At 34.5% G+C, this 116,523-nt stretch overlaps 6 protein-coding genes and 3 long non-coding RNA genes across 12 annotated transcripts; 3 read left to right on the plus strand and 6 right to left on the minus strand.

Annotated features, from left to right (window-relative positions):
- Positions 1-11,373: 11,373 nt before the first annotated feature.
- LOC136803650 (uncharacterized) lies at positions 11,374-12,429 on the minus strand. Its single transcript, XM_067060377.1, has one exon. The coding sequence runs from the start codon at positions 12,427-12,429 to the stop codon at positions 11,374-11,376; it is 1,056 nt and encodes a 351-aa protein (XP_066916478.1).
- Positions 12,430-14,290: 1,861 nt separating this feature from the next.
- Positions 14,291-18,489, plus strand: LOC136803636 (uncharacterized). The gene is made up of 4 exons (XM_067060367.1): positions 14,291-14,471; positions 14,787-14,955; positions 15,746-16,096; positions 18,066-18,489. Exons 1-4 carry the CDS (start codon positions 14,363-14,365, stop codon positions 18,409-18,411), a joined length of 975 nt encoding a protein of 324 aa, XP_066916468.1. The 5' UTR covers positions 14,291-14,362; the 3' UTR covers positions 18,412-18,489.
- Positions 18,490-23,453: 4,964 nt separating this feature from the next.
- On the minus strand, positions 23,454-50,531 carry LOC136803637 (uncharacterized). 2 transcript variants are annotated; one of them, XM_067060369.1, is made up of 6 exons: positions 50,372-50,531; positions 28,068-30,833; positions 27,634-27,831; positions 27,020-27,239; positions 25,137-25,411; positions 23,454-24,594 (listed from the first exon to the last, which is right to left on the minus strand). In XM_067060369.1, exons 1-4 carry the CDS (start codon positions 50,378-50,380, stop codon positions 27,138-27,140), a joined length of 3,075 nt encoding a protein of 1,024 aa, XP_066916470.1. In that variant the 5' UTR covers positions 50,381-50,531; the 3' UTR covers positions 23,454-24,594; positions 25,137-25,411; positions 27,020-27,137. The 2 variants fall into 2 exon arrangements, with proteins under 2 accessions (XP_066916470.1, XP_066916469.1); XM_067060368.1 differs by lacking the exon at positions 50,372-50,531 and adding an exon at positions 34,724-34,950.
- LOC136803638 (nuclear receptor subfamily 2 group E member 1-like) lies at positions 41,923-47,889 on the minus strand. Its single transcript, XM_067060370.1, has 6 exons — positions 47,510-47,889; positions 46,538-46,671; positions 45,018-45,276; positions 44,400-44,513; positions 43,148-43,615; positions 41,923-42,547 (listed from the first exon to the last, which is right to left on the minus strand). Exons 1-6 carry the CDS (start codon positions 47,514-47,516, stop codon positions 42,096-42,098), a joined length of 1,434 nt encoding a protein of 477 aa, XP_066916471.1. The 5' UTR covers positions 47,517-47,889; the 3' UTR covers positions 41,923-42,095.
- Positions 50,532-50,757: 226 nt separating the features above from the next.
- On the minus strand, positions 50,758-61,785 carry LOC136803639 (schlafen-like protein 1). 2 transcript variants are annotated; one of them, XM_067060371.1, is made up of 8 exons: positions 61,653-61,785; positions 61,201-61,268; positions 57,343-57,451; positions 56,760-56,832; positions 54,211-54,319; positions 53,493-53,616; positions 52,355-52,438; positions 50,759-51,716 (listed from the first exon to the last, which is right to left on the minus strand). In XM_067060371.1, the coding sequence occupies exons 1-8, from the start codon at positions 61,752-61,754 to the stop codon at positions 51,486-51,488; spliced, it is 900 nt and encodes a 299-aa protein (XP_066916472.1). In that variant the 5' UTR covers positions 61,755-61,785; the 3' UTR covers positions 50,759-51,485. The 2 variants fall into 2 exon arrangements, with proteins under 2 accessions (XP_066916473.1, XP_066916472.1); XM_067060372.1 differs by lacking the exon at positions 52,355-52,438 and having other exon boundaries at positions 50,758-51,716.
- A 3,600-nt stretch (positions 61,786-65,385) lies between these two features.
- LOC136803641 (uncharacterized) lies at positions 65,386-71,212 on the minus strand. Its single transcript, XM_067060373.1, has 6 exons — positions 71,080-71,212; positions 70,627-70,825; positions 66,688-70,337; positions 66,249-66,451; positions 65,892-66,007; positions 65,386-65,729 (listed from the first exon to the last, which is right to left on the minus strand). The coding sequence occupies exons 1-6, from the start codon at positions 71,206-71,208 to the stop codon at positions 65,425-65,427; spliced, it is 4,602 nt and encodes a 1,533-aa protein (XP_066916474.1). The 5' UTR covers positions 71,209-71,212; the 3' UTR covers positions 65,386-65,424.
- Positions 71,213-72,584: 1,372 nt separating this feature from the next.
- Positions 72,585-73,655, minus strand: LOC136803655 (uncharacterized). The gene is made up of 3 exons (XR_010846178.1): positions 73,487-73,655; positions 73,172-73,285; positions 72,585-72,861 (listed from the first exon to the last, which is right to left on the minus strand). It is a non-coding gene; the product is annotated as an uncharacterized lncRNA (long non-coding RNA).
- A 24,393-nt stretch (positions 73,656-98,048) lies between these two features.
- On the plus strand, positions 98,049-99,351 carry LOC136803656 (uncharacterized). 2 transcript variants are annotated; one of them, XR_010846181.1, is made up of 3 exons: positions 98,049-98,107; positions 98,530-98,666; positions 99,223-99,351. It is a non-coding gene; the product is annotated as an uncharacterized lncRNA (long non-coding RNA). The 2 variants fall into 2 exon arrangements; XR_010846180.1 differs by having other exon boundaries at positions 98,051-98,107; positions 98,528-98,575.
- A 6,200-nt stretch (positions 99,352-105,551) lies between these two features.
- On the plus strand, positions 105,552-107,329 carry LOC136803642 (uncharacterized). The gene is made up of 2 exons (XR_010846169.1): positions 105,552-106,504; positions 106,710-107,329. It is a non-coding gene; the product is annotated as an uncharacterized lncRNA (long non-coding RNA).
- Positions 107,330-116,523: the final 9,194 nt, after the last annotated feature.

Here is a 116,523-nt window from a genome sequence, read left to right on the forward strand (position 1 = left end):
CAGTGTAAAACTAAAATTCTACATACATGCATGGACTTGACTTGATTTTGATTTAGTTCGCCATTCCCATTAACCTGGCCCCCTTGCTCAAACCAATGTCAATTGAAGAAATACATGGTCAGGAAATCGGGTTTGCGCGAGGCCCGAGGTCAATTGACATTGCTCAAACTACCCGCAGCTGCTTTGGTTTATTACCGAATTTACCATTATTTACAAGTGATATTTTTGGGCTGCACAGAGCCGCGTCGGTGTGTCGGCGTGCCGCTTCATTAAGGTGGGATGAATGAAGCCGAGAAAAGGCCTTTTCTACACTTGAATTATTATGCAAGTAATAGTAATGGATGCAAAACTTGATATTATAAATAAAGTTAGTATTATAAAAAAATGTTGATATTATAAAAAAAAGTTGGTATTATAAAAATAAAAAGTTGGTATTATAAAAAAAAATTATTATTATAAAAAAAAGTTAGTATTAAAAAGCCTTTTGGCGCGCCATAGACTGGAATGGGTCTTTTGAGGGTCTTAAGAGCCATTTTTTTTTAAATCTTCAGAATAAAGAGAGTCTGATACCTCACCCTCTTAGATTTTGATGAAATTTTGACCAAATGATCTATCACACAAGAAAATAAGACTCTGAAAATTTCATCTTAATATCTCAAGTAGTTTTGCAGATATAATGTCTCAAAGATAGGCTACTAAGCAAAAATTGACCCCTAAAAATCATGAACTCTGGTGGGGAGCAGATTTTGAAAGCCAATTAATTTTTATTCAAGTACATTAGAAAGCTGATTTACAGTGGATTTCAAGAACTTTTTGTAGGGGATCAGAAAAAACCAAATTGAGTCTCCAAAATTTTCCCCGAAAATCTCTAGCACCTCCTGTAGAGGGCTTCAAACTTTGCGTAATCTGGGTTTGGAAGCACTTTTAGCTGTCTGCTGATGGTCCTTGTGACTTTTTTGAAGCAAACTTTTGACCTGGAGTGGTTTAATGGTGGGTTTTGGCCACAAAAATAACATTTTCAGGATTTCCATCTTTGCGTAACCGTCAAAAATGGCCGAAAAAATTGCTATTTTGGAAGATCTGGAGCAAAATTCAAGATGGCGTATCTTTTTAACGCAACACCAAATTTTTTTGAAACTTTTAGCAAGGATTCCTTAGAAGGTCTAGTTTATAGCCTCAAAGAATCTCAGTGGGCTTTTGAAGTATCTTAAAGATATGGTCGATTGAAAATTTGCTTAACTTCGTTGTTTTCTCCCTCTTAAAATGTTAAATCAGGCCCACTTAAGGGCTCTAAAGGTTAATTTTTGTCAAAATATTGGTTGATCTTCTCCAGCCAACTAATCATTGGCATTAGGGGAACAACTGTAAAAGATTTCAGGTCATTTCTATCAACAGATGACATTTTATGACAGTTTCTTTATTTTTATTTTTAAGTACAGAATATGTAAAAAAAATGAGACTGGCATCTGGCCTTTCCTACCATTCCAGAGCCCATATTTCCAGGAAAAGCCTCAACCTTTCACAGTTTGGTGAATATTAATCTTAAATATAAGCAGGTTACTTCAACTTAATGGGTTTAACAGTACTCAATTCCTATTCAAAAACTTTTTAGACTCATTCAGAAATCCTACTTTGACAATAATTTGCGCTTTACCGCAAAATTTCTAAGTCCAATTGTCGTGATTAACTTTTAGACTGTCCAACATCTGGGTCTATGAACTAGACCTACTAAGGAAGCCTTGCTGAAAGTTTTGTTGCCTTAAAAAGATACGCCATCTTGAATAAAATTTCAATAATAAAATAATTCATGTAAAAATAATGGAAATCTTTCAAAAGTAGCTTTTTGGACCTACCTGGAGGTCCTATAAATTAACCCATGTTCGTCCGTCCGTCCGTCCGTCCGTCTGTTACCAGCTTTTCTCAGGATTGGCTCATTAGTTTTTTCTGATTTTTGGCACAATGATGCAAAATGGCAATGCCCAAAATGTGACGGAGCCCGATTTTCGGAAAAAAAAATTTTCCGGCCGAAAATGCCGGATATATCCCGGAAAAACTGTTTTTTTGGCACTTTCTCGAGATTTTATCATTAGTTTTTTCTGATTTTTTGCTCAAAGATGCGTATTAACAATGCCCGAAACATGGTCGAGTCCGATTTTTGAGAAAAAATTTTTTCCGGCCGAAAATGCCGGAAATATGCCGGAAATCGCCGTTTTTCTGGATTTTCATTGGACTTTTTCCTTATAATTTGTTGTTTTTTTCATTTATAAACATTATTAATAGCAATGCCCACCGTCAAGCATGTTTCAATTTTCAATAAAATTGATTTTTGAAGCCGGAACTATTCAAAAATCGCCGGAACAACCTATTTTCGCCGGAAAAACAGTATTTGCACCCTCCGCCTCGCGGAGGGTGCAAATGGCACTAGATGGCACATTTTTTTGTTTTTGCCTAATATCTTTTTTTGGGTGAAAAAAATAATTATGGCACAGCCATTCCAGTGATCTACACTCTAATACGCTTCTTTCGATGTATGAAGTGATATGATATGACAAGTGGAAACGGTGAAAAAATTAAGGTAAATTTGAAAAATCTGGACAGGCCTTAATTTGCCTGAGAAAACCGATATGCCGGCCCTGTGGTCCCCCCGTTGACGGGATCCATGGGCATTAATTGTGAATTAGCGTAAATAGTTTTCAAAAGGAGAACGATGAGGCACAACCATTGTTTGCACCGACGCGAGAAATTTTCAATTTCCTGATGTCTTTGATGCATCCAAGAATAAGCATCTAAGAAAGAGAGGAAAATGTTAGTTAAAGAGAAAACGTAACCATGGTATAATGTATACGTTTTCTCTCTATATATCTTCTAGTAATAATAAAACCCTAGGTAAAATAATATGCTAATATACTGATGCGCTCCATCGTAGAGTCTACTATATTATATCTTCCCTGTCTTTTAATAATGACTTGGGTATTAAATGTCAAGTTCAGAAAGTTTTCAATATTTACAGTCGACCATGTTACAGTTCATGGGTATTGTCCGTCGTATCGCTTGACGGGCTTTCTATCTCGGATTGGATATCTCCGTGCTGGTTGTGCTGGTGTTTTGTCCGGTGTTTGTTCTTCAGTGATCTCCTCTGGATCCTGCTCTTCTTGTTTGAAATGTAGTGGCGGTGTTGGTCGGAAATGGGAAACGTTTCTTGTGCGGGTGTATTGCCCGGACGAATCTGTAGCCGTTATCATATTGTGGTTAGTTGCTGTAACTTTGTACTGTCTGGGTTCGTAAGCTGTTGAAAGTTTATTTTGCTTTCGTTGTTTTAGAATGACAGTATCTCCAACTTTGATGTTGTGATCCTTGGCGTTTGTTCGGTTATCGAAGTATGTCTTGCGTTGCTGTTTGGCTTGTTCTTGCGTATCTCGTGCCTGTTGGTTGATTGCTTTCTCTTCGAGTCGTTTTTTCATTGAAGGTATGGTAAAGCTGGTTTCTCTTTGGAACATGACTTGTGCTGGTGAGAGCTTTGTAGTACAGTGAGGTGTATTTCGGTAGGTGAATAAAAAGTTTTGAAGTTGCTTTCTCCAGTTGGTTCTTTCAAAGTAGGCTGATCGGACGGCCTTCATGAGCGGCTTCATGAAGTTTTCTGCTTGGGCGTTGGCTTGTGGCCATAAAGGTGTGATACGTTGATGCTTGATTCGGAGTCTTTTAAAGAATTGCCTAATCTTATAAGACTTAAATGGTGGGCCGTTGTCGGAAATGACGGTTTTGGGAATTCCAAATGTCGAAATAGTTCGTTGTAAGAAGTCGATTAGTTGGTCTGCTGAAGTTGAGCGTATTGGTTCGACAACTGGGAATTTTGACAATTGATCGATAAGAACGATAAGGTAATTCCCGTTTGGTAGTGGCCCGAGGTAATCCAGATTGGTGGTTTCCCAAACTTCTGTTGGCGTAGGCGTTACTGATAACTTTGCCGGCTGGGTTGGTTTGGCTTGGACTTGGCAGGCTGCACAGTATTTGATAAGTCGTTCGATTTTTTCGTCAATGTTTGGGAAGTAGACTTTGGTTCGTAAGAGTGCTTTGGTTTTCGTGATGCCTAAATGACCGATGTGGGCTAGCTGCATGACCACGTTTTCTAGAGTTTCCGGTATGACGATTCTGTTCAAATTTAGTAGCAAATCAGATTCAGTGTTAACGGTGAGTTGATTCTTGATGTTTTTGTAAGGCAGTACTTTATGCACGTGTTCCTTGATTTCTGGATAGTTGTGTAACTGTTCTAGTTTGTACCAGGAGTTGTTTCGTACGAGGTCAGCGACAATCTGTAACGCGGGGTCCTTTTTTGTTTCTTCGCGAACGTCTTCGAGCGAGATGGCGTTTGGGCATGCGTTTTCTGCCACGTAGTTGACGTACTGTTCGATTTCGTTGTTGTTTTCGATGGGACTTCCGATAGGGTGTCTGCTCGGATAGTCTGCAATGTTGTCTTTGCCTGCGATATGCTGTAAGTCGAATGTGTATCCTTGTAGACTCAAAGTCATTTTCTCAATACGTAGCGGTACTATTGAGTTGGGGTTGTTTAATAAAGTAACGATCGGTTTGTGGTCACAGTACATTTTATATTGTGTACCGTACAAATACAGTTTATTATGTTCACATGCGTATACGATTCCGAGGCATTCTCTTTCGATTTGGGAGTAGCGCTGTTCTGCAGGGTTCAGGGCACGTGACGAATACGATATCAGCTTATGATCTTCTCTTCCCGGTGTGTTTTGTATTATGACAGCAGAAATTCCAAATGGGCTGGCATCTGTGTAGACGGATGTTTCTTTTTTCGGATCGTAGTACCCGACGCACGATTTAGATGAAAGACTGTCTCTGAGTGTTTCGAAAGCTTCCTGGCACTCATCAGTCCAGGTCCACGACGCATGTTTACGTAATAGTTGTCGGAGCGGGTGAGTTAACGTACTGTACTGTGGTATAAAGCGTTTAAAGTAGTTCATAAGTCCCAAAAAGCTTTGGAGTGCTTTGACATCCTCTGGTATTGGCATATTTTTGATCTCGTCAAGCTTAGCTGGGTCTGGATGCATTCCTTGGTCAGAGAATACGAAACCAAAGAACGTTAAAGTTTTTTGGCTGAAAAGGCATTTCGATAGGTTGAGCGTAAGCCCCTTATCTTCGCAACGTTGTAACAGATTCTGTAATGCGGTATCGTGCTCTTCCTGGGTTGTCCCGAAAACGATAATGTCATCAATTAAGTTCATTGTCCCTTTAATGTCCTTTATTGTTTCTCGTAGGGCGTGTTGTAGTTCCTCTTGTGCCGAGTTTACACCAAAATTGAGCCTTTTGAAGCGTTTTATCCCGTCTTCGGTTTGGAACGTGGTAATGTATCTTGAGTCCTTGTCTAGCTCTAGCTGATGGAATGCACTTGTTAGGTCGAGCTTCGAAAATACGGTGGAGTCTTTCAGTTTGAATGTTAGGTCCTCCAGTGTCGGTATAGGGTATCGGGTTCTCTGTATGGCTTGGTTTGGTCCTCTCATGTCGACGCACAGTCTGATGTTTCCATTTGGTTTTAAGGCGATGACCATCTGGCTTATCCAGGGAGTAGCTTCGTCGGTGACGGTTTCGATTATTCCGGCATTTTCTAGTTTTTCAAGCTCCTCTTTAACTTGTTGGCGGATGGCGAATGGAAGACGTCTTTCTCTTTGTGCGATGGGCGGTACTTTTTCGTCGATTTTAAGCTTTACTTTATAGTCTTTCAGTTTGCCGATTTGGCCATTGAATACTGTGTCTTTGTAACGTTATTTTCTAATCGTTGAACCGAAAATAACTTTATTTATTTACTACACCTTCAGATAAACACAGGGAAAGACAGAAAATTTTTGAGAAATTTTGATATTTTTTGAGACAGGTTTTGACCACTTTTATTTAGCTTAGTAATTCATCGTTTCAAGCTCTCGTGGGAAAAAAGGCCCATGGCAACCCGAAACGTTCCTACATTAATTCTAAATAATAAAAATTAAATCTTATAAAACACGATCTGTACAAAAAAAAAACAACCTATGTTACGTTACAAATTTTTCCTTTTCCTTTTACTTCATAATCACCTTTTCCGTTAATAATCCTTTCTTAAAATCTTTTCATTATCGTCACATATATTACCTTTATTACTTTCCATATAATTTTTTTTTTTTTTTTTCGTTAAAAATACCATCTAAGAAATAAACTCTTTAAAAAAAAAAAACTCCACCTTTACGTTACAAATTTATCTTTATCTGCCGTTAAAATTACCATCTATGAAATAAATTCTTTTAAATTCTTTAAACTCCATCTTTATAAAAATTACCTCCTATGTTATCTCTAACTGCTAAAAACTAACCATCATTCATAAAAAAAATTTTCTTTACAATTATAGCAACTAAACAGAAAAAACAAAACCGTCCTTTAATAATTTTCATTCGAAAAGATTAACTCTACTGGATTAGATAGATCAAGACTACCCCCGGGCAAAAACCTCCATAACCCCGGTAGCCGAAAATGGGTGCCCAGCCTGTCTCTTAATTTTTAAAAATCTGAGCTGTTATAGAGGAAACCGTAAGGAGCCTTGACGAATCTAACCAATAAAACAAATACCAAAAACTCAAGTAAACGATCGGAGATCATATCAAAATTCAATTCAAAATTTTTTAAATTGCGTTAAAAAAAAAAAAACTAAACTTTTTTTTTTTTTTTTTTGAATATACAAGAGAGTTAGAACGACGTGTGATTAGTTTGAAAATGTCTACCATTTTTATTGCACGCGAGAACAAGAATTTCAAATTGTTAATTTACAGAACGATAGCAAAGGCTATTATCTTTCGGATGCCGTAAATAAATTCACTTATTTTCTAATCGTTGAACCGAAAATAACTTTATTTATTTACTACACCTTCAGATAAACACAGGGAAAGACAGAAAATTTTTGAGAAATTTTGATATTTTTTGAGACAGGTTTTGACCACTTTTATTTAGCTTAGTAATTCATCGTTTCAAGCGTGTAGACTAAAAGCATGCGAGAAGCCTAAATGGAAACTACGTTTAAAGTAAGCAAAATTAAAAGCCACCGAAAAAAAAAATGCATTCTATAAACCTAAGTTCCTCGAAGTATATAATAAATTCTCTAAATCTTCCGATATGTATCTGTTTTTGACCCCGACTGATTTCCATCTGCCGTGTTTCATTATCAACCGATCCGGAACACCAAGATTTGCAGCTGCAGACGCTCCGCCCGAGCGCAAACTATGAACCCCATATTGCTTTTGGTCCAAACCTATGTCTTTTATCACCTTCTTGATATCGTCACGTACCGAACTGTAAGAAATTGGCTGATCTTTATTCCATAGACGATTGTTTCGTTTGGATTTAGTTACTCCTCTAAAAATAAAATTCTCAGAATAATTTTTTATGTTTGCCAATTCGAGGTACCTTTCCAAACCTTTTACCGGACACAGGTTTGAATTAAGTCTCGCAATGTAAACCCAGTGGCCCTGTCTGTATATGTCAGTTTTACTGCTTTGGATAAAAATTGTAGCATGATCATGAAGGAATTTTATATCTGATCTTCTAAGCTTTTGGCATTCATCGAACCGTAGAAAGGCTGAAAAGGATAGCAAGCATATCGCTAAAGTCCTTGAATTTTTGAGGCTAGAACCAACGTCTAATTTTTCAAAAATTTTTCTCAAATCTTCGACGACTAAATTTTTCTTCTTCTTTGGTGTATACGCCAATAACCGTTTAAAGGCTTCCAATAGGTGCTTTACAATTGTAGAATTCCCGATCAAATACCCCGAAATAGCATGAAAATGTTTTATGGCGCAATAAGACGCTTCCAAGACTGGATAAGATTTCCCCGATTGAAATTGGGACATCAGAAATAAGATTAAATGTTGCTCTTGAGTAGGTAAAGGGTTCACTTCCTGGAAACTACGACTCCATTCTTCCCATTTTAGGAAATAAAACTGATACTTAGCCACGGTGTTATTGCTTCTGGAATTCAAAAGGATTCCTGGTAATTGCTCAGAGAGACTCTTTAGTGCTGGATCCTGGACATCAAAAGAGTTTCCTAATACGGTTTCTGAATCTGAGCTAAAAAGTAAAATTTTTAGTTAATTTTCTGCATTGAGAAAAAAAATATTTTATTTTAACCGAACACACGTTGATTGTCACACTTGTAATTTTAAAGCTAGAATTGGGATTTCTAATTTTTCATTTCCCATCAGAGAACCTTGGAATCGTCCTTTTCTGATTAATGCGACTTGATTTGCAAAATATCTACAATCCTTGACAAAAGGCTTAAAAAAAGCTATTATCCCTGATCAGAAAGGTCCAAAATGCTGCCGATGGCCAGAACGGTATTATTAAAGTCCCTGTTGTTCCAGGTTTGGCTGCTAGGAGATGTTTAATACACTTTGTTATTAAATAAATGGGTGGCACCATTAGAGCATTTTCCCCAGACCAATCAAAACTGAACGCGTCTACTTTGAATGAAAATGGACAAAAGTATTTTGAGCAAAAACGTGCACATTTAGTGTTAGAATTATCAGCAAAAAGATCTACAGAAAAAGGTCCCCAGAGTCTATTTAAAAAGGAAAAGAATTCTTCTGAAATTTCCCAGTCATCATAGTCAATACTCTTACTTACTGTGTCCGCATCTCCATTTAATTTTCTAGCGATCCACGTAATTTTTAGAAAAATTCCTTTTGCCTTACACAAGTTATAAATTGTATTTGCTAAAAATTGTAGTTTTCCTTATTACTTCCAACTTTAACAATTCTTGCAGCGGCAATGTTGTCTGTGTGCCAGAGAACATTGTTCCCTTGTAGTTTTGAATTGAAAGCATGCATCGTAAAAGCTATTGCTAATAATTCCCTGAATGTTGAACTCTCGCCTTGTTCATGAGGCCATAAATTTCTGAAACTTATATCATTATCCGAGATTGCTCCTATTCCTTTGTCACTTGCGTCAGAAAAAACTTTCATAAACGGAATTTCATTTTTATAAATCTCCCTCGAGTTTAACTCTTTGATGTTTTGCTGCCAAAACTTAATTTCTTCAATAGCATCTGGAAATTGTTCTAGTTTGAAATAAAAATCCCAAGAGATTCTACTTTCTATTAGTTTGTAAAGATTTCGAGTTTTTAAACGAACTATATTTCCTAACACAAACTTTGTTGACATGATCTTTCCTGTAAGCCGAGCAAGAGAACGTGCAGTTACATGACGAAATGAAAAAATCTTTTTGATGCATTCTAAAATGGATTCGATTCTAGGTGAGGAAATTTTAAATTGTTTTTGATGTGTGTCAATTACTATACCTAACCATTGTATAATAGACTTAGGGTGCCATTCCGATTTTTCTTTGTTGCAGATAAAACCAGACTGATAAATTGTGTTCTTGACTGATTCCGAGTCTTTGCAAGCTTGATAATAGTCATAGTTAATAGCGAGGCCATCATCAATAAAACAGGCAATTTTTAAGGCACTAGACCGCCAGTGTTTTATCAAAACCCTTACAACTTTTGTGAAAATATGAGGTGCCGACCTTAGTCCTAGAGGTAAAACTTGAAAAATGAAATATCTCTTTTTATCCCCCTCGGATTGCCAAGAAAAACCTAAGTATTTCTGAGATTCATCGTGAATTTCTATATGGTGATAACCACTTTTGAAATCGAACTTGAAAAAATAAGCTTGTTCATTGCTTTCAATAAATTGCTCGAAAATTTTCCAATCATCAAATTTTATGTTTTCTTTCCACACAAATTTATTAAGAAAACTCAAGTCTAGCACCAACCGCCTTTTCCCTATTGAACCTCTTGCTACTGATAGATAGCGGGCTTGTGATGTAAGGAGGCTCTTTTACTTCTAAAATAAAATTCTGTTGCAAAAGCTTTTTGATAGACTCTTCCACAAATTGGGATTCTTTTAAGGCAGACACATTGTTTTTGAACTCTGTTGGGCCTGGAATATATCTCAAAGGAATTTTATATCCAAATTTTATAACATTCAAAATAAATTCGTTCGCCCCCAACTCTTTTTCCCAGAATTTTACATGCCTTCTTAAATTTCCCTTAATCTCATTCGTGGACGCTTTTTCGAGGGTTTGAGAACTAACCGTTGATTCAGATTTAAGAAAATTAAATTTTTCATACCAATTCGTTTTTGCAGGACAAGTGTTTTTCCAATGGTCCAGCCCACCACAAATATAACATCCCGGATGACGAATTTGAGTGCCCATGATACTTGGTCGAACGAACGTTGGAGATGAAGCCACTGGAAGCTGATTGATAGCCATTGGCAACGCTGCTCTTTGTAACGTCTGCGGCATAACGGGTAGCGTTTGAACCCTTGGTGGTTGAAAGGAGATACCGTGATTTGCAAAGTTTAAGAAATTGTGATTCAACCCACTTGCTTGGAGAGGGAAGTTTCTTTGTGCTCCAAATCTGGTATTGGGGAACTGATGCTGTTTCTTCGACTCCTTCGTTTGCTTGCTGATCGCTCTACCTTCAGCCAATCTCATCTTTTTGCCATCATCTGAGTCGCTGGCCCATTCATCGGTGAGGTACTCCGAAACTGTATCCCATCCTGCTGGCGAACGATCTGCTAGAATGGTCACTTTTCTTCGTTTTTCCAGCAAGTTGGACATGTCATCTAAGACGGATGCAAGCCTTTTCTTGGACCCTATTTCAACCAAGTCCTTGGCTTCTTCACTGAGGCTTTGTATATCGTTTAACATATCATGTTGTATTTTATTAGCTTTTGATTTAAAATTATAATGTTTCTTATTGTTTTGTCGATTATTTCTGGTTTGGATACCGTGCTTAACTTAACCTCTATTGCTTGCTTGTCCTGTTTCCTCTTCTCTTCAAGGGAGTCCAGCTTTTGGCCCAGTTGTAGGAGTAAGGTATTTGTAATGTCCTGATTTGACTGGTGACTCATTGTGTTTACAAACGCAGGGTTTACAAAAGTTGGGTTTACGACATTTGGGTTTGCCTGCTGACTTTCACTGATAGAGAAAACTGTACTTTCCTTGTTCTGCTGAGTAGAAGCTATTCTTGGAACTGCAATGATTGGCATATTCTGACTTATGTCCAATTCGATCTCATCTGAGGTCTTCTTCTTGTTGCTCTTCCTTGGTCTGAGTCTTGGTGTTTCAGTTGTGATCGTTGATGCACTAGATTGCTTGAGCTTTTTCTCTCCAAATAATAAGCTTGAAAATGTTTCCATTTTTCCCACATACAATATACAAGAGAGTTAGAACGACGTGTGATTAGTTTGAAAATGTCTACCATTTTTATTGCACGCGAGAACAAGAATTTCAAATTGTTAATTTACAGAACGATAGCAAAGGCTATTATCTTTCGGATGCCGTAAATAAATTCACATAGAGTTTCTCTTTCAAATGTTCTGGAATTGGCTTTTGTGTGTTCTCCGGCGTAGTAGCTTTTTCAATATTGTTTACTGTAATCAATTGAAGCGTAGTAGCAGTTGTGCCTGATAAAAGGTTTTTGTGATCAGTCTTTATCACGTAGAATTTGGTGTTTACAAATTTCTTTTTACTTTCGATTAAAAGGTTTACTTCACCTATTATTTTAAGATCTGGCGAATCATTTCCGTATGTTTTTAGTTTAGTTTTTGTGTCTTTAAGTTTCAGCGTATTGTTCATTCTATTGTTTATTTTTCGAAATGTGCTTTCATTCAAGACGTTGATAGATGCACCGGTGTCGATTAGAATTTCGATAGGGGTGTTTTCGATCAGTACTTTTGTTTTGAAGTCTTGCTGTTGAATCTTCCCCTCCGTTTTAGCATTTGAAGTTGTAAATATATGTTCGAAATGTTCCGAATTTTCCTCTACTTTGGGTTCTCCTTGGTTTTTCTCGACTACAACTGATTGGCTCGATATGTGCTCGTCTGTTTCGTCGACTACGTTTAGTGGTTTCGTGTAGGTTCCGTCTCGCTGATTCGGCCCTTCTCTGACGCGATCGACAAACTCTTGCAAAATGACCGGTTTTCCGCAAGCACTACATGTCTTTCCGAGTGCGGCGCATTTGGTTGAATGTGGGAATTCTCCTCCACAACGATAGCATGACTTCTTTTCGCTTGCTTGCTCGCGGTAGTTAGATGAGTTCGAGGCAAGTTTCCTCTTTGAGATTTTGTTGATATCCTCAGCTTGTTTTTCGATTTCCTCGGTGTGAATTTTCATAGTTTCGAATGTTTTTGCGATTGTTAAAAGTTCATTTAAAGTTTTCTGTGGATTTTGAAAGCTGTACTTTCTAAGCTTTGAACTGTTTGTTGAAAGTTCTATCTGTTGTTTTATTTCTTTTTCTTTGTCGGTAAACTCACATTTCAGGGCTTGCTCGTGTAGTCGTACGTAGTACTGTTGTGTTGTTTCGTCCTCTCTCTGACTCATCTTTCGAAAGACGAATGTTTCGTAGCTTAGATTAACCTGCGGTTTGAAGTGGTTTTTCAAATGCTTGGACAACTTCAGCGAAAGTTTTGTCTTCATCCTGTGGGACGATATTTTCGTAGATTTCATAAGCCTCGTCTCCACATAACGTAAGAAGCATGGAAGTTTTGTTTATCATCGGTAACAACAAGTGAGTTGCACAGTAAATTAAACCTCTTTATGTATCTCTTCCAACTGCTGAATAAAATACTCGTATCCTCTCCAGTACAACAAAATGGAGGAAATGAAGGTAGATTTAAATTTTTCACAGCCATATTTTCGTCGCCAATATAATGTATACGTTTTCTCTCTATATATCTTCTAGTAATAATAAAACCCTAGGTAAAATAATATGCTAATATACTGATGCGCTCCATCGTAGAGTCTACTATATTATACATGGTTAGCACCGACGGGAGAAATTTTCAATTTTTCAACCCTCTCATAGCATTCGCCTTTATTTTGAAGACTAGCTAGCAACTGCTAAAGACAATTGGAAGTTACAATGATAAATGGCAGATGAATAAAACTGTTTGCACCGTTGCTTTTATATTTTAAAATGAGATCTATAGGAGGCCCCACCATAGTTGGGGCCGACCAAGAAAACTTTGAAGTTTAAACCCTCTAAATTGGCTAAAATGGACATAGAAATACGATTCACGTAATAAATATAATTTTCACGATCACGCTGAACTGCAAATTTCACACCATCACGCCTAAAAAAAACTCGATTTCACGATCACGCCGGCACTTCATTTTCACGCCATCACGCCTTTTTTTTCAAAATTCCACGCCATCACGCCACGAAAAACCTTCGATCACGGCATCACGCCAACCGCTTGGGGGCCTGTACATAGCAGGATGAATTTCGTCTGGTCCCAGTGACACCTTTCTTTTCAGACCATTTCAATGGTGAGATCAAAAGTTACATATGAGTCTGTAAGTAGTACTGTTTCATCTTGAACTTTTGTCAAATTTGGGGTCCCTGCGGGTATGTGACACATGGGTGTTATATGGGGATGCTATTTATGGGTGCAAAGAGGCTGGAGCTCTCTCAGAAACTCAACTCGTATATGGCCACAAATCATCTACAAGACGAAAAGAATTACTCAAAACAATTTTTTAGGATCACTCTCTAAAAATATTCTCTATGTTGGTTATTTTATTCCGACCCCAATGGTTTCAATATATCATTGTAATAATACATAGTGGCATTATCACATCCTAAATATAATTGGTCACATGAAATAGTAATTATCCAGTTATGGGGTTCGACTGTCTCTTTATTCCGACACTTCCAAAAATAAATGACTATTGCTAACGATTGATACTACAGTACACGTTTTTTATAAGAAGAAACTATATAAGAACATAAGGCTTTGATGGCCAAGATTTAAGGCTTCGCAGACTCTAGAACACCCAATTTGTTAGGATAATTGACGAAAATATTTAAAAAAAATGGGGAAAATAAGAACATTTTTAGGCTTAAAACTCAAAAAGTTAAGAACATCCGAAGGCTTTAAATTTTTTAGAAGTTCTTATTAAAAAAACGTGTAAGTGGTTTGGCTAAATCGCTAATCCTCTGTGTAATTCATTTATAGATTTTTATAACTACCTGGATATCTCTAACATTCAATGATCTTTTTATTATTTCATTTACATAATACCAGTCTTCCGTTTTGATTTCGTAAAATACTAATTGGGCGGTGGCTTTAGGAGGCAGGAAAGATTGAAACGAGACTTTTGATTCTTTTTCCTTTTATCGGAAAAAACAAGTACTAAGTACTGCTATTTAAGTAAATCGTCTTAATGCTGTATATCATTATTGATGCTCAGTGTCCAGAGGAGTAGTATTCTATTTATATTTAGAGAATAATTTTGGAAGAGTATCTTTAGAATGATAAGCACAGATACACGAGGTCCTAAAGAATGTAATGCACTTTTCAATGGTTTTGTCAGCCAACAAGGAATTGGAGCTGATCAACATTTCTGTGCAGAAACTAATAGTAAATATAATTGACTCTTTTTAGCTCCCGGGGGAGTTACTTAGGTAATGTTCGGTACAGGGACGTGCCAATGGAGAGGGTCTCTTTTTTAGGCTCTGAAGCTATCTGACAGGGTCCCAAATTTACTAATTTTCCCCATTTTTAATGTCTGCCTGATATAAGCAAAAATGTTTTTACTTTCCTCTTTCTGACCAATCTTGCTGCACATCTGTATCAATTCAATGTGAAAAAGCTTCTAAATTGAAATTGACAAGTAAGCAAACGATATCACTCTTATTTAAAAACAAAACCTTCAAATCTTTTTCCAAATTTCAGCTGCATTTGGCCTAATTGGAGATACGGTTCTATTCTTGTACGTCTTGATAAAAGCGACAACAATACACAAAGCGGCTGAAAAATGTGACCAAAGCCGATGGGTTGAGTTAAATCCAAGAGCCTTTGCTGTGGAAACCATACAAGAGGCTTTTATCAACCTTCTCAGCAAGTAAGAGTATTTGATGTAAAAACGACCGTATATTCGGCCCAAGAGTCAATTCTTATTAGTGCAATTTTCTATTTCAGCGAAATTCAAAAGAGAGTGCACGGTGTAATAATTTATTACTAATTTTCTGGCTACTACTATATTCGATATTTGTTCTTTTCCTTTAAGGCCGGTCTCCACTTTCACGCGAAATGGGCGACAGTTTTTTTCTGAATCTTTTTTACCTGAAGAAAAGATTACGTCATAAACTAGGTCACAGTGTGGATCTAAACCACACTGAAACGACCGCCTTCCTTCACGCATCACGCACGCTCGCGAAAGAGCGCGCGCACATTGTTAACGCCTACATGTCATCTCCAGTACATTTTAGATTATTCATTGAAAACAGATTACAATATAGTCATTTTTCACGTCTCGATTATTCAATTACGAATAAAAGACATTCAGAGAAAAAAAAGAGAAACACTTGGGTAATCTAGTTAAAAAAAACGAAAGTAAATGGTAGACAAAGTAATGAGCTAAGGCAAAACGAGATTAGCGTACCACTATGAAAGAAACCGCCTCCGGCGGTCGAAAAGTTTCGTGCGGCGAACAAAAAAAAAGTTGAAGGAAGTTCTACTTTTTTCATCCGTTACGTCATTTTTGACCAATGGAATTGCTTCATTTTTCAACCGACCAATGACCTTACAAAAACGTCAAAGTTTTCGCTCATGTCGCGCGAAACTGGAGACCGGCCTTTAGTTGTTTAACTCGGCATCTGTTCTACATCAACTCACTTACTTTCCTTTTTAAGAAATGGTTTGCGTGAGGCCGTTGAATTCAGTGCCAATAAATTTTGCTACGTCAAGAAAATTGATCAGGATGGACATACAATCGTTGATTGCTCCAAGGAAGCTCCGAGATACTATTTATGCCGATATGAGCGTGTAGACGAATTCTGGCCATCCATCATTGGCGTACCACTAGATCAAAATGGAGATTATGAAATTCTCGTTGAAGAAGGTACTTCTGGAAATGATGGCATAACAGATGATTTCTTAGGTGCTAAAAAAAGGTGTGAAGCACGTGGCAAGGAACTTTTGACAATCGAAAGCGCGGCGAAAATGGAAACTGTTACCGATTTGATTAACAACTTTGTGCCACCGTAAGTATTTTTACATGAAATAATTCTTTTTAAAGTCTATTCACGATAAGTGTGCACAAAATTTTGCTTTGCTTGTTATTTCTCAACCAATCTTTCAATCTTAAAAAGTTTGGTATCGTTGGGAAGGTGGGAAGGAGCTTAATAATTCACTGTCAGTTTTTTCCGTGAAATTTGAAAAGAACATGAAGAAAAATGAAGAAGAAAAAATTCAACTTTTTATAGATATGTCGTATAAACGTTATTTTTACATCTTTGGAAAGCTTAAAGCTTGGCAATTTCAAAAATATATACTTTGACTTGGAAATATAATTTGAAATTTGCAATATTTAACAGAATGTAAAGTAAACCACTTTGTCACCTCGGAGTTTTACATTGTGTAAGAAATTTCTTTTCCAAAAAATCAGTCAATCTACTTTACATTCTGTTGAATACATGTTTTTTTTTTATAAGCAAGTGTCTGCCCCTACATCAGGCTCGCATTATGCTTAGCATTCTATTGTTCTCAAACAATAGAGCCATTGTTTAGGTACTCAAAACTGAGCCTGCATATGCTTATAAACATTATGCTTATAAAAGAAAAAAACATGTATTGCAAAAATGAGAATTTTATAAGTCAATAAACAAGTTTCTAGTTTTCTATGAGGTAATTTTCTGAGGTCAAATACACCCGAAATCCGCCTGCACTAACCCCCCCCCCCCTCGAATGCACCAGCTAAGATAGAGTTTTTATAAGATACTTAATAATTGGTCATTTGAAATAATAAAAATGACGCGTTCTTTAGAATTGGTAACAAAATTGTTTTATTACTGGTTAACGACAACCAAATCGAATAAGAGTTTGTAAAAACTCCAGCTTGTCCCGAAAATGCACAAGTGCATAAAACATGTTTGGGTCGCTTGTCATAAAAAGTGGCGTTCAAATTTGAGATGTCAAACAAAAGAAATAGACTATTGATTTGTCAAAGAGCATCTGCATCTTAAGTTATTTCCTGCTATCTCTCTCTCTACTGTTCGACCAGGGATATGTAATAGCGAAGCTGGATAACGCACATTTGAAAAAGCCTTGTTCTATCTCTGTACCCTGACATTAAAATTGATATGAAATTTAACTTTTTTAATTACAAACTCGTGAAATTTGAATTTCCTATACGCCAATGATTCTGCTGCTGCATTTATCCTTCACGATTAAAAACTTTTAATTATCAAAAGGGTCTGTAAAACATTGGAAAATGACAATTAAAAAAAAAAAGAAAAACATTGTTTTTATTAGTAAAGTTACAAGAAATTTCTTCTGTAAGATTATAAATAGCATTTTTTCATTTGATATACCGCGCTACACCGTGAAGTGCCTCACTTTCTAACTGATAATTTTGGGATTGGCTGGAGTTTTTACACTTCACTAATTGGTTATTTGAAGTAATGACACATTCTTTAGAAAAAGTAACAAAATTGTTTTATTACAGGTTAACGACGAACCAAATCAAACGAGAGCTTGTAAAAACTCCAGCTTGTCCCATAATTTTCAGATTTTATGTCTGATTATGGAAAGAATTTCAAGTCAATTGAAACAATATTTGTGAAAAATATTTACACCCGAAATTTTTAAAGAGGAATCATAAAAGGTTCTCAAATTCATAACACACGCTGATAAAATTAGATTTCATTTAAAACCTTTTGGGGTATCTGTAAATATTATTTTGATGAAAAGCGGAAACATCATAGCAAAAAATGTGCAGACTTACTGCATGAATACTTTGTCTGCTTCATTTTTCTTATAAAAACAAACTCTCAAGGGTACAGAGATAGATTTCTATTGTGAACAGTTTATAATAGAAAAGACAAAGAAGCAACCCAGTAAGGAATTCTCGCTCTTCATGGTCCTTCATCCAGCTTCGCTATTACATATCCCTGGTTCGACCCATCTACATTAATAATTGATCATTTTTGACGTTTTAATTTTTTTTTCCAGGCCAGGTATTTTTCCCATCAACATTTTCGAGATATGGGTGGCATTAACATTGGATCCTTTAGCTGGTAAAATCACAAGTTGTAACAAAGATATTCTGCCAAATTTTCGACCATGGTGTCCTTTTGGTGATCAACTCACCGCGGATGATGGTGGACTATGCATTCTTTTTTTCAGATTCAGTAAATGTTTTCCAATACCAGCTTCAAAATGCGGCGCTGCTCCTTCCATATCCACAATTTGCCAAAAACCATCAGCAATATCGACTATTCGAGAATATGTAAGAGTTGCTCGGAAGGAGATTGGGAACATCAAGAGGGATTGCAGCTCATGTAAAATGAAGCAATAAATTCATTACTTGTGTATTAAAGATATGGAATTTTGTTTAAAAAAATTTAAAATACAGGCTTTATTGCCCTTAGCATTATTATTATCAATTTCATTTTCATTGTTAATCCTCCCGTGGAAATTTCTTAATCTCTAAGCCAAACTTGAGCGAAAATCTTGCGGAATCCATTTATTTAGCCTGGGGAAGATCGAAGATTCCTCTATAACTTTTGGCTTTAATTCATAAAAGGCCTAATATAAGTACAGAGTTTGCCATCTTATGTACTATATACAGTCTTTTCTACCGAACCGTAGTATTAAAGCTTTCGGCTACAGTGAACTAGGTTCCCGGGGGTCGGAAAAATAAGAAAATTTCAAATTTATACCCCCTGAAAGATCGAAAATTGGTCAAATTTGTCCCGCTAAGGATCGTAAAATTCCCAAAGTTTTCATTAGTTTTCTCCTTTTTAGTCCCGGTAAGGGTCCAAAGTTCGAAAGTCTGGTGGCACCCCCGTCAGCTCGCAACCCTAGTACCCCCCCCTCCGGGACAAGATCACAAGGCTGATCCCTGGTCTTGTCATGCCAAATATGTTTGCTTAATACTCAGTAATCAAAAAATGATCAAATGTGATATCGGAAAAATAAAGAGAGTGGCGCCTTCCACTACCTTTGGGTAGATAGGTACCGGAAGCCTCCGACTGCGAGACTTTACGATTTTGACTCGAGTGACTTAGGGCAAGTCTCAAAAACCTAACAGTTTACTCTAAGTTTTCGCTACCAATAGCAGCCAGATTCAGAGATCCACTTAGGGCTCTAAAGTACCTCTATACCTTGAAGTTTATGACCCGGGTTGTTACTTAATTAATTATCACCCCAAAAATCTATAATTAAAGAAATTGTAATCAATGACGTCATAATTTGATCGAATTTGGTGACGTCATGAATCGTATAATCGCCATAATATATTAAAAATACAAGTCCAATCTTTCCCAAATTTGAACCAAAGATGCATCTAACTGAAAAGTAGCTTTTTGAAAAAAAAATTTGGAAACATTTGCACACGTCATCAAAATTGTTAAAAAAATTTTCATTGAAAAGTTTGGCACCATTATATGATGCATCTTTGGTTCAAATTTGACAAAGATTCGACATGTACTTATAGAGTTAGAACTAATTTACGATTTATGGCGTCATAATTTGATGACCTCATAATTCACACTTTCTTTAATAATTAATTTTTAGGTTAATATTTAATTACGTAACAACCGGGTCCTGAAACCTTAATGTATAGGTCATCTAAAAATCCATAAGTGAATCCCTGAGAATGGGTGCTATTGATCGCAGATTCGGGATTTGTGATTTGTAAAAATCTAGACACGCCCTAACCCGAGGAGCTAGCCCAACCGGCGTCGCACCCGCCGAGGAGTTGATAAGATGAACGCATCATAAGTCCTTAAAACGTCTTAAGACGTATATCTCGTAACGCTAGAGTCGTCTGCAGGACGTAGTAAAGACGTCTTTTTCAAGACGTCCGTCACTCGTTTCAAAAAGACGTCTTTCAAGTGTTTCATATCGGTATCAGTTTAGGACGTATTTAAGACGTGAAGACTCGGCTCAAAAAGACGTCTTTAAGACGACTTCAAGACGTCTCGTGTTTACCGGGTTTGGATAGTAAAGGGGAAAATATAGACTGATTTAATCGCAAAGAACGAAAAATTGCCACTTAGGCGAGGCCAATTTAATTTGTTGTTTTTCGGGCCAAGCTACCCAAAAAAGAGGGTCGGTCTGTCGGCGAAAAAATAAAAATAAAAGTAGAATTTCACCTATAAAATCTTCTAAAAACCGCATCCATCACAGCAAAAACTACTACATCATGACAAAAATGTGAAATAGAAAATAAAAAGACACAAAAACATTCATGGATACAATAAAAATTGAACATAAAATTCTCAAAACTTCGTAAAAATTACCCACATTTTGAGAATTTGGCAGTCTGTAAGACAAATGAAAATAAAAATGCACTACCAAAATCGATTTTATTTTTATTTCGAGTAGGGCCCGTAAAACAACTAATCAAATTGGTCTCGCCTCAGGAAAGATTAAAACTCAAAATATGGTAAATTCCATGTTTTCTGACGTCATTTGGGCTCTAAATGACGTCATCGAAAGGATAATATATTTTTTGTTTCACTGAAATGAATACGCCATTTCGGGGCTCGCGACGCCATATTTAGCAGGCGGAGCAAAAAATGGCCGTGGAGGGGCAGAGACCGGCGGAGATTCCTTTGTAAACAAAAGAGAATCCCCTTTAAGGCCGAGGTAAACGATTCCAACATTCCATCCAACATTCCATTTTCTCTCTTTTGGACGGAATGTTGGAATCGTTTACTCGAATGCAAAAATCGGAAAAGAAGAAAAAAAGTGTTGGATGGGAGTTTGATCGCCATCAAACATTTTGTCCAACATTTAGTTCTTTTTTTCGTGTTGGATCATGTTGGATTCGTTTACTCAGCTCACATCAAACATTTGAAAGGGAATGACGTCATTAGAAATAGAATCGAATGTTTTTTTGTCAAAAATTCGAAAAATCTCGTAACAAATTTAAAAAGATGGTAGAGAAGCTACTAGCTCGAATGTTTTTTTACGGAAAATAAACCAAGGAGGGGCACTGAAATTAAGCTATCTATCGTAGAGGCGTGACCCTTTAAAGGTACGTTTTCAGGCTTCCAAAAATGCACTGTAAGTGTGTAAAAAATGAGAACATTTTTGTTGCAAAATTTTAGAAAATTTGACCATTTTTTGCCTTAAAATAGATAAATAAATTTCAAGAAATTGCACAATAAGAGTCGATTTTTCACCAGAATTTTCTCTGCATTGAAAGGGTCCAATTGTTAGACTATAATTTTTGTCCGCATGAACAGCAGTAGTGGCACTGGTTTATACTGAATACTGGATATAAAAATCCTCGCCATTTCTAATTTGAAAAGAATGAATTAAAAAAAGAATGAATGAACACCCATGTTGGATGAAAATGATGTTGGACATTGCGACGAAACGATTTTAAGGAGATCCAACACCTTTCCGAAATTTATCCAACATTTGTCCAACATTTCAATTTCTATGTTGGATGAAATGTTGGAATCGTTTACCTCGGCCTTGAACCTTTCATGTCAAAAAAGTCCCGAAAAGGAAAACACTGAAAACACTTTGTCCAGGTAAAATGCAATACCTTAAGGGAAGAAATTTTCGCGAGAAGAAATTTTCGCGGAATTTAATTTCGCGAATCAGAGTTTCAAAATGGCAAATTTCGCGGAATTTAATTTCGCGAATGAGCCGATTTCAAAAGTTTCACGGAATTTAATTTCGCGATTAAGAAGAAGTTATCAACTTAAATTAACTTTTAACCATCACGGAGTTATTTATATTTGATAAGAAATACACGTTATAATGCTTAAAAATCAATTGTGTCCATATTTTTTGGTAATACCAGGTCAAAAACAACAAAATAAAAGAAGAAGAAAAATAATCGAATTTCGCGGAATTTAATTTCGCGATTTAACAATTTTGGTGTGTTTCGCGGAATTTAATTTCGCGAAATTAAATTCCGCGAAAATTTCTTCCGCGAAAATTTCTTCTCGCGAAAATTTCTTCCCTTAAGGTATCTCGAGATTGGAAAAAAGTTGGGAGATGGTTGACCCCTCATTGGATCGAAAATTCTATGGGGAATAAGATGGAAGGGGTAAGAATGGGTATATAGAAACTTTTGAAAATAAATATATTCAAATTGAGGCATTTTGGATCCGATGACGTCATCAATACCTGAAAAATTCAATATCTCGAGTTTGGGATGGATTCTAGCAATGGATGACCCCTCATTGGATCGGAAATCATCAAAAGAATCTTTTGGGTAAATGAATAATTGATTTCAGTGAAGTGACCCACGGAAGGAAATACACATCAAACGAGATGCAATTAAAAATGCTTATCCTATCAATTTTTCAAAAGAATATCATTTTGATCCAACTTATCTCAGAAAAATATAACAGTTACTTTTTTAGGGGTGTAAAATCTAAAGCTAAGGCGTCGCAATCAGGCTTGTCCCTTCCTTTTTAACTGTTAAAATAAAAAGTGGAAATGTAATGATTGTTAGTTTGTTTATAATCAATTAACACTGGTTAATCACATTAAGGGCTCTGGACATACCCAATTTTTCGATTTTGCACAATTTTAAATGGCAATTTCAGCATTTTAAAAAGATTAATGTATAACTTTTTGTCCTGTTAAAGCTACCTTTATAGAATTTAAAAATCGAAAATTGAAATGAAAAAATTAAATGAAGAAGCAAACGAAGAGTTTTTCGAAGGAAAGTATTTCACCTTTCAAAGCCCTAATCTCGGTAAAAATCAAACATTTTGGAATTTATTTCTAATAAATAAATAATAAATTCCAAAATGTTTGATTTTTACCGAGATTAGGGCTTTGAAAGGTGAAATACTCTAATCAGAATCAGAATCTTACTTCGGTTTTGGATGACGACGTTGGTTCCAACATATAGGGACGGCAATATTTTGGCATGACAGCCATACTTCTCACTGATGATGTGGTTTCGTTTGGAGAATGTTTCTTCACGTTGTTTTTGCGTCAATAACCCATGACGAGTGAAGCTGGTAGCAAAAATAGTACTTGAAAAGTTTCGTCCACCCACTGTATGGTTTTGAATGGAACAGCCTAATAGTGTAAGGAATGTATATTATAAGTGAATGAATTAAGTGGTATGTTTTAATAATGAAAATTTTTTTATAAGAACAAACTTTATAAGAACATAAGGTTTCGATGGTAAAAATGTTAAGAACAAGTTAAGAACATTTTAAGGAATTGCGGACTCGAAAACACCCGATTTCTTTGAAATTGGGTAAAAATGGTCACAAAATGGTGAAAAGAAGAACATATTAAGAACATTTTTAGGTTTAAAACCCAAAAAGTCAAGAACATCTGAAAGTTTCAAAAATTTTGGATGTTCTTATAAAAAAAGATGTAATATCAGGGTAAGACAGGGTCAGATCGTAGATTTTAAGAAAATATTTTTGGAAAGTAACAAAACGTAACAGAAATCGTATTATATATCATACTAATTGCCCTACATTCGACTCTCTTTATTTCGATCTTTTACGGGACCAGAAGTTTGCTCCAAAATAGGGAAGGATTCGAATTACAGAGTATTTTAAACGACTTGTCAGTTCATAGGAGCAATGATGCAGTTTGAATTACAGAAAAATTCGAATTATAGAAGTTTGAAATTAGAAAGAGTTGAATATAATCGTATAATTAACTGTAGTCCTGTCAAAAATTAAAAAGCTATGAAATTTAGATAATGTAAAGATAAAAAGCTGTGAAATTTAGATAATGTGAAAATAACCACCATCAGATATCAAATTCAATGTAGATGAGGAAGATCCAGGGCGTCAAAATGCTGACCTTTGGCTACTAAAATATTTATTGAAATAAACGAAATAAACTATTTTCAAAGATTAAGCGTTACTATATGTAATAAATGTTATTAGTGTCATTCAAGTATTTTTTTCTATGAATCTCTTTTTTTTAAGTGTTCTTTACTCAATAAAATTTCCAGGTAGTTGATTGGTAGTTCAAACAAAACATTACTTCTTTCCTTTGTGTTGAACTATTTGTTGTCTAGTATGTTGTCTACCGCCTTTACCGGGCGGTTTTCTACCTTTCGGAACTTCGGTATCAACAGTCGGTGGATCAGGCTCTTCTCCACCCTCGTCATCGCCCCAATCGCCTTCGCCGAGACCCTCTGCATTATCGTCATCAATCATATCCCCGATGATATCAGCTTCGTCACTCGCGATCGGTACATAGTCGGTTAATACTCGGAAAACCGATGAAACGATCAAAAGGATTGACGCTAAAGTAGCATGTTTGAGGAGCGGCCCGATTTCCAGTGTAAAATCAAACATTGGTGATGAAAATCCATCAAGGAAGGAGAACAGACCAATAATGGCCAGTTGGTTTGATAGAGCAGAGATGGAGAGTGAGCTCACCATTTGTTCAGATGAATGTAAGAATTGATTGATGCGAAGGTTTTGTCGGAATAAGCCAAGAATTTGAATGAATGATAACAAGAAACAGATTGTAATGATTGCGGTGATAAAGATGGGCAGAAAATATACCACAACATTGAAAACTGAAAAAGATCATAAAAATACAAGAACAATCTCAGGAAAATCTTCGTAGTGAATATAAGTGCCTGTTTAATCTATCCCAAAATCATAAGAAATATGGATAATTGAAATAAAGCGTTGTCAACGCTTTAAAAAGATTTTTTTTTTATTATAATAATTGTCAACTAATGAGGGATTCCAATTACAGAAAAATAAAGGTGAGCAAGACATGCAAACTGGGGGATTTGTCTCCATTATTCTGTATTTTGTTATAGTTTTACCAACCAAAATATACTGATATCACAGAGAATTGGTCAATTGACAGAAACTGAGAATTAGTTCGAATGATCAGAATATTGTATACAGTTGATGCTCTCTAATTCGACGTACTACTATTCGATAGGCTCCTTTATTCGATGATATTGAAATCCACCGTCGAGAAGAAACTCTCGATCGAAACCAAATTCATCTTGAAAACCGAATTAAAGAGGGTCAACTGTATTCCTTAAATTGAAGTTCAAATGGGCTAGTCCACTATAGAACATAAATAAAGCAAAAATCATACGCATTTTAACTGGCATATCCAACAAAGCGAAGGAGTGACCATCAAACAAATGGAAACCGTTGATGTCGAGATCACCAGCTTTTCGAACGCGCTCAATGACTTGTGCAACCACCTTTCGTATTTTGGTATTTAAATCAAACAGCTCTGTTATACCGCCATCGACATTGGGGATTGTAAAACTCATGCCTTTTATAATAGCGATCACAATGTCTTGTGTGATGTCACATATGTTGTCATTGGTGACAGAGTTGAAATCATCCACATTACCAAATTCCCTGGCAAATAAAGTAGTGTGAGATTCATGTGAATTGAATGAATTTTGAATATCGCGTCAATAATGAAAAAAGGTACAGGGTTGCCCACGGTGCCCAAGGTTGTGGGTTCAATCCTCGGTCATACCAAAGATTTCGCGTACTTAAATATATAGTATAAAAATCTACTTGATGACTCTCTGCTTGGTAATCAGCAATTAATTCAGGGAGAAAGAGAGGCGCCCTGCCCTACCTTAGAAAGACATATTGAAAGTAAAGTCTTTGGGTCGCCTCCGGGCTGCGGACGCAGACCTTACTATTTTCTGAAGTACATTAGAACCTTATGTTTTTGCTTATACAGCATATTTTGATAAAAGGTGCGGAACAATTTTCTCCCCTCTCTCTCGTACCACGTGAACACAAATTGAAGTTTCTGCGTTGTCAGCATCTAAATCTTTAAGTCGGTGTTTTATTTAGAATGTACCTGAATGACTTTTCAGGGATCTTTAAAATCATCTTTTTCGTAATATCTTCTTCAATTTTAGGAATTTTTAGACATTATTTGCAGAAATGACTCCAGGATTCCAATAATATAGATTTCGGAGTAGTTTGGGATAAAATATTCCAGAAAATCAAGATTTTCTGATTTTTATTATGGCCATTTTTTAAAACAGTTTTATTATCTAAACCTTTCGGAAACCTATTGTTGATACCATAAATTTTCAAATTTAAATTTAAGGAGTAGAAAAGGATGAGGAATTCCACAATTTTCAGTTTCGGGTGACAAAAAAAAATATTTCATCCTATGCTACTCTTTCGGTGAATATATTGCTTTTTTCTGAAAGATACACTCTTTATTATTACAATCATATAATTTTCATCTTCAAAATAATATCTATTAGTTTTTAAAACATTCTTTTAGACAACTCGTTTTTTATCAATATTTTTGGAATATCTCATCCTTTTTTACTCCTTTCATCATTTTGCTTACATTTTCTGATAATTTACATGGTACACTATTTGAGAGTATAATTTCGAGACGGAATCGTTTATAGATGAGGAGTAATTAACTGTGGAATTTTTCATCCATCCGCACAGAAGAATGCTCTCATCCTAGATTACTCCTAAATTTGTCCTTAAATAGTATAGCTGTTCAACTCATCCAATTAAAGCCGGACTAAAAAAATCGGGATATTTCATCCTATCTCTTTTTCTCAAAATAATTTGAAATACTCGTGTAAAAGTTGTCTCAAACAGGAGATACCCAAAAAAGACACCGACTTAAAGAGATGCCCGGTTATTTCAGTCGATAGAGAATTTATCAATCAGTCCAAGGGTTATTAATTAAAACCTGTTAAGCCTATACAATTCAGCGAGTGAGTAGATTTTAGATTGTATAATCTGGTCTAGGCGGTAAGTAATTAGGAGTAGCAGATGACATTCCACCACAATTTTCGATATCCAAAGTTTAACGCAAATAGAAGGGGATAGACTTCCTAATAATTTTAGCATCATTAGCTTAAATCCCTAGTTCTAATAACCTCTTGGAGATCTTATGCCTGTGAGCCACTTCCTTTATATTTTTTACATTTTTGACTGAACAATATTTCGCACCAAAAAAGAATACTTTACCTTTCTAAGGCATGAGTATGCGCAAAAGTGACTCGAACTTTCTCAAGTGCCGGTGATGGTGTGATCTTTAAATTAATCAATTTCTCTCCCATTGTTGTAGATCCTGGTGCTTGGAATGTCAATGATGTGAAGATGATATAATAGACAGGAATTGTGACAGAAAAAGCCACCAACCAAGATGAGAATCGATCTTCCACAGACACATTTCGTGTTCTACCACCTTAAAGGTTAAAAAAGTAAATATTTTCTAAATCTAGTATAAGATGTAAGTACAATCAACGTCAAAATATATTGTAATTTTGCGATATTCTAATATTTTCAGAATTTAACATATATACCACTACTTCCACTTAATGTCATCGGATACTGATCTGTGAGGGGTTTACTAATCGATTTTAGATTCGAAGTTTTTTGATGGAAAATGAAGCCACTTATTTCCCATCCAGAACACATGACACCGGCCTGGTTTGAAACATGTGTCTGATACGAGACGGGAAAATTCATGTAAAAATAAAAACCTTTTAAATGCTAAGACAAAATTGAACCATGTAGTTCAGTTATTTCATTGTAAAAAGGTACTGGAAACTCATGTCCAATTATTGTTTAAAAAATACCTTTAGGTTTCCTGGTTCCCTTCCTTTGTCCTGTTGTTCTACCTCCGACTTTCTTCTTTGAGTCGATTTTCGGTTGGATGGTGGCAAACTCCTTGGTGATTTTGATTTCTGGGCTCTTGATTGCTGGACTACCTGGTGTTCAGCTAGTTGTAGACTCCTTGCTTCTAAATCCCCATCTCCTGATTGCTGGTCTTCCACCTACGTCAAAATATTGTGAGAAATTTTTGTTATTTCCTCGCTTTTAGAAATTTGAAGTTCGTCCGAGAGAAAAACTCGGGAGGGAGGGGTTTATAGAGTTTATAGCTTTATTCTGAGCCCTGGACCGTTCTTGAACTTTTAGATCCTTTCCAACCTAAGTTAAACTAGAGCGCTTCCAAATCGTTTGGGGCTATAAGATGTTGTGGGAATCTAAAATATCATGACGTTGATTGTACCTGGTCTTCAGCTAGTTGCACATTCCTTGTTTCTAACTCTTCATTTTCTTCAGCATCTGATTGCAATTGGCTCTCTGTCTTATTCAATGGGACTTCCATGATATCATCATCCTTTATTGGTGAATCTGCATCTTGCATTGGTAAATCTAATTCTGTATCTTGCTGATCAGCCTGTTCAAGTGGTAAGCTTTGGGTTTCAGGGTCTGTTGGCAATCTTCGTTTTCTTTGTTCCATTGGTTCATCTCTTGACATTATAGCCGATACAATGAAGAAAAGACAAGACAAAGTGGCCATTAAATAACCACCTTTAATCATTGTCATTCCCTTCATTTCTTTTACTTCAACAGCGAGAAGAGTATCGAAAGGTTTCAGAACCTCTCGCATGAGATCAGTGAAAACCCATGATAGATAGGTCATGATACCACACACAACTCCAAGCAATAAGAAGAACATAATGAAGAGACGTTTGCTCAATTTGTTGGGTCGTTTACGCCGATAGAATCCTAACCCGATGGCGATCAGGAACAATAAAATGGTCGGCACCAAAAAGTAATAGAACTGATAATTGTTGGTGAAAACCAATGTCCCAGATTCAAGGATTTTACTGAAAATTTTATGTAAGTTACTAATTTTCTTTCTCTTCTCTTTAACTTGGGTTGCAACACGTTTAAAGACTTTACCAAACTGTTTAATAAGTTTGTATGTTTTAAGCGATATTTGAATACCTTTAGCAATGCCTGGACCAGCGAACGGGATGAACGATGTTGCAAAAGCACCCACAATTCCTGCGATGAAAAGACCACAAGCCTTGGCTTCACAATCTTTATTCATTGATAATGTGTATTCGTTAGGGATGAGTTGATCGGAAGATTTGAGGCAATTGTCTGCGTTGCTACAATCAGGATGTGTACCGGAGTTATTTTCCGCATTGTGTAGTGCAGACATTGTGAAATTATTGTGTTTGGCAACCTGGTTTACATTATTACACAATTTTGAAGTATTCCCACTCCAATCGAGATCGTTATTAACCGTGTTGAAGCAATGTTTTTTGAACTCATCATCGCCTTTGGTATATAGCGTTTGAAGTATGGAGGTGCCACCTTGAAGCATTGTTGCGTCATGCCCGTCGCGCCCTTTTTTTGTCACGTGATCTGTAAGTATTTGATTGATTGATTTACCGTCATGAGGGGGTTTTGTGTTATAATTCAGACACGGATTCAAATTAGCTGCAACGATAATAAATCCATTTGCTACATCAGTGATCTTATCGTGGATCTCTTGAAAATCATCCCCGATTCTTTGTAACGATCCTTTAGCTTTGAACGAGATGTTGAGTTTTTCATAGCGAGTACTCATCATGGTTGTAAATCCTCCAGAAATTGCCAGTAGGATTGCGATGGTGTTAAGGAAGGTATTCCAATGTTTTCTCTCTGATAGAAAGTCTTTTAAGGGGTATAGAATACGTCGTAATAGTCGGAAGATAAGGGTTAAGATGCTGACCGTTTGTTCTGTTGATTTTTCATCATGACGTCCAAAATCAGCGCTCACGAATAATCCCCAATACGGAATCGGAAATAAAGCATAAAACATGGATAGATAGACAGCCAAGTCGTGGACATTCCAGCTTAGTTTTAAATGGTTTAAGGCGTTTTGTAGTTTTTCCAATTGTGAGAAAAAGCTGACAATGGAGTAAAGATACAGTAAGGCGGTTAGGTAAGCTATCGGTTTGAAGGGTTTATACCAAAACATTTTGACCAGTCTCAAAAAGACAAATCCAGCAACAAGGATATGAGATATGTTCAGGGTTAAGATTGTTAAGATATCATCGGCAAGTTTGATGTTGTTAACATTGCTGATGATTTTTATGTCCTTTTCAGTGTGGTAATACATGAAGAATTGGAAACCAGCGACGAAGATTGTGGAGGAGATGAGGACCATGAAATAGAGGAATAAAAAGAATCTGGTGGATACTGGTGTGATTTGTGTCCATTGCTTGTATGGGGAGGGGTCTTGAAGGGTGCTATCTGGATCAGGACGACGATTTAGACCAAGGAGGATTCTAACAATACCAACCAACATACAAATGATACCAAGTCCAAAACTGGTGTAACTTGGTACTTTGTATAGAATATCCATATGGCAATCTTCTTTATTGATGCAAAATTGATCAAGTAAAACTTGGATGGTTTTGGAGTCTGAGATGTTTGATGTGATGATAAAGAAAAATCCTAATCCAGTCCACGCTGAAGTGAAACCAATTTCGTAATACAGGAAAAAACTCTCTTTAACTGGTCGACCAAGAAATCCGTTACTTTTCTCAATCAAACTTGTCAGCAGTGCAAAGGCAACCAAACATTCGATGATTTCTCGAAGATACATCGCAATAAATTCCACATTTTTGTAAAATTCAGGTGTTTTAGAATCTGGATCATAGACTGGTTGATAGTGTTGAATGGTTTTGTATCCACCGTAGACTTGTATACTGACGCATAAGAAAATGAAACATCTTAAAGCTGGACCAATGAGAACATTAAATAATAGGATGATAGTACGAAGAATAGCGTTGTGCAATTTTCGTTTTTCCTCTTCTGTCATAGGAGTCGGTTTCGGAGTGGGTTTCGCTGGCGTTTCTTTATCCCCTGGCTTTTTAGGAGTTTTATCTCCTTGTTTCTTAGGGATTACGGTTTTATCTCCTGGCTTCTTGCCTTTCCCAGTTTTTCCTGCACTATTATCTGGCGGTTCTTGCCTGTTCCCAGGTTTTGATGTCTGTAAATATAGATGGAAAACATGTCGAATATATACAACATTATGAAACTATTCAGTCAAACTAACCTGTCATTTTTAATTTTTTGAGATTTCCAACCTACCGGGCTTATTAACCCTTTGGGCAACTTCTTATTGTTTATTAAGGGAAGGATCTTTGGGGCATATACTAATGGATTCGTGCCCAATATAAAAATATCTTCTATAACAATATCAGGGTGAAAATTGGACAAATCGTAAGAAAAATACCCTCTAGGGTGAGATTCACAGATTTTGATAAAAATACAGTCATTTTGTATTTGCTTAAAAAAAACTGGGTTTTTTGTTAGACTTAAACTGGAACTTTGAGACATAAATATAATTTTAGCTCGCAATATGCACTCAAAAGTCTCAAACTCTCAAATTGATCATTTCTCATGTTTGTAAAAAAGTCAATAAAAAAGTATACGTTAAGAATATTTCACCCTCAATTTTGGCAATTTCTTAAGAATACTTTACCCCCATCCAAAGTACACTATTCTTATAAAAAAAAGAGTGTATTTGAATAAGACCATCCCGAGGGGGGGTACTACCCTTGTTGACCGACTGGGGTGCTCCGCTGAGGTTCGAAAAATGGACCCTACGTGGGACTCGAAATTTGCGAAAAAGTGACCCTGAATGGGACTGAAATTACTAAATTTTCTAAAATTTTCTAAAATTTTCTACTTTTTCCCCAAATTTTCCAAACAAAGGCACCCTACGAGGGACTGATTTTTCTGTTTTGGTGTTTTTGCGACCCTACCTGGGACTCGTGGAGGTTAAAAAAGGTACCCTGACCAGCGGAGCATCCCCGTAACCCATCTTGCCCTAGTACCCCCCCCCCCCGGGAAGACCATGTATTGACTGATTGGCTTGTTCGATTTCCAAAGGCTACTTTTATTTGTCAAAGAAACTAGTAACGGAAAGAAAATGGTCTAATCAGTATTTGGTTCTTTGCAGACCGGTCTGTAAAATACACATCGACCCCTGTCGGAACTCAGGAACTACTGCAGTCTTTGAGCTAAGACTTGTGACAGACAATCTAAGACAGTGTGCTAAATTTCAATTTGGTCAAGATCACAGATCAGTCCGTAAAATAACATGAAATGCTCACTTTCAGCATAACCACTTATCTGATTGTGCTGAATTTTTGGCTGTAAGCCTACACACTCACTTGTAAAGATTTCAAGTCAATAGCATTTTCCAATCCTTAGACACAGTAAACTAGGGTTGATCTAGGCAAAAGGCCATTTCTGGCCGGTCTGTAAAATACGCGAATACCAGTAGGTAGCGAAAAATTGATCCTATAACCCAAAAATATTACATGGAGCTGGCCCACAAAATTTGAGCAAAATTTATGGGCGGTTCCAATATCGGCATTTTCATAAATGTTAACGTCATCAGGTGGTGACCCATTTACTAAAATTTGAAAACGAACTTCCGTATTAGACCCCTAGGCAGAATACAAAAAATAATTTTATTCAAAAGTTCAAATTTTTGGAAGATTTTTTGTTACTGTCGAAAATTTGCATCTTCTTGGTCCATTGCAAAAACATCTAAAATTTTTATTCTCGAAGCATCATATAATTTTCATGTCCTCGAGCAGCCTCAACAATATTGCTATATGCCTGATTGGTGTAAAATCGTTCAAATTGGGAACAAAGCACGTCTTATCTCGCAAAATTGAATATTACTGATATTATCTCCAGTAGTGTATATTTAGCTATTCGAGAAATGTTGAGTCATGTACACAAGACTGTAACGTGCTAAAGCACTGAGCTCAACTTCAGTGTACGTGTGAAAGTGGAAGGCCCAATTGTAAACACTTTTTTAAAACAGGGTGATGGGCTCTCATCATAATAGAAGGCCGTTGCAAACCCAGGGTGATAGGCGCTCGTGATTAAGGAAGGTCCAATTATTGTAAACCAGGGGTGACGGTTACTCGGGATAAGAGAAACTTCGTTGTAAACCTAGGGTGATAAGCGCTCGAGATTAAGGAAGGTCAAATTGTAAACCCAGGGTAATGGTTACTCGGGATAAGAGAAAGCTCAATTGTAAACCCAGGGTGATAGGCGTTCGGGATAAGAGAAGGCCCAGTTGTAAACCCAGAGTGATGGGCACTCAGAATTAGGGAAAGCTTGCTTGTAAGCCCAGAGTGATGGATACTCGGGATAAGGTAGCTAAATTGCAAACGCGGGGTGAAAACAGCCTTCTTTGATGGGCACTCAGGAAAGGGAAGGTTCAATTATAAAACCCAGAGCGATGAGTACTCAGAAGGATTAGAGAAAACTCAGTCGTAGGTAAATTTAGAATAAATAATTTTTTTCCGTGTGCAGAGCAACCTTTTATTTTGGCACCTAGATAAATTGACGTCAAATGTTTTTCAACATGATTGAAAATTTCTATTTTTGTATTTTTAGCATTTAAAAAAATATTTGACGTCAATTATTTAGACTTTTATGACGTTAAATAAGCGCAAAATCCCAGTAAAATGGGGATAACTCCCGAAAAAAAAAGCGAAATTAAAAAAATTGAAAAAACTACCCATAAGTTTTAAGGTGGTTCCCCACCGGAAAGTACCATTTTCAAAGTTGACCTAGAAAGACTTCCTGTTGGTTGAACTTCACTTCTGGGAAATTTTTTGGTCATTGGGGAATTTCCCCGCCCACCACAAGGAGTTATTTTGCGCCTAAGATTTAAAGGAAATTTGACAAGGCTCGCCGTTAGTGCTCGCCGTTTGTGATCAAAGTGACTTTTAATGAGTGCTGATATGTCCAACTTTTAGAAAAAAGCAAAAAGATTGGTCAATTAGACCTTCTTTGTCCTTTTCTTGGCTAAAATGTAAAGAAAAAACTTTAAACGTGATTTTCTCCATTTAATTTTTAGAAAGTCTGCAGAAAATAACCCAAGAACGGTTTGAGTTTTTCACTTGAAATTTTCAGGGAATGTTTATATTAGAATTATGCATGTTCCCTATAAATTTCTTTAAGACAGCAAAAAAATTGAGCTCAATGTGACGATTTGAAGTTTCTCCAAGTTTTGCCAAATTAATAACTGCGTACTTAAAATAGCATAGCTCAACAAAAAATAGTCCAAACTCTTAGAAATTTATAGGGAACATGGAAATTCTATATAAAATGCACCTGCAAAATTTGAAAACATTCTGATCAAAATTGCGTCCTCCATTTACTGCAGAATGGAGCCCTCTAAATGGCTAATAAATCATGCTCAAAATGAGGAAAATTAGGGAAATCGAAAATTTTTTTTAAAAAAAATTATTTTTACCTCAAATACTTTCATGTGACCAAATATCAAGTTTATTGGACCAATATTGAGCATTTTAGCATTTCCAGTGGGGAACCACCTTAACATAAGGAGGGCGTGTGCCAAATTTTAGCTCCTTAAACCAATTATTCCGCTCTCTACGCTGCCCCAAAGTTTGTGGACAAACAAACTCACAAACTCACAAACAAACATTCTGAGATTCTAGCTCAACTGAAGTTGAGAAAAAGAAAAACTGGATTTTCGAAATTGGGATTAAAAACCGACCAACACTCAAAAAATTGCAAAATAGGATTTCCCGTTAACTTCACTTGCATATACATTAAAGGAAGAAATTTTGGCGGGAATTTAATTTGGCGGATGGCCGTATTAGAAATTTTAAATAACTTTGGATCAGGGTGAATACGACTTGCCCGCTTCGTAGCAAACATCAATTTTACAGACCAAAAATCTTCGGTCAATTTCCTTCCACGTCACACTTAGCACCCAAACTAAAAATAGGCCAAACCCATCAGTCATTTCATCAGTAATCTTCACCGGGTCACTGGAGAATAAAATCTCAATAGAAACAAAGAAACAAATAAAAACTGTACCTTTATTTCTGCAGAAGGCATCTTGACTTTAAATCAAAACCGACGCACTACTTCATCTACAGTCGTTTAAAGACTGATAGCAGTTGCACATCTCTTTACAAATTATATACACCCTTTTTTAATTCTTAATTGGTACCCAGTCTCATCAAGATCTTCTCACGCGATCATATTTTCAAAAACTTGGACGGTTGGACGGAGAGTTAATCTAAGGCATATTGAAGGAGTGACTCATTGACAAATGTCTAGACATTTCTGCATAATTATCAGCAGGAAATAGACTAAATAAAAGGTTTGATTAATATCAAACAAAACAAACTATTTTGGCTTCGAGGCCAAAAATACTAAGAACAAGTTAAGAACATTGCTTTGTGCACTCTAAAAAACCCTATTTCTGGAAGAAATTGCACAAAAATACTCACAAAATGATGAAAATAAGAGCATTTTTAGGCTTTAAAAAACTTAGAAAGTTAACAGTATCCGAAGGCTTAAAATATTTTGGAATTTCTTTTAAGTGGGGTTCTTATAAAAGAGATAATTTATAATCTAACCTGTCGTACCATTTTAATTTCAGGTACAAAGTACACATTGCGCTGACGTTCTAAACAAATCTACCTGCGGTGGACTTTTAAAGACTTTTTAAAGAATTTTAAAGACTTTTTTCCTCTAAGCGTATTAGTCTAACTCAATATCTTTTGTCCTAATTGAATTCTGGTGGTTGTTTACTTAATGTCCAAACAGACCAATTATCTGTCTTGACTGAGATTCATTAAAGTACCGATTCTGTGGTTTCCTCAGACTGTATTTCGTTCATTAAAATAAGCGGCAAACGACACTCCAACCCAGTCTTCTGGTAAGAAAAGAGGTTTATTAATGGGCTCCATCAGGGGGAGACATGGCTGCTCACTTTTTTACAAACTATCCCCCTTTTTTAGCCAATCACTTAACAGCTCACCGAGGCCCATGGTATCTTGGTAAGCTTTCGGACTTTCTTAACTGTTTCACATTTAAGCCTAGAAAAATGTTCTTGAGATGTTCTCAACTTTTCAATTTTGTAAATACACGCTTTTTTAATAAGAAAAGTGTACTTTGGATAAGGGTCAAGTATTCTTAAAATAGTACCAAAATTGAGGGTGAAACAGAGGGGGTCGGTACTAAAATTTCAGAAATCATGACTTTTAGTGACGTGGTGGTATTACAAAAAAGGCCTTAAAACATTTTAGGACCATGTGTACTAAAATCCCAAATTAGGTGGGATCTTCAAGAAATTTAAGAAAAATTTTAGTACACGAGTACTAAAAATCACCAAATTTTAGGAAATTCAACTATTTACCAAGCATTTTAAGCAAAACAAGAATCGCAAAATTGCGACTAAATATTTCCTTAAAAATGAAGGTCATTATTGACATATATAAAAAAGCACACATAATAAAGTATACATATATATTTGTCCAGAAAGAACTGGCATGTTGTTTGCTTTGTTTTGGTGTTTAAAAATATGTACTTATCAGTCCTAAAAAAAATACTACTGCAGATGAACTAAACTCAAAAACTAAAACTTTACAATAAATTTACATTACGACAAAGTAAAAATCTATCTTTATTAATAGCAACAAAGAAAAAAATGTGGCTCAAAGTTTTAAAGCATTTAAATAGCTTGTAAACAGTAGACCTTTTTTTAAAGAGGCAGCCATATTGAATAATTATGTACTCCAGCATAAAAACAATGATACAGCCATGCATAATTACTGTATCATGCATATTTTAATAATTATGCATGGCTGTATCATTGTTTTTATGCTGGAGGACATAATTATTCAACATGGCTGCCTCTTTAAAAAAAGGCCTATTTAGTTCAGTAGGTATAGAGAATTCTTCAAGATTTGAAAACAGACACTGCATTGGTTTACTAGACTAGAGAAAGATGTCAACCATCCACACAGTTCATGAAAAAAATAAAGTATTTATCAAAAAAAGGTTCTCTTTTTTTTGGTAATCAATACACCGTTTAACAGGTGTCGGTTGCGCACGCGTATGAACAAATTTTCTATTGTTTTGATTTTTGCAACCACAAGAAACTTCACTCTCCCCTGTAAAAAAATGGTAGGTAAACATCCAGTTCTCATAAGAAAACCCAGCAGAGAAATGGTAGGTAAAGAACTCCTTTTAATATCAACTTCTTTTCCTCTTGATGAATTTTTGTGAAATTTTCAGGAGAGATACATAAAATTGTCATTAATATCATGTTGAAACATCTAAAACATTCTCTTTAAAGGAAGGAAAAAAATGGCAATTTTTACATTTCTCTAACCTTCCAGCCACAGTACTAAAGTGAGCATTTTTACCTACCGCCTGTACAGTGGAGATGGCGAGACTGTTAAACGGTGTATTCCAACAAACAACAATCAATATACCGTAACAGGATCCCAAGGTGTAAACATTATCAACCAACAAAACCCACACCACCAAATTGGAAAAATAAGTCAATAATTTCTATCAACCAGTCTCGTAAAATGTTTTTTCCAACTCGATTTCCGAAAGTTGCTTGTGTCTTCATACCTGGACCAATCATGGGGGAGTCATCATGTGTAAGAGTGACTGTGGTATAACAACAAAAGTTATTGAAAATCATCCCCGGTCATGGTGAAGCTAAAGATTTATCAACCAAACAAAACTGACGCCAAGTCAAATCTGTCGCTTAAAAATTTCATGAAAATTACAATCGAAACTTATCTCATAAAATGCTTTTTTCAACATTCTGGAGGTGTTCAAAGTTAGAGGTATCATATGTAGAGCCAATCAATACATGAAAAGTCATTTGCTATCCCATTGCCATGAGATATACAAGTCAAGAAATCACAACAATAACCAACAAATCATGTCTCTTCACTTTCATGTCACATCGTGTTTATATGGGGTAACCAGAAAGTCAATCCACAAACAGCCATCTTCCTTTATTATGGAGTGTTCCAAAACTATTGGTAGGTTGTTTGGAAGTAAAGAAACCCACACAGTTTGATTTATTTTAAAGATTTAACTTGGTGAAAACAAACTGCATCTTTCTACCAAAAACTCATGTTTCAACCTGCTACATAACAATTGCCAGTCGGGTCTGCCACTAACATGTAATAGTTTTATTATAACCGGCTTGAGAATCCGTAAGGAACTTGTAACATATATTATATATATATAGTTTATCAGTCGACTCGAATCATGATACATTACTTATACTTCACTGGGTGCATTTTTCGCTGTGAAATTAAAAACGGGCGTCAGTCAGGGCGTACGGAAGGCGTTTTGACACGGGAAATTATGGAGAAAGCCCGTTTTAATAAATATTTCCCTTTTGGAAAACGGGAAATATTTAATGAAAAAAAAAATTTTTCTATATAAGATTTAAACACCCCTGTGTCACAAATTAAGCAAAAATTTCAACCCCACTGGGAAATTGACTTTGATTTCATCCCCACTCGAAATTCCATGTTAAAAAAATTGCAATCCAAAACCACCCCCACTGGGTTTTTTAACCTTGGAATAATAGAATTTCTATCCCATTAGTATTTCAATAGGAATTTTTATCCCCACTGAGGAAAAAGGTTCCACCGGGGCTGTGAAACAGGGGTGTATCTAATGTTCTGCTTTTATATACTATGGAATAAAAAATGTTTTCGAAGTTGAATGCTTTGTTTTTGTAAAGAACCATGGATAGAAAAGAAATAGCAAGCTGTAAATTAGAGGTGAAAAATAACCAATCTATCTTTGCAATAACTAAAGTAGAGCAGAACAAAAGTGTCTTGACTGTTTCTGAGTCTTTATCTAGAACTGTCGAACGTGCTAACCGCATTGGGCTCAACTTCAGTGTTTTTAAATTATTCGTAGGTCCAATTGTAAAATTGTAACCAATTTCAACTAAAAACTCATGACCACCCCCTTAAAATGGAAATTTTAAAATAATGAAAACCATCCACAGGGATTCGCCCTTGAAGTCTCCAGCCTGCCTAAAAGTTTTAGCCTTGTTTTGGCAAAAACTCGTGACCACGCCCTTGAAAATGGAAATTTTGAAAGAATGAAAGAAACCACCCCCACATATTCACCCAAGGAACAAGTGTGCCAAATTTCATCCAAATCCGATCATTTTTGAAGTCTCCAGCCTGCCCCAAAGTTTTAGCCTCGTTTTGGCGAAAACTCGTGACCACGCCCTTAGAAATGAAAATTTTCAAAAAATGAAAAAAAAACCCCCAGATATTCACCCAAGGAACAAGTGTGCCAAATTTCAGCCAAATCCGATCATTTTTGAAGTCTCCAGCCTGCCCCAAAGTTTTAGCCTCGTTTTGGCGAAAACTCGTGACCACGCCCTTAGAAATGAAAATTTTCAAAAAATGAAAAAAAACACCCCCAGATATTCACCCAAGGAACAAGTGTGCCAAATCTCAGCCAAATCCGATCATTTTTGAAGTCTCCAGCCTGGCCCAAAGTTTTCGGACAGACACACACACTCATACATACATTGTCAGATTCTAGCTCAACTGAATTTGAGAATAGAGGGATAGATCATGTTCATTGACAGCTTAAATAACCAGAGTTGGCATTTTGTTGAAAGTCCAAAGACCGCCACTCTCTGAACCGAACGCCAAAATAAGTCTAGTTTAGGTGGTCACTATGCTAAAATGTCAAAAAGAATTTTAGTACATGTGTTAGGTAAGGGTATGTTAAAAATCGTCAAAAAACGTCAAAAAACCTTTTAGTACTCACAAGTGTCTTGGATTTTAGTACCGACACTCCCCCTGGGTAAAATATTCTTAACGTATTCTTACTTTTTTAGACTTGACTTTTTTACAAACATGAGAAATGATCAATTTGAGAGTTTTGGACATTTGAGTGAACATTTGGGTTCAAATTAAATTTCTTCCTCAAAGCTTCAATTTATCTCTAACAAAGGAAGCAGCTTTTTCTGTTAACCAAATACAAAATGACTGTATTCTTATCAAATTCTGTGAAATTCATTATTTATATATCATAAATTACGATTTGGCCAATTTTTACCCTGATATTCTTATAGAAGATATTCTTATAGAAAAAGCGTGTATTTTGTGCAATTCCCTAAGAAATTTTTTTGAGTCCATAAAGCCTTTAAAAAGTGTTTAAGTTGTTCTTAATATTTTGGTCTTAGAAGTCTTATGCCATCTATAAGTTTGTTCTTATATAAAAAACATGTATGCTATAGGGTCTGATCAGGAACTAATGCAAGAACGGGGGGAGAACCAACCTGGGTACGATTGATGTGGTTTGGAGTAAGGTATTATACAGGCATGATACCGGGTGCGCCACAAAAAAGTTTCTCTCTTTAAAACTAATTTTCCCAAAATCTAAAAAATTTAAAAGAACCATTCCTATTCAATTGGAAAGAAGATATATAAACTTAACTTTTGATGGGTCATTTATTAAATTCGGTTCATTAGATCGATAGTTATGCTCTATTGAATAAAAAAGTTACTTTCTGAAAGTGCTCAAAAACGTTAAAAATCGACCTATCAAATTAAACAGAAGCATAATAACATGATGCATCAGTTTTTTCGTTTCAGTCATTAAAAATGATAATTAGCTGTCTAATTGACCGTTTGTTATATAAAGGAAGATTGAATTTCAATAAAAGGCAGAAGATTTGTCGAAAAAAGCCAAAAAATCTGGTAAAATCTAAAAAAATACATCAAATATGAGTTTCGAGGTACATCCAGCCTTACATAGACTTTATCTAGTCTAGAACCAAAAATCTGTGGAAGATTTCGTTAAAAGTAAATTGGAATGATTTTAATGAACATTTTAAACCCTTTCGTTCAATCAGTTTCAAAATTTATGTGTTTAATTACAGAAAAAATGGTCTTAATCATGTAAAGCCTCTTGCGATTGCCAATCTTAAAATAAAAATTTAATAGGTCGATTTTTAACGTTTTCCGGCACTTTCTGAAAGTAACTTTTTTATTCAATTGAGCATAACTTTTGATTCAATGAATCGAATTTAATGAATGAACCATCAAAATTTAAGTTTATCTTTCTTCTTTCTGATGGAATAGGAATTGTTGTTTCTTAATTCTTATATTTCGAACAAATCAGTTTCAAAGAGAGAAACTTTTTTGTGGCGCACCCGGTATATAATACACGTTTTTTTTTTTAAGAAACACACTTTTAAGAAACATGAGGCTCAGAATGCCTAAAAACTAAGAAACATCTAAGAAACATGCTGAGGCTGAGAATGAGAAAATAAGATTTTTTAACTCGTTTTTTTTTAAGAACCTTCCAATCCAGCCTTCCATGAGGCTGATTATGTTAAAAAGTTTAGAAACATGTAAGAAACACTTAAGGCTCAAAAGGCCGATTTCTTAAGAAACATTGTGGCTGCTTGGTGAAACTAGTTTCTTAAAAAAAACAACGTGTATTTAACGAATTGTTTTATATGGCCCCCAGCAGCATTTTGCAAAATAACCGTTTTTGAAAAAATTATTGGGGGGCTCCCCCTTGCCCCCCCCCCCAGTTGCTACGGCACTGTTATAAAGAACTAACACAAGGGTAAATTTGCTCTTAATATTCGACTTTAGACTAAAATGATTTAATAAATGCCCCCTTCTCTTAAACGCCCCCTCGAATAAACGTCCCTCCTAAAATCGAAAAGGGGCGTTTATTTGAAGTAATACGGTAAGCGATGATTGGCTAAAACGCTGTTGACTATGTTTTAAAGCCAAAATCGTACTTACTGCAGCATGGACTTTTTCTTTCATCTTGACTATACTAGTCCAAAATAACCTTTTTTAGTAGTTTTTGACTGAAACTTTCATTTTCGGAAATCCAGCTGTATATAGGATTGGCAGAAGCATTTGGAATAATAGAGCATTACATATTATTCGTTAACAATTCTATATATCTCAATATTTACAAATCTCCTTTAAGTACAAATTTCAAAACAAAAGAGGTTTAATTTCAGTTAGTTCGAAGAGTTTATCAAAATTCACTAGTTAATTAATCATAATTTATTATGAAAAAACCCTAATTTTTTCCTCAACTCAAATACTCTTTTCAGCATTTAGGAAAATTTGTGTCACTCGCCAAAATCATAAGTTCCGCAAATTTAAAACTTTTTAGGCAAAATTAGTTCTCTTATAAGAGACTACAGTTTTTGAGTTCAAAGGACTTTAAGAAAAGTAACGTCTGGGTGACAAAAATTGTTAATAACTGCAGGTCTTATCCAAATTATCTATGCATGATAAAGCTGCATCTTTGCAGTATCCCAACGGGGAAAATTCGTAAACTTCTTAGTTCGTAACGGCAACAGCCTTAACCCTAGACTCCTGAATGCAATTAGAGGAGTTCCACTTCACAAAAATCAAGTTTCAGAAGCAACAACTTGCACAATATCCTCAACTTCTTGTTTAATTTCATGGTTAAAGAAATTCAAGTCTTTTGATTGGTCACCGTTAACTTTCTCGCCTTCTGATTGGCTGATTGATTTATTGTTTTCTGGCGTGATTGCCTCTGATTGGTTTCTATCAACAGGAGTTTTTTCTGATTGGTTCTTGAGTGTTGATATCATATCTGATTGGTTAGAATTAGATTCAGTGGAGCTACTGCAAAATTCGTCACTTATATTTTCGAGTCCACCTTTGAAGAAACATTTCTCAATGAAAGACGGGGAAACTTCACCCAATAGTGATAATTTGAGAAGGATTTTTCCGAACCTTGCACGAGGTCCTTTTACCATAACAGAATCTAAGAGTCTTAATTGTGCTTGTTCTTGAAGGTTTTCGATATGTTGACGAGACTTTATTCGACGAAGATCTAAAAAAGAAGATAGTCATAAAGTTGACGCTTTCTAATTTGATTTTCAAAAGGGAATTTAATTTTCATCGAATAAGTTTAGTTTCATCGTTATCTATAAGAAATTCTTGTGAAGGGTACGGTGACTTTCGATATTACCGAATAGGGCGTATTGAATGATAAAATATCGAATTAGCGACAGTCAACTGTATATTCTATTCATTTGGAAGCATAATTCGTCCTCAGAAGAGTAAAATCATTGTTATCTTGAAAACTGGTAAAAAGCTAAAAACCTTAACCTTAATTCAAAAACTAATTATTTTTGATTGAAAGAAATTTTGGCTCATTTCGTGATTTTTCGTTTAAATTTGTTTATATATGGATGATTCTCATTGGCGCATGTAGAGTCAAGAAGGCATCACCCCTGTAACCCCATCTGAAAGAATGTCACCCCATGTGGATATTGAGAAGTACTTTAAGGGAAAAAAATTTGGCGGGATTCAATTTGGCGCATGGCTCCCGCCAAAATTTCTTCCCTTAAGGTACTGACTACTCAGGGCACCCACTAGAAACATCCAGCAGGTTGATCCCTTGACTTGAGCAATTTATAAAGAAATTCACCTGGTTTGAAGAGTACAATGGCTTTGACGCAAGAATATTCAGCAGATGACATGTTTAATGTTTTCAATTTGAAAACAACTGATTGTATATGCACCAATTCGTTTAAAGTGTCTTTATTAATATCACTTTTATCGTTCAGATATTCTTTAGATTGCTGAGTCAGCTTGATCATTGTTTCCATACCAAGAGGAATATTGAGCTGCGCAAGGTTAAGTAGAAATATTTCACTCCAGCTGTATTCCAATAGTAAAGCCTGATCATCTAACGGTAATTGAGAAAAAGTCGGAATGTTTCGTGCCCAAGAGATAGCTTCGTATAACAGGCGAGCACACACTTCGTACAGCTCCTTGGGTGTGTTCACAAAGACTTGAGGCGGCTTAGGGCGTTGTGTAGGTAGAGGCGTCGGCGGTACTCTTTGAGCTGCGGGTGGTATATTAGAGCACGTGACTGGTAGTTCAGCGACATCGCCTAAATGACAAAACGAGAAGATAAAAAATTATTATTTTCAATTATCGAACTTGCTAACTACAAGTGTTTAACTTCATTACCGAGTTTATGTATGTGTATTTTTCAGCAGTGGAGACGGTAAGGCTCTACTAGTAGTTTGAGTAGATCCTGATCAACTGAGGACGACGGTAAATCAGCACTTTTACCGTCCTCGATTTTGCAGGTGAGAACTGCGGGCTATTCCAAATCGCTTTACCGTCCTCAAAAGTGCAAATACATAAAATCGCTATTATGTTATATTATATGGTAAGCTCGTAGTGGAGATCTCCAGTCTCCAGCCTGCACCAAAGCTTTTGCCTTTGTTTTGGCATTGAGACTCGCCCCCTATAAAAAAGTGTTCAAAAAAAGGAAGCAACAAACAACGCGAGGGAATTGTTTCAATGAAATGGTTAACAACACTAAAAAAAACAAAACAATAACAACAGTTCAAAGAACAATGTATACACGTTTTTTTTTTAAAGAAAATAGTTTTACCAAGCAGCCTCAATGTTTCTTAAGAAATCGGCCTTTTCAGCCTTAAATGTTTCTTACATGTTTCTAAATCTTTTTGACATAATCAGCCTTATGAAAGGCTGGATTGGAAGGTTCTTAAAAAAACCGAATTAAAAAATGTTATTTTCTCATTCTCAGCCTCAGCATGTTTCTTAGTTTTTAGGCATTCTGAGCCTCATGTTTCTTAAAAGTGTGTTTCTTAAAAAAACAAAATGTGTAAGGCGAACAGCAAAGTCGAATCATTAAATATTACCTGATACAGGTACTCGATGGTAAACAATTTGTGGCGGATAAGGTGAAAATTCATTTGGGCGGTCCGGTGTTTGACCACCCTTTTTGTTACGTGGTGCACGCTCGTGTTGAACAGCTGAAAAAAAGATTTAACTTTTGAAAGGTGATCTGCAACCTTGAAATTGATATTGGTTGAAAGGATATCATTTTATATGGAAACCATTCTATAACATTTTCGAATAATATAACCCGGTTTAAGCCAGTAGTGGCAAATTTAAACTAGACAAAAGTTGTTTAAAATTTGCCACTACTGGTAAAAACCGGTGTCTTTCCGTAGAAAACATTACGTCATGAATATCATGAATCAGAGGCGACCTGAAGGCTCCTCTTTCAATAGCTGTCTTATCCGAAAGGTAGGAGAGGGCGCCACTTTTTCTCCCTGGATTGCCCTCGATTTTCCTATTATTACTGAACATCAAGCAGAGATAGGCATCAGGTACCATCTTGCACTAAGTACATCGTCGTTGGTATGACCCGGCCAGGGATTGAACCCACGACCTTGCACACCTAAGCTGGATGCTCTACCTTCATGCTACAACCGCGATATACCCATTACGTGCTGTTAAAAATGAAGCCTTACCCTCTTTTCTCATACCAACACTCAAACATTTCTTAAACCTGCAACTCTGACATTGATTTCGTCGACTCAGATTCACGACGCATCGCCCTTTATCACGGCAATGGTATCCAACTCCCCGTCTAACGCTTCGTTTAAAAAACCCACGACAGCCGTCGCACGTCAGGACGCCGTAATGACGTCCCGAAGATCGATCGCCACACACAAAACACGGCACAATCGTCATTGGCATAGGAGATGCTATCGTTGTGAAGTCTTCCAGCTTATGAAAAGAAAATAATTAGAAAATTATTACTATAGGAATGACTTATAAGAACAATCATCTACTGGAAGAGCTGGTAGAATTTCAGCAGTCGAAGGTGAGAAATAAGGAAAAAAATATGAAATAAAAAACGTGCCAAAGCTCAAGGCCAACTTGATCTCGTTTATCTACTACCAGCCCATTGATCTTCATTGTTCTTACCATTTGTTCTTACCATGTTCTTATTTTAATGACACAAACGAAACATCTCAGGTTTTACTACTATGATTCCTTCTAAAATTGACTTAGATTAAGCAATGTTTATAGGCAGCTTTTCATTCTTAAACTATTTTATTTAATATGTCCGAGCCAAAAATCGAAAATCGACCCTTAGTGAGGGAAACAGGGGGGGGGGGTCTTGCAGTTACTCCTTGACACTATGTGGAGTAACCTGGAGTAACTGCAATTTTGGACATTTACTACAGACACCACCACCCTTGCAGTTATTCCATAGTGTACTAACTGATTTTACCCTCAAAATTGGTGTATACCACCCCCAAAAATGCCAAATTTGGCAATTTTTTCACTGAATTCCTCATTTTTGATACTATTTTACTGGGTTCGTCTTATTAACGACCGTTCAAGAGTTAAATATCTCAATTATTTTCCAAGTTTGTTAAAATATCTTAAATGCCTTGATTGAAGAAAAATTTTTTTTTTTTTTTGACTTTTGAAAAAAATGTTTTGAATTTTTTTATTTCTGGAATTTTTAAAAACCTAAAATTTTAAGTGAAAAATTGAAAAATGTGCTCACTTAGTACACCATATCCTACCAAAATCGACAATTTTGGGCTTAGGCACCACCCATGTTGCAGTTAGTCCACTGGTGGAGTAACTGTTTTCCCAAATTTTGGTTTATATCCCACCACGGTAGTAATTGTCATAGTGTTTATATAATAACTGCATGACCCCCCCCCCCCTGAGGGAAATTGGCGTTTCTGAGACTTTTTTCAAAATTTTTATCGATGCTCACTCCATTTTTGTCCAATTTATGAAAAATCACGACCTTTTAAGAGAGTAAATTTTGAATTTTGTGACTTTTGGACCCTTACAGAGACTCAATTTTCTTTTTAATTGTTTTTGTACCACTTTGAGGGACGTGAAAAAGGGACCCTTATGGCTCGCACATACCCGACACCCATTTTGCCAAAGTACCCCCCCCCCCCGGGTTGAAAACAACCATTCTTACAAAATTATTCTTTCAGAATAAAAAACTATGTACCATATTTTTCTGATCCCCTGCTCCCTCGTTGCTACCAATGTTATTGTTTTGTTCGCCAATGCTGACATCAGCATTTTCAGGGAGGTTCGGTGGTGATAATGGTTGCACGACTATCAACTCAGATTCCGATGTATCTGGAAAAGATAAAAGAGGGTTAATTTAACACGTCTTTTCTTATAAGAACAAACAATATAAGAAGCTTCATCGATGGCCAAAATACTAATAACAAGTTAAGATCATTTTAAGGCTTTGCGGACTCTAAAACACCCAATTCTTTACGAAAATGGCCAAAAATACTCACAAAATGGTAAAAAGAGAACATGTTAAGAACATTTTACGCTAAAATTGCAAAAAGTTGTGAACATCCCAAGATGTGGATGTTTTTATAAAAAAACGTGTATCTCGAACCAGTCTCTCTAGGGTTTAATCTCTTGGATGTTCTTATTTTAAGGCCACTTTGTACCTAAACTTATGCTTCAGATGCTTACATATCAAGTTTTGATTTTTACCCTGGTTGAGACTTATTGTTCTTATAAAATTGTTCTTACAGATAAATTGCAACAAGAAAATTCTTGATATTCATGATGTAATCTTTCCGTTGATTGACACTCCGAATCAAAAAATTTGGCCGCCATTATTGGTGCCAAAACAAATGCGTTCCCCAAGGTTTTCCAAGCAAGGACCCCAATAATGGCGGCAAAGTTGTTACGTAACATCTATCGTTTAGGCGCAAATATTACATCATGAATATCATGAATTGCCCTAAATTTTCCTGTTTTGCTCATCCATACCTTGATTCCTAGCTAAAAACGGGGAAAGAATGTCTAAGTAAACTCTGTAAGTTATAAATTATTGGATACTGTATTCGATTGCAAGCTGCTCGAAATCCATACTGAAAGATCATTGCAGCTAGCTATAAAAAATCATGCTCAAAAATTATGATAATGTATAAAAAAGAAATTATTATATTACCTGCCATTCTGTATCTTTGTCTTTTCACTCACAAAAAAATACAACACACTGTCACTATAAAACGTTGCCAAGTATGACACAAAAAAACCGTTTCTTGATATAATTTCCTATTCTTTTGTGTCATCCAAAATATGACATCCAATTTCTTTTTGTTATGATTATAAGATGAAAGATCAACACAGAGAACAATTATAAAAAAAGTTGATCGATCAATGATGACAAGAGATCAACTTCTCTTTATGATATTATTATAGCATATTATGCGTGTGTTTTCTTTAGTTCAGTCTTGCTAATTCGTACGTATATAAGTTTTAGGTTAGTGACTTTTAAGAAGAAAAATCTTTTTTCGTTGGTTCCCTCTTTTTAATCTTCGATCTTATGATTTTTTTATCTCCTCTTTCTCTCTTCACAACAAATTCAAAAATCTTCAATTTTTTTTGAAAGAAAAAAAATGCATTCAAGTTTTTTTTGTATTAATATTTTTTTTGAATAAAGCTTTCTTTTTATTTGAATGCGGCTTGAAAGAATTGATTGTGTTGGTTGAATATAATTCAGGGTCTATTGATCTCTTAAATGTTCACAGCTGCTTCGCAAACACCAATTATAAAAACGATGGAGAGTTGTCTTTTTCTCGACGCTCTTTGGTCTTTCCCTCCCCTCATTATCAATAATTGATGAAGAAAAGCTAAAGACTAAAGATTGATTGCTCTCTCTCTCCATCTTACAGCTTTTGTCGCATTAGATTATAAGAAAATCAGAAAAGGGGCAGTACTCTAATGATTTAACAGTTCGTGTCTCCCGCTCGCATGACTATTTTTGGTTCAATATCGGAAAAGATGGTAGAAATTCACTTTCAGAATTCTTCATCAATACACGGGTTTAATAGTAGAATCAATCTACAAACTGGAATAAATTGAACGACACAGTTTATTGTTCTGCTCGTAAGCGCGCCCGATTTCATTTCTTACAGAACACCTAAGCACCACGAACACAATTTTTTTATGATGCTAGCCAAATAATGAGAAAAAGAAAAAGAAAGGAACATATAAGAAGATGGTCTTCACTCTATGTTTGCTCAAGAGGCAGATGTCTACAAAAAACATTTTTCACGAGATTGGAAAAGAAGAAAAAAGAAAATATATTTTTCATACTTTTGATCTTTTCTGTAAACGTGTCAAGGTAGGTAACTTCAAAGTGAATATAATGCCCCAGCTACACTATAGAAACCTGAAGATAAGTGAAGAAGGAAGGGAAAAGGTTGAAAATCGATCTTTGTATGCATAATAAGAAAAAAATGTTCATTACAGGAGATCGAAAGTTCAAAAAATTCTGACTTTACTTTAATTTCTCATAATTTTTATGAAAATACTCAAACCAAATTCCTGTCCTTAGAGAGTGGTCAGAAAGTATCTACTAGAGAGGGGGTGGGAGTTTTAGGGTGGAAGATTCTAGGAGGGGTCTTAAATTTTTTTTATTATACCTTTAGGAGGGTGGGGGGGGGGGGCTTTTTCATTAATATAGATTTCCAAACCAACAGCCAAAGACGTATCCAACGGGGCGGGGGGAGCAGTTAGGGCGCTCGCCCCCTCCAAGAAAATAAAAATTGACCAAAAGTCAAAGCTTTCCGAATAGAATGTCATTTGCGGTTACACAGAGTAACGCACGATAATAGACACAACCTAACATTCGAATGTAGAAATACTGTCGAACGTGCTAACCGCACTGGCTCAACTTCAGTATCTTTGAAATCATTTGTAGGCCCAATTGTAAACTTAATGGCTTAAGAAAAATTATAGCATTTTGGGTTTTAGCCTCGTTTAGGCGAAAAACTCGTCCCCAGGCCCCAAAAATCAAAATTTTGAAAAAATGAAAAAATACCCCAGGGATTTGCCCAAGGATCAAGTGTGCAAAATTTCAGCCAAATCGGACCATTTTTGAAGTCTCCAGCCTGTCCCAAAGTTTTAGCCTCGTTTTGGCGAAAAACTCGTCCCAAGGCCCCAAAAATCAAAATTTTGAAAAAATGAAAAAAACACCCCCAGGGATTTGCCCAAGGATCAAGTGTGCAAAATTTCAGCCAAATCGGACCATTTTTGAAGTCTCCAGCCTGCCCCAAAGTTTTGGTGACAGACACACAGACTGACAGACAGACAGACATTGTCAGATTGTAGCTCAACTGAAGTTGAGAATTGAGATGAGCTGTCATTGTTCCTTGATGTAATATATGATTACTCATTTTTGTAACCTTTTTCGGGCCACCTTTGACCTTTTTAAGGTCTCCTTTAAGCTGTTTGACTTTTCTTAGACCAAAATTACAAAGAAAACTTTCTGTGACATGAAGTTTCATGCTTTCTGCACTTTATTCTCGCTAACTTTGACCTTTTCAAGGTTTTTTAAAAGCTATTTGAGCTTTTGGCCTGTGGTGCTTAAGTTACGAGAAAAATTTTATCTGAAAATTTTCCTTAAAAAAGGTCAGTTTTTTTCAATCTCGCCCCCCCCCCAGCCGAAAACTCGTGGCTACGCCTGGTATTATTGTAGCTTGAAACTGCTTGAGATCATCCGCTTTGAGAGGTCAAAGAACATTTTAAGTGGCCTATATCTCGGCCTATATTAGGAGGGAGTACCAAAAATATATTGACTGGTTAGGGAGGGGGGGGGGGCGAATTTTTTTTGGAATTTTAGAAAATATCCTCCAACCCACCCTAGTAGATACTGACCACTGACCACTCCCAGAGTATTATAATCTTCTCGGAGATAAATAATACTATAGTACTAATGAATCCGTAAAACAGCCACCGTGAGAAAAATGAAAAAAATCTACAAAACCCTGTTACCATCAGAGTAAAAAACAATAACATAACATACCTTTGTCATAAATAGGGTGGCCAAAATTTCCTACTAGAACGAACTGGACCAAAGAACAACATTTCCACCAATGAGAAAACCATATGTAAAGTCATGCAGAATTGAATCATCGTTTATGATTTTTATAATTTTTGTTTTGTATTTTAGTAATTGGAGCACTAAAAGATAAAATCACTACTGTTAGGTCAATCAACTATGAATGTTCAAGTATCACCCTGGATACAGAAATTACCACCCCTTCAATCTATAGTATATAACATAGTTTGGAGTGTGATTTAGGTCTTGAAAACCCCGAGATTGCATTAAAAATATTTCGAAATAGTCCGATCGTAATTTGTCCAAAAAAAAACGAATGACAATTTTTTCGTCAAATATATTTCTTTTCCTCAGGGTGATTGATTACTAAAAGCACCCTTTACATCTTCAAGCTAAATGTGATCAGCCATAAAAATTAGCAGGAAAATAAACTACTAACCAGAGAAACTCAATGAGAATATACTTTCTGGCTACTGGTACTAATTTAGTAACTTAAAAATTCTGAACCAGGTAAAAAAAATATTTTTATAAGAATTATTTACAGCATATGTACAAAAATATAATATGATCGATTAAACTTTCGCGAGATTTTAATTTTTTCAAACTAAGATTTTAGACGTAAAATATACCGTAAATTTACTTTTTTTTGAGGGCATTCGCAGGGCCATTTCAACTGATTTTTGCAGGATTCGACCACGTGAACTTTTTCAAAAGGCAGTTTCGCGAAAACTGATACAGGGAGTTTCGCGTTTTTTTCTTGCCTCGCGAAAAGAAATCTAGCGAAAATTAGTCCGATCAAGGTTATATGATAAAAACAGGTCCTTTCTTTTAAAGAAAATAAGCTTCCAGTCATTTTCTATAATCTTCGACAAAACAGAACATGGCTAAAACTGTGTTTTAAGCTCTAGCATCAGCAACAGTTTTTGCTTAGCAACCAAAAACCACTGAACCAAAACTGATGTTCCATCCGATCATCATTTTATATCCTTTAAATGTTGATTCTAATAACTTGAGCTACCATTTTGTAGGCCGCTTGCTAGCAATGCAATTTTTGATCATATTAGAGCAGCAACTATCCTCAAAAGAAATCAGAATTATAATCTACCAGCTTTATCCCTTTCTTTGCCAGTCTTTCACGTCGTTGTTGTTCTGTTTCTGTCGGTTTATATTCCACTATTTTTGCTTCTGCATCCTTCTTAGGATCTACCACCAATTTAACCGATTTTTTCTTTGTGCTTAGACAACCGGTAGATGTTTTTTCAAGTGATAAATCACCACGTTCCACTTGGTTTCTCCTCAGCTTTAACGTCTGGAAAATAAAAAAACAAGCACAGTTGACTCTCTCTATTTCGAACTCGAACAGGGAATCTTGTTTGTTCGAATCATAGAGAGATTTGAACTATAGAAAGTATTTTAAGAGCGATTCTCCTTGACGGGGCTAGAAATAAGTTCGGATTATAGAAAGGTTCGGATTATAGAAAGATATTCGAATAAGAAGTTCAATTAAGCGAGAGCCCACTTATTTCCTCAAATAATAAAGAATGGTGAGAACCTTATAAATGAAATAAAGTAGAAGTACTTTTGACTTATATACGTATTTTGATTCTGAAAAACGTTAAAATACCTAACATTGTCAATATATTTTGACAATGACTGTAGTATGAAGGATATTGTAAACAAAAAAAAAATGTTGTAAAGATCAAGGCATCACAAAAGCTATGTACGTCAAATAGCTTTCGTTCGGAGTTTAGCTGGATCTCAATGTAGAGCATAGACCACCGACCAGTCGGTGCACTGGAAAGTCGATTTGATTACGGAGTGAAACCTTATTATTGTTAGCCTATACTAGACGCCACGGCTTTTTTTTTACGCATAAAAAATCGGTTTTTGGTGAGGTAGTCACTATATTTTTGTACAATACAAAAGTTCAAAAAATTCATTACTCACCTCGTTGTATCTCGCAATGACCAGATTCTTAATATCTAATGGACGCAAAGGGCCTTGTACACCACCATCTCGTCGTAAGAAAACCTTGAGAAAAGCTAATTAGCGTTAAAGAAAATTTATAATATGAAGCTGTATGCTGCAAAAGCAATGCAAAATATTTAGTTTTTTCTTGTAAACCATTTCGTTCAATTATTAAAGATTCTTCCTCTTTACTTCTTAATTTTTACGTCAAAGGGTACAAACTATTGGCCACCTTCATTTGCTACAACATCTACAAGATATTCAACTCCTGCAACTTTGTCCAAAAATTTGCAAATCTGCAGGGTTTGTAGATTGAAATTTGTTGATTGCCTACATGATTTCTTCTCTCCTCCGTAACAAACGCCGGCTCAAGGATGGCTAAAAATTGGTCTGACAGGTGAGTCTGCCCGCTGTGATAATAAAGAGAAGAGAAGTCACATGGTTTATCCTTGGTCAGTCATCCATTTTTGACATTCGTAACAAATAGCGGTTTTTAATCTTAGTAAATTAAACCAAAGAATAAAAACAAATATGGCAGATTTTGTAAATTTTCTGTAGGGTTTGCAGGGTTTGAATGTCCCAAAGATTTGCACATTTCTTTTTGCTGAGGAAAGGTTGAAATTCAGCTGCAACTCCTGTGATATCTACAAACAAAGTAGCTCAAGAGGTACTGTGTTTGAATCTCCTTCAAACGCTGCAAACCCTTCAAATTTGTGACCAAGGATTTGTAAATATGGGTTTTTTGTAGGGTTTGCAGGGTTTGCAGTGACCAATAGTTTGTCCCCAAAGCGTTCTAAATTAATTTTCGTTATTATGTATGTTTGGAAAGAAGACATTCTATTGTCAAATGAACATAGCGAAAGACACGCAGTTTTGTTTTGATGTTTTCTTCTAACAACTGCAATGTTTTTGCAAGCTCAGCATTCAGATCTCATTTTTTATACTGCCGATCCAGCTTCGACACTTTTTCGTTTGTGTTTTTGAAAAGAGGACTAAGGGCAGGGTTTTAAATATTATTTCTTCCTGAATATGTTCTGAAAAATTGAGAAAACACTGAAACCCTATAAACTTCTCCAAATATATCAAAATTATTGTAAAAATGTTGGTAAGTTAGTACCTGGTGTTCTCCATTTTCGTACAATTTTTCAATGCTACCTTTCTTAAAGCAGATCTCTACCACTAATTTCTCTGGGATATACAATCTTGAATTGCCAGTACCTGCCACTGGTACAAAATCGATGCTATAACAAAAGAAATAATTTCCAGTCACATGGTTTGTTGTCAGTATCCACGGTTAATTTCAAAATTCATTGCCGTACTACGAAGCGATAAACGGAGATAGAATCTGGTCTGGTACAGAGTACGCATGGTTTGACGCTTTGACGATAAATTTCAAAGGAACAGATTTAGTACTTTCTTTGCGCAGAATTACAAAATTTCAGAACAAACAATATTATGGATTGACATTATACTGATAGAGACGGAAAATAATAAATATTCTTACAGTTGACGCTCTCAAATTTGATTGTCAATGGAATAAGTTTTGCATCGAATAAGGGAGCGTGCCGAATATTAGAGCTTCGTTTATGAAAGATTCTTGTCAGCGATGGCTTTTAATATTATCGAAGGAAAGAGTGTATTGAATAGTAGAGCGTCGAATTAAAGAGCGTCGACTGTACTTTAAAAATTATCCACTTTGTAAAACCTGACCCTTTCTCACGAATAGTTGATATTATACTGTCTTTGATTAGAATAGTATTACTCTTCAATACTGTCTTTGATTAGGATTGTATTACTGTAAAATACAACCAAGATTTTAGAAGGATCTACCGTACCTCCATAAATCTGACGTAACTATTGGTCGGAATCGGTTGATTTCATTTTTGACGGATAGTTTGATGTTGTTTTCTTCTTTCGATGAAATGGAGAGTCCTTTCACTCGACCTGAAAGTTGAAGATATGTTTATAATAAATTGAGTGACACCCTTTACGCAGTAAAAGCAGGGCAGAATGTTCAAAATGTTAAAGAATTCAAAATAGTGGAGTTCATCATAATCACACCAAAAAAAACAAGCTAGATGCTGAATGGACCTACCTGATGATGAAAGTTAGATAGCAATGCGAGGAGAAAAAAATCAGTCAGAAATTATATCGTTTAGCGAAAATGCATAACGCAATAAATTCATCATTGATTGTTGATGGGGGGAGAGGGAAGGGTTGTAGGGAAAAATTAATAGAAAGTTCTGGTCGCAAAAATCAGTTTTATTGACAATTGAATCATGCTTGATGGTGAGCATTGTTATCAATAATGTTTTTGTGTGAAGAACATAGAAATACAAGGAAAACATATAATGAAAATCTGCAAAGACGGCGATTTACGGCATTTTCAACCGGAAAAAATTTTTTCTCAAAAATCGAACTCGGCCATGTTTTGAGCATTGCAAATACGCATCTTTCTGCAAAAAATCAGAAAAAGCTAAAGATGAAAATTCGAGAAAATGTAAAAAAAACGGTTTTCCGGCATATTCCTGGCATTTTCGGCCGGGAAAAAATATTTTTCGTACAGCTCGAGAAATTCAAGAAAATACCGTTTTTCCGGCGAAAATAGGCTGTTCCGGCGTTTTTAGAATGTTCCGGCGATTTTTAGAAAGTTCCGGCTTCAAAAATCACTTTTATTGACAATTAAACCATGCTTGATGGTGGGCATTGCTATCAATAAGTTTTTGTGTGAAAAAACAACGAAATATAAGGAAAAAGTCCGATGATGAAAATCTGCAAAAAACGGCGATTTCCGGGATATTTCCGGCATTTCCAGCCGGAATAGAATTTTCTCAAAAATCAGACTAGGCCATGTTTTAGACATTGTTAATACGCATCTTTGTGCAAAAAAATCAGAAAAAAACTAATGATGAAATCTCGAGAAAATGCCAAAAAACCGGTTTTTCCGGCATATTCCGGCATTTTCGGCCGGAAAAGTACGTTAATTGAAAATCAGGCTCTGTCATATTTTAGGTATCGCCATTTTGCATCAGTGTGCAAAATTTCATGAAAAAATATAAAGTACAGCTCGAGAAATTCAAGAAATACCGTTTTTCCGGCGAAAATAGGCTGTTCCGGCGATTTTTAGAAAGTTCCGGCTTCAAAAATCACTTTTATTGACAATAAACCATGCTTGATGGTGGGCATTGCTACAAATAATGTTTTTGTGTGAAAAAAACAACGAAATATAAGGAAAAAAGTCCAATGAAAATCTGCAAAAACGGGCGATTTCCGGGATATTTCCGGCATTTTCAGCCGGAATAGAATTTTTCTCAAAAATCGGACTAATCCATGTTTTAGGCATTGCTAATACGCATCTTTGTGCAAAAAATCAGAAAAAACTAATGATGAAATCTCGAGAAAATGCCAAAAAACCGGTTTTTCCGGCATATTTCCGGCATTTTCGGCCGGAAATGAATTTTTTTCGAAAATCGGGCTCCGTCACATTTTGGGCATTACCATTTTGCATCTTTGTGCCAAAAATTAGGAAAAACTAATGAGCCAATCCTGAGAAAAGCTAGTAAGGAACGGACGAACGGACGAACGAACGGACGAACGAACAGAGGTTAATTTATAGGACCTACAGCCCACCGGGGTAGGTCCAAAAAACAATCACGTGTTGCCCTTTTTAAAATCATAAAAATCATAGATCACGCCTTCACGCCAAAAAAGACCCAATCATGCCATCGCGTATTTTTTTCCTTAGACGGACGGAAATATCTTTGATGGTCGGAAATATCCTTGCGTAATAATAGTCAGAAACATCATAAGATGGGCGGAAATATGCTGACAAAGCATATTTAAAGAAGCTCGGGATATTTCCGACCATCAATTTTCCCACGATTTTGAAAAAAATCAAAGATATGTCCGACCATCAAAATATATTTCCGCCCATCTTTGATATTTCCAACCATTACGCAAGGGTATTTCCGACCATCAAAGATATTTCCGTCCGTCTAAGGAAAAAAATACCTTTTCCTATATATCTTTCAACAAGCAAGCTTTTTCAACTTATGACAACAAAAATTAATTTCTTAGTAGGCTAGTTCTTCATGATCAGATTTAAAGGTTTTGTTTTTAAATAAGAGTGATATCGTTTGCTTACTTGTCGATTTCAATTTACAAGCTTTTTCACATTGAATTGACACAGATGTAGAGCATGAAAGAGGAATTTTTTTTTGTTTATTCAGCACAATATAACAAAAGGGAGACACTATCATGATATGAGACATGACATGTCTGATATGAAACGGGAACACTTATGTAAAAATAAAACCTTTAAATTTTCAGATTGATGAATCAAATTTGAAAAAATATCCAGATACTTAAACCAAGATATACTCACCATCATCAGTAACGCCTGCCAATAAAACACCGCCTTCGCAGTTCAAAAATGCCGGACCGTACTTCTGTATCAACTGTTATAGTTAGAAAAAAGGTTGAAAAGATTGGAAAGGTTTGAGTAACTCACATTACATCTTATCACTCCTGGGCTTTTCCAGAAAAAAACCGTATACCCCCTGCTGAGGAGTCCTTTTCTGTTCCAAGGGGTAAGGTTTGATATGTGGCAGAATTCCATAGGGAGATACAAAAATCTGTCAAAAATAACTGAAATTCCATGGGGGTAGCTTTTTAAATCCTACTAAAATTCAGAATTCCAGAGGGGTGTAAACCTGAAATTGCCTGGAATTCCAGGGGATTACAGCATTTCCAGTCAAAGGGATGGACCTCCTCAACAGGGGGTATACCATGTTCTTTTTTGGAAAAGCCACATATTACGACAGGACTAAAATAACTCAGAACAGAACATATCATTGGATTTTTCACTCTTTCTTGTGAATAATTTAACCGAATGAATTTAGAATTCTAATTTAGCAAACAACAACATGACAAAGTTTGATAAAAATCTTGCAAGAATTGATACTCGCCTGCATGAATTTGTGATGGTTGAAAAGCACTCCACCTTGTTTGAATTCAACAGTTCTCGTTTCCGTTGATTTCACTTCTTCATTGTAATCATAATAATGATTGTGGCGTCTGAGACAAATAAGAAATTAATTAAATGTTCCTACATGAATATACCTCCATCTTAGTAAAAATCACAGTATTAAAGGTTAAAAAGTCTGGTGTCTTCAAAAAAAGTCCCAAATGAGTTTCTTTTCCTATCTTTCCAGCTCTACAATCTCTGTCAAGATATATTGAGAATTTCAGTTAATTCCTCGTTTTAACCCTTTAAGTGCCGATGTCGTATATATACGACATGGGCTATATAGGAGGGCGAAGCCCTCCTGTAATGCCCAGTTTGAGTTAGAAATCGTTATTTTTGGTCGAACTCGTAGGAATTAGATTGTCCTTTATGGTCAAGCAAAAAAAATTTCAAAAATGAGTCTTTCCAGCGAGATTTTAAGCAAAAAAGTCAAAAAAATGCAAAAAATTGACAAAAATTCACTTTTTTGAGATTCTGACCGTTTTTTGACTATTTTTGGTCAACGAGTGATCCAAGAACCTCCAAATTTGGCCCTGTTTTACTTTATTCTGTCTTCTAGTGAATTGATTTGAAGTTTTACCACTGGGCACATTTCCATCAGTTCAGTCAGGTCCGCGCAGCGGGCCTGACTGCTTTAATTCCCCTAACGTACCCCCCCCCTTGGCCGCCGCCCACCACGCCCTTCCTCAATCGGGCGGCGCCGAAGGCGCCCAAAAGAAAGAGGAGACTCTAAGCTATCCAACGAGCTATATACGAGCTTCTAATTCTTTCTAGATCAGGAGATATAAGCCCTTAAAGTTTGAACTAGCGATTTTTAAAAAAAAAACTTAGAAAAAAAGACCCTGGCACTCAAAGGGTTAAGCAATTTAAAGTTCTGGCGAGAAAGTCGCTTTTGGGCTATTTGTTAAATTTTATGAAATATTTCAATTCAGGAAGAGTTTATAGACTTCCAGGCTATATTCTAAGCCCTATTGGACCATTCTTGAACTTTTGAATACTCAGATCTTAAGCTTTTAAAGTCTAATGTTAAAACTCAGAGTTAAAACTCTACCCTTCCAACCTTAGTTAGAGCGCTTCCAAATCGTTTGTAGCTATAAGAAATTTCATTTTTTTTCAAATATTATATGACTTTCACTGTTGTAAGTGGCAACCTTATGGTGTAGTACTGTTCGATATGGGTCAAATTATAATTCATTCAAATTTTCCGTTAGAAATATCTTGAGTCAATCAGAGGAATGTATAAGAGATGGAAAAACAGCTTTTCTGATTACTCAAAGTTCAACAATCACTTCTATTGAAAATTCTATTGTAAAAACGTTGATTAAGTCATTAAATGAAAGTCCAGAAAAGACGGCTCGCCATACAAATCGGACGGTTTCTACATGATTCGTAGGCTGCTGGCATCCACTAACGGATTCGTGCTCCTTATAGAGGATGCTTAATAAGCTATATTTCCTTTGTCCAGAGATTTGCCGCCTTTAGCCGATATACGGCTAAAGACATTTTTAGCTGGCGAGTGTCTACAAATTTAACATTACGTAATGTTAAAAGTTTCTATGAGGCACCAAATGATAGATTGGAAAATATATCTGAATTTCGAAAAAAAAGTAGGCGGAAGGAAGTTTGCTTGTTTTTCTTCCTCCTTTCTTGTTTAATGTGGAGATTTTGTAAAAGATAAGAAGTTATAGATTTATTGAATTTATGTACCCTGATGTATCTTCTGTGTGCACCAACAAAATTTTGCTTCATAAAACTACATTTTAATGCTTGAATTTGGACTTGTATGAGTGTATAATTTTTTTACCACACTGGATTCGTTTGCTCCAGATAATTGTTTTGTCAGTTCTACAGATATGTTGCAGATTATTTCAAGGTATTCTAGTTATGTATATACAGTACATTTTGGGGTCATACTGAATATTTCTGACATTAGATCTTTATGATTCTACAAAAGGGAGTGTTGTTGTTCCTTCAACAAGGGCCTTTAAATGTTAAAAACAAACAAAGAACTTTTCTTCAGCTTTGCCATTTCACTTTTTAATACTGTGTGACCTTTGTATCTTTTCAGGTACTTAGCTTCAATTCTTTGAAAAAATTGGAGTGTTTCTGGTTGTTTTCTTCCACTTTTGTGTTCATATTTGTATTTTTTGAGCTTCGACCGAAGAGATGATGGAAAAGTTTTGATAAATTTACAGACCAGATATCTTATAAAAGCAAAAGTCGAAAATAAATCTACAGACTGTACATAATGCGCGCAGCAGATTGTTTTTTTAATATTTTTTCTGTTTTGTTTTTCTGGTCTGGGATTCGAATTTCGAATGTAAATATTCCATTGAAAACGTTCGAAACGATCGTTTTTGCGTACACGTCAATGTCAATCAAATTATTAACTCGCAAAGATTTCCTTTGCGAACCGGAAAGCGGTTGGTAGATCATTAAGCAGACCTATACTACCTGGGGTTTTGTAGAGGTCTGCGATTCAGACTACATGATTCGATGATAAAAATGAAAATTTATTTTTCCTTTTTTGCCGATTACTAAAGTCTATTCACGATAAGTGTGCACTCTTTTTTCTTTTACCTATAACTTTTGAAGGAATTCTTCAGTCTTTATAAATTTGGTATCATTGGAAAGATATTACTGAGTGGAACAATCTGAAATAAAACATTTTTGAAAACATTCTAAAAACGAAGATGAAAATGAAGAAGAAAAAAATGAAGATCTTGTAGCGAAGTGCTATAACTTTCATTTTCACTGGAGTGAATCCTTGATTATCGAACGTCATCACTGTGAAAAAAATTCTTAAAAATAATCATTCAGTCAAAAGATATCAAACAAATTTATAAGCTGATTGACGTCTAAAAACGCTGTTTTCTGCTGTTTTCTGCTGTTTTTTGGGGTCAATCACTTGTTAACTTTGTAACATAACTTTATATTGAATAAATATTTTAGTGAAATTTCTTTACAGTGATGACCTCCTAAAATCAAAGAATCTCTCCAGTGAAAATGAAAGTTATAGCACTTCTCTAAAAGATCTTAATTTTTTTCTTCTTCATTTTCATCTTCGTTTTTAGAATTTTTTTAAAAACTTTTTTATTTCAAATTGTTCCACTCACAAATATCTCTCCAACGATACCAAATTTGCCAAGATTGAAGAATTCCTTCAAAAGTTATAGGTAAAAGAAAAAAGAGTGCACACTTATCGTGAATAGACTTTAGTTCAATTTTTAAGAATAAGGAGCAATATTTTTACCAATGTATAGAAAAAGAAATTCTTAACGCAGTGATATTAAATTGGGTTCTTGTAAAACTGTCAGAAGTCGAGTAAAATCAAGATGAAGTTATAATTTTCTCGCGCTTTAGCTTTCCATATAATGATGCGGTCATGATGCGGTTATATCAGTAGAATCGCTAGGAAATTCTGAGCAAGAAGATATAGGTACCTTTTCGTATAGGAGAGCTGTACCCAAAATATAAGCCCTAAAAGTTTGCGCATAATCAGGCTTGAAACAAAAGAATTTTGTCACAACACGCTAATTATGCAGATTTTTTATAGCGACAACAAAAGAAACCTATTTACTCGACATAAACTCCCTTAAGGGCAAGAGACCTGGTATATGACGAGCAGTTTTTCCATTGTTTTCAAGAAGCTGTTTTTCCATCTCTTCACATTCCTCTGAGTCAATCGAGTAGTTTTAACATAAGCTAACTATCACTTTCTAAAAAATCTGATCAAATTTTTCGCTTGGTAGGAATTGAGAATCTGGCTCCAGACTTTAAGTTTAATATTCATTATTACCTCATGAGTTCTGCTTCTTTGCATGTTTTGGCTACAGGTGTCAGTGTGTAGCTATTTACTCTTGCACGCTGAAATGATAAGAAATAAAAACAACTAAACTTTTAGTAATAAGAAAAATTGATTGATTTTCCTAGAATCAAGTCAAAGGAGAATGAAAGATGACGTAATTGATTGATTCCTCATTCGTTCTTGTGTATTCTATAATGTAATGTAATGGCTTTTTCGTAGTAGTAGTTAATATAATCAAAACTTTCATTCAGCTTGCGTTTACAAACCAGAGCTACCAATAAAATTATCCAGGAATGTTTTTTGCTATGAAAAGGTTCGTCCACCACCCCCCCCCTCATTCTATGAAATTTTAATGGCCTGATGTAAAATATTAAAAATACAAAAAATATAAAACTTTAACCTTAAAAATAAAACCTTGACAGAAATGTCAATAAAAATCTTACTTTGACTTTTTGTTGGTTTTCAACACAATCATCATCTTCGCGTTTCCTTTTCTCACCACTCCAAGATTTCAATAATGTTTTCACTGTCGACAATAAACCCATTTCTTACGTTTTTTATCTATTTATTTTTCAACCTTTGGTCAAAAGAATAGTTAGATATATAACACACCATCATGACAATTGAATAAACGCCCTCTTCTCACCCACCCACTGGGATCCATTTCCACTGGAAAAATAAGCCAAAATATTGACATGCCAACGTTTTCTCCTGTGGGAAAAAAATTCAGCCAAATCTCCAGCATTTTCAGGATTTTCTCCTGCATCTCCCACTTTTCCAAAAATTTTCTGATTTCCTGAAAAAAATTCAGATTTTGAAAAAGCGGAATGACAAAATTTCCTGATCTTGGAAAATTGGGAGGAAAAGTTTCCTGATTTTCCGAAAAAAAATTTCCTTTAAATTCGGATTTCAAGGGAAAATTCCCCCAATTCCCTGATATTTCGATTTGGAAAAATTGGATTATCAGGGAAAAATTTTCCGACTTAGAGCTCACCCGCATTTTTGTAAGGTGAAGTTGACAGCTATGTGTAATGGTGCGCTTAAAGCCTTGGGAGTCAAGCGTGCAAGAGGATTTCTCAGACTGTATGATGAACCCGACTGACGTGATTACATGAATTATTATGGAGGTGAACGCTCAAAACTGGCCTGGGAATCCAAGCGTTAAACTTTGTTCAGTTTAGTTTATGATATTTTTGCTGCTTGTTTAACGGGAGATTTTTGTATGCAGGTTCAGTCTTAGCCTGGAAATCCAACCTCATAATCTTAGAAAAAAACAAAAAACCTCACCTCACAAAGCTCTAAGATTATAGAGCTTGGTGCAGGTAGATTAGTCTGACACAGAATGTTATAAACAGTCTGTGTGTGAACCCTTGTTGACACACTTTCTGAATTTTGGAAATCCAGGCAAACACAATCAACTTAAAAACCTTTCACAAGCTCTGAAGACTTTCAAAACCACATCAAAACATCAGCCACGTGTATTTAGACTTCTAGTCAACAGCCATTTTGTTTGTTTTTGTTTCTAAATGAATCTATGTTTTCATTTTCTTTTGTTTCCTTTTTTCTGCAATGTCAGCTTTTCCATAAATTATGCGCAGTATCAAAATTATCAAAATGCGCGGGAAAGTACTGCTAAGTAATATGCCAAAAGATGGCCAATCAGGCCGAACCTGTATGAAGTTAGATCGCCGCCAAAATTTGATCCTTCAAGTTGTCCTGTTGTACTAGAAGTCGTCCTTTCATACTAAAAGTTGTCCCATCGCACTAGAAGTCCGCAGGTCGCATTAGAAGTTCGCAACTTGGAATCTTTTGGAAGTAGAAACATTCCAAATTTTAAGTCGAGTCGCTGCCTCAGAAGTTGACTCGTCGCAAATTTTGGCAGTCGACTGAAAAAAAACTTTATTGTTTCGTAAATCAAAAATCAAAATGTTGTGGAGATAATGTTATGTTCGTGTAGTGTGCAGTTTTTGTGCACGTGAAGAGCTCAACAATGTGAATTTATATTTTCATCTCCATAATATATACCTGATGGATGACATGAACCCTTATGAATACAGTTAAACATACATGATTGGAACATGTACCAAGTTCCGACAAGTTAACTTCTGATAGGAACCACTAGGAACTTGGTATGGTTCAACGACCTGCGAACTTCTAGTTCGACGACTTGAAACTTGGGATGATTTGACTACCAAAAACTGTAACAGGACGACTTCTAGTACGACGGGACGACTTGAAGGATCAAATTTTGGCAGCGATTTAACTTCAAAAACCTACATTGCAGGAAAAAATCTCCCTGCAGGCAAGTTACCTGCGCCAAGCATGATGTCATAATCAATGCCGTGCATATTTTATCAGCGCCGTGCATATTTTGTCAGTGCCGTGCATATTTTGTCAGTGCCGTGCATATTTTGTCAACATCCTTTTCATTGGATAAATACCACTAAAATATACAAGATAAGTAAACATAAATTTATCGCCCGCCAGCACGGCTTAGCAAAGCGCACCTCTCTTATTCATTATCTAAGAATTGAAGTGGGCAAAGATTACCGCACAGGCTGATAGCGGACAAAGGTTTTTTGAAGATATTTTCAGTTATAATTTGAGGTAGAACAAACTAAACATAGAAAGGGGGTATTTGTTAGTGCTCTATACGATGATCAGTATTTTTTTTGAATTCTATGTTTAGATTTTTCTACCCAGCCCCGTTGTTATGTACGCGCGCCCTGTTGCTACGACCTTTGTTTGAAATCGAAAGCGAAACCAAAATAATTTAGCACACACTGCCGTTTGCGTAATATCGATAAAGTGAAAGGAGGCCCTGACTGTGCATAGGCATTAAATGACTAACCAATCAAAGCAGCAAAATTTCAAAACAAGTGAACTGTGCAGCTACGCTCGCGGCTCTACTCTACCATTTTTGTTTTGATTTAACTTTGTATTTTAATGACCAGCCAGGTCATTAATTTGAGCAGGCCATTTTTCAAGCCCTTTTAGCGTCCGGTCACCGGACGCTGCCGCCCCTCCTAAAATCTTGAAAATTTTGGTAAAAACAGCCTTTTTAGCAGAAAAACACAAGAAAAAGTGCCCTTTCTGCCCATCAACGGACGCTGCCCTGCCTTTCTAAAATATGGCCTGTTGAGGGCTATGAATGCTAGCCTCCACTGATGCTAATTATCCAATCTCACGGTATGTGTGTTTGCCTGGGGGGTTTCCAAAGTTTAGAAATTCTGTCAACAAGGGTTCACACACAGATAGTCCGGGAGCTGGGGGAGGTCAACTATGACAGTCGTAGAGGCACGTGCAAACATATATCATCATGCAGCACTATGCCTGAAGTTTCCGAATTTACTTGTTTGCCGTCCGAAATTTTCTTGTGGATGTCTATTTTACGGACCGGAATGCAAAAATAGCAATATCTTTTTGACGTCAATTGTGTTTACTAAGTTATATCTAACTTTTAAACAGTTTATTGAATTCAAATGAAACTTTGCCAATCTGTTACTGATATATAGGGCTAACTTTCAATAGCAAAAACATTGCTGTATCCCTTCCAGTTTTCTTCATTTCTTGGTAATTATGCAAAAGTTTCACCTTTTTTTCTACTCCTACCGACTAACGTTTTAAAAAAAACATGTTTTAAAATTAATTTTTTGACGTATTTTTACATTGAATTAATCCTTAGCATGTAAGTAATCGCTGTTGAAAATTTTGTTTCAAAAGCTTAAGTGAAACTCAAGAAATTCAATTTCAAAGACAACCATGTATAATCAAAAACATAACAAAATGATAAAACTGACGTCAAAAAAGGAAGGTAGAAAATGCAGACCAGAAATATGAAGAATTTTAACGTCAAAGATGATTTTAAGATGTTCAAGCATAAAATTGAAACAAATTACGTACAAATAGAATGAATTAACATACGCAATACCTAAAGTATCACAAAATCAAAACCAACACACTCTTGCAGAACACTGAACCAACTAAACGAGCTTCAATGTTAAAGAATTTTACTTTATCCTAGGGAAAATTGTAATTTGAATTGGATTAATTAATGAGAAAGTACAAAACCTACAACGACTGAAGTAATATTCCTAGCGATTGAAACTAGCATGTCAATATTGTTATAAACAATGATATAGCAACAAAGTAGAAAATTTTAACTAATAAGGCTCATTTTCTGAGTAAAAAAGAATAAAAAAAAGCTATAAAAAGTTATAAAAAGAATTGTTCATCGCCTTCATCCAATAAATCGTCAAAATCGATTACGTCATCGTCCATTCCCTCGTCATCACCGACGACTTCGTCGTCTTTCTGCTCTTCAGAGGCGATTGGTTCGTTCTCACAGTTCACACATTCACATAAATCGGTGCAAGGGAGTCCAAGCGATTTACATTTACATTGCTTGTTACAGCATTTAGTTTTCTTGCACTTGCAAGATGCAAACTCGAGAACTGCGTCAGGGGCGGGCTTGTTTTCCATCCAGTTGACATTAAGTACGCCTCCTGTATCCATCCATCCTAAAGATTTCAAATGCATCTCTTTAAACAAGAAGAAATTTCAAATAGGCCAAAATAACCCTTGTTAATCATAACCCTACCGACATCTTTATGTTCGATCTACTACCTTTACTAGCTTATTTGATATATTTTGTCAAAAATTAGCAATAAATATGAGCGTACCATGCCCAACAGGGGATTCCCATTGATAAAACCGGTCCATTGCAAATTTCCACTCTCGGGTTTGGTAGTTAGCTCGTTTGATGTGTTGATACAATGCGTCTCTCGTTGGTGGAAGTCTTAAAGTAGAAATAAAACAAACGATTGTATTTCCAGATCTTTACTAATGCCAGTGCCACATCAAAAGGATATTTCATTTCATTAAGACTTTCATAAGCTTTAAATAGGTTGAATTTCATTAGCCTCTTGTGGCTATTTATTTTATGTCAACGGTAACAAACAATTACAAATAAACAAAGGATGGTCTACAGGTAGAAGATACTTTTTGTGAAATTTCAAGGATGTGGACTGAAAACATACCTATTCGGATCAGGAATTGTTTTTGACTTTGTAAACAAATGATAACGGACTTCGTTGATATTGGTATGATCAGTACCGTACAGTTTGCACATGTATTCTTCTAACGTGTTGATAACATTGTCTGATATGTTGTAGTTGTTGCCGATTGATTTAGCCGCCTCTATGAATCTTTTATTCGACATCATCACTGTTTTGCATTTTACCTACAAAAATATTATCATAATATATTAAAATATATAAAATATATATTATATAAAAAAAGTCAAAACAGATAAAACACTTATTTCTTAAAATGTCAAAGAATGCCACAGTATAACATATTTAATAAGAATCGCATACGGAAAGGAATTCTCAAATTTAAATTCTGAGTTGAAAAAGATCGCCTTCAAGCTCCATGCTCTTTGTTAAAAAATTTCATAGCATAATAAAGTAGTTGTACCTTTCCGATTCCGCTGAATGCACTTGTTGAATCACATCCACTGATTGCATGAAGAGCTGGTAGAATCTCTCGGAGATTTTTGTCGATAGTGTTCCTCTTCAGATCAAACAATTTCGTTTTCGTTGATGTTCCGATTTCCAAGTATAGGGACGATTGGAGCAAATTCTGGTAGTATATTGACAGCACAGCAACATCTGAATCGACAGTAACGATTTTGATGTTTTGAAACCCACATCTAGCTGCATGTCCAGCACACAAAAACATTTTTGTGTCCGCTTCTTCGTGTTGACTAGACAGCTCAGGGACTGCTTTCCTTTCGATTTTTTTGGTGCTGGTTAGATTGATTGAATAAGCACGGTCTTCAATCGTGACAAAAAGCTTTTTATTTTTAAGGAGTGTGATAGCAAGTTTGTTAGACGTCCAATCATTGACCAGAAACTTGATCAGCTCTATCTTGTTTTCTGCACTCCGTAAATACTGCTTGAATTGTTTGGGCTTCTTTTGATCTCGCCGTTGAGCTGTCACGCGGATTGTGCCGATTGAAGATCGCTTGGTTCGTTCCATTGATTTGATCGAATTTTGAAGATACTGGTCCGTCACAAAGTATACTTGTTTAGCTGTTCCGGATAAAACTTTCTTCAGAAGATAGTCAGAAACTTCACCAAATGACTTCAGAGTTTTGGGTAGCTTTTGCAGCAAGACCATTCCATCAAATATCACAGAATGCTCTGAAGGAATAGACGACACAGTGGGGATATCAGCAATCAATGAATTGAATAAGTTGGCCTTGTTGTTCTTGACAAGAGTTCCGTTCGGTTCGGACAGTGAGAGAGGGACAGAGCAGAGCTCGAAATTGAGCACCACTCTCAGGTCGATGGATCTGCTACTCTGTATGACGACTAAACGGGAGAATGTATTTCGGTCTGCTTTGATAGTGATGATTTGGTCGTTGACTTTATGCTGCGTTGTTTTGAAAATTGAGCTGAAGGTCTTCAGGTTGTTTCGTTTTATTACGTCGTGGAATTTGATTTTGGACGATTGAATTCTTTCCGCAACGAATCTTTTCAGCTGTTTTTCACCAACATCTGCTGCAGTGAGAAGATCGTTTGTGATATCGTCTGAGGCTACCACGCCGGACGAGAGACCGATCAGCTTTCTGCTTTTTACAAACGGATTGTTGCGTGCAGAAATCATATCAATGCACTTGATGATGTCTTCTTCGTCACGAGATCTCATCGTTTCGTTTAAATCTTTCGGTTTTGAGCTGGCAGTTTCAATATCAAGACTCTCCTTCAAGTCAGCTGAAATCTCCGCGGCGATATGGCTTGTTAAGATCCATCGTTGGACTGTATTCTCTGACGTACTGAAACCAATGATGCCACCGGGTCCTTTCTGATCCTTGTTTATTGTTTGCTCAATAACTTGGTCGGGTGGTAGCATATTGAAAGAGCCCGCAGTACGTTTGCACACAAAATTTCCTTCCTTGAACTCCTTCAATATTTCCGGGTGTGTTTTTGAGAGGTTTTGTTGACTTGACCAACAATATGTGAAATGGCGAGCATAGTTGGTGTGGTCATATGCATGAAACCACTTCAGCATACTTTCTGATGATGATAGATGGAGATCCCAATCACCCGTGCGCATTGACTTTATGTAATCCAACAAAGTTTGACTCATATCGATAAAGCTTTGCCAAAATTGTGCCATTGGTCCTAGATCACCGTGATTGATCGAAGCTTCGAATATCTGAAACAACTCGAAAAGTTTTTCAGCTTTTGTCGTAGCAGATTTCATTGTTTGCTCATTCTGCTTTTCCAAAAACATGTGAAAATCGCTTGACTCAAACACCTCAGTCAGCCTGACGGTTGCTTTGTTCTCCTCAAGCCAGTTCTCAAACGCCTCGAACTTTAATCGTTGTAAAGCCTCGTGCATGATTTTTAGCGCCCTTACAGCTTTGTTGTACTTTTTCCCTCTCAGAACGGAATTCGTCATTTCTGACCCGACAAGATTGGTCTCGACAAAGACGTCTTTCAAACCAGCATCATAGAATCGCTTGCAAATTACGGCGATGAAAACAAGACTGGCGTGGAATCCTCCCATTCTGAGGTTGATAAACTCGTTCATCTCGGAATTCTTTGGATCCAATATAACCTCCAGTGCTTTGGCATATATAGCATGGTCGAAGACAGCATCAGCACTCTCAAGGCCGATTGCTTCTGATTTGACCTTGATCTGTTTGAGAATCTCTTGAATTGTGGACATTTCTGTTGGTGGTTTATCAATAGATGGTAGGTAATGGACTGAATGTGGATCTTTGTTTTCAGGTTTAGTGAGGTTGTGGAAGCCTGTCCAACCAGGAAGCAAGGGTTTTTGAAGTTGACTGGCCTGTTGACGTGCTATGATCCAAATGAAATCTTCTTTCTTGGAGAGTGTTTTGACGGTGGTAAAATTTTGAAAGGCGATATTGCTGATTGGCTTTGGGCTGCTCCTTGCAACTGAGTAGTACGGCTCCAAATCGCTTCTTATGCCATTGAATGATCTTTTATTCGAATATGAATTGAAGACAGGCTTTTGAGGAATTGGCTGTTGTTTAGCGGACGGTTTTTGGATCAGGATGCCATTGGTACAATGCATAGATTCGCCATTTATTGTTTCAGGGTTATGGTCACCATTGTCATAAACAAAAGTTCCAAAAAGACCAGGAACTACTTTAGATGGAAGATAAGTTGCCATTGATTTATTACAATTCTCTCGTTCAGCAAACGCAGTTTCCAAACGGTTGACTTCACAGTAGGACGTCGAGTGACCAAGCTTGTTCAAACAGTTTATGATTTGTTTTGATCCGGTCTTTCGTTTAGTGAACAAACCAACTTGGCAGTGCTTGACAGTTTTTGTTCTACCGGATGAAAAGTTGTAAATGATGTCTTGACCCAACGATTTCACTAATCTAACAGTGCGGTCGGATGGCTTCTTGGTGGTCAAAAGGGAAGTAAGTAGCATTTTCAAAAATGGTGGAATGATAACTTTTTCATGTTTCAATTCCTCTGCTGGCGGAGGCCATTTTGAAAACTGTGCTGGCATTTTTTCGATCTCCTCTCTGATGAGCTGAGCAACTTCTTTGACTTTTTCTTCTTTTGACTTTGCTTCGATATTCATCGTTAGCGCCGCGCTGTTGAACACCACCTCGCAGGATGTTTCCGTTTTCTTAAAAAAGGTAAGCTTTTCTCCAAAGGTGTTCTGTAATCGAAGTTTGACAAGTCGGTTTGTGGTTCCTTTGACTTCGAGATTTCGTCTGGTCTGGTCATCTTCGTAGAAAGTCCGGAGATCGTTGATTTTAACAACTTTTCCCTTTTCAATGATGGTTTTGGTAACATGGGCTTTTAGACTTTCGAAACTTTCTTCACGCGTCAAATCAGTTTCATCTGAACAATCATTTAAGGCTTGACTTGGCTTCGAGCGAATTCGGTAACATGATCGATGATACCATGCGTTTTTTATCTCCTTTGTTGACTTCTCACCAATTATCGATGAAATCATTTCAAGAGAGGATTCAGTTGTACACTGGAGAAGTATTTCATATCCTGTGCCATTTTGCGATGTTTTTCTTTTGTTACAAAAGATGCACGATGTGTCGGTGTCGATGGTGGTAGCTATATTAAAGTTTGGAAACAATCAAAACTAGTTCTAAATATTTTAGCATTTTGAAAAAAGTGGTGTTTAACACTAGTCACGTGCTACTAATGTTTATCGCAGGCGTTTAGTGAGATTAAATTTCAAAAAACACTGACTAGTGTTAAAGACCACTGTTCTCAAAACGTGAGTATCTATCAAGCTATTGATAACCCTGTCTCAATCGAGTTTGCCAGGACCATCCCCATATAGTTGACTTCTGCGAACAAAAAATGAAAAGCATATTCATATAATCAAGGTTCAACTTACTTAAATTAGGTTTGGTAGGACTGGAGACTTGATAATGACTATCAAGTAATTCTTTCGAATTCTTTAAGCATCTTTTTAGGTCCTTAGGATTCGTGTACGATTGGTAGCAAGTTCTATGGTACCCATATTTTTCATTCTTGTTGGTGTACTTGGCAATCAAACCATCATCATTCCGAGATACCGCCGCATTATACACCGTCTAAATTAGATTCAGTATACATCACGTGACTACGTTTGTCAAAAGCGACAATCAAAATAAAAACGGCAATCAAAATAAAAACAGTAGTCAAATCCATTATTAGTTAAAAGCAAGTTGACTTTTCAGCTAAAACCTTGTTGTCTAGTTTTATTTCATGTTTGACCATCTGCCATCTGAAACCACGGCAAAAATACGCATTCGTCTCAGAAATGGAACTCATTCATTAGAGAGAAAAGCTAGAAAAATCTTTTTACCTCCCATGATTTAGATGAAAAACAAGTCAAAGGTTCTTTAACGTTGCGGCAACCAACAACGCATATTTCTGCTTTCTTCTTCGTTACGTTTTTCTTTCTTCTCTTTTTGACAGGACTGTCCCACTCCATTTTTACAGAGGACGGCTAAAAAGCGTGTTTTTTTGCTTTTGACCAGTCCAGAAATGAAACTGTTCCGTTATTTGTGATCTTTATTTAGAAAGAAGTCATTACATTGTACAATCCAATGACATCTGGTAGTTACACGTGACCATTGGGGAAATGGGCGTCAGAGCATTCCCTCTGCAATGTCCCTTTCAATCCATAGCCCAATTTCCCTTTTATCTTATTATCTTATTAATGCTCAAAAACATATTTGGGGGGAAATTGTTTAGTAATGTATTACATTGTACGGCGTTTTGGTATTCTCCAAATATTAGAATATAAAAAAACGAAAGCTGGGTATTTTTGAACAGTTTTGACGTCTAGGTCTGTATTTTTTACTTTTCGTTTTTGACGTCAGTTTTATCATTTTGTTATGTTTTTGATTATACATGGTTGTCTTTGAAATTGAATATGTTGAGTTTCACTTAAGCTTTTGAAACAAAATTTTCAACAGCGATTACTTACATGCTAAGGATTAATTCAATGTAAAAATACGTCAAAAAATTAATTTTAAAACATGTTTTTTTAAAAACGTTAGTCGGTAGGAGTAGAAAAAAAGGTGAAACTTTTGCATAATTACCAAGAAATGAAAAAAACTGGAAGAGATACAGCAATGTTTTTGCTATTGAGAGTTAGCCCTATTTATCAGTAATAGATTGGCAAAGTTTCATTTGAATTCAATAAACTGTTTAAAAGTTAGATATAACTTAGTAAACACAATTGACGTCAAAAAAATATTGCTATTTTCGCATTCCGGTCCGTAAAATAGACATCCACAAGAAAATTTCGGACGGCAAACAAGTAAATTCGCAAACTTCAGGCATAGTGCTGCATGATGATATATGTTTGCACGTGCCTCTACGACTGTCATAGTTGACCTCCCCCAGCTCCCGGACTATTATTGAAGTGGCTCAAGTAGCGTTATGTTACAGTATTTTAACCTATAGTATATTTTTTTGAAGAGAGTTGTATTCTTATTTCGATGTTAAAAATGAAGACATTTCTTTCAGTTTCATATAATGAATATTTACCTCCTTGTGCTGAGTCAGTGTTACCAAATATGCTGCCAGCCATATTGATGATGTAGAGTTCCTTCACTTCTTTTGTCATTGCTATCTTCTGATAGAAGGGATGGTCTCGTACAGCGAACAAGGTGATTAGTTTTTACAATGCCAACGAAACTCCTACAAAATGAAGATGTATCTCTAGTAAGCTTAATGTTTAGTCTATGTATTCATCTAGCTTACTAAGGCAATAAATTCTTAATTTTCCTTACTTCACAACAACAAAAGACCCTGACACGCAAAAAATTCAAATTCATCATTGGAATATCAAACCTTCAGTTTCCTTTCCATCAACAATCGGAACAATATAACACTGAACCATGGACGCTATATGGCGTTGGTTGTCCGTCTGCTCGGTTAGCCACTTCATGTAATTGGAAGACGTTGCCTCTCCTGGGTCTGTAGCTTTGAATGATACTATCGATTTGTCAAGAAAAGCGAAGAGAATTGACACCAGGAGCGGCCACGTCTTGTGGTGATCTTTGCATTTGAACATCATATTCAACGCGTTGTCCATTTTGAAACCCAATTCGTCACAAATGCGTAGACCAAATATCTAACGAGACAATTTTGCAGCGTACCCACATGAGGTCCGAATTGCACAGAAATGAAACAAAAAGACCATAAGTGGAGCCTATTTGTTAAGCGTATTAAATTTCATTGATTCAGTGGATCGTACAAGAAGAAAAGATTGGGGTACCTGGCTGGCCACCGTGTTCTCGTTTGCCTATGATGTGACCAACGGCCTAAACCCATACTAAAACGAATCATTACCCACATCGAATTTTCGGAGTTGACTTTGTAGGAGATAATTTACCTTTGCGAGAGACTGAATTTTATTAAGCGACATAGTAATAAGTACCTACCAATTAAGTTTGAAGAAAGCCTTGCAAATGTTGAACCCCAGCTAGTGGAATAATCCAGTCGAACTCCTTCACAACAGTGATGTTTCTACAAAACGTAAACGCATCAACTCCACCCTATAAAATATAGTAGAAGAGGGCTATAGAATTATGATCAGTAAGTTAAATTCAAGCGACATTCTTCAAGACACCAAATAAAAAAAATTACCAAATTTTCCAAAATTTTAGGCTTGTAAAAACTTCCTAAAATTAATCTGATTACAGTAATTTTACACAATTTACAAACTAAAATAATATACAGAGAAAATTATTACAAACCAAGAAATCTTTGTCATTTTCACAATAACATGCCGTGCAGTATTTGACTGTGCGTGAGTGTTTGATCAGACCAGCTCAATTTTCAACGGATCGTTTGTTTCTCTGCTTTCGTTAAAACGTTTGAATCTCGTTTCAACGAATTCCAAACGCAGTGCTCTATACACACTCTCTTCGTATGGTGTTATTGGAATGTCCTTTACGACCGATCTTTTGGGGAACCAGACCGCGAATGATACGTGTCATTAAACTGGAGATTGGTGCCAGCACGAAGTATGTTTAAAGGTGATTTGTGATGACACTGACCGGCGTTGAATTGGCTTCTAGATGCAAATTTTTGCCAATGATTTGGAGGTTGTCCGCAGCATATGTCATGTCAACATCCGGTATGACTGGCACAGCCTGCGTGGCCTTGTTGATCCATGTAGCCAAATGGGTGTAACCTCCAACGGGTGTCAAATTTCCAAACATTGAACACAACATTTTTGAACGTGTCATGTGAGTGGACAAAGGCAACACAAGGCGTTTGTCGCGCGCACCGTATATCAATTCGATTTGGAAGACAGCTTCTTTTGCCTTTAAGAAGCTACTTCCTGGATGTTGATTTGGTGTACTCCTGTACAGATTTTGGTCGGGCGCTTAACCAAGTAGTTGGATTATATCGTGTCAGCTCGAACTCGAACTTTAAGTGTTCGAGTAAGTTCGAGTAGTTCGATTTTCGAACTGTTCGAATAATGGGGTCTGGTCTATATTTGAGACTGATCAACGTCTTTGTTATTGTTTGTTGTCTAAACCATTTTTTTATTAGAACAATTTTATGAGAGCACGAAGCTGAAGATTTGGCAAAACATAAGAACAAATTGAGAACAGTTTAAGGATCATCTCCTTGTGGGTACTAAGTTTGTGAGATGATGGGTATGTGCCGCCCAACATTTGGCTATAGGGCCCTTGCAGGGACTAAAACCGACCCTTGGAGGGAATAAAACTGACCTTTGGAGGGACTAAAACTGACCTTTGCAGGGACTAAAACTGACCTTTGGAGGGACTAAAACTGACCTTTGGAGGGACTAAAACTGACCCTTGGAGGGACTAAAACTGACCCTTGGAGGGACTAAAACTGACCCTTGGAGGGACTAAAACTGACCCTTGGAGGGACTAAAACTGACCTTTGGAGGGACTAAAACTGACCTTTTGAGGGACTAAAACTGACCTTTGGAGGGACTAAAACTGACCTTGGAGGGACTAAAACTGACCTTTGCAGTGACTAAAACTGACCTTTGGAGGGACTAAAACTGACCCTTGGAGGGACTAAAACTGACCTTTGGAGGGACTAAAACTGACCTTTGGAGGGACTAAAACTGACCTTTGGAGGGACTAAAACTGACCTTTGGAGGGAATAAAACTGACCTTGGAGGAACTAAGACTGACCTTTGCAGGGACTAAAACTGACCCTTGGAGGGACTAAAACTGACCTTATGGGACTAAAACTGACCTTGGAGGGACTAAAACTGACCTTTGCAGTGACTAAAACTGACCTTTGGAGGGACTAAAACTGACCCTTGGAGGGACTAAAACTGACCTTTGGAGGGACTAAAACTGACCTTTGGAGGGACTAAAACTGACCCTTAGAGGGAATGAAAGACCCTGAAATAAAGGATCTAGAATTAGATTTTTGTGATTTTTACGACCCTTAGTGGGATTTTAAAGATTGAAAAAGAACCAATTAGATAAGACAAAGACCGAATCAAGAAGATAGATTAATAAACATCGTTATACACAGCTATTATATTTTTTCCCGTCAAACTGTTATTCATAAAGGATTGAAAAAAGAATTACAAGTAAGTCATTTTACCAATAGAACACTTTAAAAACATTTAAACCTGAAAATTTCAAAAATTAAGAACAGCCAAGTAGCCTAGGTAAAAATTTACCCCTAATTATAAGAAAAAACGTGTGTGTGATTTTTCTGGATTGCTATCTTTGTTTTTTCTTAATGTGAACTGAAAGTTTCCTCATTCCCTTGAGCACCACTGTCTTACAGTACCGGTGGAACTTCTTCCCTTATTGTGATGAAGATATCTATCGAAGTCTAAAAGGTCGGAATGGTTTTGAAGTGCATTTTATTCTATTGAATTTTCAATTGAGATGTCAACACCAGTTGGGCTAAAAAATTTAGGGTATTTTCCCCAAATGGCAAATAAGGCGAAATTTAGATAAACCTTCCAGCAGCGAGGAGGGGTCAAGGGGGTCTGTGGCGATAGGTACGCAGTAAGGGTGACCCGCAATAAGCGGGTCGGCTGTTTGGCTTTGGAATAAATCAGAACAATTTATGTAAGAATAGAAAAGCTAAACTCCGATTTTTGTGAGTAGAATGTTTTCGCAAAAGAAAGGTATATCTACCACCCGAAAAGTGATTGAGTTTCATAAAAAAGAAGTCTTTCAAGTTTTGGGACCCTAATGCGTAGAGTTTAACTTTAGAAAGAACGTCAAGATCACAATCGGAGGGCTTCCCTCCAACATTCGAAAAGGTAGCAAAGTATTACATACATACTACTGCGGACGGCTAAGTTATGATGCTACAAAGATATAACTTATAATCTACGATTACGGTTATCAGATTTTGTCCAGTCAAACAAAATACTTTGGGCGTACAAACTTTCGCGAGCTGAAACTTTCGCCAATTTCGCGAGTTTTGGTCTTGTTCACGAAAGCAAATGTCTTTGAAAATTCTTAACAGGGCTATTCGCGAAAGTTTATGCTCGCGTATGCCTTTTTGATCAATGTCGAAGAGCCAGCGTTTTTAGCATTTTTAGGAAATATTTTTCACTTTAAAGGCAATTTTTATTCGACAATTGTCATTTTTATCCAAAGACTCGCGTAAGTTTATGATCACAAAAAACATTTTTTCCTCAAATTCGCGACAGTAAATGTCGCAAATTTCGCGATTTTTCGACCTCGCGAAAGTTTGCTCACGAAAGTTTTTACGCCTAAAGTAATTTCGTAAACTCGTATAGATAATTTCGCGCCAAATTTGGTTGCGTTTAAGATTTCTACGCCTTCGTCAAATTCAGCTTTTATCTCATCCCGCGCACTTTATCATTCGCATTTAAGACCCTTTGACGAAATCATATCTAACCTCGCTAATTATGTCAATTAAATATTCGAAGCATCTCTTCTGCAGCCATCAAAATACTAAGTGATAATAACATTTTCAAGTCTCAATTTATACCGTTGCAAAATCAATGAATGATGCAGGTAATTCACTTGCGTGTTCTCGAGTTTTTAGATGTCGTGGGATTTGACGATTTCTACTATTTTAATTGCTCTGATGGATTCACAACACAAGTTACTAGGCGGTGGAACATTATGATATTCTCATTCGATAAGTCTTTTTGCTTTTCTTTTTTGTATAGAGATGACTTGAAAAGATCGCTCAGTACTCGACTGTTAAAGATTGAGGAATGAATATTTTTTAACGAAATAAAGTTTAACATAACATGGAATACCTCTTTTCATCGTTTTCATTAGGAAGATGGTAAAATATTGTAGTTTACTTTATTTCTAAGCTGGGAAGAAAAAAGTACCTTAGGCGTACAAACTTTCGCGAGCAGAAACTTTCGCGATTTTCGCGAATTTTAGCCTGTTTCGCGAAAGTAAATGTCTTTGAAAATTCTTGAGAGGGCAATTCGCGAAAGTTTATACTCGCGAAGAAAAGTGTTCATTTGCTAAAGTTTCTTTTTTGTTGTTGAAATTGATATCAGTTAAAAAAAATTCTGTCTTCAAATTACCCCCTTCTTATTCCAGCCCCCACCCGCTTATTAGAATTTAGAAAATTTTTCTACCCCGTGCTTGTTCGGACCCCGCTCCCCGTTTAATCAGGAGACAAGAGTACGGGAAAATGTTAAATCCTCGCGAAGTAATAACTTGTGAAAGATTTTGTTCCGAAGTTTCCCCGACCTACGGTACTGTAGGAAAAATTGGCTAGAAATTCCTCCGTAAAAATGTAAAAAAAATGTAAATTTCAAAAATTTCATAAACTAATCACGATGCCTGTGCCCAATTGGCTGGTGTAAAAACACGAAAAAACGAGTGAGAAGCAAAAATGACAAAAAATAATCAAAAATTGAATTCCATGACTTTGACACAATTTGTAAAAGTTTTCTTACTTTGAACCTCACATTAACTCTTAGTAAGGAACAAGTGAGCTCCTTGAAAAAGTGTCTCGATTTTGATAAAAAAAAACGGACAAAAAATGAACAAAAGATAACATAATGAAACAATAGAAAAATAATGACAACACACGTATTGAAAATAAAATGAAATGCGTAAAAAAAGTAAATGAAAACAGAAGCTAATAAAACGCAAAGCATTGAAAAGTTATTGAAACCATGGAAACAGAAGATTGTGAAAAGAGATACTGAGGTTAGGGACTGAGATGTTTTGGTTTTACTGAAAATTTACTAAAAATACATCAGAGCCACCAAGCTCGCATTACACTCCCAGCCAAGACCAACAAAATTTTCTCCAGTCAGGTAAAACCAGTATCAACAGTTTGGGACATTTCATACAATGTCCTTCATTAGATCGCAATCATTTACTGAATGAATGAGAACCAAATCTCGAACAGAGGTTTCACAAAATTACTTTACGCAATCGTTTTGAAGCTTCACTTCAATTGATTCTTGATTGAGGTATTGGATCCATTGATCCATTGAAACTTGAATTGATTTTTTCAAGGGACTTGCATCTTTGACATCTCCTCAAGATGATTTTGACAGTATTTCTTCCGTCATTGATATAAGCCTTTTGTTGACTTCACGTAAAGTGGTTTCCACTCCTGAATGTTTCGAGACACGCCTGTTCCAATGAACATCTGATATGATCCTGAAGGCGATAGGTTAATAACGATCCACGAGTTGAACACAGAATGATGTTGTAGATAAATCCAGCATTGCTTCAGTGAATTTACCGATGGTTGTGACCTGGTTTGATGGTACAAGATACCATCTTTGTTTACACCGATTGGTTCGTATTTTTTGGGTGGAATGGATTGAATGATTTCAGCAGTGGCTTTCTTGAAGAAGTACGTCTCTACCTGTTTGATTTCCAGATGTGTAAGGAAGGCTCTGTAAGATTGGCCGAAGGAGCTCGTTGCTTCGATCTTAAGATGTTGATATATCGGATTACGTAACCTAGGAAACCCAAACGAATGACTGAGCTGAAATCTCTGTGATCGGGGTCGAATACGTAATTGGAATATTGATATCTTTCTTAGACAGCTACTAACAATTAAATGTGATTTACTTGATATTGTCTTTCTTTTTTAACTTCTACAATGCTCTTTTGGCTGAGTCGAAGGTCCTTGTCTGTCTTGTTTAAAAATTCTTCTCCGACGTCTTAAGTCATCCATTCATGGATCTTAGATGGTTACCCCTCTGCTCGTCCCCAGATCACCAATCATGTCACGCATAGAACCATTGATCCTTTAAAGTGAGTCTGTTGATTTTGTTTACTTGATTTCTGAACAAAGTCTTAAGGGGTTTTTCATCGTTATTGAGCCAATGAAGGAGAAACAATCAATCCTTTAATCAATGAAGGTCACCAATTTCTTGGATTGTTTCGAAGTTGTTCTCCCAAATTTCTCGAATATTGTCAGGAATCTTGTTATCCCAATCCAGCTTCAAATGAACGAATTTCTGGAGATCAATTTTGATTCTCCTTGTAAGTCTCTCTGGGACGACTTTAAAGGTTTTTTAACACGTATCTTCTTAGCAAAGTTCATCTCTCCGATGTTGAACGAAAACTGATTAGCTACAAACCGGCTGTGGATGATCGTCCCATCTTCGGTAAGCAGTGGTGGGGGGGGGGGTCTTCTCCAAAAAATGCCACGCCTTTCAATTCATATCCACCACGATTGAGTGACAATTCTATCTCGTCAGCAAGTTTGTGAGCTCTTTGTGATCAGGTGCACCAGTCAGACAATCGTCGACGTAAACATCCTTTTGAACCACATTGTTTGCCTTAGGAAACTCTTCCTTTGATGCTTCAGCAACCTTTACGATGAACTATAAATGAAAATCTCAATTAATTTTGCTCCAAATGAAAAATATATTGTAAAGAGAGTTAAGGTAGTTACGTATCACAATATGCTACTGGTCTAGAAATGAGAAATAAGAGATTATTTTTTGTGTACATGATGAGCTGAATCACATAAACTTTGCCCAGTGCTTGATCCAATGCATTTTGAAATATAATATCTATTTTTAAAAGAAAAACTTCAAGGTAAAAGAGAACTTTCATTCATAACAGGTTAACAACTGAAAAGTCGAACTATAAATGAAAATCTCAATTAATTTTGCTCGAAATGAAAAATATATTGTAAAGAGAGTTTAGTTTAGTTACGTATTACAATATGCTACTGGTCTAGAAATGAGAAATAAGAGATTATTTTTTGTGTACATGATGAGCTGAATCACATAAACTTTGCCCAGTGCTTGATCCAATGCATTTTGAAATATAATATCTATTTTTAAAGAAAAACTTCAAGGTAAAAGAGAACTTTCATTCATAACAGGTTAACAACTGAAAAGTCGAACTATAAATGAAAATCTCAATTAATTTTGCTCGAAATGAAAAATATATTGTAAAGAGAGTTTAGTTTAGTTACGTATTACAATATGCTACTGGTCTAGAAATGAGAAATAAGAGATTATTTTTTGTGTACATGATGAGCTGAATCACATAAACTTTGCCCAGTGCTTGATCCAATGCATTTTGAAATATAATATCTATTTTTAAAAGAAAAACTTCAAGGTAAAAGAGAACTTTCATTCATAACAGGTTAACAACTGAAAAGTCGAACTATAAATGAAAATCTCAATTAATTTTGCTCGAAATGAAAAATATATTGTAAAGAGAGTTTAGTTTAGTTACGTATTACAATATGCTACTGGTCTAGAAATGAGAAATAAGAGATTATTTTTTGTGTACATGATGAGCTGAATCACATAAACTTTGCCCAGTGCTTGATCCAATGCATTTTGAAATATAATATCTATTTTTAAAAGAAAAACTTCAAGGTAAAAGAGAACTTTCATTCATAACAGGTTAACAACTGAAAAGTCGAACTATAAATGAAAATCTCAATTAATTTTGCTCGAAATGAAAAATATATTGTAAAGAGAGTTTAGTTTAGTTACGTATTACAATATGCTACTGGTCTAGAAATGAGAAATAAGAGATTATTTTTGTGTACATGATGAGCTGAATCACATAAACTTTGCCCAGTGCTTGATCCAATGCATTTTGAAATATAATATCTATTTTTAAAAGAAAAACTTCAAGGTAAAAGAGAACTTTCATTCATAACAGGTTAACAACTGAAAAGTCGAACTATAAATGAAAATCTCAATTAATTTTGCTCGAAATGAAAAATATATTGTAAAGAGAGTTTAGTTTAGTTACGTATTACAAAATGCTACTGGTCTAGAAATGAGAAATAAGAGATTATTTTTGTGTACATGATGAGCTGAATCACATAAACTTTGCCCAGTGCTTGATCCAATGCATTTTGAAATATAATATCTATTTTTAAAAGAAAAACTTCAAGGTAAAAGAGAACTTTCATTCATAACAGGTTAACAACTGAAAAGTCGAACTATAAATGAAAATCTCAATTAATTTTGCTCGAAATGAAAAATATATTGTAAAGAGAGTTTAGTTTAGTTACGTATTACAATATGCTACTGGTCTAGAAATGAGAAATAAGAGATTATTTTTTGTGTACATGATGAGCTGAATCACATAAACTTTGCCCAGTGCTTGATCCAATGCATTTTGAAATATAATATCTATTTTTAAAAGAAAAACTTCAAGGTAAAAGAGAACTTTCATTCATAACAGGTTAACAACTGAAAAGTCGAACTATAAATGAAAATCTCAATTAATTTTGCTCGAAATGAAAAATATATTGTAAAGAGAGTTTAGTTTAGTTACGTATTACAATATGCTACTGGTCTAGAAATGAGAAATAAGAGATTATTTTTTGTGTACATGATGAGCTGAATCACATAAACTTTGCCCAGTGCTTGATCCAATGCATTTGAAATATAATATCTATTTTTAAAAGAAAAACTTCAAGGTAAAAGAGAACTTTCATTCATAACAGGTTAACAACTGAAAAGTCGAACTATAAATGAAAATCTCAATTAATTTTGCTCGAAATGAAAAATATATTGTAAAGAGAGTTTAGTTTAGTTACGTATTACAATATGCTACTGGTCTAGAAATGAGAAATAAGAGATTATTTTTTGTGTACATGATGAGCTGAATCACATAAACTTTGCCCAGTGCTTGATCCAATGCATTTTGAAATATAATATCTATTTTTAAAAGAAAAACTTCAAGGTAAAAGAGAACTTTCATTCATAACAGGTTAACAACTGAAAAGTCGAACTATAAATGAAAATCTCAATTAATTTTGCTCGAAATGAAAAATATATTGTAAAGAGAGTTTAGTTTAGTTACGTATTACAATATGCTACTGGTCTAGAAATGAGAAATAAGAGATTATTTTTTGTGTACATGATGAGCTGAATCACATAAACTTTGCCCAGTGCTTGATCCAATGCATTTTGAAATATAATATCTATTTTTAAAAGAAAAACTTCAAGGTAAAAGAGAACTTTCATTCATAACAGGTTAACAACTGAAAAGTCGAACTATAAATGAAAATCTCAATTAATTTTGCTCGAAATGAAAAATATATTGTAAAGAGAGTTTAGTTTAGTTACGTATTACAATATGCTACTGGTCTAGAAATGAGAAATAAGAGATTATTTTTTGTGTACATGATGAGCTGAATCACATAAACTTTGCCCAGTGCTTGATCCAATGCATTTTGAAATATAATATCTATTTTTAAAAGAAAAACTTCAAGGTAAAAGAGAACTTTCATTCATAACAGGTTAACAACTGAAAAGTCGAACTATAAATGAAAATCTCAATTAATTTTGCTCGAAATGAAAAATATATTGTAAAGAGAGTTTAGTTTAGTTACGTATTACAATATGCTACTGGTCTAGAAATGAGAAATAAGAGATTATTTTTTGTGTACATGATGAGCTGAATCACATAAACTTTGCCCAGTGCTTGATCCAATGCATTTTGAAATATAATATCTATTTTAAAAGAAAAACTTCAAGGTAAAAGAGAACTTTCATTCATAACAGGTTAACAACTGAAAAGTCGAACTATAAATGAAAATCTCAATTAATTTTGCTCGAAATGAAAAATATATTGTAAAGAGAGTTTAGTTTAGTTACGTATTACAATATGCTACTGGTCTAGAAATGAGAAATAAGAGATTATTTTTTGTGTACATGATGAGCTGAATCACATAAACTTTGCCCAGTGCTTGATCCAATGCATTTTGAAATATAATATCTATTTTTAAAAGAAAAACTTCAAGGTAAAAGAGAACTTTCATTCATAACAGGTTAACAACTGAAAAGTCGAACTATAAATGAAAATCTCAATTAATTTTGCTCGAAATGAAAAATATATTGTAAAGAGAGTTTAGTTTAGTTACGTATTACAATATGCTACTGGTCTAGAAATGAGAAATAAGAGATTATTTTTTGTGTACATGATGAGCTGAATCACATAAACTTTGCCCAGTGCTTGATCCAATGCATTTTGAAATATAATATCTATTTTAAAAGAAAAACTTCAAGGTAAAAGAGAACTTTCATTCATAACAGGTTAACAACTGAAAAGTCGAACTATAAATGAAAATCTCAATTAATTTTGCTCGAAATGAAAAATATATTGTAAAGAGAGTTTAGTTTAGTTACGTATTACAATATGCTACTGGTCTAGAAATGAGAAATAAGAGATTATTTTTTGTGTACATGATGAGCTGAATCACATAAACTTTGCCCAGTGCTTGATCCAATGCATTTTGAAATATAATATCTATTTTTAAAAGAAAAACTTCAAGGTAAAAGAGAACTTTCATTCATAACAGGTTAACAACTGAAAAGTCGAACTATAAATGAAAATCTCAATTAATTTTGCTCGAAATGAAAAATATATTGTAAAGAGAGTTTAGTTTAGTTACGTATTACAATATGCTACTGGTCTAGAAATGAGAAATAAGAGATTATTTTTGTGTACATGATGAGCTGAATCACATAAACTTTGCCCAGTGCTTGATCCAATGCATTTTGAAATATAATATCTATTTTTAAAAGAAAAACTTCAAGGTAAAAGAGAACTTTCATTCATAACAGGTTAACAACTGAAAAGTCGAACTATAAATGAAAATCTCAATTAATTTTGCTCGAAATGAAAAATATATTGTAAAGAGAGTTTAGTTTAGTTACGTATTACAATATGCTACTGGTCTAGAAATGAGAAATAAGAGATTATTTTTTGTGTACATGATGAGCTGAATCACATAAACTTTGCCCAGTGCTTGATCCAATGCATTTTGAAATATAATATCTATTTTTAAAAGAAAAACTTCAAGGTAAAAGAGAACTTTCATTCATAACAGGTTAACAACTGAAAAGTCGAACTATAAATGAAAATCTCAATTAATTTTGCTCGAAATGAAAAATATATTGTAAAGAGAGTTTAGTTTAGTTACGTATTACAATATGCTACTGGTCTAGAAATGAGAAATAAGAGATTATTTTTTGTGTACATGATGAGCTGAATCACATAAACTTTGCCCAGTGCTTGATCCAATGCATTTTGAAATATAATATCTATTTTTAAAAGAAAAACTTCAAGGTAAAAGAGAACTTTCATTCATAACAGGTTAACAACTGAAAAGTCGAACTATAAATGAAAATCTCAATTAATTTTGCTCGAAATGAAAAATATATTGTAAAGAGAGTTTAGTTTAGTTACGTATTACAATATGCTACTGGTCTAGAAATGAGAAATAAGAGATTATTTTTGTGTACATGATGAGCTGAATCACATAAACTTTGCCCAGTGCTTGATCCAATGCATTTTGAAATATAATATCTATTTTTAAAAGAAAAACTTCAAGGTAAAAGAGAACTTTCATTCATAACAGGTTAACAACTGAAAAGTCGAACTATAAATGAAAATCTCAATTAATTTTGCTCGAAATGAAAAATATATTGTAAAGAGAGTTTAGTTTAGTTACGTATTACAATATGCTACTGGTCTAGAAATGAGAAATAAGAGATTATTTTTTGTGTACATGATGAGCTGAATCACATAAACTTTGCCCAGTGCTTGATCCAATGCATTTTGAAATATAATATCTATTTTTAAAAGAAAAACTTCAAGGTAAAAGAGAACTTTCATTCATAACAGGTTAACAACTGAAAAGTCGAACTATAAATGAAAATCTCAATTAATTTTGCTCGAAATGAAAAATATATTGTAAAGAGAGTTTAGTTTAGTTACGTATTACAATATGCTACTGGTCTAGAAATGAGAAATAAGAGATTATTTTTTGTGTACATGATGAGCTGAATCACATAAACTTTGCCCAGTGCTTGATCCAATGCATTTTGAAATATAATATCTATTTTTAAAAGAAAAACTTCAAGGTAAAAGAGAACTTTCATTCATAACAGGTTAACAACTGAAAAGTCGAACTATAAATGAAAATCTCAATTAATTTTGCTCGAAATGAAAAATATATTGTAAAGAGAGTTTAGTTTAGTTACGTATTACAATATGCTACTGGTCTAGAAATGAGAAATAAGAGATTATTTTTTGTGTACATGATGAGCTGAATCACATAAACTTTGCCCAGTGCTTGATCCAATGCATTTTGAAATATAATATCTATTTTTAAAAGAAAAACTTCAAGGTAAAAGAGAACTTTCATTCATAACAGGTTAACAACTGAAAAGTCGAACTATAAATGAAAATCTCAATTAATTTTGCTCGAAATGAAAAATATATTGTAAAGAGAGTTTAGTTTAGTTACGTATTACAATATGCTACTGGTCTAGAAATGAGAAATAAGAGATTATTTTTTGTGTACATGATGAGCTGAATCACATAAACTTTGCCCAGTGCTTGATCCAATGCATTTTGAAATATAATATCTATTTTTAAAGAAAAACTTCAAGGTAAAAGAGAACTTTCATTCATAACAGGTTAACAACTGAAAAGTCGAACTATAAATGAAAATCTCAATTAATTTTGCTCGAAATGAAAATATATTGTAAAGAGAGTTTAGTTTAGTTACGTATTACAATATGCTACTGGTCTAGAAATGAGAAATAAGAGATTATTTTTTGTGTACATGATGAGCTGAATCACATAAACTTTGCCCAGTGCTTGATCCAATGCATTTTGAAATATAATATCTATTTTAAAAGAAAAACTTCAAGGTAAAAGAGAACTTTCATTCATAACAGGTTAACAACTGAAAAGTCGAACTATAAATGAAAATCTCAATTAATTTTGCTCGAAATGAAAAATATATTGTAAAGAGAGTTTAGTTTAGTTACGTATTACAATATGCTACTGGTCTAGAAATGAGAAATAAGAGATTATTTTTTGTGTACATGATGAGCTGAATCACATAAACTTTGCCCAGTGCTTGATCCAATGCATTTTGAAATATAATATCTATTTTTAAAAGAAAAACTTCAAGGTAAAAGAGAACTTTCATTCATAACAGGTTAACAACTGAAAAGTCGAACTATAAATGAAAATCTCAATTAATTTTGCTCGAAATGAAAAATATATTGTAAAGAGAGTTTAGTTTAGTTACGTATTACAATATGCTACTGGTCTAGAAATGAGAAATAAGAGATTATTTTTTGTGTACATGATGAGCTGAATCACATAAACTTTGCCCAGTGCTTGATCCAATGCATTTTGAAATATAATATCTATTTTTAAAAGAAAAACTTCAAGGTAAAAGAGAACTTTCATTCATAACAGGTTAACAACTGAAAAGTCGAACTATAAATGAAAATCTCAATTAATTTTGCTCGAAATGAAAAATATATTGTAAAGAGAGTTTAGTTTAGTTACGTATTACAATATGCTACTGGTCTAGAAATGAGAAATAAGAGATTATTTTTTGTGTACATGATGAGCTGAATCACATAAACTTTGCCCAGTGCTTGATCCAATGCATTTTGAAATATAATATCTATTTTTAAAAGAAAAACTTCAAGGTAAAAGAGAACTTTCATTCATAACAGGTTAACAACTGAAAAGTCGAACTATAAATGAAAATCTCAATTAATTTTGCTCGAAATGAAAAATATATTGTAAAGAGAGTTTAGTTTAGTTACGTATTACAATATGCTACTGGTCTAGAAATGAGAAATAAGAGATTATTTTTGTGTACATGATGAGCTGAATCACATAAACTTTGCCCAGTGCTTGATCCAATGCATTTTGAAATATAATATCTATTTTTAAAAGAAAAACTTCAAGGTAAAAGAGAACTTTCATTCATAACAGGTTAACAACTGAAAAGTCGAACTATAAATGAAAATCTCAATTAATTTTGCTCGAAATGAAAAATATATTGTAAAGAGAGTTTAGTTTAGTTACGTATTACAATATGCTACTGGTCTAGAAATGAGAAATAAGAGATTATTTTTTGTGTACATGATGAGCTGAATCACATAAACTTTGCCCAGTGCTTGATCCAATGCATTTTGAAATATAATATCTATTTTTAAAAGAAAAACTTCAAGGTAAAAGAGAACTTTCATTCATAACAGGTTAACAACTGAAAAGTCGAACTATAAATGAAAATCTCAATTAATTTTGCTCGAAATGAAAAATATATTGTAAAGAGAGTTTAGTTTAGTTACGTATTACAATATGCTACTGGTCTAGAAATGAGAAATAAGAGATTATTTTTTGTGTACATGATGAGCTGAATCACATAAACTTTGCCCAGTGCTTGATCCAATGCATTTTGAAATATAATATCTATTTTTAAAAGAAAAACTTCAAGGTAAAAGAGAACTTTCATTCATAACAGGTTAACAACTGAAAAGTCGAACTATAAATGAAAATCTCAATTAATTTTGCTCGAAATGAAAAATATATTGTAAAGAGAGTTTAGTTTAGTTACGTATTACAATATGCTACTGGTCTAGAAATGAGAAATAAGAGATTATTTTTTGTGTACATGATGAGCTGAATCACATAAACTTTGCCCAGTGCTTGATCCAATGCATTTTGAAATATAATATCTATTTTTAAAAGAAAAACTTCAAGGTAAAAGAGAACTTTCATTCATAACAGGTTAACAACTGAAAAGTCGAACTATAAATGAAAATCTCAATTAATTTTGCTCGAAATGAAAAATATATTGTAAAGAGAGTTTAGTTTAGTTACGTATTACAATATGCTACTGGTCTAGAAATGAGAAATAAGAGATTATTTTTGTGTACATGATGAGCTGAATCACATAAACTTTGCCCAGTGCTTGATCCAATGCATTTTGAAATATAATATCTATTTTTAAAAGAAAAACTTCAAGGTAAAAGAGAACTTTCATTCATAACAGGTTAACAACTGAAAAGTCGAACTATAAATGAAAATCTCAATTAATTTTGCTCGAAATGAAAAATATATTGTAAAGAGAGTTTAGTTTAGTTACGTATTACAATATGCTACTGGTCTAGAAATGAGAAATAAGAGATTATTTTTGTGTACATGATGAGCTGAATCACATAAACTTTGCCCAGTGCTTGATCCAATGCATTTTGAAATATAATATCTATTTTTAAAAGAAAAACTTCAAGGTAAAAGAGAACTTTCATTCATAACAGGTTAACAACTGAAAAGTCGAACTATAAATGAAAATCTCAATTAATTTTGCTCGAAATGAAAAATATATTGTAAAGAGAGTTTAGTTTAGTTACGTATTACAATATGCTACTGGTCTAGAAATGAGAAATAAGAGATTATTTTTTGTGTACATGATGAGCTGAATCACATAAACTTTGCCCAGTGCTTGATCCAATGCATTTTGAAATATAATATCTATTTTTAAAAGAAAAACTTCAAGGTAAAAGAGAACTTTCATTCATAACAGGTTAACAACTGAAAAGTCGAACTATAAATGAAAATCTCAATTAATTTTGCTCGAAATGAAAAATATATTGTAAAGAGAGTTTAGTTTAGTTACGTATTACAATATGCTACTGGTCTAGAAATGAGAAATAAGAGATTATTTTTTGTGTACATGATGAGCTGAATCACATAAACTTTGCCCAGTGCTTGATCCAATGCATTTTGAAATATAATATCTATTTTTAAAAGAAAAACTTCAAGGTAAAAGAGAACTTTCATTCATAACAGGTTAACAACTGAAAAGTCGAACTATAAATGAAAATCTCAATTAATTTTGCTCGAAATGAAAAATATATTGTAAAGAGAGTTTAGTTTAGTTACGTATTACAATATGCTACTGGTCTAGAAATGAGAAATAAGAGATTATTTTTTGTGTACATGATGAGCTGAATCACATAAACTTTGCCCAGTGCTTGATCCAATGCATTTTGAAATATAATATCTATTTTTAAAAGAAAAACTTCAAGGTAAAAGAGAACTTTCATTCATAACAGGTTAACAACTGAAAAGTCGAACTATAAATGAAAATCTCAATTAATTTTGCTCGAAATGAAAAATATATTGTAAAGAGAGTTTAGTTTAGTTACGTATTACAATATGCTACTGGTCTAGAAATGAGAAATAAGAGATTATTTTTTGTGTACATGATGAGCTGAATCACATAAACTTTGCCCAGTGCTTGATCCAATGCATTTTGAAATATAATATCTATTTTTAAAAGAAAAACTTCAAGGTAAAAGAGAACTTTCATTCATAACAGGTTAACAACTGAAAAGTCGAACTATAAATGAAAATCTCAATTAATTTTGCTCGAAATGAAAAATATATTGTAAAGAGAGTTTAGTTTAGTTACGTATTACAATATGCTACTGGTCTAGAAATGAGAAATAAGAGATTATTTTTTGTGTACATGATGAGCTGAATCACATAAACTTTGCCCAGTGCTTGATCCAATGCATTTTGAAATATAATATCTATTTTTAAAAGAAAAACTTCAAGGTAAAAGAGAACTTTCATTCATAACAGGTTAACAACTGAAAAGTCGAACTATAAATGAAAATCTCAATTAATTTTGCTCGAAATGAAAAATATATTGTAAAGAGAGTTTAGTTTAGTTACGTATTACAATATGCTACTGGTCTAGAAATGAGAAATAAGAGATTATTTTTTGTGTACATGATGAGCTGAATCACATAAACTTTGCCCAGTGCTTGATCCAATGCATTTTGAAATATAATATCTATTTTTAAAAGAAAAACTTCAAGGTAAAAGAGAACTTTCATTCATAACAGGTTAACAACTGAAAAGTCGAACTATAAATGAAAATCTCAATTAATTTTGCTCGAAATGAAAAATATATTGTAAAGAGAGTTTAGTTTAGTTACGTATTACAATATGCTACTGGTCTAGAAATGAGAAATAAGAGATTATTTTTTGTGTACATGATGAGCTGAATCACATAAACTTTGCCCAGTGCTTGATCCAATGCATTTTGAAATATAATATCTATTTTTAAAAGAAAAACTTCAAGGTAAAAGAGAACTTTCATTCATAACAGGTTAACAACTGAAAAGTCGAACTATAAATGAAAATCTCAATTAATTTTGCTCGAAATGAAAAATATATTGTAAAGAGAGTTTAGTTTAGTTACGTATTACAATATGCTACTGGTCTAGAAATGAGAAATAAGAGATTATTTTTTGTGTACATGATGAGCTGAATCACATAAACTTTGCCCAGTGCTTGATCCAATGCATTTTGAAATATAATATCTATTTTTAAAAGAAAAACTTCAAGGTAAAAGAGAACTTTCATTCATAACAGGTTAACAACTGAAAAGTCGAACTATAAATGAAAATCTCAATTAATTTTGCTCGAAATGAAAAATATATTGTAAAGAGAGTTTAGTTTAGTTACGTATTACAATATGCTACTGGTCTAGAAATGAGAAATAAGAGATTATTTTTTGTGTACATGATGAGCTGAATCACATAAACTTTGCCCAGTGCTTGATCCAATGCATTTTGAAATATAATATCTACTTTTAAAAGAAAAACTTCAAGGTAAAAGAGAACTTTCATTCATAACAGGTTAACAACTGAAAAGTCGAACTATAAATGAAAATCTCAATTAATTTTGCTCGAAATGAAAAATATATTGTAAAGAGAGTTTAGTTTAGTTACGTATTACAATATGCTACTGGTCTAGAAATGAGAAATAAGAGATTATTTTTTGTGTACATGATGAGCTGAATCACATAAACTTTGCCCAGTGCTTGATCCAATGCATTTTGAAATATAATATCTATTTTTAAAAGAAAAACTTCAAGGTAAAAGAGAACTTTCATTCATAACAGGTTAACAACTGAAAAGTCGAACTATAAATGAAAATCTCAATTAATTTTGCTCGAAATGAAAAATATATTGTAAAGAGAGTTTAGTTTAGTTACGTATTACAATATGCTACTGGTCTAGAAATGAGAAATAAGAGATTATTTTTTGTGTACATGATGAGCTGAATCACATAAACTTTGCCCAGTGCTTGATCCAATGCATTTTGAAATATAATATCTATTTTTAAAAGAAAAACTTCAAGGTAAAAGAGAACTTTCATTCATAACAGGTTAACAACTGAAAAGTCGAACTATAAATGAAAATCTCAATTAATTTTGCTCGAAATGAAAAATATATTGTAAAGAGAGTTTAGTTTAGTTACGTATTACAATATGCTACTGGTCTAGAAATGAGAAATAAGAGATTATTTTTTGTGTACATGATGAGCTGAATCACATAAACTTTGCCCAGTGCTTGATCCAATGCATTTTGAAATATAATATCTATTTTTAAAAGAAAAACTTCAAGGTAAAAGAGAACTTTCATTCATAACAGGTTAACAACTGAAAAGTCGAACTATAAATGAAAATCTCAATTAATTTTGCTCGAAATGAAAAATATATTGTAAAGAGAGTTTAGTTTAGTTACGTATTACAATATGCTACTGGTCTAGAAATGAGAAATAAGAGATTATTTTTGTGTACATGATGAGCTGAATCACATAAACTTTGCCCAGTGCTTGATCCAATGCATTTTGAAATATAATATCTACTTTTAAAAGAAAAACTTCAAGGTAAAAGAGAACTTTCATTCATAACAGGTTAACAACTGAAAAGTCGAACTATAAATGAAAATCTCAATTAATTTTGCTCGAAATGAAAAATATATTGTAAAGAGAGTTTAGTTTAGTTACGTATTACAATATGCTACTGGTCTAGAAATGAGAAATAAGAGATTTTTTTTGTGTACATGATGAGCTGAATCACATAAACTTTGCCCAGTGCTTGATCCAATGCATTTTGAAATATAATATCTATTTTTAAAAGAAAAACTTCAAGGTAAAAGAGAACTTTCATTCATAACAGGTTAACAACTGAAAAGTCGAACTATAAATGAAAATCTCAATTAATTTTGCTCGAAATGAAAATATATTGTAAAGAGAGTTTAGTTTAGTTACGTATTACAATATGCTACTGGTCTAGAAATGAGAAATAAGAGATTATTTTTTGTGTACATGATGAGCTGAATCACATAAACTTTGCCCAGTGCTTGATCCAATGCATTTTGAAATATAATATCTACTTTTAAAAGAAAAACTTCAAGGTAAAAGAGAACTTTCATTCATAACAGGTTAACAACTGAAAAGTCGAACTATAAATGAAAATCTCAATTAATTTTGCTCGAAATGAAAAATATATTGTAAAGAGAGTTTAGTTTAGTTACGTATTACAATATGCTACTGGTCTAGAAATGAGAAATAAGAGATTATTTTTTGTGTACATGATGAGCTGAATCACATAAACTTTGCCCAGTGCTTGATCCAATGCATTTTGAAATATAATATCTATTTTTAAAAGAAAAACTTCAAGGTAAAAGAGAACTTTCATTCATAACAGGTTAACAACTGAAAAGTCGAACTATAAATGAAAATCTCAATTAATTTTGCTCGAAATGAAAAATATATTGTAAAGAGAGTTTAGTTTAGTTACGTATTACAATATGCTACTGGTCTAGAAATGAGAAATAAGAGATTATTTTTTGTGTACATGATGAGCTGAATTACATAAACTTTGCCCAGTGCTTGATCCGATGCATTTTGAAATATAATATCTATTTTTAAAAGAAAAACTTCAAGGTAAAAGAGAACTTTCATTCATAACAGGTTAACAACTGAAAAGTCGAACTATAAATGAAATGTCAATTAATTTTGCTCGAAATGAAAAATATATTGTAAAGAGAGTTTAGTTTAGTTACGTTTTACAATATGCTACTGGTCTAGAAAGAAATAAGAGATTATTTTTGTGTACATGATGAGCTGAATCACATAAACTTTGCCCAGTGCTTGATACAATGCATTTTGAAATATAATATCTATTTTTAAAGAAAAACTTCAAGGTAAAAGAGAACTTTCATTCATAACAGGTTACACAACTGAAAAGTCGAACTATAAATGAAAATCTCAATTAATTTTGCTCGAAATGAAAAATATATTGTAAAGAGAGTTTAGTTTAGTTACGTATTACAATATGCTACTGGTCTAGAAATGAGAAATAAGAGATTATTTTTTGTGTACATGATGAGCTGAATCACATAAACTTTGCCCAGTGCTTGATCCAATGCATTTTGAAATATAATATCTACTTTTAAAAGAGAAACTTCAAGGTAAAAGAGAACTTTAATTCATAACAGGTTAACAACTGAAAAGTCAAACTATAAATGAAAATCTCAATTAATTTTGCTCGAAATGAAAAATATATTGTAAAGAGTTACATTACGTATTACTAGGTACTGGTCTAGAAATGAGAATTATATTTTTTTACATGATGAGCTGAATCACATAAACTTTGCCCAGTGCTTGATCCAATGCATTTGAAATTTTCAATAAAAGAAAAACTATTGTAAAAGAAACTTTCATTCAAACAGGTTTATTGAAAAGTCGAACTTAAATGAAAATTTTTTATTATATAGAAAAAAAATCTATTGTAAAGAGAGTTTAGAGAAATATACGGTACAATAGAGTCTACGGTCGAGATTGCAAAAAGAGGTTATTTTTGTGTACATTATTGTCTGAATCACATAAACTTCGCCCAATTTGCTTGACTGAATGCATTTTGAAATATAATATCTATTTTTAAAAGAAAAAACTTCAAGGTAAAAGAGAACTTTCATTCATGACAGGTTAACAACTGAAAAGTCGAACTATAAATGAAAATCAATTAATTTTGTTCGAAATGAAAAATATAGGAGACTGGTCTAGACGAAATGAGAAATAAGAGATTAGATTTTTGTGTACATGATGAGCTGAATCACAATTGTTTGATCCAATGCATTTTGAAATATTATATCCATTTTTTAAAGAAAACTTCAAGGTAAAAGAGAACTTTTATTCATAACAAGTTAACAACTGAAAAGTCGAAATTTAAATGAGTTTAGGTCGAAATGAAAAAGATATTGCTACTAGTCAAGAAATGAGAAATAAGAGATTAGATTTTGTGTACATGATGATCTGAATCACATAGTTTTTGATGCAATGCATTTTGAAATATAATATCTATTTTTAAAAGAAAAACTTCAAGGTAAAAGAGAACTTTCATTCATAACAGGTTAACAACTGAAAAGTCGAACTATAAATGAAAAATCTCAATTAATTTTGCTCAAAATGAAAAATATATTGTAAAGAGAGTTTAGTTTAGTTACGTATTACAATATGCTACTGGTCTAGAAATGAGAAATAAGAGATTTTTTTTGTGTACATGATGAGCTGAATCACATAAACTTTGCCCAGTGCTTGATCCATTGCATTTTGAAATATGATATCTATTTTTAAAAGAAAAACTTCAAGGTAAAAGAGAACTTTGATTCATAACAGGTTAACAACTGAAAAGTCGAACTATAAATGAAAATCTCAATTAATTTTGCTCGAAGTGAAAAATATATTGTAAAGAGAGTTTAGTTTAGTTACGTATTACAATATGCTACTGGTCTAGAAATGAGAAATAAGAGATTATTTTTTGTGTACATGGTGAGCTGAATCACATAAACTTTGCCCAGTGCTTGATCCATTGCATTTCGAAATATAATATCTATTTTTAAAAAGAAAAACTTCAAGGTAAAAGAGAATTTTCATTCATAACAGGTTAACAACTAAAAAGTCGAACTATAAATGAAAATCTCAATTAATTTTGCTCGAAGTGAAAAATATATTGTAAAGAGAGTTTAGTTTAGTTACGTATTACAATATGCTACTGGTCTAGAAATGAGAAATAAGAGATTATTTTTTGTGTACATGGTGAGCTGAATCACATAAACTTTGCCCAGTGCTTGATCCATTGCATTTCGAAATATAATATCTATTTTTAAAAAGAAAAACTTCAAGGTAAAAGAGAATTTTCATTCATAACAGGTTAACAACTAAAAAGTCGAACTATAAATGAAAATCTCAATTAATTTTGCTCGAAATGAAAAATATATTGTAAAGAGAGTTTAGTTTAGTTACGTATTACAATATGCTACTGGTCTAGAAATGAGAAATAAGAGATTATCTTTTGTGTACATGATGAGCTGAATCACATAAACTTTGCCCAGTGCTTGATCCATTGCATTTCGAAATATAATATCTATTTTTAAAAGAAAAACTTCAAGGTAAAAGAGAATTTTCATTCATAACAGGTTAACAACTGAAAAGTCGAACTATAAATGAAAATCTTTATTAATTTTGCTCGAAATGAAAAATATATAGTAAAGAGAGTTTAGTTTAGTTACGTATTACAATATGCTACTGGTCTAGAAATGAGAAATAAGAGATTTTTTTTTGTGTACATGATGAGCTGAATCACATAAACTTTGCCCAGTGCTTGATCCATTGCATTCCGAAATATAATATCTATTTTTAAAAAGAAAAACTTCAAGCTAAAAGAGAATTTTCATTCATAACAGGTTAACAACTGAAAAGTCGAACTATAAATGAAAATCTTTATTAATTTTGCTCGAAATGAAAAATATATTGTAAAGAGAGTTTAGTTTAGTTACGTATTACAATATGCTACTGGTCTAGAAATGAGAAATAAGAGATTAATTTTTGTGTACACGATGAGCTGATTCAGATAAAATTTGCCAAGTGTTTGATCCGATGTATTTTAAGTTAAAATTCATTTTATGCCAATATAATCCTCAAAAAATAGTTTTGAAAAAAAATTTGCGAACTCTGATTAAGTGTTACTTATAATTATATCCATTTTTGTTTCTTGCCAATGCACCACTCAAAAAATTATTTTTGACATCAATTACAGAAAACTTGATAAAGGTGTTAATTAGAAATAAATCCATTTTATTTTTTAGAAAACTGCAAGGAAAAAGAGAACTTTCATTCATAACAAGTTAACAACTGAAAATCTATCAATTTTATGAATTATTTTATCATTTTCTGAGAAGAACTTTCAACCAGAAGGGAGGGTACAGATTTGAAACTTGTTGTTAAAGTTATGGACTTTTCCTTTAGAGAATGAGATTTAATTATCAAAGATTTTTCATTATCAAAGAAGAAAACAAATAGCCCCAAATAGCCAGAACTTTGGTGTCTCCTAATCTTCGTTGACATGAAAAATAAATCTTGTCATATTTTGAGTAGGAGAGCTGACCAGACTTCTAAACACAAGTAAACAAAACAAAAGAAGATTAAAAAGCCAGCTAAGGAATTTGTAATATACCGGGTGCACCAAAAAAAACAGAGCATCCTCTATACAATAAAAAAAGAATGAACAAAAAAAATCAAATCCTGAAGCTCACAATATCTCGACAAAGATGTATACTTTTTTTTGGTGCACCCGGTATAATGTCATTACATTGGTTACTAGAACTTGTTCCTTAGAAATTCTTGATATAATTCCGAGATATAAATATTTCAAAATAGATAAGAAAACAGAGAATTAGAAATTTTGTGTCTCCTATCTCTTAAATGACAACAAAAGTTAAAATTATTATATTTTGAGCAGGAGAATCAGTCAGACTTTCAGACAGAAGTAAAAAACCAGCTTGAAAACCTTTTGTTATAAAGTTATTCATTTCAGAGCCTCCCCCTAAACTTCCCCCTAAGAAATTTTTAATATGATAAAATGAGATTTCAAGTCAGGAAAAAGAAATCAGAGATCCAAAAATTTTGTGTCTCCTAATCCTCAATGACAAAAAAAGTGAATTTTATCAAATTTTGAGAAGGAGATTTAACCAGACTTTTAACCAGAAGAAATCATAGAACCAAAAATTTTGTGTCTCCTAATCCTCAATGACAAAAAAAGTGAATTTTATCATATTTTGAGCAGGAGATTTAACCAGACTTTCAACCAGAAGAAATCATAGAGCCAAAAATTTTGTGTCTCCTAATCCTCAATGACAAAAAAAGTGAATTTTATCATATTTTGAGAAGGAGATTTAACCAGACTTTTAACCAGAAGAAATCAGACAGCCAAAAAATTTGTGCTCCTATACTCCTATGACAGAAAAAGTGAAATTTGTCATGTTTTGAGCAAGAGATTTGACCAGACTTTAGAAAACGTAAATATAAAAACAACAACCTCACACAACCAGACTTGTTACTGCAGCTTTGATATCTTGACACATCTCTCTTTCTTTCTGTTTTGAAAAAAGCATTACGTGTATGTTATTTTCCTTTTATTTACTGCGTGTGCGTTCGGTCGAATCGTCCTGAATGGAATAAAAGAAATTTGAATTGCACGCGCGAAAAATGATATGTTTTATTACTCTTTTGTGATTGGACGAAATACGCGTCAATGATTGGCTATTAAAACTAGACGTCAAGGTCGTGTTCAGACCTGAAAGTTTTAGTTTAAGGTTTAAGTAGTACTTTGTTGATATGGGAATTCAATTATAATCACTTTTCTTTTGTCATCATCGATTGGCGATCTCAAGGAATCCCCTTTCCTAACTTGAAATCATGTCATCTTCTCTCTTGAGATACTTTGAAACAAAAAAGGTTTCAGGGAATCCCTCTGCAAAACACTAATTCGTGGTCGTTGAAGCCATTACTGCTAGAGATGCTCCGAGCGTCTCTAAGTCATAAATTTCACGTTCTTTTTTCTTCATTTACAAAAGGAGCATGCTTTTCACTTGCGAATTCTGATTTCGTCTATTCAGAAAACTGTAACGAAATCGTAAAAAATTTTTTTTTAAACCAGAGGGTGATTCCTTTTTAAACTTTGGTTTAACTAATGAGGAGCGTGCCGTTAGATACAAAAGGAATATAAAAGAAACATGTAGACCTAATTGCTTTAAACCTTGGTCTGAACAAGACCCAAGACACCAATCAAAACATTACCATATAAGGTAAAAATTACAAAAGTGCAGCGCACGCTTTGGAAATCAGAGATTTTTCTAAATAGATTTTTTTTGTTGACTTGAGTGTGGGGAAAGAAAACAGTTGATGTATTAAGGAACATTTAAACAAGCAGTAAGTGAAACTTCTATATTAATCTTTAAAAAGTCTTGAAAAATTTACATTCCTTTCTAGCTAAAATTGAGCCAATCTGTAAGTCACAACAGACAGGGATTTCAGAATTCGCTCTTAGAGCATTTCACAGAATATTAGTACAGTTTGGAGCGTTGTTTTTTAGTTTGGTATATTCATTTATGCCAACATTTTCATGCTGATTTCTTAGACATTTCTGAAATATGAGGCCGAGTTTGTTTTTTAATTATTTCTAAGGTTTTGGCTCAAATCAAACCTCACGTTCTAATAAAATTGCTCGGTTAAACAGATTTTATTTCAAATTTTAATATACCCTTTTTCTAAGTTACTTAAATGTCTTGAAAATAGAAGATATATTGATTAGGTGAGCTTTCAACTTGTATTCATATTTTTCTTCTTTAGAGGGATTATTCGAACGAGCAAAAGAGAAAGTCGTAAAGATTTCCTACCGTAATTTTACATTTGCTTAATAAAGACTTATGGGACATTACTTTTTTGTGCAAAGCAGCAAAATTGTGTTCAAATGACCTGGAATGTCATTGTACGCACTATGATTTTATTATTCATATTTCACCTTTATTACATTTGCTGCATAAGGGGCCGGTGTAGGACATTGCTAACAATTCGAATTTGCAAATAATACACCCCTGTCTCACAGCCCCGGTGGTACTTTTTTCCTCAGTGGGAAAAAAATTTCCTGTCGAAATTCAAGTGGGAATAAAAAGTTCCAAGGTTAAAAACTCAATTCGGGGTGGTTTTGGAGTGCAGTTTTTAAACATTGATTTTCGGATGGGGATGAAATCATAGTCAATTTCTCAGTGGGAGTGAAATTCCCGGTAGTTGTTCTACCGGGGACGAAATTTTTGCCAAATATTCCCGTGGGGCTGGGATCCCAGCGGGTCTGTGACACGGGTTTAATAATTAATGAAAATTAATAAAACCTTGTAAATTTTGAGTTTATTTTAATAATATTGCTAGTAATCTTTGTTGTGATAGGATTGCACAACATAAAGCACTTTCTGTAAAAGCAATTTTAAAGTGCTAACTTTGAACAATATCAATAATTATTTTTTAACATTTTTTCTTCTAAATCATAGCTTTAGATTGAAGGATATCAACAGCATTGGATAACTCACTAATGATTACGACTAAAAGGACATTGCGGAGAGGACAACAAACAAGTGAAGATAGTTTTTGTAGAAATAAATTTGATCTAAAATCTTTAATTTTCCTGTCTGAGTTAGCCTTTCTTTTGTTAAGAAAGTTTGTTTCTCTCGGGCTTTTCTAAAAGGTAGCGGTCTACCCATATAACAATAATATCGATTCTATCCCTAAAAAATATTTTTTGAAAAAACTTTGAATATCTTAAAAGTGGTCTGAGAATTTCGCAAAGATAACATGTTTCTTATGATTTGAAGCAACGATGTAAAAAATAATAGATAACCAACTACCTCTAGAAGGCACTTCTCCCAAGAGAACAACCATTGTTTTCCTATTGAAATGAGCACTCCTTTAAATAGCTCTGTGTGCAGTGCGTGTTATGCTTTTAGCTAGATTTTGACACACTTTTTGATATCCACTGAATTGATATAAAATTTGAATTGTTATTTACTTCAAATTTTGGAATTTTTTTCAAAAGATAAAGGTACCAATCTTTAACCAAATTGACTACGGATCGGCCTGATACCACTTAATCTTCATCTGGATAAATAAACGCTCATAAAATGATGTTATCTGAAAAATATATGTGTGATTTGAAGTGCGATATCTCAGGAATGAAAAGTGCATGAAGGTTGCCTGATACAAAATAAACAGATGAATATTTATAGAACAATAATATCTAATTAAAAAAATTCCTTCTGTGAGGCTGCCTATAGGAAAATACACTTTTTCTAACCCAAATTTTGGAAAAATAGACATCACGTGATCGATTCTGTCCAATAGAAGGTTGCAAATGAAGCAAGTTTTTATTTAATTGCACTTTTTACGATGCAAAATGTCATTAATATTTTTACAATCATAACACGGATATTTTTTGAGAATCAAGGCAAGTTGGTTATCTATTATTTTTACATCGTTGTTTGAAGCAAACTCAACCGGGAAAGTTTAGGAATCAGAGAAGTCCCAGAAAATGAACCAAATTGAAGATTCTCTCAAGCTTTCTTATGTCTTTTTCATACTGGTGTAAATAGAATATCCTGAAAGAACTCGGACCTGACGATAAGGTAGGATAACTAAGGTTATACAGTGGAAGGGATTTTTTTTGACGGACTTCTTATTTTCATACCCTACCAAAAGTTCTCAAATAAATTTCATACCCTACCAAAAATTGGATACCAGATGACAGCTTAAGTATGTAATATTTTATAAAATCAATAACACTGTCATTTATCACTTTTGCTTTGTTCCGAATCTAAAAGGTTATGTGAAATTATTATTATACATCACTAAAAAGCAAAAGTTTGATCAATTATGATGCTAGATACAATTATTTTGAAAATCAAAGAAAATTAAATGTGATAATACGATCAGAGACAATGTTCCAACAGATGATTATATTTCTATCTACCTGTCATGTGCCTATTTTTGGAAAATCTGGGGAAAAAGTAGAAAATTTGAGAACATTTTGGAATTTCAGTCTCATTCAGGGTCACTTTTTTCGCAAATTTCGAGTCCAACGTAGGGTCTATTTTTTGAACCTCAGCGGAGCACCCCCGTCCGTCGACAAGGTTAGTACCCCCCCCCCCCCCCGGGGAACCATCATGAACCATTGGTATTATTTTGAGAAGATGGAAACTTCATAAGATTTTTGAAGAAGGTTTTCTTTGTTCATGAATCAAAGTGGGGCCTAGTAAAAGAAAATTTTTAATTGTTAAAATCATAAAAACTCTATCCTCTATCTGCCCCATCTGAAAAATCGAATTCCAGAAAGAACATTGTTTTTGCAAATCTTTTTAAGGAGTTCTGATCTATACATGAAAATAAATCACCATGCAAAGTTTAAAGGTAAATGGTATACTTAAGCCATTTTTATGGCATTTTTAAACTTCTCAGATTTCAGGGTTTGCAAGAATAATCATAGAGGTATAAAGAAAAACAGGAGTTGAATGTGTCGGTAATTGGTCGTTAAAGTCTTTTGATTTCTTTTATGAAATGTATCAAAAGAAATTCTAAGCTCGCCCGATGAAATAAGACTTTTTAGTAGAACTCAAGTTACTGCATAAAACCATCTTCTTTCCATTTTTTGGAAGCCCGAAAAAAAGAGATTTTCGGATATCAAATAAAAAAATTATACATTTCCAAATCTTTTTTCCGAAAAATTATCTTTTCTAAATTTTGAAACAAAAAATAATTAGTTTTCGTGATATCAAAAATTGAGTAATGTTTGTTTTTCGATCCGATAGAAAAGTAATTATTTTCGGACAATTATTATAATTGAAAGGATATATTTTTTCTACAAAAAAAGTGGAAAGGTGTTTTATCCTGTTAATTGGAAAAGAAATCATTTTCGCCGCTTTTGGATTTCCAAAAGAGTCATTTTTCTGACATAAGGAAAATGGAAAGGTTCTCTATCCTGATAAATCGTAAAGAATCAATTTGAAAGCTTTTGGCTTTCGAAAAGAGCCACTATTCTGAAAAAAGAAAAATGGAAAGGTTTTATGTCTTGGTGATTCGTAAAGAGTTTATTTTTGACAGCTTTGGATTTCCAAAAAGAGCCACTTTTCTGAAGGTGGGGATGTGGAAATAATGAATTTTTTTAATAAATAAGTGCCCGACCAGAGTAGTATACATCCATTACATAAACAGCCGGTGAAGCAACACCAAAACATACTTTGAAACATACTTTTATTGTCAAACGTTAAAGATACCGGGCGTGTCAAAAAAAACGCCCCTATTTTTCGATTTTCGACGTACAAATTTCTATCAAACATAGGCAAGTGAAATTTTCAGGGAGGATTTGAAATTTAATTTTTAACCCTTGGTGAGAATTATAAATTTGTATGTTCATTTAAAACGACTTTATGACGATTTGGCTGACTTACGTCAATTTTTCACTGTTCACAGATTTTGATAGTTAAATTTTCCCGTATGGAACAAGAAACCAAAATACGCTTCGTTTTTACCTTCTTATTTTGTCTCACTACTTTTAAAACACCAAAATGGCATTATTTTTTTGTTTCATAGTTTAAGTTCTGTTCCAAGGTCAATAATTGATAGATTCTAGCTAGTTCCAGTTAGGCCATTTTTTAACGTCGATTTTGCGACGACAAAAAAAAGACTCTCAAATCGTCAATGATGCAGAAACGAACTGATGTTATTACCTTTTGTGCATGAAAATCATTAGGTTTTCAATTCAAGTGTTTTGCAAAAAGGTAAAGAAGCAGAACAGAGTTTGTAGAATATAATATGATCGATTAAATAATGGAAATGAATCGAATTGATGAAATTTTGTTTTGCTAAGAAATGCTTTACATTGCCTTGGACACCTTGAGATGTTACCATATCACTGCGAAAAGATTCCAAAACCCCTTTAATTTGAAAAAAAGATAAGTTTGACATAAAAAGATTTTGGCTTAGTAGTAGTGTATCTTTTTTAGGTTTTCTAAAGGGGATCTGACTGTGCAGACAAGCTGTAATATTCCATAAACAATGTTTTTAATAAAGTTTTGATTAATGCTTTTAGGTTTCTCTAAAATCAATCTCTGCTCTAATTTGTTGTCCTAAAATTTACCATGAAATCACAAATTGCGAGCAAGTTAAAATATGTTCATTCAAAAGGGCATCGAATAGGGCTAGAGCTTTAGCAAAAGTGAAACTTTTTAGAAGTACGAGCGTGGCAAGCTCAGGGTTATTATTTTTTTCTAGTGGGACTGATTTAAAGCCTTTTTTGGCAATTATTTTTCCACTGGGGTGACCAGGGGATGGGAGCCAAATTGAGTACAGAGGCAGGGTGTCCAGTGAGTAGGGGACACCCGTGTGACACCCGTTAGTTCATTCTTCTTAGCTAAGGCTCCGAAAAGGTGGATAATTCCTTTTGTTGTTTTTCATTAAAATGTAAGAATTTGATGTTTCTAGATTGGCTTTCTTTTTGTCGTTTATACTTTGAGAAAATATTAAAGTGTTCTTCTTGAAATTTAAACAAAAAGCGTTTTCTAATAAAAATATCAAATTTTCATGCCGAATTTATCGAAGATACAATCATCATAAAAGGAAAGGTAATAATTTCGTATTTAAAAAACATTACAATCTCTACGTCAGGGTAAAAGTAAGGAGCAGCTTTACTTGCAGCTGATTTGGCAAAAGTAGTATATTTTCAATTTTATGAGAGCATTATAAATTGTTTTCTTTAGAAAGTGACAAGATCATTTTTTAGTGTCCAATAAAACACCCCTGTGTCTGTTAAAGTAATGACAGGAAAAAGAAGAGCTGTCCTCGTTGACCAAATTAGAAGCTGCTTTGCTTTTTCGCACCATAGAATTAGCAGTTCTCAGTCGAAACGATAAGAAATATCCTATATTTTTTACATTGAAAGATCCAGACTTCAAGAATTGTCTCCTTAGTTTGTCCCATAATTGATTATAACCCATCACGGTACTGCCGGTATCACAGACCTTGTGGGACCTACTACAAAATTTGGCTGAAAATTTTGTCTCGGCTTGGAAAATGCCATGTATAAACTTTAATCCCCACAGTGGGAGAAGCTCCACCGGGGCTGTGACACTGGTATGAATAGCTCTTTTTGTACACCTTCACCAGATTTTCAACAACTAGACTAATTGAAGATGTTTAAAAACCAACGATTGGAAACTGGACGTGCTCAAATCAATCTTCTTCAAAGACATTGTACATGACTTAAAGCTTTCATTTCATTCCATTTTGAGATTATTTTCAAAATTTTGTGTTTTTATAAAACTTGCAAAACTTTTCAAAGTTATCCAAAGTTTTTTTCGAATGTCCAGCAACAATGGCTAGCCATTATGCCTAGGTCTTTTAATTAAGTGTTATATAAGGGGCTCCCCCAGGGGCTGGCGTGACGCGTGAATGACCCTTTTTTCTGTCGTGAATACGTGAATTGGACTTTTTCAACGCGTGAATGCGTGAATTGAGATATCTGCGTGAACGTGAAAATAAGATTTTACCAGCGTGAATTCGTGAATCGAGATTTTGAGCGTGAGCGTGAAAAGAAAATTATTGTCTAAAACAAAACTGAATAAACCTAAATATGTAAAATTTTCTTTTGCAGAAATGACGTTATGAGCTTTAAAAAGACGTTAATAATATGTTGTCTCACCTTCTTTTATAAAAAGTGCTAAGTTTTAATGGGTAATTAACCTTTTTGTTTCAAAATTTCTTTACACTGTCCGCAAAGAATTGAACTATTTTAAATTTTGCGGAAAATTTTTCTAAAAAGATGTGTCAAAAGTTATGACTGTTTTTTTAAGCAAAATCCAGATGAAAAATTGATGAAAAACCACTATTTTGAAGATTTCGAGACAAAGAAGCATTTACAAAAATTTTCCGCAAAAATTTTTATTACTATTCATAGAATTATATTTCACAGGTCTATCGACCTCTACGAAATAATTTTAGATTTATAAATTGTCTAATTCTTCATCTGTCGTCCAGTCGTCAGAAGATATGGACAGAAGAGAAGACGTTGTTTTGGTCTTTGTCCTAGGTTTTCGAACTAGGCGAAGGTTTGTTCTAGGGCTTCCTCTTACATGCCAAACGAAATCGTCATTTTTGGAATTAATTTTTTTCGCCTTTTGGCACATATCTTTAATAATTTTTCTTTCGTTGATGGTGAAGTCGTCTGTGATGCTAAAGCCACCAATTTTTATTGTTCGGTAAAAGATACACCATCTACTGCGAAAATTTTTTCAAGATGTTTTTTCTTCGCCGAAACTAAGCTCTTAAAAGTTGATATACTCTTCCTCTTCATTTTCTTCTTCATCAAATTTTTTCAATGCAATTTTTGAATTTTCAGATTCAGGAATAGTTTGTCTAACAGAAAATGTATAACATGCTATAGTTTTGTTGGTTACATTAGTCAGAAAACACATTTTAAACACGGCAAAAATTCACTATGGTCAGAGCCCTTAAAAAGCAATTCAGGCAGGGTTCATACCACCGTACGCCAGAGAGGTAGTTTTTTGTAACTTTGGCGTGATAGACGTGATAGACAGACTTTTGTAAGAGATCTTAAAAGGTCGACGCTGTCAAGAATAAGGTAAAAAAAACTGCAGAAAACTTCATGTTGGCCATAAAAAGGTCAAATTTAGCCCAATAAAGTCACAATCGCTTAACAAAAGAATTAAAAGCAAAATCAGCGCGTGAACGTGAAAATGGTTTTTTTCACGCGTGAATACGTGAATTGGCAAAAAATTTTGCGTGAATACGTGAATTGAGGGTCGACTGGGGGGGCCTCATATAATCTCGAGTTATTTCATTATAGTTGAAAAATGTAATGCAAGGCAATTTTTTGTTCCTTGATTTGAATCAAGTGCAAAGGCGTTTTGTAGAAGGAAAGAAGAATAATTTATTTGAGGCATTCTTTCATAAAATGAAGATAGTATAATCCTTCGGCAGCTACTTTTGTTTCGTTTGAGTGATTCACTGTTTTGGGCCTCGCGACGCTGCACTTACGGCTAGTAGGTTGCATCTAAGCCTGTATTTTACATTATAGATTGCATAAAAATGTTGGGAATTAGATATTTCGCAAATCATCCGAAAATAATTTTCATGGGCAGCGAGTTTGACGAGTTTTACATTATAACGAACCAGGAAAGTATATAAAAAGAAATCACTTTGATATTTCATGAATACGCGTTTTTTTTATAGGAACATCTAAAAATTTTGAAGCTTTCGGGAGTTCTTGACTTTTCAGCCTAAAAATGTTCTTAACATGTTATTATTTTCCCGCACATTATTTCCTAAGAAATCGGGTGTTTTCGAGTCCCCAAAGCCTTAAAATGTTCTTAACGACAGTTAACGATTCGTATACTTTCTCTTTTTTCGGTGCTATTTCCAAGGCTGAAAAATTTGTTAGGCGGTTTCATCAAAAAAATTACAATTAACTGTTTGAACTAAACAACACCATTCCCTTTGGGACCCTGTCTTAACACATTTATAATTGTGGAAAAATTACGATATATTCAATTGCAGTCCAATTAAGTCTCTCATAGAAAAATGTTAATAAAGAGATTTTAATTGGCAGAAATTAAAGAGGGAAAGAAAAGACTTGATTTGTCACGAAATTATGTAACATTTGTTCACACGGACTTTACAGTAAGCCATAGAGTGTAACAAATGTAAGAAGTAAAGACTTTGCGATGAATATTTGCGTCAATAATGCTAAAGAGGCCCTGCAATGATCATGTAAGTACACTTTTTTAGTTATTTTTGGAATAGCCTGTCTAAAAAACATGGTTTCTTTCTTGCTATTATGTTTTTTTGTAATCTTCAAGGCATTTTGGATTTCCACTGATTATTTTCAATTTGAAATAAAGATAAAGCGGCAATCAATCTGTTAGATAATCCTGTTTAAGAAGTAGAGTATAATTCTATCATTTTCTCTCGACAGAAAATCAAACGTATTGCGAGCCCAGCGGAGAGAGCCGAAACATCATTTCGCTGCAATGTCAAAGAGGTGTGGAGAAAACTTATCACAGAATGAATCGTCTCATCAGAAGACAAAGATATGAATATTATGGTTATAAGAAAAGGAAGTATATATCATTTTTCGACAACATAACCAAAGAAACATCTTCAATGAGGGGGAGGTACAGATCGTTTGAACGGAAAATCGGAGAAAGTAATTGAAGAAGTAATTGTCCGACTTCTTTTGTTAGTTGGTTCAACCTTTTTTATACGAAAACAATTTTTTTAACCGCAACCTAATTCTCATTTCTTAAATTCGAATAATGCTTACAATGTAAAATTTTGTCAGAAATCGCCCCCGCCTAACCCTATACCGAAGTTCCTACTATACCACATCATTTTTTGTCATTTTTTACAAGAAAAATTAGATATTATAATTTATTATTTTATTAATATAAGTCATTTTGTGTAAATAAGGTATACTTTAGATTTTTAGCACAAGAATTATGAGTACATATATATTAACTTCACCATATATATTAATATGAATTTATTTAATATTTATTGACTTTAATTTTAAAGAAGAAAATCATCCGAGTAGAATATTATATCGAATTTAATCTATCGTCTAATTTCATTAAAACGGCAGTAATGTCGGTTGATGAAAACTTCGTATTTAAAATACGTCAGAAAATTAGTTCTTTTTTTTACACTTTCCTGTTCTGATAGTATTTCTTTTCGGAAGGTTTGATGAAATTTTTCTTTTCATATAAATTTACCAGCAAAATATTTTTTCTTTTCGTGAATTTTCGTCGTCTAGCAGAAGTATTTTTCGTACACCAAATAAATAGTTTAGTCATCCATCAAAAAAGATCAAAAAATCAATTCTTCCTGTACAATATCGAATTTAGAAAGCTTTCCTATGCAAGAGCTTCGATGAAAACCTATTCCTTTAACAAATATTTTATCAGAAAATTAGTTCTTTTCGTACACTTTCTTGTTCTGATAGTATTTCTTTTCGGAAGGTTTGATGAAATTTTTCTTTTTATATAAATTTACCAGCAGAATATCTTTTCTTTCCGTGAATTTCCAACGTCTGATAGTAGTTCTTTTCGGAAAATCATAAAATAATTTAGTCTTTCCCTTAAAGTGTATCAGAAAATTAATCCTTTCCCTGCAATTTCGAGACCGAAAAGATATCCTTTTCTTAAATTGAAAAGAAACAGGTATTCTTTCCAGTACTTTTCGAGACAGAAAATGATAACTTTTCGGTTACAGAAAAGAATGGAAATATATTCTTTTCGGAAAGCTTCAAAAGGATACTTTTCGTCCTTATCATGCACTCGAAAAGAAATCCTTTACGGTGCACGTAAATACGAAGAAAGAAATCCTTTTCACCGTCTATCGGACAGTCGGAAAGATAATTTTTCATGCAGTGTGCTATGAACATTCTAATAATCAGTATTGAAGATTCTCGCCTTTTAATATACGAAAATTAGATAAAAATTCGTCCACGAAGCAAGTTTATGTTCCATTTCGCTATCCGTTCAATTTTGTTTTGAAAAGATATTTTCTCAAGCCAGAAAATGAAAAGTTCTTTATAAGCACACACGATTTCAGATTCAATCTGTAGACATAAAGTCGCTGGAGAATTTTAGAGGAAAGTATCAAGCAATAGAGTTCACCTTAAGGAAAACATTGATCGAAAAATCTTATCATTTAATGAAGGATTGCCAAGTTTACAGGCCTTTTTTTAGTCCAAATATTTTCTTACACTGATGTCAGAAACAATGAATCTCGTCTCATCTAATTTCTAAAGCTTAAATGAGCCAATAGGATTTCACCTATGGATAAAAGAGCTCATTAAAAATGCACGATATATGAGATTATGAGCATGCATACATCGTAACTTTTTTAATCGTAGGGCGAGCTTGGTTACAATAGCATACTTCTCCTGTTTCTTTATACCTCCATGGAATAATGGAGTTTTAGAATTGACAAAATTAAAATTTTTGTTAAAATAAAATTTAGCTCAAATTATTTTCGTACCCTACCCAAAGCCGGGACCCAAAGCCCTCAAGATTTTTTCATGCCCTACCCAAATCCCTTACGCCCCGGTATATGCTATACTTATTGAACGCTCCATAAATTAAAACCAGATTTTAAAACATTCTAAATAAAGTTTTTGATTATTCCTCATGAGGTTTCAATTGAAAAATAGACAGTAACTCCAACTTTAAACTTTTTTCTCGATAGTGCCTCCATTTTGACCACGCAAATTACCCCAGTCATACTGGCCAATATTAATACTTCAACCGAAAACACATCAAGAACTTGGGTGTCGGTCAAACTTTGAAGTTCTTAGCTTGTAATCCACGGACCTCTTTAATCGAAAGTCGTAATTTGGGACCAGTCGAACGGAAAAAGCTTAGGAAACTCTCATGGGCGGTAAAATATGTTTGTGCCAGTCGACGAATCGTTTTGCTCTAGACGTATACGAAAATTAAAACATTCGAAAAATACCAGCTTTCGTAACTTGAGCTGAAGTGGACCAAAAATTTCATTCAATCAAGATTTTTCCTGATATGACTTGAAGTATTTAGAAAATCGACCGAAAATATAGACCTTTTCATAAATTATTTTGAGTGCAATGGCTGCCTCGTTTTGAAAATATTACCAAGGTGATTAAATCGCTTGAGTGTTCAAATCTTACATGTTTTTTCTTTTATAATCATCACGTTTAGGTTGGCAAGGTACAAGAACGGTTGGACACGGAAGACTGATCGACAATTTCGTTCGTGTACCTAACCACAATTATACTCATTTCCATTTCTCTGGATGAACTCTGTATTTGCTAAGGAAAATGATTGAATCCTGTATTTTTCAAGGAAAACGAATTGACCCTGTATTTCTTAACAAAAACGGAGCCCGCCCTGTACTCCTCAAGGAAAACGGATGAAGCCTGTATTCCTAAAGGAAAACGGACGAACCCTGTATTTCTCAAGGAAAACGGGTGAACCCTGTATTTCTCAAGGAAAACGGAGGAGCCCTGTATTTCTCAAGGAAAACGGATGAAGCATGTATCCATAAAGGAAAATGAATGAACTCTGTGTTTGCTAAGGCAAATGAATGTACCCAGAAAATGAATGAATCATTAATTTCTCAAATAAAAACAATGAAACAGAGGGCTGCCTTAGAGATTTTTATTTCTCCCTGTTTAGCCCTTTAAGTGCCATGGTTCTGTTTTTCTAAGTTGTTTTAAGAAAACAGCTCATTGGATAGCTTAGATTCTCTCTTTTCTTTTAAATGAACCCGTATTCCTAAAAAAATGTACGAATCCTGTATTCCTGAAGCAAATAGATGAACCCTGTATTCCTCAAGGAAAATGAATGGACCCTGTATTCCTCGAGGAAAATGAATAAACTCTGTATTTGCTAAGGAAAATGAATAAACTTTGTATTCCGCAAGGAAAACGGACGATAATCCGAGGAAGAAATCGAAAGTGAAAAAGGGTTAACACTTTTTTTCGTCTTCCCCTGAAAATGCGTAAATGAATGCTCAGCTTTGGCTGACCAATAAAGAATGTCAAATTCTTATTTATTCAAATATGTTCCACCTGTGTCTTGGGTAAGATTTGAGCGGGCTTAGAAATTGTTCAGTTTTTAGTACTGTGCATGCGTAATTCTTCAGAAAAAAAGTTTTCACAGTTGTTGTTATTTCAGTATCGAGATTCAAAATGAAACCGAGTTTTAAAATTCAGTTCAAAAAGACAAAACAGAATACAAGCCACTCTGCTGTTCATGACGATAGAATCGAAGCTAAGCACAGGCACGTAAGAAAACCTGGATGATGTCCTGACATTAAGAAATACCTTACATATTTCTTTTATAAGAACAAACTACCTTATCGGGCCTTTATACGACGGCCCTTATTGACGTTATTTTTGGCTACGTAGCGTAATAAGGGCTGGCGTTAAAAGGGCCGGCGTAAAAAGGGCAAAGATTTTGTGATCTTTACCTAAAAGTGGCGTTAATTTTCGATCATTATTTCTCAATTTAAAAGATTTTAGGATGATTCGAAGAACAAAAATTATCCTCCAGTAATTATACTCCATATCTAAGACCTCAGGAAAATCAGTCACTTTGAATGGAATTTTTAATCATTGTAACAATCACCTTTTTGTTGTTACTAAAGTTATTTTCAAATGATTCCAAATAATGATTTAACACGATATATTTATGGGGTTCGCTATTAATTAATTTCCCTTAGATTCTTTTCTTCTTCCTTTAAATTCAAATTCGTAAATACAATAAAAGAGTACGTTTAGTGCAGGCTGATGGCCTCGCTATTTGTTTCTTAGGCTGATGGCCTATCTTCTTTCACTTTATTTCTTCTCTATTCGCGCGCTTCCCTTGACTGAGTTCCTTGATTTCGACTCCTGTATTTATACTGTTTTTGAGGTGGTGGAGCGCCACTCCTTCTTCTTGTTTTTCCCACGGTTTCTTTTGTTTGATGAAGAACTTTGCTCTGATGTTGCCTTGTCTCGCACGTATTGTTTTTAAGAATTTCGTGTAACGCAATTTGCGGTTAGGGTTTTTCCATTTGCTAGGACTTGCCCAAACCTTTTTCTTGCGGAATTTATAACATTCCTTATTTGAGCTTTGCGGATTATTTTTTCTCACAGTTTGTCGAATTGTTCGTTAATCGTTTACCTAAACCTTTGCAAGATTAGGTAATGTTTTTGTCAGGTTTGTATCGAAAATCTCGTGCTTACGTAGTTGATGGTTTGGTCTCTACCGAGAGGATTGTTCGAATTCCAGGGATTATCTTTTTTCTCTAGATTGGTCGAATCGTTCGTTAAACGTTTGCTTTCAGAGTTCATTCTAAATTTTGATTGGTGAATTTACAAAGCTATTTGATTGGTTGTATATTTGGAGAATAGAAGACAGCTATCGTTGTTGCTAGCTACGGCGTTATGATTGGATAACTTTTATTGATAAAAGTTAACTATAGAATAAATATGCTATTTACATTTAGTAAAGCATGTACTCGTGACATCATTTACTACCGAAGACATGACATTTCAATGTAAATTTTAAACATTGTTATTACTAATTTGAAACATAAGTAGCCATTTTTACAAATTTTGGCGTTATTAATGGCCCTAATTGGCGTAAGCCCAAAATTAGACTGTGGCGTAATAAGGGCCGGCGTAAAAAGGGCTGACAAGGTATATTAGAATAAAGCTTCGATGACCGAAACGTTAAGAACATTTTAAGGCTTTGCCCAACCTCGTTTCCTGCGTATTATCAGCTTTTTGATGCTTACTGATAGCACCAGATAATATCTCTGGCGTCCATAAAGTAACGTAAATAAAGCCTGGGATACACGGGGACGGAGTTGTGCTTTGTCGACTCTAAAACCGTCGGTTTCTTAGAAAAATGGGCAAAAATACTCACAAAATGGTGAATTTGTTAAGAAAATTTTTAGGCTTAAAAGTCAAAAAGTTAAGAACATCCGAAAGTTTCAAAAACTTTGGATGTTCTTTTAAAAAAAACGTTTATTGTACTCATTACTTATGGTCACGGGTTTCGCTTTGATGAGAAGTTCATGTCTTTGTTAGTGAGGATGAGGAAATCAGGATATTCTTCCACCTGGTACTTCAAGGGTTAATCAGAGGCATGACCAGCTTGATGGAAAGCTTCATGAGAAGTACAAAGTCAAAAACCTTTTCGAGAAGACTTCATGGACCTCCTATCAGAAATATGGAACGAGTGGGCAAAACCAGAGTCGATTAAAAAAAGTAGGGAAAAAAGTTGGTATAGCAAAAAATAGCTTGGATGTGGACTGGATGAATCAGACAAAGTTTAAGGGCTCTGGACATACCCATTTTTTCGATTTTACACCAACTTAAATGGCAATTTCTGCATTTTAAAAAGATTAATGTACAACTTTTTTTATATGTCCTGTCCTATGTCCTAAAAAGATTCCCCCCAAAGAGAGTAGGCTTTTTTTGTGAAAAGTATATGAATAGCGTCGTTTTGACGTTTTATTAAGTTCTTGTGCCTTAATTACTCATGAATTAATTACTTAAATTCATTTTTTTCAAAAGCAGTTTGTTCTTAAACATATCAAAGCAGCAAAAACATAAGGTTTTATCTTCAAATTCTTAAATCGATTTTTCACCATGACCAGAGCCCTTAAACGAGATGAGGCAATCCTAAACCCACCATCAACATCTCTAAATGCCTGGGCCATCCTCCACTTCATCATCAGCTATAAATTCCCCTCTCGAGATACTGCATACTATAAATACAAATTTGAGCAAGCTGAAGAGACGATGAAAACAACTGGAAAGCACGTCACTTTATCCCATGAAGCTCCAGCCGTGTTTTCGTACGATAAAATAAAACCTAAAAGTCAGAAAACCAAAGGATAATATTCGTTCACGGGTCAATGCACCGCAAAAAACATTCTACAGCGAGTAAAAGAAAGCAATTCCAAGGTTGAAGAGAAAGAGCGGAATAAAATGGAAAACAAATAACGAAAGCGGAAGGAAAATGAAATATTCCTTCTTTGCAAGGACAAAAGTAAATGTGATACTGTAGACCAAGCGGAAAATAGGAAAAAATCAGTTTGAAACAAAGTACAATTTGTAATTCCGTTCCTCAGATCACAATGCGGAAAGAAAGCTTCTGCCGATGGTTTGAAACATTTGATGACAAGAGTTAAGTTACATTTTTCAGAATTATATCAGAAATGCACTGTAAGGGTGGACTTTTGATAAATGCACTGTATGGGTGGAAATTTCAGCAAAAATAGGAAAAATTGCAAATCTTTGCGCAAAAATCTTCATTTTTTTGCTCTAAAAGAGTTTAAAATTTGAAAAAAATGTAGTGTAAGGGGGGACTTTTGATAAATGCACTGTATGGGTGGAAATTTCAGCAAATCTAGAACCTGTAAGGGTATGAATTTCACTGATTTTTTCTGCACTGTAAGAGTGCGATTCTAAAAGCGATTTTTTGCCGCACATACCGTCAGTTGGTAAACCCACTAATTTTGAATTCTTATTTAAATATCTATATTTCATTCAAATATTGGCTAAAAGGTTTTCTCCAGGCCGGTCACAATGAGACAGGGATGTGATAATACTGAAGAATTTCAAATGGCTCTGAAGATTTTTCTGTCAAGAGCAATTAAAAATCTAATTACAAAAATGACGTTATGAACTTGAAAAAGACGTTATTAAAATGTTCTATTACCCTCTTTTTATTCATAAAAGTGCTTAGTTTCAAGGGGAACTCAACCTCTTTCTAACTTACTTTGATGCTCCAACGAGACCCTTTCATTTTTTATGAAAAATGGAAAATCAAAAAGTTTTTGAAAATGTTTTTCTAACCCAAGAACTAGAATATCCTTCAAGCTATTCAAGCCCTTGCGCATCATCTGAAAATGAAAGTGAATCGAGTAAGTCTTCGAATAACCATGATTTCAATGATTGAAATGGGGAGTCAAGCGACAGTGAATATAGCCTCCCTGACTTCTTTAAAACCTTACGATTTTGAGCCTGAAAAACCATAGGTATCTGAGGAGGAAGAAATTGACCAAACAATTAATTAGAATCATTTCTCGGTCGATAAGAAATGTCACTTTCATTTCCGTTCCGAACATTCTCCTCTTGACTTGTCTTCCGTCCGTTTCAGTACACGCCTCTGATAAGGACAGCTCGACCTCGGCGTTTGGATGAAAAGATGTATCCGTCATTGTCCGTTTTTCTTTCCCTTTCGATCTTGATTTCAGGTTTGTTATTTTGATTTTATCCACTTTTTGGGCTCTCAAAGGTGAAGTACTTGGTTCTATTATACCTTCCTATAGCAAACGTTCGGTTTCTTGAGCATTGTATACTTTCTGGACTTGCATGCGATTGGCTTAGCGTTAGCTGGCATGTTGGCGAAGAGAGTTGGTGGTTCAATGTTCATAACAACTGACCGTGTCTTTGGAAGGAAGCTGAAGAGCTGATTCAGAACCTCCAAATAAAAATGCAGAGTGACTGATTTGTGCTTTTTCATAAAGGCTTTACCGATAACCATTTCGACGAACAAGTTTTTCAGTACTAAAAAAACTTGTCCGGTGTAAAGCGTCCCATTAACAAAAACGTCGTCTCAATAACTAATGATAACCAATGACTGGGCATGACTGAGAACGGTCTGCAAGTGTATCGGTTTTTGCAGGTGCTGGAAGTATAAAAAGTTTCAACTTCTTTGCCACTTTTTCACTGATAAAAGTTAGATCGCTTTCTGAACCAACAAGCGTATTCAAAGATCGATTATTGACATAGGTAATGGTCATGGTTGAATCAATACTATTTGAGGCTTTGTTTTGTTGAGTAGCACAAAGTGATGGGTTTTTAAAAAGATGGCAATGATGCGGCTCCTAGGTTGGCACTAGTCTTGGTTGAACAACAGACTCTCTCCCAATCATGTCCAATTTTCGAACACATATTGCACGTACTTTCTTTTGCAGGGCATTTGCTGCCAGGATAACGGTCATTACCACAGAAATAGCACTTTTGTTTCTCAGTTCCTGAAGTGCTCCCTTTCCCAGCATATTGTAGCATCAGGTTGAATATCCATTGAGCTGCCAGCGACAGCAGCAACATTGTTTGGTAAAAATTGAAAATTATTAGAATGTTTTTGTGCGAGCTCTAATGTACGTGCTTGTGGAAGGCTTGTTGTTGTTACTATAGGACTTTCCAGTAAACGATGCCGAAAAACATGAGAACCATTTATGAAGGCGTCTCTGACGTATTCTTGACGGTAATTCTCTGCTGTTACAGCAGCAAATTTACAGTTCTTACTAAGTCTCTCCAGTTCTGGAAGGTACTGGTCGACTGTTTCTGTATCATTTTGGCGATGGGTGATAAGAACAGTAATGACGATTATACATAACATTGACCGGCTTAACGTAAAGTTGACGAAGAATTTTTATCGCTCTGTGTAGTTTTCTGCTTCAGCAATAAATTTATACAGTGATGGTGAAACGTATTTGATAAGAGTACTGAGTTTTTGTTCTTGACGTGCTTGATCAGTTGTTCCGTCCGGGAAAGTTATAGAATTTATAAAGTTTTCAAATGTTCTGTACCAGTGTTTCCATTGTTTTCAGCATCAAAACGATTTGGACGTAAGTGCTTGTCCATGGTGATCGACCAATTGATGCAACAAGAAAATCGTAATATTTAGTTTGCTTGTTAATAAGCTTTTCTTGTATACATCTAAAACGAAAAAATAAAATATAACAATTCACTATGACCACTCAGAGTCTTTAAGTCACGTAAGGGTCAAATAAGACAGTCGGGTTCGTGAAAGAAATCTGTTCAATTATTGAAAACCTTAACGACAAGGCTGTTTAGAATAGTCCATCGGGCAGATTATTTGCAAATTTGCCACTACCAACACTATTCATGTTCGAGAGAAGGAGTAACAGTTGGTTGGAAAGAGTTTTTTGGCTATTAGAGTCTGTTAATTTATTTCCATAAAACATCCTATTTGTAAAAAGAGGGATTTCGGTAAGGAAGGGACAAATTTACAACTTGTATTGCACCGAGAGAATTTATTAATTCAGAGAAAAAAAATATATATACAAAAATTAAGATTTTAGCTATAAATACAAAAAAAGGATTTAAAAATATTATGTTTGAAAAACACTTATTATAACATACGCAACGGTGTCCAAAACATTTTTCCCAAGAAGAATACACTAAACGCCAACCTCTAATAAGGAAAAAGTTGAGATTGAAC

The sequence above is a fragment of the Clytia hemisphaerica genome, unplaced genomic scaffold (assembly GCF_902728285.1).
Source record: "Clytia hemisphaerica strain Z4C2 unplaced genomic scaffold, Clytia hemisphaerica genome assembly, whole genome shotgun sequence".
Lineage (NCBI taxonomy): Eukaryota > Metazoa > Cnidaria > Hydrozoa > Leptothecata > Clytiidae > Clytia > Clytia hemisphaerica.

Bases quoted from the DNA above. Each gene is read 5' to 3' on its own strand.
- LOC136803650 (XM_067060377.1), bottom strand. From the start codon at position 12,429: ATGAGTCAGAGAGAGGACGAAACAACACAACAGTACTACGTACGACTA.
- LOC136803636 (XM_067060367.1), top strand. From the start codon at position 14,363: ATGATAAGCACAGATACACGAGGTCCTAAAGAATGTAATGCACTTTTC. The intron at 14,472-14,786 runs GTAAATATAATT...TCCAAATTTCAG, and splicing joins TTTCTGTGCAGAAACTAATA to CTGCATTTGGCCTAATTGGA. The intron at 16,097-18,065 runs GTAAGTATTTTT...TTTTTTTTCCAG, and splicing joins ATTAACAACTTTGTGCCACC to GCCAGGTATTTTTCCCATCA.
- LOC136803637 (XM_067060368.1), bottom strand. From the start codon at position 34,744: ATGCCTTCTGCAGAAATAAAG. The intron at 27,832-28,067 runs GTACAATCAACG...ATTTTGACGTAG, and splicing joins TGCAACTAGCTGAAGACCAG to GTGGAAGACCAGCAATCAGG. The intron at 27,240-27,633 runs GTATTTTTTAAA...TTAACCTTTAAG, and splicing joins GGGAACCAGGAAACCTAAAG to GTGGTAGAACACGAAATGTG.
- LOC136803638 (XM_067060370.1), bottom strand. The intron at 44,514-45,017 runs GTAAGGCTTCAT...TCTTTTTTTCAG, and splicing joins TGTTGGTATGAGAAAAGAGG to CTGTTCAACACGAGCGTGCA. The intron at 43,616-44,399 runs GTAATATTTAAT...TTTGTCATTTAG, and splicing joins CCATCGAGTACCTGTATCAG to GCGATGTCGCTGAACTACCA.
- LOC136803639 (XM_067060371.1), bottom strand. From the start codon at position 61,754: ATGGGTTTATTGTCGACAGTGAAAACATTATTGAAATCTTGGAGTGGT. The intron at 56,833-57,342 runs GCGAGTATCAAT...TAACTATAACAG, and splicing joins ACCATCACAAATTCATGCAG to TTGATACAGAAGTACGGTCC. The intron at 51,717-52,354 runs GTGAGTAATGAA...TTTATTTTCCAG, and splicing joins TCATTGCGAGATACAACGAG to ACGTTAAAGCTGAGGAGAAA.
- LOC136803641 (XM_067060373.1), bottom strand. From the start codon at position 71,208: ATGGAGTGGGACAGTCCTGTCAAAAAGAGAAGAAAGAAAAACGTAACG. The intron at 70,826-71,079 runs GTAAAAAGATTT...AATCTAATTTAG, and splicing joins TTTCATCTAAATCATGGGAG to ACGGTGTATAATGCGGCGGT. The intron at 66,008-66,248 runs GTATGTTTTCAG...TTCTACTTTAAG, and splicing joins ACAATTCCTGATCCGAATAG to ACTTCCACCAACGAGAGACG.